At 42.4% G+C, this 132,930-nt stretch overlaps 10 protein-coding genes across 15 annotated transcripts; 7 read left to right on the forward strand and 3 right to left on the reverse strand.

The window, feature by feature from the left end:
- Positions 1 to 393: 393 nt before the first annotated feature.
- Positions 394 to 38,247, forward strand: gabrb2a (gamma-aminobutyric acid type A receptor subunit beta2a). 2 transcript variants are annotated; one of them, XM_037076360.1, is made up of 10 exons: positions 395 to 589; positions 761 to 861; positions 1,336 to 1,403; positions 15,169 to 15,389; positions 26,832 to 26,914; positions 30,953 to 31,090; positions 31,308 to 31,460; positions 34,090 to 34,334; positions 34,819 to 34,959; positions 36,130 to 38,247. In XM_037076360.1, exons 1-10 carry the CDS (start codon positions 516 to 518, stop codon positions 36,484 to 36,486), a joined length of 1,581 nt encoding a protein of 526 aa, XP_036932255.1. In that variant the 5' UTR covers positions 395 to 515; the 3' UTR covers positions 36,487 to 38,247. The 2 variants fall into 2 exon arrangements, with proteins under 2 accessions (XP_036932256.1, XP_036932255.1); XM_037076361.1 differs by lacking the exon at positions 34,819 to 34,959 and having other exon boundaries at positions 394 to 589; positions 36,130 to 36,486.
- Positions 38,248 to 41,464: 3,217 nt separating this feature from the next.
- On the forward strand, positions 41,465 to 61,926 carry atp10b (ATPase phospholipid transporting 10B). Its single transcript, XM_037076041.1, has 21 exons — positions 41,465 to 41,965; positions 45,166 to 45,370; positions 45,661 to 45,746; positions 46,054 to 46,160; positions 47,499 to 47,630; positions 47,876 to 48,003; positions 48,139 to 48,391; positions 49,896 to 50,098; positions 51,142 to 51,300; positions 51,984 to 52,509; positions 52,633 to 52,733; positions 52,830 to 52,956; positions 53,071 to 53,255; positions 56,680 to 56,947; positions 57,057 to 57,133; positions 57,217 to 57,342; positions 57,424 to 57,624; positions 57,738 to 57,818; positions 57,937 to 58,041; positions 59,001 to 59,188; positions 61,130 to 61,926. Exons 1-21 carry the CDS (start codon positions 41,556 to 41,558, stop codon positions 61,413 to 61,415), a joined length of 3,954 nt encoding a protein of 1,317 aa, XP_036931936.1. The 5' UTR covers positions 41,465 to 41,555; the 3' UTR covers positions 61,416 to 61,926.
- Positions 61,927 to 62,413: 487 nt separating this feature from the next.
- On the reverse strand, positions 62,414 to 68,832 carry fbxl3l (F-box and leucine-rich repeat protein 3, like). The gene is made up of 5 exons (XM_037078272.1): positions 68,267 to 68,832; positions 66,271 to 66,631; positions 65,858 to 65,980; positions 65,528 to 65,699; positions 62,414 to 65,081 (listed from the first exon to the last, which is right to left on the reverse strand). Exons 2-5 carry the CDS (start codon positions 66,622 to 66,624, stop codon positions 64,438 to 64,440), a joined length of 1,293 nt encoding a protein of 430 aa, XP_036934167.1. The 5' UTR covers positions 66,625 to 66,631; positions 68,267 to 68,832; the 3' UTR covers positions 62,414 to 64,437.
- A 1,924-nt stretch (positions 68,833 to 70,756) lies between these two features.
- Positions 70,757 to 87,247, forward strand: atp7a (ATPase copper transporting alpha). Its single transcript, XM_037076717.1, has 23 exons — positions 70,757 to 71,053; positions 72,258 to 72,388; positions 74,232 to 74,736; positions 75,242 to 76,018; positions 76,227 to 76,439; positions 76,524 to 76,687; positions 76,913 to 77,074; positions 77,261 to 77,337; positions 78,569 to 78,791; positions 78,914 to 79,147; positions 79,277 to 79,368; positions 79,711 to 79,838; positions 80,172 to 80,326; positions 80,421 to 80,555; positions 80,756 to 80,950; positions 81,142 to 81,324; positions 81,430 to 81,643; positions 82,779 to 82,925; positions 83,062 to 83,204; positions 83,580 to 83,783; positions 84,807 to 84,924; positions 85,028 to 85,130; positions 85,246 to 87,247. Exons 2-23 carry the CDS (start codon positions 72,269 to 72,271, stop codon positions 85,517 to 85,519), a joined length of 4,566 nt encoding a protein of 1,521 aa, XP_036932612.1. The 5' UTR covers positions 70,757 to 71,053; positions 72,258 to 72,268; the 3' UTR covers positions 85,520 to 87,247.
- Positions 87,248 to 87,327: 80 nt separating this feature from the next.
- On the reverse strand, positions 87,328 to 98,186 carry sfxn1 (sideroflexin 1). Its single transcript, XM_037076719.1, has 11 exons — positions 98,055 to 98,186; positions 95,586 to 95,755; positions 95,329 to 95,499; positions 94,382 to 94,480; positions 94,193 to 94,268; positions 93,751 to 93,836; positions 92,930 to 93,057; positions 92,728 to 92,777; positions 92,434 to 92,483; positions 90,314 to 90,361; positions 87,328 to 90,086 (listed from the first exon to the last, which is right to left on the reverse strand). The coding sequence occupies exons 2-11, from the start codon at positions 95,747 to 95,749 to the stop codon at positions 89,990 to 89,992; spliced, it is 969 nt and encodes a 322-aa protein (XP_036932614.1). The 5' UTR covers positions 95,750 to 95,755; positions 98,055 to 98,186; the 3' UTR covers positions 87,328 to 89,989.
- Positions 98,187 to 99,117: 931 nt separating this feature from the next.
- LOC119007217 (serine/threonine-protein phosphatase 2A catalytic subunit alpha isoform-like) lies at positions 99,118 to 102,845 on the reverse strand. Its single transcript, XM_037076720.1, has 7 exons — positions 102,321 to 102,845; positions 101,641 to 101,850; positions 101,325 to 101,498; positions 101,156 to 101,245; positions 100,274 to 100,435; positions 100,037 to 100,155; positions 99,118 to 99,933 (listed from the first exon to the last, which is right to left on the reverse strand). Exons 1-7 carry the CDS (start codon positions 102,420 to 102,422, stop codon positions 99,861 to 99,863), a joined length of 930 nt encoding a protein of 309 aa, XP_036932615.1. The 5' UTR covers positions 102,423 to 102,845; the 3' UTR covers positions 99,118 to 99,860.
- Positions 102,846 to 102,955: 110 nt separating this feature from the next.
- On the forward strand, positions 102,956 to 108,267 carry atp5po (ATP synthase peripheral stalk subunit OSCP). Of its 2 annotated transcripts, XM_037076723.1 has the most exons (9): positions 102,986 to 103,097; positions 104,390 to 104,428; positions 104,963 to 105,092; positions 105,378 to 105,428; positions 105,520 to 105,630; positions 105,881 to 106,010; positions 107,504 to 107,616; positions 107,773 to 107,859; positions 108,008 to 108,267. In XM_037076723.1, the coding sequence occupies exons 3-9, from the start codon at positions 105,066 to 105,068 to the stop codon at positions 108,116 to 108,118; spliced, it is 630 nt and encodes a 209-aa protein (XP_036932618.1). In that variant the 5' UTR covers positions 102,986 to 103,097; positions 104,390 to 104,428; positions 104,963 to 105,065; the 3' UTR covers positions 108,119 to 108,267. The 2 variants fall into 2 exon arrangements, with proteins under 2 accessions (XP_036932619.1, XP_036932618.1); XM_037076724.1 differs by lacking the exon at positions 104,390 to 104,428 and having other exon boundaries at positions 102,956 to 103,097.
- A 178-nt stretch (positions 108,268 to 108,445) lies between these two features.
- si:ch1073-44g3.1 (UPF0461 protein C5orf24 homolog) lies at positions 108,446 to 110,613 on the forward strand. 2 transcript variants are annotated; one of them, XM_037076721.1, is made up of 2 exons: positions 108,446 to 108,808; positions 109,101 to 110,613. In XM_037076721.1, exon 2 carries the CDS (start codon positions 109,104 to 109,106, stop codon positions 109,740 to 109,742), a length of 639 nt encoding a protein of 212 aa, XP_036932616.1. In that variant the 5' UTR covers positions 108,446 to 108,808; positions 109,101 to 109,103; the 3' UTR covers positions 109,743 to 110,613. The 2 variants fall into 2 exon arrangements, with proteins under 2 accessions (XP_036932616.1, XP_036932617.1); XM_037076722.1 differs by lacking the exon at positions 108,446 to 108,808 and adding an exon at positions 108,846 to 109,005.
- Positions 110,614 to 110,806: 193 nt separating this feature from the next.
- On the forward strand, positions 110,807 to 126,632 carry nsd1a (nuclear receptor binding SET domain protein 1a). 3 transcript variants are annotated; one of them, XM_037076715.1, is made up of 24 exons: positions 110,807 to 110,983; positions 111,893 to 112,087; positions 112,686 to 113,536; positions 113,942 to 114,083; positions 114,255 to 114,427; positions 114,510 to 116,355; positions 116,558 to 116,682; positions 117,401 to 117,629; positions 117,802 to 117,905; positions 118,047 to 118,106; positions 118,209 to 118,442; positions 118,547 to 118,639; positions 118,778 to 118,901; positions 118,991 to 119,188; positions 120,575 to 120,754; positions 121,335 to 121,491; positions 121,922 to 122,127; positions 122,218 to 122,330; positions 122,437 to 122,706; positions 122,816 to 122,932; positions 124,253 to 124,394; positions 124,484 to 124,590; positions 124,715 to 124,907; positions 125,083 to 126,632. In XM_037076715.1, exons 3-24 carry the CDS (start codon positions 112,703 to 112,705, stop codon positions 125,859 to 125,861), a joined length of 6,426 nt encoding a protein of 2,141 aa, XP_036932610.1. In that variant the 5' UTR covers positions 110,807 to 110,983; positions 111,893 to 112,087; positions 112,686 to 112,702; the 3' UTR covers positions 125,862 to 126,632. The 3 variants fall into 3 exon arrangements, with proteins under 3 accessions (XP_036932610.1, XP_036932611.1, XP_036932609.1); XM_037076716.1 differs by lacking the exon at positions 110,807 to 110,983 and adding an exon at positions 111,520 to 111,651; XM_037076714.1 differs by lacking the exon at positions 110,807 to 110,983 and having other exon boundaries at positions 111,680 to 112,087.
- Positions 126,633 to 127,857: 1,225 nt separating this feature from the next.
- Positions 127,858 to 132,601, forward strand: slu7 (SLU7 homolog, splicing factor). Its single transcript, XM_037076998.1, has 15 exons — positions 127,858 to 128,019; positions 128,283 to 128,451; positions 129,418 to 129,571; positions 129,672 to 129,752; positions 129,880 to 130,044; positions 130,253 to 130,318; positions 130,448 to 130,579; positions 130,765 to 130,862; positions 130,956 to 131,023; positions 131,111 to 131,250; positions 131,391 to 131,552; positions 131,635 to 131,736; positions 131,830 to 131,910; positions 131,992 to 132,111; positions 132,199 to 132,601. The coding sequence occupies exons 2-15, from the start codon at positions 128,291 to 128,293 to the stop codon at positions 132,376 to 132,378; spliced, it is 1,710 nt and encodes a 569-aa protein (XP_036932893.1). The 5' UTR covers positions 127,858 to 128,019; positions 128,283 to 128,290; the 3' UTR covers positions 132,379 to 132,601.
- The last annotated feature ends 329 nt before the right edge of the window (positions 132,602 to 132,930 follow it).

Here is a 132,930-nt window from a genome sequence, read left to right on the forward strand (position 1 = left end):
TGTGGATGATTGTTGGGCGCAGGTGTTTGTATGCAAGTCTCTCTCTTTTTCTTTTAGCCACTTGTAACAAAAAAAAAGAAAAAGAAAAAAAAACTGAGGGGAATAAAAACTTGATCTCAACTTGACATTCTGGCCGCTGTAACCCTGCAGGTGCATCCCAGTGTTTGACCTTGTCATGGGTTAATCTGTGCATGTATCAGACATGAGAATAAAGCACAATAAATGAACCAAAAGAAAAAAGAAAAAAAAAAAAAAAAGAAGCTGAAATCCACGCTGCTGTTGTTCATTTTTCACTCCTGGCATGAACGCTTGTTTCTTCATTACGCACAACCACTTGTCCCTTTAATATTTTTCTCTGCAATGGAAACTGCTCATCCACCATCATCAGTCTCCACTCTTTGATCTTGGGCTGGCTGCACGCATGCGCCTCTTATTGGCTCCTCTGCACCGTGTGGAGTAAGTTGGATGTGCGCTCTCCTCACTCGCATCGCGAAACCACCTCAAAAGCTGTTGCGATGGGGAGGATCAGGAAAAACCACTTTGGGATTTTGACTTTTTCCTTACTAGTGACTTCTGTCTGGGCTCAAGGGTAAGCTCCTTTCGCATGTTTTTTTTTTTTTTTTTTTTGTTCGCCCCTCTCTCTTGTCTCGCATGTCTTGTATAGCCTCTGTTAAAAGCGCGCCTGGCGTGTGATTGTTAATAAGCCATTCTGCATTACACCACCTTCTTTTTTTTCTCCCCCCCACCCCCCCTTCCCCAGCGTCAAGGATATCAAAGATCCGAGCAATATGCCTCTGGTAAAAGAAACAGTGGACAGACTGATGAAAGGATACGACATTCGGTTGAGGCCAGATTTCGGAGGTAACGAGGAAAAATGGGGGAAAAAATGATGTTTTCACGCCCGCCTGACGTGCAGGACATGTTTAATGAAACGCAAAATCTGCCTTTTTTTCATTTACATAATCATCCCCTTCACTGCAAATAGGCCTTTTTTTCTCTTCCAATTACGGCTCCGTGAGAAATGATGTGCAACATCTCGGGCTTTTAACGTGATCGATCCTCCCTCATCAATTTTTGATCCCCCCTCTCCCCCGCTTCAAATTAAGACGAAATTAACAGCATTTCAGATAAGATGCGTGTGAAAACATCATTTTTTTATATTTATATATATATATAAATATATATATCTTTTTCACGCTCGGGCTGATGATGCACAAGTCTCCTGTAGGTGGAGGGGAGCAGAGAGGAACCTGAGCGCGCGTCACGAATTTGTTAAATTTACATGATGGGGAATAATTCATGTATGTTGTATTAACGCCTCCCTCTCCTTCACAGGTGCGCCGGTGGCCGTGGGGATGAATATAGACATAGCCAGCATAGACATGGTGTCTGAAGTCAACATGGTAGGTGCATCTCCATCGTTATCACGTTGCCAATTATCGGTGCCTCGCTGGCGCGGCTGGGAACACCTCTGGACTGGGTTTTTGCTGTAGCGCGGGTCAGTGTGTATGTGTGTGTGTGAGAGAGGGAGAGAGGCAGGTTTGAGGCATCTTGTGTGGAAACATTTTACCCGGGTTAAAAAAAAAAAAGAGAGAGATAGAGGGAGATAGAGAGAGAGAGCCTGTGTGTGTGTGTGTGTGTGTGTGTGTGAGAGAGAGAGAGAGAGAGAGAGAGAGAGAAGCTTCCGTTCCCAAACACATCATCGCCATCCTCCTCTCAGTCTCCGCATTTGCAGCTCTGGTGTGTTGCTGCATTTGAATTCAAAACACACACTCACTGGCGCACTCGGACGCACAGCCCCGGCTGCGCGCGCGGAGGGCTGCGTGTATGTGTGTGTGTGTGTGTGTGCTCCTGACTGCTTCACGTTGTCAAGCCTTGGTGGTGTAATTTTGTTGACACGCACCCCCTCCTCCTCCTCCTCCTCCTCTTCCTCCTCCTCCTCCTCCTCATGCAGTTACCTACAAAACGAATAAAAACACCCTCTTCTTCTTCTTCTTCTTCTTCTTCTTCCATCTTCTGCTTCTCCAAACTGGCATAATTTTCGAGGCTTTTCATTGTTATTATTTATTTTTTTTTAAATCATCAGTCGACCAATCACATCATCTCTACGTAAATGATCTTCCCCCTACTTGTCAGTTGACGTAAGCAGTTTGTTAATAATACATGTCTGGTCACACACAGCATTGCAACCCCCCCCCCAAAAAAAAAGGAAAAAAAGGAAGGGACGCTCTGGTGCACAAATATGAACGTCATGTGTGACTTGGAGAGGACAGGGGGAAAAGTTCAGCAGCCCATGCAAGAGCACCACCTATTGATCCACCTGACAGACAGACAGACAGACAGACTGCATCCCACAAGATGGCAATGTTAACTACCTCAGCGTAGCTCTGCTGCAGTGGATCCCGGTGTGGAATATTTGGTCTTGGATGCATTCAGAGGAAGATATTAAGGGCATGTCTTGAGTGTGAGAAGAGATGATTTACAAAGCAGCCTCTCCATGGAGCAACATAATAGAGATGTTATATAAGAGCATTAAAAACAAGTTTGCCAGCAGGACTGGAAGGAGACGTGTTTTCTATTATTAATTGAGCCATTTTCAAGTTCTCGCTAATTTTTTTGGCCCTTCTTGAGTTTTTCTGGCGTCCTGTCGAATGTGTGTGTCTGGTGCTGGTGCTGGTGCTGGTGCTGGTGGAGGTGGTGGTCATTTTGATTAAAGTGCAGTGGATGAGTTTTCCGCACACAAACAAATATGTGAGTTCTGCCTCGGATGAGGGAAGGCGCTGAACGGTCAGAGCTTTTCCCTTTGATGGAAATGATTTATTTTGGTGGAGGATGCAGCCAGAACGGAAGTGCCTTGGGGGTCCAGGGAGATTTGAAATAGAAACCCCTCACTCGCTTTGGTCCTCTCTCTCTCTCTCCCCCCCCCCCTCTTTCTCTCTCTCCCTCCTCCGTCCTTCCCTCCCACCACTTTGACTGGATCCCTGGCTGTGACTCTGGGCTCAGCAGCCATGTAATCCACCTCTGCCTTGCTCCAAAGGGTTATCTTACTTAAGAACTAGGCATCTATGCAAGCATTCATCTGGAAAAAAACACTGCTTCATACATCCGTGTGTGCGTTTGTGTGTGTGTGTGTGTGTGTGTGTGAGTGTAAAACAAAACACAAAACTGTGCACAAACAGTGAATGGCGACTGACGTCATGCAGCTCCCCGTGGCTATGAGAGAGCGTTCATCTCGCTCATTTCTCGGAAAAAGCTCCCCCTGCCAGATCCGCACAGGCGTCCCTCAGACATGACTGACAAATTTAGACTAAAAGTTAAAAAAAAAAATTTAAAAAACAACAACATCCCCAAAACATCCGAGACCTCAGCGGACCTGTGTTCCACACGTTGTTGTTACCTTGTGAAAAACCCATCCTGCGACTTACATAAGAGGTCGGAATCTCCTCCTCCTCCTCCTCCTCCTCCTCCTCTTCTCCTCACGTCCAGCTCTCACAATGGAGGACAGGATTGATCTCAGGGAAATCAATAAAATCACCGTGCAGCGTGATCACGAGGACGGAGTCGGTGACCTGTGCTCGGTGCGGGGCCGCTTTGATCTTCCTCATCAGGGGCAGCCGCTCTCTGAGATTAAAGTGCTGAGAGGGAAAACAACACGGGGAGGCGAGGATGAAGCCGGTGAAGGCGGCGAGGAACAGGGTGGGAGAGAGGTGAAGGTTACCGTGATCAGTTTCACCGTCTCTGTTAATGATGCTCTACATCCTGGTTGGTGGAGGCTGAGGAAATGTTACAAGAGAGCAGGAGGCTTCATTAACCCCCTCAACATTCAGCTGTTTTTTGTTTTTTTTTTGGTTTCCAGTCAAAAAGATTTAAGGTTTGAAACATCCTTCTGCACTGCGATGTGATTTAAAAAAAAAAAAAACCCTCAAACCCAAGATGGCTTCATGATTTGATCAAATGGATCTACTCGGGATATTCTGTGCATCAATTTGTCCAAAAGTTCTTCACATTTTAGCATGAAATATTTGGAGTTTCAGAAAACATTGGGATGACTGCTGTGATTTAAAATGTCTGCGGGGTTGAGGGGTTAAAACAAGGCTCTCTAGTGAACGGCCGCCGCTAATCTACCAGTCACTTTCCTGATCATTTGTTTTGCCCAGGTGAAAATGTCAACGATAACTTCTCCGATCTCGTGTTGATTTGTCCCACCAAAATTCATGACTTTCCGTTTATCAGTCACACTTTAAAGCTTCGCAGTTCATGCAACATTTCTTCGGCTTCACAGCAAAACAGCATCGTAGCGTTCCCCCGAACAACTGAAGTGGACGGGGACTTCTTTTAAAATGTAAAGAAACAAATGAAAAAAATAAATAACATGAAATGGCTCCATGTAGCTCGCCTGGTGTCATCCAAGTCTCTGGAAGCCCAGAAATCCAGAATTGATTTGAAAAGACGTTATTCACACTATTTTAAAGCTAAACTCTTAACTATGGCTGCTATGCTAAAAGTGTTAGCACACAGCCCATGAACCCATGCAGCAAGGTTGTAAATAACGTCTTTTGAAAACACTTTAGGATCTTGTAGTTTCCGGACACCCAGATTGCACCAAACATTTTTAATCTAAGTGTTGATCCACAGGGTTTTAGTCTGGATGAAAAGGGTCAAAATTTTACATTTAACGTAGATTCTTGTTAACCTGAATTTGGTTGGAAGAAAACTAAACAACCAGATCCACAGCAGTTACACTTGATTGCAAATGAAGTGTGAATTTTGCACCGATGTGTTTGAACGCAACGGGAAATGGAGTAATTTGCTGTCAGAAGTGATAGAATATGAGTTGAAATCAGCGTTTGTGAGCCGTCCGCCATCATGGCAGCGAGCAGGTTTGGGTTTGTAGGCTGCTGCTCGCTCCTCTAATTAAAGATAGAAAAAAAAAAAAGCCTCTGGTGGAGAATGAACTCTGCGTTTTGGTCGGGGGCTGATTGAAGCCATTGTGGCATTTTTCTTTTACGCTGACATGAAGGGCATGATGGTTGTCGAGGTGGTGTTTGGACATGAAATGGGATGCTGTAGTTCTGCTTCTTCCCTCTTGCTTCTTTCTCCTGTGATGCGCAAATGTGAGAGCCTGGTTTCACGTGTGCGTACGCGCAGTCATTTTTTCTTCTTGTGCACTCCCGTGTGATCCACGACAATGGCCCGTTGAGGCAAAGGTCAGCCATGTTGTCGGGCAATAAAAATGTGCAGGTCAGTCGGCGCCGAGGTAGCAGCCTCGCCTGCATGACATTACAGATGTGCTATTTTGAGAGGGAAGTGTCCTCCGAGTCCGAGGTGTGACCACACATCCTCGCTGGGTGGGCTGTGCTGACTCACTGGGGTTAGTGCAAAATATGGCACAGATATGATATCATGGCCGAGACCCCCTCCCTCCCCATCCCGTCCTCCCGTTTATCTTTGCCGTTCGGCGCTGGCATCTCGCTCCGTCACTCATCTCCCTCACTTAGCGGCTGAAATTGCATTTGCATAACGCTGTTTGTTTTTGCTGAAATCACAGATCCAGGAACCGAACCCCGGTTACGGTGCATTAAAAAGTGTTCTGCACACAGCCAGTGCAGCTGATTAAATACAAGTGGAGTCTGTTGTCTCAGCGATGCATCAGTGCTGCATAATAACATCTTCAGCATGCATCCATATGCTGTGTACGGCTGCAATCCACACTCGGAGGCTGGAGTGAGCTAAATGAGTATTTTCACTCCTCGTCTTCTCTCCATCCTGCTTGTTAATTACATGTAAAATACCTGAGGTTGGCGGTTGTTAAGAGGCACTGCCTGTACTATAATACTGCTCTCTGAATGTTAATTAGCTGGCTGTGAATTAAAAGATTTAAACAAACCAGCTGTGGTGGCTTCTGGGATGGAGGAATTAGTGGGGCGTGAGCGTTCCCTTTATTATGATCATTATCCTGACAAGCGCTGGTTTCTTTGCATGAGTACGAGGATCTGACCGTCAGATAACAGTGTGTGTGTTGTGTGCACTTGATGTGTGCGTGTGTGTGTGTTGGGGGTGGGAGGGGTTGATGACCAAAGGGAACACGACACGGGGCCTCGACGTTATGAGATGCAGCTTCTTGTGTCTGTGAATTAGCAACCATTTTGATCTTGTTTGTCCAAACTGATCCTGTTCCATTTTATTTTCAGCTTGTGGAAAATAAGCTTGTGTTATTTTTACTCAGTGTTGCCATGACAACGCAGCATCTCTTTTTTTTTTTTTTTTGGTGGATCTCGGGAAGTCAAGGAAAAGCAAATAAGGCCTCTATCTTTTTTCTAGGGACTTCTTCACGGTTTTAAACATTTGCGATCCAGGTGAAGGTTTTTCTTGTTGTTTTTTTTGTTGCTATTTTGCCTTTTCTTTTTTCCATAAATGCTGATGATGCAAGAGCTTGGCTGGTTGTAGTACCTTCAGTAGGGCTGCAACTAAAGATTATTATCAGGATTATTAATGATGGATTCTTTTCAAGAAATTGATTCATTTTTTATTCTATAAAATGTCTGAAAATACTGAAAAAGATATACCACAGTTCATCAAATCCAGGGCCGGGGCCATGATTGTAGAAACACAGAGGTCCTACACCATCCCCTTAAAAGAAATAATACCATTAATTATTTAATTATTTAGATGTTATTGGTACCTCTAGCTGAAGTGTTATTTTCTATACATTTTTTGTCCTTATGTGTTTATTTGCTGAATGAAAACATAAATGTCCTATAAGGAGGGTTTCAATGTACCACTTTTCGCTGACCTACATAAGAGAGAGAGATCTGGCTGTTTCTCTGTGGTTATTATTATTATTATTATCTCAGTACCTGTCACCAGGTCGGATTCTGACTCATCCAGGTTGGAAAAGTCGTATATTCCCGTGTCCACAGAGGCCACCAATGTTCCCTGCAGACGGTTTATTGTATTATCTGTAAAAAGGCCTCACATCAGCCTGTAAAAGTCACAACAATGTGAACTCCCTCCGCGTTCCTGAGTCACCCCACGGCCCTCAGTGTCCTCCAGATCGTGGCCACGTCCACATTGACTGTTGTGTCGCTGCAATACAGCCGACAGCCAGCTCTCCGGGTGGCGGTAGTATTTTACCGTCATTCAATAAGAGAAACAGGAGGAAGAATCAGGACTTTTGACATACCAACTACTGTGATGTTAAGCAGTGTTTGCCTTCCACTCTGATACCACTGCTGCGGATAAAGCAAACTCTCCCTCAGATCTAGTCAAGATAGAAGTCTGATAAAATGTTGCAAATGGCAGAGATGAAAAATATGTTTATTGTATAGCACCTTTCACAGGTACAAAATCACGACTACTGTAAGTACTTTTTGGCTGAAATCAGAGATACTACAGTGACAGGCAATCAATCAATGAATCAATCAGTGAATCAATCAATGAATCAAGTGGAGTAACTGCTTAGGAAATACCGCAAATCCTTATTCTGTGTCACTTCTATTCTGTTTCTACAGAAAAATGTTCACCAAAGCTACAACTTCAACACATTTTTTACACAGATATATTCACATTTTTACTATTTTTTTTTCATTTTTTAACATTTCAATAAAACGTAATGAAATGAAATTCTCTTTGTTGATCCGGCGCAGCTTTGACTCTGCCTGCTCTGTTTGCTCTGCTGAGCTTTCCAAAAGAAAGAAAGAAAGAAAGAAAGAAAGAAAAGGCTTAAGACAGGAAAAGCAGGTTGTCCAGAACAATGTCATTAGTTATGCTGAGTGGACACATGGAGTTACAGATTAATATGGTCAGCAGCAATAATTACAGCACGGGAACAACACTTAATCCTGCAGCTTTCCTACATGCACGCTGGGCTCTCTGTTCGATGTTTAGTCTGGGGTGCCAGGGTTCGTTTGAGATAAAACAATGTCAAAAGAGACCCCAAGCTTTAAGAAAATAACAGAACCGCAGCAGATCTGGAAGTGAAACCTGGTGGTGAAATATTCAAATACATGCAAGCGGATATGTCTTTAACATCAGGCGGTTAAAGTGACATTTTTCAAATGTTTAGGTGTCATTTTGATGAATTCCAATTGATTTGCCTGATACCTTTGTGGCCTTTTTGAAATTCGCTTCCTCTGGCTCCAAATCATCAATCAGATGTAAGATAACGAGAGAGGGTTCATATTTCTACTCTGCCCGTTCGTCCTTTGCTTTAATTGTCAACACTTACCCTTCCGGAGTCCCACTGCGCGATGGGACACGATGCCAAAAATTGAATCGGCGGTAATATTTGTTGGTAATGGCCGGTGCGGGGAACAAAAAAACAGAGAGTAAGTTATCCGGCTCCATTAAAAGCCTTTAATGTGCTGATGACTCCCTTAATGATTCTGTCGGGCACTTTCTGCGCTGAAGCTAAGTAGCTGAAAAATGAGCAATTGGAAAGAGAGTCATAGAGGCGTCCATGTTGTCACTCCCCTCAGGATGTGTATGTACTCATTCAGAATGCACTAACTCTCCCCCCTTGACCCCCAATAAGTTAATTTGAGGCCCGGACCTAACGAGACGCTGAGGGAGGGAGCACAACAAACGAATAAGCTCGGCTCGACCGGTTGATGTGCTGTGGCGTCTCCTCCAGCCCGTAGATGGGGAGGCAAACAGACAAGAGGCCGAGATGTCGGCAGACGAGCTTGTTAAATGCCCAAACGTCGAGCCGTCTCCTCGTGGCCGCACTCGGTGGACATTGTTATTATCAGCATATTCTCCCTCTGTTTCGACGGGGGCACTCTGCGACAGGACGCAGATGAAAGCGTTTGCAATATGGTGGACGTCTGTCTGGTCCCGTGAAGCTGAGAGGGAAGGCACAGCTGTCACACCAACAGCTCAAGGGCGGAATATGTTCTTTAACCCTTGTGTTTGGTGGAAATTGGCTTTAATTTGTCATTGTTTAGCGTCCCACAGAGTGCAAATGTCAACCTTTATATATTTTTTTCTTTTGTGCTTTTCAAAAACCCAGCACAAACAACAAGATATAAGATATATATATATATACGACTACAAGTTGATTTGTATATTGTTGTTGTTGTGTTGTGATATGCTGATGCTGACAGTAATCGCGATATTTAAAAGTGAAATATTAATAATACACATATGATAATATTGTGGAAATGATACATCGCCTCTTAAATGTAATGTGATGTCGAATGTAAATGTCTGCATCTGCCAAAAAAAGGGGCAAAATATTTTTGGAAAACATTTCCTGTAGACAGTGTGATAATATCCTTTCCATGAATACTGTCGACCACAATTATCGACTATGGCGACCCTAATACAGATTTAACTGAATAAGCTGCTCAAGGAAGTGATAGAAAATCACTGGATTTATATGGGCTGAACACAGGTAAGAATCTTATAAAACTACAGTAACACTACAAACAAATAATCATAACCTTCTCTGCTGCCCACGTCTCACAAACGTTTTACTTACAGTACCTATGTTACCTCAGTGACTTACCTTGTGTACGTGGTGTCACTTCACAGCGTTAGTAAGTTAAAAGAACTCACTGTCGACTTGTGGTTTTGCTCTGGACATGATCAAGCGGTCTCCTGAATGAAAGTCCTGTGACTGTTCAACACAACCGTCCGACTCTGACCTCCACCCGAGAGGCTTTTTCACTCTTCATACCACTTCTCCTCACCGCCTACTTTTGCAGCTGTAAGAATAACTGCAGCCGCTACAGGTCGCATCTTACAACACGTGAAAATATCAGCGGTAATTTCTGATGTGTATAGTCAAGGACAGTCTCATTGGAAGCAATTTGTAAATTGTTTCCCAGTGTGCTTTAGTGCAGTTTCAGTTTTTATTTTAAAATTCAAGAATATTAAGATGATTAATGTGATTAATATCCCGAATCGCGGAAATGTCGGACTGGATAATTGTGACATGAAGTCTTCAGATCGTTTGACGCCTAGTTGTTGTGATAAGCTGGTTTCATTTTCGACTGATGACGACAGGCTCAGTGGAGGTTCTTCTGTCAGACTCTGTCTTGACAGAGCACTAGAATCACATCTTGGTGGATAAATACAAATAACTCGACATTGTTTTATAAGCATAACCTGTCAGAAGTCAAAATGAAAGTATAAATGAACAGTAGTTTAGCTCGAGGCCCTGGCAAACTCTTCTCACTCCAAGAATTTCAGGAAATAAATCTCATCGTCTTCTTATATGTATTGTTACGTTTAGATTTTGCCGGAAATCATCCAAAAAATACACATCAAGGAAAATGACAAATGACTTCAAATGAAAATGAGAGCGAGTGTATTGTTGGACATGCCTTTTGGATGACAACAAACATCAGAGACTCCCACACATAAATGAAGTGACAGGTTGGTTTCGTCAGAGAACACGGTAACGCCAGCGAACGGAGCAGCGTATATATCGTGTTAATGTCTATTGGAGGCTCCCTCCCATGTCGGTTGTGACTGCTGATGTGCTTGTAATGGAGGTCTTGTAACGACTGTAGGCTGTCAGATTTCTCAGGGAAACACAAATGTACAGCTCGTCACTGTGTCAGGCTCTTAATGGGCGTTTGTTAGCCCCGGAAACATATCAGTGGAGAGACACCGGCACTGTTCAACCAGCCTTGCTGTTTTGTTTTTCTTAAGTTAGCCGGGGCCTCGTTCGTGTCTCTATCCTGTTTATACATTCACTGCTGTCAGGCTTTTTCCTTTTTTTCTCCCTTTTTTTTTTTTTTTTACAAAAATGTTGGTGCTCTCCACAAGATGTCTCCCTCACGGATGCTCACTGTGTGATGTTAATGGAGTTTCTGAGGAGTGCTTGTGACAAGGAGACTGAAGGTCGCTTTGGAGACCGACGCTCCAGCATGGGACGATCTGTCTCTCACAGATCTGCTGCTTTTCTCTTTCTCTTTTTCCTTTTTTCTCTTCGGGAAGCTGCAAAATCCTCCTCACCTGCTTTTCTGTCTCAGTCTCCATCTCTCGCGTGTGAGCACGTAGCACCTTCGATGTCTTGATTATCACTCAGGCGTTATTTTTAGAATGCTAAATCAAGGAACAGGCCTTGTATTGTGACATGACACTTATTTTGTGTTGACAGATACTTCGATGGGGTTATTTTTCACTACCAGTGCTGGCCCATATTGAGGAAAACATGTATGTAATGCAGTGTTGTGCTCTACACTGAGACTTGAATATCAAATATGCACATTTTTTTTTACACATTTCTTTTCCTTTGTGGTTGAAATTATGAAAAAAAAAAAAAATCAACATGCAGATCCCAAAAATGTTCTCCCTGGCAGTACGGCGTTTTATGTTGCAGATTGATTTGAACAACAAGTTTGATTGTACACAGACTGTGAGTGTGTGTGTGTGTGTGTGTGTGTGTTTGGGGGAGGCATGTCTATTTTGTGTCTCTCTCTGAGCTCAAGTGAAGTCCAAGCGGAGGTAAGCAGCACCATCTGTGAGGCTGTAATTACGCTGCCATTTTACAGAACAGCCAGGAGGCAGCGTGCAGGCCCAGGTGTTCTCTGTGCATCCCTGTACTCCGAAACCTCCGAACGTACACAACGAGGCACCCCCCACACACGCGCGCACACACACACATATATATATACACACAAAATGAATCCGAGCTCCGGTTACTTAACAAGAGACACATCTCAGTGGTGTTCACAGAGGACAGTTCGACACATGACAGCGGGGAGAGCACAGGTGTTCATTATAAAATGAATGAAGGCTGAATTCCATTTAGCTGCTTCACTTTCAGCGTCCTGGTATTGTTCACGCTGGCTCTCTGTCACACTGTCACGGCTCACCGGGACACTTGAACAGAAACGGAGCCATCGTTCAAGTTAATAATGACACACGGGGCTTTCTTTCTCCTGTAACACGTGGAAATGTTTGCTGTGCCTCAAGTGGCCTTTACTGTCAGCGTGTTTGAATGTGAGCTGTCCTAAGAAGGATGAGTATTATTAATGATATTATTATTTTGATTTTGATCCTCTGTGAGTGTGCTGTAGTTCTGTAGTTCATTCTGTTGGGCAGTAAATAAGATTACACATTCAGTCAAACAGGTCTAGAACAGTTAAATGCAGCATTTGAATAATTATGCACCCTATTTAATGAAATAACATTTGTTGTATTTTACACAGTATTTAATCTCAAATGTGGTGTGTGGTCAAGTTTCTTCAATATCTGTTCAGGCTGTTGTTGTTGATGTAACCAATACGTAAAATTAGAATAATGTTCACCATCCTAACCGGGAGCCGCTGTCGTACATCTTCAACCCGACGACACTGTAAGCAGGCGGCAGCACGCGCTGAGTTGCCACAGCAGTAATGGCGGTGAAGCACACACATCGCTCACTGGATTCTTCCCTATAGCGCTCTGTCGTTACTCCCCACCATTTTATTTTTCGCGTCCGAGAGTCCAACTTTCTGCTCATTATCCCACAATGCAATTCTCTAAAATTTACAAATGCAAAAATCACAGTTTTGTGGCACTGGACAAGTAGAAAGGACTCATCTTACTACAGCCCGACCAATGTTTCAATATGAATTTAATTCCTGGAGAGACTTGTTGTTTCAGCTCACCAATGTTATTCTTGACAGTGAAGTTTTACTGCCAAGCTACAAAAGATGAACGGCACATTTGTGTATTTGATAACAGCATTTGAGGGATTATTGCAGAAAGCGTGTTCGTATCAGAGTGAAGCTCCGACCATGAGAAAGCAGCGTCCGAAGCCGACCTGAACCCATCAGGCTTTCTGAAGCACTGAGTTTGCGTTACCCCGTCGCACAGTTGTTACCATGGTTACAGCTAGAGCACAGCGTAGATGACCGTGAGAGGGAATCATTCCGCACACTGTGTAAACATTCATCTTCACTGTGTACATATGGAGAGAACTTGAAAGCACAATGCCTATTTAATTGATTTTTACACTGTATCTGCACATGATTTCTGAAATTGATCAGGGATCATGACTGCCAACCTGAATTTTCTCGGGGGGGCGGGCGTCTCAACTCCAAGTGGTTCACCACCACTGTTCTGGTGTGTATCAGAATGTCTCACTCCCTAACATCAGCATTGGCCCCCATGAATTGAGTATCAGTCGGGCTCTGAGTGTCTATTATAGGCTGTGACAGATTTTCCATACTGTCAATTTGCTATTTTGGTCTATTCAGCACACATGACGTCAACAGCACGTCTGTCTGTCCTGGAAGATTGATCCCTCCTCTGTTGTTCCTTCTGAAATCTTTTCCAGTTTTAACCCAGTAAAAGGGTTTTTCCTTCTCTAAACTGAGGATTTAAAAAGATTGTACAGATTGTGAACCTTCTTGAGGCAAATTTATTATTTTTGGATGTAACTATTCAGTTGGGCCATTTAAATCAAATTGACTTGCCTTTAACATCTTGTGAATGAATGAGGAAACAGTTGTGGTCACTGTTAAGTAAAGTTCCTACTGGTGCTCGCTGTCAATCGAAAGATAATGAACCACTACAGTTTTCTGATAATTAATCATTCCTCATCCCAATGGTTTCAGCCTCTCAAATCTGAGCTGCTTTTCTCTGTTTTAAATCATCATGAATTTAATATCTTTGGGTTTTCACTTGTTCGAAAAATTGGTTGAAATGTTGACAGACCTTGCTCCGCGCTCTGGGCAGGTGTGATGGGCATTTCCGCGATTTCAAGATGATGATAATAATCATTAGTAAAACACAATTTAAGAGCTTTGAATGCAAACATCTAAAAATCCAAAATGTGTGTGTGAGGACACAGCACACACACAGACACAAATGTCAAAGGATGTTTCACCCCCGTTATATCAAAAAGCTGTGTGGAGCACGGAGAAAAATACGTCGAGATTATTGCTGAAAGTCTGTGACACCGCAAAGCGCTTTCTGCCTCAACGCAATCAAGTTGCTCGGATTGTTACCACGGGGCTTCAGTTAATATTGTTTGCTTCAGTTTTCTAATTCAGTCAGAGGGATACAGTGTCTTCCCCCTCAGATGCTTCTCGTGTTGTTCTTTCATCAACGGTCGTGCTTGCAGGAGATGCCGTCTCGGTGGGCGAAGTACACCGAGGCTGCAGGCAGCGGCTAACGATCCCAGAGGTGATAGAGACATCCGATCGACAGGCTGATAATGAGACAGAGAGGGAGCGAGTGTGAGACGAAGGTTCAGCGGGAACTCTTGTAAAACAGGATAAGGATGCGGCCGTCCTCGCTTGACTTTTTCACTCCTGAAAAAAATCAACATGGCAGCCGCTCATGTATTTTTAGATGCCCTTTTTACGCAGTGCTTTCGCTCGCGCGCACAGGCATGCAATGAATGATAAGACTCCGAGAGTGAGGGGTTGCTTTGTGGCGTCACACCAGTGGGGGCCCCGAAAACATAGAAACGTGGAAAAGTAACGACGATGGCTGCTCAGAATGAAAAGCTCGAGTGCCTCGTTTCACAGGCTGTGTTTTTTAATTTGCTTTCCCACTCGTCGATTGCAACTGCAACACACTGCAACAGAGCAGATCCGACTGCAGTGCCGTGTTTCACCATGGCTGTGTGGGTGTAAGTCTTTTTTTAAGAGTGAGAAGCAGAGGGAAGGGAGAGCGAGAGCAGGAGATACGGTTTACTGAGCATGTGTAAAACCAAACCGTTACAGTACAGACGCATGTTTCTCGCCAAGGTTAAATCTGGGAATCTCTCTCGGAGGTCGATGTTGAGGTTCGGTTGTTTATCACATGGGTAAAAAAAAAAAGAAAAGAGAAAGAGAGACACCAGATGGAGAAAATCTACTGGCCGTTTGCATCAGAGGGAGTGTCGTCTCTGTAACGGAGAGAGTGGCTTCATCCATTCGAGTGGAAGCAGATATTTTTAGCGTGAGACAATAGCCAGCCAGCTGAGAGAGATCCCCTCTGGTCACGGTCTCAAAGTTAAAGGAGGATAGTTGAATATTAACCCCCCAACCCCTGCCACCACGGCCCCTGGTACAGGCCGTGGCCTTTGGGACCACCAGCGACCTTTTGGCTGACCTTCTCACTATTCAGAGTCTATACAACGAGCTGTGACACATTTGCAGAGTCAGATGTTAGCATTGGCAGACATGATGGTGGAAATAAAGCGCATTCACATTCTAACATCCGCCTCTGCTCTTCCAGGACTACACCTTGACGATGTACTTCCAGCAAGCGTGGCGGGACAAGCGCCTGTCCTACTCCGAGATCGCCTACAACCTGACGCTGGATAACCGAGTAGCCGATCAGCTCTGGGTGCCCGACACCTACTTCCTGAACGACAAGAAGTCCTTCGTTCATGGCGTCACCGTCAAGAACAGGATGATCCGTCTCCACCCCGACGGCACGGTGCTTTACGGACTCAGGTGAGAGTTTTACAACTGCCCCTCCCTTCCTGTCGTGGCTGTCAGTGGATTGATTGCGATGCACAATGATGTGATGTGATGGAATCAGATGCTTCATATCTGACCCTTTTCAATGAAGATGACATGTACAGTTAAAGGATAATACTGTTTTTTTCTTAATTTACAATGCAAGATCTCTCATCTTAAACAATGATGTGACCCCCAGTGTATCAGCACTTTCAGTGTAGCCAGTGAACATCTGGATATTGGATATCTGAGCCAAGATGTCCTCTTATGTGCACTGGCCACTGTTACACTCCAGTTATTTAATTGGGAATTGAGAATGGATGTGAGATGAAATATCTGGCTGATCTTTATAAATTGGACATCTTTATGTGAATGTAGATACATAAAAAGAAAAAGCTTATTGAAAGCTGATTGGAGATTGTACTCCACCTCTTTTGTTCTCCACACAGACTGTTTATCTGTACACATCCGAAGCCTGCTCAAACCTGACTGATCATCACTACTCCGACTACAAACACAAACCAGAATGCTTCTAATACCTGAATCTTGTCCCTTGCTGATGGATTCTGCCTTTAAAGGCAAATATCTGTTTATAGAGAGCGCTAAAAAAATAATCCAGAAATACACGTTGTTAAAAAAAAATCCTCAGGTTGATTTAACTTAGTGTGTAGTAAACATCCATCACACTTAAGTGCCTGGCCTCTGAATTCAAGTTTGTTTGACTACACTTATATTATTTATACTTACAGTGACAACAGTTCTGTCAGCACACAGTTTTCCCAAGCAACAAGGGACAATTATAGACATTTCAAGTGTGCTCAACTAAGAAAGCATTTTAGGTCAGGGGTTTGTTACCAAAGAGCTGGGACAGCCTGAGGGGGTTTCAAGGTAATTCTGACGTGATTAACAAGATTGGAAAAAGGAAACAGCAAGGCAGGTTTATTTATGCAGCACCTTTACAGCAATGCAGTTTAAAGTCTTCAGCACATGACAATAAGAATGTGGTCACGCTTTACAGAAAGGTAGCAGATCATATACTTAACGTACAACAAGAAGTTTTTTACAGGTTATGAAACAGTCTCAATGCTGATGCCCCTAAATGACCTAAATGAGAAGATTTCTTTACAGGTGATATTTCCTGTAAAAGCTTACACAACACTTTACGGCACCTTTATGTTTCCCAGGCAAATTTTACAGTGAGGTTTCAGATGTTAGCCAGTTTGGAGGAAGCTGGAGGGGATTTCCCGTCAAAGAGCTGTATTTTTGTCATTTGATTTTGTTATGGCTGGATATTTGAAAATAAGATACAGACAAAAAAGCCTGAACGAACACTGATAGAGAAAACAATGGTTGCAGGATTCAAAATGATCCTCAGATGACATTTGAGGTTTGTCAAGTCAGGAATACTGATAACTTAAGCTTCCTTAACAAAATGACCATCACCGAGCTGCTGAATCTGTTTGCTGTAGAATGACTTGTAACCCACACAAATGTTACTTAGATCAAAATCATTGAACAGATATTAGTCTTCTCATAGCCACAAATAAATACTATAATATTATCTTATCGCAATGCATCCTGCAGACAATCAAATTGGTTTTTCATGTTTCTTTTGCCTTCGAATCAAATCTACATGCCAGTCAGATCAAGATTTTCATGACAGCAGGCGGTTGTGCTCATTTTGTCCACAGGCGCCGCCAGAATCAACAGACATTAAAGTTCCTTGTAGACGCTTTAAGTAATGCTCAACTAATATGTGACTCACGATGATCTCATTCATGAACTAATGTGGGATGGATCATGAGTTCCTGTTGCTCACCATGAACAAATGATCAGGTCACTGAAAGTTTATGTAATTAGTTCACACGTAATAGATCACAAGATAAGGAGTGTAAATTCACACTTTACTCATTAGGCTCTACATCAGTTGATAAATGATCAGTCAGCTTGATTTCAGTTGTACAAAAGCGTGTTTTTGTAACTGTATTTATGTATTTACATCTAGTATGTAAAATATTTGCATCTGACTGTAGGTGAATAATTTGATTGCATATCAATGAATGAAGTGACTCTGAATTAACACTTCCTGCAGGCATTAAATCATCATGAGTCATGCGCTAGTTGAGCGTTACATAAGTACATGATTTGTTCTCTTAAGTGTTTCACCAAAATGCATTAAGACAAAGTTTTAAAGAAACACACAGCAATGCAAAAAGGCACGTTTAAACAGAGTAAAATACAAGAGGAGATAAAAGTTGAATGTAATTTGTAACATCTGTTTAAAATAATATTCGTGGTTACAGTCAGACACAGGAGACCTTCGACTGTTTGGGGTCACTAAGAGTTATTTTTTCAGTCACAAGCCAGAATGATGATGATCATCTGCTGCTGTTCTCTGGTCAGTTTGCTGTTTTCATTGCTGATTGGAATTATGGCCACTGTTCTGAAAATGAGACACGTGTTGTGACAAAGCAGAGATTTCCTTTAAATTCTATGTATAGGAAGAGGTATGGGCCCTCAAGTTTAAGCCCTTCAGGTCCCCGATGATCATCATTATCAATAATTGATCGGCCGTGATCAATAATAAAGCAGGGGGGTACAAACAGCCGAAATGAGTCTGATTGTGCAGGATGGTTCAGCCCATCTACAAGACATCTCTTTGTGGCGTTGAACTGGGATGCCTCTGAGGAGACTGTCATCCATAATTGATAACTCAAAATCAATAATGTAGCAGTTCAATACAAACACTGAATCTGTATTTGTACTGATGCTGCGATATTTGACTTCACAGGCTAGCACAGCCCGTCCATCACTGTGCTGCTGCCTCCTCTGATCTGTCACCTCCTCTTCGTTTGTGTGTGTGTGTGTGTGTGTAAATGATCTCAGATTAGCGTCTGTGTTTAAAGGATGAGATTATTGTTGCTAATTCAAGATGTTGCAGCATTCAGTCATTCTCTCTCTCTCTAGACTGAGATGCCCTTCTTGCGCAAAGACTGCTTAAAAAATTTAAGTATCTGCACTGCACCAGATTATTCATCGCTACGTTTTGTTTCAACAGTCGAGAAATGTAATTTATAACGCTCTGACTCAATTATATAAGCCTAACACATATCTTTGCATAACAGCCAAGAAGCAGGAGGCTCGCGGAACGTTGTTGTAAATTTCGAGCGTGTGCGTGCAGCGGAGAGATGTGGTTGTTGCCTCAGATACGTTGTCCTTGTCAGTGCCGGTGCCTCCCGGCTCCTCCATTATTTGGTTTGTGGGTTTGGTCCAGGTTTTATTTGATGCTAGCAAGTCCAGACACAAGCTTCTGTCAGAGTCGGCCTGGCCAGATGCCGGTGTGCGCTCTGAGCACGCTGACACATACCTGTAGAGACGGGCCGGCTGGTTGCAACAGCAGGGCTGTAGTGGATGTGGAGGAGATGGCTAACTGAGAGGAGACTCGGAGCCCTCAATGGGAGAACAGGTTGTGTGTGAACACGCGTCCTGCCAGCGTGTCTGACTGCAATGAATGTTTGGCTACGCATTCATTTTAGTCAGAGTTCAGCCGTGGTGGAAGCGGTATTTAGATCCTCTAGTTAAGTGCAAGTAGCAATACCACAAAGTGCTCTCTTCAGTCCTGCGCTACACACGGCTGTCATGATACCAGAACTTCAACACAACGCTGGGAATATAAAGAAACGCTCTTTTAATGCCACGACAAAAAGAAAAAAGAAGTCCTGGTCTCAGATGATAGGGTTCCTTTTTTTTTATTTTTTGTTAACATCCTGCACATATCGCTGGTGCAGACGAAACCATTGAAAACATCCCAACATATGTGTAAAAATGTTAATATCTGTGCAGCTGTGGTTTGAAAATCAAATCATAAATCTGCGATGTTTAACTTTGGTGCTTTTTAATACTATTAAAAGTGGATATTTAATCATTTTAGACACATGGTGTTGAAAAGGTGTTGATGTTTACACAACCTTACTGCACTAGTGAAGTACACTCAACACGACCCCCGTAAGACTTATATTATTATGTATCTTATTGTTTTGCTGTCACTTTGATTTTTATCAATGTTTTTGGTGTTAGTGTGAAGCTTTATTATCTACTTTACAGACACAGTATATTCTATAAGTTAACCACAGCTGTGACTTGTATTTTTATGACTTCGTGAATTATGATTCTACAAATAAAACATGATCGGATTAGAAGCACAAGGTTTCCCTCTGAAAGTAGAATAAAACAGAAGCACTCGCAGGAGGAGTACCTGTGTTGAAGCGCGGTACTTCAGTAAATGTCAGTATGTTGTAACTCGTGATGCATCAGATCCAGCAGCCATTCCTTATCATTCCTTATCCATCTACACTTCTAAGTTTGACAGTGTAGTTACCCCTCTACCATAATTTCTGGAAGCACCCCTGTAGTGCTGTAAGATGAAGAGCAAGAAGTCAGAGGGTGGTCGGGTTGGGTCATGCTCAGGACTTTCCCGCAGGAGACCAGGGTTTGCATCCCGAGTGTCAACAGTGAGTTATTTATAAGTGATGTTGCATAAGTATGTTAACTTGCATGAATGATGTGAAGAACGGTTCATCATATGTGATGTGACTGAATGTCATTTTAAAACAAAAAACAAACCCAACATAAGCCGCAACCGTTTGACCAAGTTAAGGACAGTCCAAAACACCAATGTCATAATTTGATAAATGTTTATTAGCAAGCCTTATTTTGAAAGTCTCAATTGGATGTTGCAGCTTGTATCACTGAAATTGTCCTATGTGAATAATCTTGCAATGGAATTAAACATCTTTACTACAGAGAAGCCAGGTATATATACGTCTATAGATGCTAGGGAGCTTCCTTCTACATGTTTCAGCCTCAGAGTGTTTTAGTATTAACCAGGTCATTCACGTGAATCAATCTTGGTGAATGTGTTTATCAAAACGTTCTTATTTTGGTAGAGAAAATTAACCAGCATTGTTACACTTATATTGTTTGTGCTTTGCATCAAGGCCGCTGCATTTTTTAATCCTATCAAAAGTCAAGCAACAGATTTTACATGTCAAAGTCAGTTTACTCTGAATGAGGAGAGGAACCCCTTCAGACAGGGTCCATGCTAGCACTTTTAGCTTTGCTGCTGCAGTGAAGATTTTTGGCTTATAAAAGGGTGAAAACAAATTATTTTAAAATCCATTTGGGATCTCGGGGCTTCCAGGGACTTGGATTATCCCAGGAGAGCTGTACTGAGCCATTTTATGTTTTTTGAGATTTTTTGATTTAAAACATTCCCATCTACTTCAGTAGTTTAGGAGAATGCTGCAATGCTGTTTTGTTGTGAAGCCCCAGAAATGTTTTGTTTTATTACAAAACTTCACCGAACTTGGAAAGATCATGACTGAAATGTTATTTTTAGGCGAACTTTTCCTCAAAGGAGCAGACCTGAGAAATGAAACCTTGATGATGTCATAGTGATGTCACCACACCAGGAGGCTACACAAGTTGGGGCATAAAGTTTGAAAACATTAATTTTCTACGCAGTTTTTATTTTTTTTCATTTGAGATGAAAGATGCTATCCAGTTGCATCATGGGAAATGTAGGAACCAGAGACTGGAGACTGCACTGCTTCGATTTAGGGCGTTATTTTTTTCAATTTGTGTAAATCTTTATGGAGGTGCAATAATAAATCACAGGAGGAGAACTTTAATCTATAGCAGAGATGCTATGTATCAATCAGTTTTTCTTAACAAGCGAATAATTCAATAGCACATGTTCAAAATCAATTTTCCTGCGTCGTGCTGTTGCTTGTTTGCCTTTTGTCTAACCTCAAACATGACTAAATATGTCACCCTCTAAGATATGATGTTGTCTCACTAAATCCTTTGTGTAATAAGTAAACACATTATTGGCCCTTAAAGGTGAATGTGGGTTTGTGCTGAACCAACTGAAATTAGCTGACACGCTGCACCTGGGGAACACCGACAGATTAGAGTGTTTGGTTTGCGGGAGGCGTTGGATGCGTGTGTAGGATCTGTGTCTGCGCGTGGGAGTGGGCGAGTGTTATTTTTGGGGCGCGTGCGGAGGAGGATCGGGTGAGCGAGGGCGCCGTTTGCTCCGTATTCCCTGGATGTGCGTTGCATCCCAATCCTGCCCGGATCCTGGTTGCCAAATTACCAGGAGGAGCAGAAAATTGCAACAGTGCTCCCAACTGTCACTTTAGAGCCCGGCCTGACTCTCAGGGAGAGGTAGTCTGATCTAATTACCCGGCCCCTGAAAAGGCTCAGCTAATAACACAGATACCACCCAGACTGCTGGGAAGCACACACACGCACACACACACACACACACACACACACACACACACACACACACACACACACACACACACACACACACACACACACACACACGCATACTCCACTTCCATTTTATGCAGGAAAGGAGGGAAGACATTCGGTGCAGGACTCCTGATGCATGTCGCTCAAAATTCACAGAGAGGGATCGAGAAAAGAGGGTGAGCCAGAGAGAGGAAGAGACATGAAGGTCAGACTTCATTCAAAATGGAGAAATTGTTAGGATTCTCCCTCCTCCCTCCCTCCCTTCACTCTCCTCTCCCTCCCTCCTCTCTCTCTCTCTCTCTCTCTCTGTGAATATTGTTACTCCTTTTGTGAGAGGACGTATCCTTGTGCTATGGAGACTGACGTCCTCCTTTGTCAGGGCGAGGAGTGTTCCACTCTGTGGCTCAATAGATGACATCGCATGGCCAGGAGGAGAAAGCTGCTGAGTGGAGGGAGAGAGGGATTTGAATAAGCCTTTTCTTTTTTTTCCTTCTTCTTCTGTCAATACGATCGATGTGGGCTTAGCATCGCCTTCAAAGTTATCTATCTCTCTCTCTCTCAAACAACTGATCAGGCAGGGTGGTTCGGTATGTTGTATGTGTGCACTCTGAAATCAAGAAATCTCCCCTTTGATTTGACACACACACACACACACACACACACACACACACACACACACACACACACACACTGGACTCTTCTCGTTGCAGACATTTTATTTTCAAATCTGGCAACAGTGCCTGAGCAGGGAGAGACAACCGTGCGTGCCATGTTTCCACAGCTCAACTCGGGCTGCTCTCTCTCTCTCTCTCTCTCCAAAATGGAGGAAGCTTCTCCATCTTAATTTAACTTCTAACTCCATTACAGTGTCCGTGCAATAATGTGTCAGTTTAATTAAAGGACGCGCCGGTTTGTAACCTGCTCGTGCCAAAAAAAAAAAAATCTCTCTCTCTCCGTCTCTACGTCGGGCTGTGCTCTGCTGTGGCGCTCCCTCGAAATGAGATTCTGTCTGGGAATTCGTGGTGGTTGTGTTATGTCCGTAAACAAGGTCATTTGGAATAAAGGTGCACAGGCTGCCTCAGGGGGGGTCCACACACACACACACACACACACGCGCGCACACACACGCACTGCCTGGGCTGAACTGTGAGGGAACATGCACAAGAGGAGAAAAAAAATAACAAAACAAAACAGCCTTTTTTTAGAGCTCCATGTCCTATTAGCTCCGACGCAGAGCAAATGTAGCGTGTTTGAATCTGCGTGATCTGTTAGAGCGTGGCCTCTCCTCCGGCAGGTTGGGATGAGAGAGAGAGGGACCGGCCCTGATGTTGATGAAGAGCAAACAAGCCTGTGCTGCTTCATGATCACTGCTGCTGCTGCTGCTGCTGCTGCTGCTGCAGAGGTCCATGGCAGGCTCTCGCTGCAGCGGAGATGACGAGGAGGAGGAGGAGAATGCGAAGACGGGGAGGGAATCCTGCAGAGAAATCCTCACCCCGCCTCTCCTCCTCCCTCCTTATTAGCTGTTTGTTAATTGTTGGCGTGGGTTTTTCTGGCCATGCCAGTGAGGCCAGGGGATGCAGAAGCGCGCTGTTGATCAGCGACGCTGAGTCTCAGACAAAAAAGCTCCGAGACTTGTGCTGATGATGTAGGTGGGCTATATATAGGCTGTTATTTTTACCCCTGCCATTTTGGCCTCATTTCCGCTTTTCCCCTGCGCTTCCTCTGCCACCGTGATGATTTAGTGGTGGTGATGGCGATGATGGTGAGCGATGATTGACTCGCTGGTGAGCACAACATCCCAGTTAAGTTGTGGTCATAAAAGGGGTAAACTAGGACAGAAATAAGACTCCCGTGTTAATCCCCCAGTGCACCATGGCCCTGCTAACTGGCTCTTATATAAGAGCCCAGAGAGCAAGTAAAAGGAGGCAGCGAGAGAGACAGAGAGCCGGAGAGTGTGAGAGAGAAAGACTGTGTCTCCACATCTCAAAAAATGAAATCCTAAACTTGCCAGGCCGGGCCCAGGGGAGCTGCAAGTCTTATGCAGAAGGATTTCAAATAAACTTTCGGCTCTTAATTATTAAAGACAAAGCACTCACTCTTCAAGATGAGTTGTAGTTACGATGGAGTTAAGAGAGGAGCGATATTGAGATTTAGTTTTTCACTGCTGCTGTTTATTCTTATGCGTAGGGATGAGATTTGAAAGGTTTTTTTTTTAAAATATGTGCAGCTCTGCATTTATTTTTGTGAAATTTTGCAAGATTTTATTATTCTTTTATTTATGTGTTTGTTTAAACATTGAAAAAAGAAAAACATCTCAGGCAATCAGGCAATATGTTGGTTTATATCATCAAACATCAGAAATTTGTCGTCCGTCAGAGATTTTGTACTTTTAGAACAGCGATCCCTGCATTTCTGGGCGATTGTGTGCAATGTTGAAAATTAGCAGGACTGATTTATGAGATCACGGCTGTTATATATGATTTCTGCAACAATTTGAGTAATTATTTCATTGCATTGTTTTATCGTTAAAAAGGTTTTTAATTGATTTTCCAGAAAATGTATATGTTATTGTGATATCTATAGAAAATTAGGAAAAAATGTTTGTGTGAGTGATCAAATCTATTTTTAACCACATGTACTGTGTGTTTTGTCTCTTTTTTGGCTAATACGTTACCCTAAAAATTGCAAAGTGGACAGAGAATCTTTAAACTCATAAACAGAAATTACACAAGGCTGAACACCTTCTCTGGATTGTTTTGGACGATATTATCATGTTTGTATTATTAACACAATGTTCAAACATTACGTTACGTTTTGTCTGATTTTGTTACGTTATGTTACATATTGTTTGATTTGGTTATGTTACGTTACATTTTCAGTTTTGTTTTGTGATTTTCGCAAAACTTAAGGTAATTTTGTTCATCAGCTTGAAGCAAAAACAGACACTTTTACACACTGTTTTTATTTCTTTTCAAAAAATAAATTTTTCAGTATGTTTTTGCAATATACACACTGTTCTATACAATGCACCATAAAAATTTCAATGTGTCTTTATAGAGCATTCTATTCTACAAGACAAGTCATTTTCGTCCTCTACTTCCAATCATAAAAGTCTTATTTCCTCAAGGCGGCAGACTAAGTTAACTGTTCCAATTACAAACCAATATATTTCAATAATTAAGTGTCAGCACCGTCATACATGCCAGAATAACGCAGATTATCATAATAAGCAAACAAGTTGATATTTGTGTTAGAAACATGATAAATGATCTCATAACGCCGGCAGATTCCTTTCACTTGAATTAAATAAATGAGACGTTAAGGATCCAAAAATCAACAAAAATGACTTGGAAAACTGCATTTAAAGTGTAATTTATTCACTACTTTTGACTTGGCGAATGCTAAGGTGGTTGCAGAGTGTTTTTATTGTCAGCTGCGAATGAATGAATGGATCACTAAAGCAATAAACTGATTGACTCACTATGACAAGGGAAACCCAAGGTCATGACAAATGCTTCACCATATACTGGGAATTCTCCCACAGGCTGCTATTATTGTTAATGGTCGCATGATGCTATCATGTTTTATATCAATCAGTGTGTGTGTGTGCGTGTGTGTGTGTGTGTGTGTGTGTGTCTTATGGGATGCTAGCTTTAGTCCCTCTAGTTAAATTGTGTGTCCAGTCTCTCTCAGACAGCCTCGGGGGTTTGGCACGGCCGGGTGCCAGCCCGTCTCAGCTCTGGCCAACTTGTCGTGTGTGTAACAGGAAGTGCGTCGCTCTGAGTGAACCTGTCGGACGCGGCTGGCTGACACTCGACGGCTCTTTATTATAGGATTGTGTGACCAGAGGTTGAACTCTGTCCACGTTTTATCCACTTAAGGGAGGATGTAAAACTGGAGTTGTGTCCCAGTTCCATCATTCATATAGGACTTATCGTAAGCAGTTGACACTCATGTTAAAAGTATACTGTTTGTTAAGCTATTAGCTGTCTATTTTATTTTCTTTAGTTTTGCTGCTCTCATTAGCTGCTCCCTTTTTGCTTTGCATTGCTTTGTGGTGCAATAATGTTCACCGACATCACACAAATAAAATCAAACATACAAACGTGAAAAACTTTTAACTGCTTTATTTTGAAGGTGTGACCGCATTGCATACTTAAAACCCGCCTGTAATTGATTTGTAGTATGGATTTGGGATTTAGTGTTGAATTGATATGATATGATGCAAACATGAAAGCCAATGCTGTAACATCATGTCACAGTAAAAGTCTCACAGGGTCTCTCGGTGTCTGTAAAGTTCTGACGTAGAAAACTAAAGTTCTACAAAAGTTCAATCCGTTGTGGTAAAACAAAAAAATCCAATCACAAGATACCGAGACGGATGGATGAAAAAAAAAGAGACAAAGACAGGAAGTAGAAAAGTCGCTGCAAGACACAAAAGGATATAATCTACAATGTAAACCAGGATTTACTAAACCAAATATCAACATCTCAACACACATTGAAACAAGTCAAACAATTAAGAGATGAAATGGTAAAAGGGGTGAAAAAAACAAACAAAAAAAACAACATTAATAGAGAGAAAAGATTTTTGTCAGGTCTGGAGAGCAGCACCAGGATGTTGAGATGTAAAGAAAAGCTTTGCAGTTAGTTGCAGGGATCAGCAGGAGGCCCTCAAACTAGAAAATATATTTAAGACAGGCAGACGGAGGAAACGTATTGGCCCATCATTTAGTTTACTTATTTTTTCTTCAACTTGATCCCTGTCAAAATCAAAAACAAACGTCTGCCAGGATGAATTTCTCTGATCACCTCTGTGATGTCATATTCCTCTTGTTTTCCGAGGAGTGATTCCACATGAGTCGCTCCTGAGTTACAGATATTTGTCATCATCCTGCTTTGACGTGCACATCGTACTCTGTGCTGAAGGTCAAATGAAATGAATGGGGCCGCCTGTGGCTGCCTCGCACCGGCTCTTTGATGAATCCTATATATATATATATATATATATATATATATATATATATATATATATATATATATATATATATATATATATATATATATATATATATATATATATATATATATCTTCCATCCCGCTCTGTGTTGTAGGATCACCACAACCGCAGCCTGCATGATGGACCTGCGCCGCTACCCTCTGGACGAGCAGAACTGCACCTTGGAGATCGAAAGCTGTAAGTACCGCTGTCTCCGACAACCGGCTCTCACGCCCACATGTAGACTTAAACAGATCTCTGCAATACACGCGCAGCCCTGAAATCTGGTTCTGAAAACAGCCTGTTGGCCCGGTGGCGGCAAGGTAGAAGGGAAGGTTGATAAGGCTGCATGTAAAATGCTGAGAAAGGCTGATGAGATACCGAGAGATACGCATCGAGAAGAGGAACATCACTAATGGCTCACTGACTGATAACATCCAGCCTAATTAATTCAACTCCAACTGCAGTGGCTTCCCAAGGCGTGGACGAGCCTGATTAGGTCCAGTGTTTCAGGGATGTGCTGATAGTGGATGTTATGTGCAGCTTCCTCCCGAAACTGCCTCCATGTTTGTACAGTACAAAGAGCTCATTTCACACGGAGTTTGTAATTGTACGTGATCCGGCGTTCTCAAGTTGAGGGAGGGAGGGAGGGATGGAGGGAGCGTGGAGGAACATGAGAGGGAAAGACGAGGTCCTCTGCGTGTTTTATCTGGGTCCCCGGAGAGAAGGATTATGGGGCTGGGATGTGGTGTAGGGCTCAGTCTTTCCGGGTTTGATCACACCATTGCCAGCAGCGTTAAGCAGCACAAAAACAGCGCGGGTCAGAACCGCCTCTCGCTGCTCCTCTCCCATTATGCTCGCCATCTCGCTCCTCATCGCTCCCTCTTTCCGTTTCTCATCTCCTTTTCTTTGCACAGTCTCATCCTCTTCTCTTTTTTTTTCCCGTCTCCCAGCCTTTTTATCTCTCTCTCCATCACTCATACTCTCTTTTTTTTCTCCTCCTCCTCCTCCTCCTCCTCCTCCTCTCTCAGGCAGCCCAACACAAAATGCACACACACACACAGACACACACACACACACACACACACACACACACACACACACACACACACACACTCCTTCCCTCACACACGCACACAGCTCCAGTTTTGATCACCAGGCAGTATCTGCTCTCATATGGATTAACTGGCAATGGTTTTAACGTTGGAATCGCTTCATGCCAGAGCATGCTATTTTATTCAGACTAATGAGCCCAGAGAACTCTCACTTCCCTTGATAAACTTGATGCATTTTTAACAGACACAAGTCTTAAAACCCCCAGATCCCCTGATACATCAGCCGCTCACTGCTGAGGCTCAGGCCACTGGTCTCACACGCTGGGCTGCGCCGAGCAATAATTGATTTTCCAACACTAAAGATTCATTGTATTGCAAATGTACACATGCAAATACACACCCACATATGCATGCATATCTCGGCGCTCACGCCACATTGTCTCTCTCTTCGCGTCAGTCTTGCGGGACTCACATGTCAGCCCCGCATGAGTGTGCGGTGATGTAATACATCTACATCTTTCCCGAATACGTACAGAGACAATGGTGCAGAACTAATGGAGCTGCAGCCCGACTGACCGGTTATCTACAGGCCATAAAATGCTTCCTTTACGACGCTTGTAGTGCCAAAACCTCCCTCTCCAGAACTCCTCGACACCCTCCTGATCCCAGCACCGTCACGGCTGTTCAGAACTGAACTGAGCTGCACATCAGAACAGCGGCATGGTTGACTCGGCCCTAAGTGGCATGTTTCAGGGTCGCACGGGGCCGGGATGGTGATAATGCAGATGTGGAGGGAGAACTCACTATATCTGATGGAGTTTTTTTTAAATGTTTTTTTTTTACCTTGGATGCAAATGCAACAGTTAAAGAATACGGCTCTCTGTCATCACTTTAAACGTCAATATGGCTGATAACTGCTGTTAACTGTTGCTAGATCAAATCTTTACTTGTTCCGTTGTTGCTGACAGCAGAGAACAGACGTTTAAAAAGGAAAGACAACCCCAAATCAACCACATGCCAATTAAGACTGGACTGATGTTATCACTTGACCCCTCTGTTTGGCAAATTATAGCCGGTAATCTGCAGTTGGGATTTTTAATCATTTGTACACATTTGCACATGGAGGATCACAGACGTCCTCCACAGTTATTACAAATGACTGAAGACACACAGATTATCATAGTCTTGTGCAAATGTAGTTAATGTTGTCAGAGGGTCTATTTCTAACCACAATCATGTTTCCCTGACCTTAACCAGCTATTTTTTTGCCTATTTGTTGCCTTTTTTGCAAATATATAATAATTTTGAGTCGACCTTAATGGATGCGAGACGTGCCCAGACCAATATCAGCTCCTGATTGGTGTTTTTCACAGCAGACATTTTGACATTTCACAGTAGGAAAAATAACAGGAGCATAAATACAACCCCCAATTTCCAAAAGCACATTTTGCATTGTTATTAAAAACAAGACAAAAATGTACCTGTTTTTTAAGTTGGGAAATAATATTGTAGTGTATTGTCAGATTTGCCCTCTCTCCTCCTCATTCGCTTTGTCTCTCGAGCTCCTTGCACGGGCTATTTTGCGATCACACTAATCAATACCAAATTTGTTACAAGGTCTGTAAGATCCCCAGATGTAAGATAAAACAGTTGAAATCTGACGTTTCAGACATTTAACAGACTAAATACTTTTAGAAGTTTGAAGGAATCATTCAACATTTTGGGAAATATTCTCATTCAGCTGTAGCTAAATGAATGGCGGTCGCTCGGTGGTCTGTTTTGGGTTTTCTTGTTTTGTTCGCGCTGGTTCACATGGAGCGGTGCCGCTGTTGATATTATTAGCAACACCTGTGCTTTCCCCCCCGCGATGACGAGTCCAAATGTCTGCTGTGAAAAAGGCCCGTGGCTGGAGTTAGCTGCCTGTCCAACCAATAACAGCCCCGACGAGAGCGAGCGCCATGACTAACCTAACCTTGAATGTCAGAATTTTGTGTTAATTTTTAAAAAATCAAAGCCTTGGAGTTTAATTATTCATCACATCTGAATAGGTCACTGCCTCTATTTTGAGTGCGAGGCAGACAAAGTAGAACTCCGTCTGAGCTGGGAGATGGCTGCTCCCTGTTTGCCTCTTCGTGTCAGAGACAGTCTGCAACACCGACTCTGACTGCAGCCGCTTCTGTCTGCGTGCAGCAAACCACAGTGTTTGTCCCAGTATTTGTAACACATAGAGATGAGACCACATTAGTTTATTTGTATCTGTTTATTTCTCAACTGAAAACACCAGCAGATCCACATATATGCTGCTGTAAAGGATCGTATTTACATGAGTCATTTTAAATGTATTTCCTACCTCGCAGTTACATAATCACATAATCCATCGTCGCACATCCATCATGCAGCTACATTTTTGTGTGATGTTTGTAACGCTGATGCACTGACGGAAAACAGGGGACTTCCTGGAGACTCTTCCTTGTTGGTGTGTTCAAGGAAATTCAGCCGCACAAGATTTAAGAGTTTGTTGGATACAACATCACATTCACAAGGACTTCTGTTGGAAAATCAAACAGAGGAAATGTACGATGAGCCAACATGGATGTTGATTAAAAGATGTTTGTGTTTGGTGGCTGACAGCCAAGCAAAATGCTGTGCTTCCGGAGATTACAGCAATCACCTGAACACATCAGCAAGGAAAAATATGAAAATTACCTGTTACCCTGTTATCATCAATTTTTTTTTTATTTTTACTAAGAAATCTCTTAAGCACAACAGCATTTAAGATAAATTACATCTGACCATGGTAAAGATTAGTATTGAAACAGTTCAGTATCAATACTTCCGATGTTTAGATTTAGATTTATCTCCTAATTTGTGGTTCTCTGGAAGTTGAAAGATAAATCTATGAGACGATGTATAAGTGAATCTCTTTGTGGTTTGTGGCACACATAAAAAAAAAAAAAATCAAAGTCAATTTGTGATACCTCTTTTTAGGTTTCTTCTTCTCTTCAACTGCTCTGATCTATATGTGCTACTCTTCATTTCTCAGGATGTCTAATTTGATTTTACTTTTACTTTTATTTCAATCAGTTTGGCCTAGTAGCTCAGTCGATGGAGTGTGCGTTGTTTACAGAAGCAGTGTCCTCACTGCAGCAGCACTGGCTGAGCACTGGTTTCTCCTCTGCAGATGGCTACACTACAGATGATATTGAGTTTTACTGGCGAGGTGGAGACGGCGCGGTGTCCGGGGTCGACAGAATAGAACTGCCACAGTTCTCCATCGTCGACTATAAACTCATCTCCAAGAACGTGGTCTTTTCTACAGGTACGCGACTGTCAACTTTGTCTTCTGCTCCCTTGACTTTGTCCTTCTCATGAGCGCAAGTTATTAGGAAAATGAAAATCATTCTCACATTAAAATCCAGACACACAGGATAACATTTGGTTCAAGGTTTTGGAGAGGAAAATATAGCTTTTGGTGGGCGTCATTGAGGAAAATCTATTTCTATCCCACTTCCTCTCTCTCCCTGTGCCTCCTTCAGGTTCGTACCCCCGCCTGTCCCTCAGCTTCAAACTGAAGAGGAACATTGGTTACTTCATCCTGCAGACATACATGCCTTCCATCCTGATTACCATCCTCTCTTGGGTCTCCTTCTGGATCAACTACGATGCCTCGGCTGCCAGAGTGGCCCTGGGTAGGATCGCCTCGCCACTGCTGAACAGTGACCCTGGGAAATTACCCACAGCTAAATGATAACTGACCAGAAAATGAGCCAGTTAGCACCCATGTAGATTAGCCTTAGATCTGTACATTACTGTGTGTGTCACGGGCCTGATCGCTGTGTTGACTCTTTATCTTCCAAGCGTTGACTCTTCTTCTCCTTAGCTTTAAGCATGTGAGTGATAGCAGTGTGTGATAGGCTGCCTGGCTAAATGTCTGTTGTTCAGAGATGACTATATGCATGACTCATGCAGAGCGAGAAGCGCTGCAGCTCGACCTTGAAGCGTGCCGTCTTTCTCTCTGCCTGTCTGTCCATCGGAGCCTCTCATTGGTTGCATATTCCAGCTTATCAGAGCCAGATCGTGGCGAAATTACAGGCGAACAAAAAGGCGGCAACATTCGCTTAAACGCACCCCAAACGCGAGAGTGAATGCATCAATGTCAAACTAGCTCCGATGCTAAAATGGAAGCTGCCTTCAGTGTTAAACTTGGGTATGACAGGTCTGAGCAGCGGAGGGAATGGCTCTGAGCTTTATGTGTGTCGTTCTTGTCACACACCATTTGTTTTCTGGAGTGGGACACATGTGGGTTGGAGCCCCAGACGGTGCGTTCGAAGGGTAACGTGATTTAAAGATTTGCCCCCCTCCCAGCACCCTCAGAGAGAACGTGCAGCGAGCGAGCGCAGCCAATGAGAGACGAGGCTCCATGCTACAGTGACACTGCTGGCTTCTGGGTTATTTATAATACGTGTGAATCTGACCAAATGCAGATTGTGCATGCAGATGACTAATGTATCAAACACAATGCGCGTATGTCAAAAAAGCAGGTGAATCGTGCTGTGACTAACAGCAGATGTTTACAGTGGCAACGCTGTGCTTTTTATATAGCCTACAGTTTGTTCTGTGTCGGTTTGGACACATGATTGGACAAAAACCCTCATGAAACACACACGTCTCAGTCTCGAGGTACCTTTTTTCATCCATATGGGTTCACATTCATTCAGGCCTGTCTGCTTTCTATAAATAACATACAATGCACACGATGAACAGGAGTGCTTATGTTCACCAGCACATGCCCGTGTCCTTTGAAGATGAGCACCTGATCTCAGTTGTTTTGATGGAGGGCAAATCCCAGTGAAGCCAAACACCGGCGCTCACTCACTCACCACTACTTTTACTACAGATGTTGAATCGTTTACTGAATAGTGAGCAGTTCACTTACACTCATCACCTGACCGTGATCTTCATATCTTCAAGATGTGGAGCACTGTGCTGTGGGATTATCAGCAAACAGTAGTAACCATAGACGATGTTCATACGGCGGCCATTTCCCTCTGACATCATGCTTAGGGTGCGAAGCTCGAATGTTGTACTGCCGTGTTCCACGTTTCAGGTCCTGTAAATGCAGCGAATCTGACATCTTGTGTCATTTGACTTCTAACTGGCTGATCAGCAACTGAGCAGACAATGTGTAATGAAATCTGGAGAGATGTCAAGCTTTGTTTCCAGGTAAAACTACATAGCTAGCTTCTGTTTGACAACAGCTAACGTCAGCATTCAACAATTTCCTTTATAATTGGAACACAGCAGGGTTGATTATCCCAGATATCGACCCTGAGCGTGATGTCAGAGAAAAATGGCCACCTTGTGAATATGGTCTAATCCATGGACACGACTTTTCAGTGCATTAATTTACACACTCACGTTTGAACACTTAAAAAGAAAAAAAAAGGCAGATAGATTATATGGAGCACAACAGCTTTATGAATATGAAGTCATTTCTATGGCCATGCAAGCTGCTCTGTGAGGCTAAAGGCTAATGTCAGCATGCTAACACGCTCACAATTACAATGCTAGCATGCTGACTTTAGACTGTATTTTTTGTTTATTTTCTACCATCTTCAGTGCCTTATTTTAGTGTGTTAGCATGCTTAACTTTTGCCAGTTAGCACTAAACAAAAAGTTCAGCTGAGGCTCATGGGAATGTAAATAGTTTTGCTGGTATTTGGTCCAAAAGTATGGGGCAAATTGTCATTCTGTCTTCACGGTGTTGCTGTACAAAGAGCTATTGAATCACCAAAATAATGATTCATCCCGGGAAGGGCATGAATGTTTTTAGGCCTCAATATCATGAAACAGAAAGAAGGCTCGCACGCTGCAGGGCTCCAGTCTGATGAAGAGCAGGTTCACATCGGTGCACTGGATAATTTGGATATTGAGGCTGTGCAGTGGGCAAGCCATCTCTCTGTCATTCTGGCACCTGCCCTTTCTGGCTTGGATGATCCCGTCCATTCTGGCACGCTACCAGATGTCATGACAATCTATCCAACACCTGGAAACATTTCGCTCAAGACCACAACTGTCGACCTGCTGGTGGCACTAGAGGAAAAGTCAGAGTCACGAGGATTTATTGTCTGAGGGTCATTAATGTCTGTGTCATTTTAACCCACGCAGTTCATAGTGATGTGCTGCTAGCATGGCTAAATGTCTGACTGAACTTTTGGTCGAACTAACATTTTTTGCACCGTACAGATGATGGTGAAATTGTCTTACAGCATCTAAAGACTTCACTTTCTCTCTAAACGTGTGACCTGTGGTATCCAGGGATCACTACGGTGCTGACCATGACCACCATCAACACCCACTTGCGAGAGACGCTCCCAAAGATCCCCTACGTGAAGGCTATTGACATGTACCTGATGGGCTGCTTTGTGTTTGTCTTCCTGGCCCTGCTGGAGTACGCCTTCGTCAACTACATCTTCTTCGGCCAGGGCCCCCAGCGGCAGAAGAAGGCAGCTGAGAAAGCAGCCACGGCCAATAACGAGAAGCTGAGACCCGACCCCAACAAGGTACGTGCGCGGCCAAACTTCCCTGTGTCCGTGCTGTAAGTTAATGTGCGTGTTTGTTTCTGTGGGAGCAAAAAAATGACTTCTTCTCCTCTCAAGGTCAATGTGATGCTGTGATCAATGCTTGATGTCCTTTACCAGCACTCTTTACTCCTGCTCTAGCACTCCGTTTCTCACTGGTTCAGCTGTGTGTATCAACTTTACTACTCAGACTAGGATCTGAAAGAGTGAATGCAGAAGCAATGATTGGCATTTTTACTTTATCTCCATATTTCTGTGTCTCTCAAAGGGCCAGGCACCTTGGGAAAAAAAAATCACTGGCTGTGGTGCCCAAGCCTTCCCTTGAAATTCCATTCAGCTGCTAAAGTTAGCAGGAGCAACAGCAACATAAATAAGAAAAAAATAAATAAATAAAACACCCTTTCCTTCTGAGTGTGGCAAGCTACGATTTCCCCGAAGTAACAGTGCTGATTTTGTATGCTTGCAGTGGCTGGTGGGAAATGTAGTTCAGAGAGATGATGCTCTGTATGCCAGAATGAAACAGAGGGAAATTGACGCATATGACTCGATGTGGGATCCCATCTTTGTGGACGATGCCGCATTAGGACTAGGCGAGCAAAGAAATAAGGTACTGGAGGTTTTGAAAGTCAAAACTAACAATGTCATCAATCTGAATCAATCCAGATCAGAGGAAAATGCTGTAGTTTTTGTGCATTTCTTTGATTTTCTATAGATTTTTTAAGGCAACTTTGATCATCACTCCCACCATTGTGTTTTTTCCCTCTCTTGGTTTGCTCTTCATGCATTTTCCTGACAAACATGGCTCAGCAGTTTGATTTCTGCAGGCATTTAACTTAATCTTAACTTGGGCTGTATATTTCCAAAATTCGACGGGTAGCGACAGATATGGCAAGAGAGAAGAAAACATCAGTAGCTTCTCTTAAGACGATGTCATTTAGATACTGAACCATCTCAAAGGCAATTGATAACTCTTTCAAGACTAACTGAACTAATTGAGGAAAAAAAAAGAAAAATGTCAGATAACAGAAAGAGATCATTTGCAGTTTGGTGAATAGTGCCAGAGTTACACAAAAAAACAACAAAATACAACCAGCTCCATTTACAGCGGGACAGGATTGGATTATAGGGACGTTTTTTTTTTTCCTCAGAAGTCAGGCTATGGATGAAGAAATGTTGATCCGAATTCACTTCCCACAACGTCTTTCCTGACCTGACCCCCCGAACCTTTTTAGCCTACCTCTCCTCCATCTTTGCAAAGTCCTTACTATTTCTCTCAACCTTCTCCTGTCACATTTTTTTCCTTTTGCTTTCCTCTTTTTTTTTTCTTTCTTTTTTTTAATTCAGTTTGTCTTGTGAATCGACAGAATTTTAACCACACTCTGGTTGAAATTCTGAGATGACAATGAAGATTTCTCCATGAGACTTAGTTTGTGGAGTGCGTTGTGCTCTTCCAGGAATGTTACCTCATAGTCTTGTGGTCGTATTATCACTTAGATATTGATTGACAGATGATCAATAATTTGATTCTTAGTGTTTTTTTTAAACGTGCTTAGGATAATCTTTCACTGTAAGTAACACAGTTTTGACTCATTTGCATTTCCCATTCTAGCACCTCATCAGTATTTTTTACACAGTGAATTACTTAATCATCATTATAGCTGCACTTGTTTTGAGTAGACGTAGTCTGAAGTTAAAAAGAAAAAAAAAAAAAACACTTTGAGATTTCCCTTTGGCAGTAACTTCTCATGGCTCCACCTGTTTTTACACCCTCACACAGATGACTCCCGACGACAACATCCTGTTCAGCACCCTGGAGATGAAGAATGAGATGGGTGGTGCCGGGGATCTGTCCCGGGGCCTGGGAGCGCCCGGAGACCCCCGCAACACCATGCTGGCCTACGATAGTTCGACACTGCAGTACCGCAGGGCAGCCATGGCCCGCCAGAACTATGGCCATAGCGCTTTGGAGCGCCACGCCCAGAAGAAGTCGCGCCTACGGAGACGGGCCTCCCAGCTCAAGGTGAATATCCCAGACCTGTCCGACGTGAACTCTATCGATAAGTGGTCCAGGATGATCTTCCCCACCGTCTTCTCCTTCTTCAACGTCGTCTACTGGCTCTACTACGTCCATTAAACCTGGCGGCGTCTGGTGGCCAGCTTGTGGCGGGCACGCAATGAAGGGGGGGATGGGAGAGGGGGATTTAGGGGAGGTGAGAGAAATCAAGAGAGAGAGAGAGAGAGAGAGATGATGATGTGAGAGAGAGAGAGAGAGAGAGAGAGAGAGAGAATGAGAGATGATCAGTGCACCAACTTTTTTTAGCTGGTTCATTTTAGAAAAAGTGGGGAGAGAGTGCAAAGACTTTTGGATGGACTGCAGCAGCACCCAACACTTCAGTCAGCAGTGACTCTTTTAGGATTTGGGAAACACCTTAAAACGACTGAAAAACACTCGAAAAAGAAGAGCGAGTTTTAAAAAGACAGAAACGGTGCCTGTTCCAGAATTTCAATATATCACTAATATTTGTCATTCGTAGCTTACTCTCTGTGGATCAAATATTTATGCTTGTGTTTGCATATACTTTAAGGATTTGTTTTGTTTAGTATCTATTTACTTCGTAGCCGAGCTGTCTGCATCCAGGAAAGCTTTATAAATGATTTTAAAGGAGTCCATCCTTGATAGTCTATTTTCCTATAATTACTGTATATCAAAAACATCCTTTAAAAGCATGCTTCTGTTTGATTTCATTTGCATCTCAGTCATGACGATGATGATGGCGCGCAAAGCATTTTAGTTTTACTAGTTGAGGTTTAGTCTGTCAGCTACCATTTCGCAGCTTTGGCTTAGCATGGCCCACCTGGGTGGACGGTTTGAGCATCGCGGGACGACAACAGGTGGACAGCAGGGGGCGCTCTTTTCTCTGGACATACCTGTGGGGCTTTAATGGTGCCAATGCTGAACAGAAAAAAAAAAGCTTCTTCAGTTTTTGAAGGTCTCATATGATCCAGTGAAAGAGCGGGGACTGTTGGGACACTGACGCTTTGGCCAAGTTTATGTTTTTTGCTTTTGCTGTGCTGACAGATTTCAAGTCCATTTCACCATGTGTTATTTTTTTAAAGAGAACATTCGACTCCTCCGTACTTTTCTGCCATCGTGTGAGGAGCTCCAGAGGTGGAGAACGGCTTTAACACGACTTACGAGCTGGTGTAAGAACTTTGCTGATAGGCGAGCTGAGTTTCATTGCAACCAGAGTTGCTGCATAAATATGGCAATCCACAATCATCATTATCAGTAGAATTGAATGATAGAAGTATGATGCGTTTCATTGTGATTAGGTTTCTGTTTTGAAAATCTGTAGATAAAACATAAATCATGTTTAAAGAAAAAGAGATGATTCATTTTTATAAATCAATACTCACATTGTTGTGTAAATATTATGGATTTATTCTATTTAAATGGGTCTCTGTTGTTGTTTTTGCAGTTGAATTACAGATCAAATGTTCCATTCAGTCGAGAAAAAAAAAAGAAGAAGAAAAAGAGCAATTTAACTGAGGAAAAAGAAAAAACACAATTCACAACTTTGCTGACTCTGTACTTTTTGGACTTTTCTCTCTTTTCTTTCTTTTTAATGGACTCTAAAAGCATCTACTTGCTGAAACTAAAGCACTTCCAGACACCAGTGACTTTTGGGTCAATGTTTTGTTCTCCAGAAATGACTTAACAAGGACCCCACTATCCAGGCATTGAAGTCAGGCATATTTTGTACAAAGTTTCTGTAAATTCCAATTGTAATATTTCATAATGACTGTAAATATCTTGTGTAATGATTGTCAGCAATTATGAAGATGTATCTAAATTCAATTAAAACTCAATTCAGTCTATCACTTCAATAACAGAGTACACGGGTGGCGGTTTTCTGTGTCCTGTGCGAACGTGCGGCTGCCCGTGACGACTGACTGACTGACTCACGGCTGATTGAGTGTCTGAATGAGCGAATGAACAACTGAGCCCGACGCAGGGAGTGAGTCGGCGAGCGAGGGAAGCAAATGTAGGGGTGAACAGAGAGATGTGAGGGCTGCAGCTGGGGACTATTGGCTGCATAATGGATGTAGAGGGAGAGGAGTTGGAGCGAGAGGCCACAGCAGTGGTGGTCTGGGCTGAGATGGGCTCGGCCGGGGTCTGAGCAGGGCCGAGCGCCAACCCCCGCCTCGGGGGACATTAACGCAGAGAGCCGTAGATATGGAGGCACTCTGTGGACTCAGCTATGGCCTGCTGGCTGCAGGGGCCAGAGCTACAAAAAAAAAAAGACAGGAAGAGAAAGAAAATAAAAGACAAGAAAGAGAACGATTCTTGCATCCATCCATCCATCCATGCCTCGTCGACCTCTCCCTGCATCCTCCCCTCCCTCAGCAATCCGACTGCACTCTGCACTGCACTCTCCGCCTGATCTGACCACTGTTACAGCCTTTAAATGGATGCTATTGAATATTTGATGACGCAAAACACTGAATATTTAATATTTATAAAGGGATTTTGTTCTCGCAGGAACTAATGTGCGACTAATGTTTGGTTTTGAAGTTGGAGGATGAGAAGAACACAATGAGAACATTGTGGGTTAGAAATACACAGGAAATGGGGATTTACAGTTTGTTAAATTTTGTTAAGCGACACAGAGAGAACCTCCTATACACAGCAATGGCTCTTTCTCGTCATGTGCAGGAAAATGGAGGACAAATTAAAATGTAACACAGGCAGACTCTACATGTTTGATGATTTTATGGCCGTTTGTTCTTGAGATAACGGAATGGACCTGAGCCTGCTGAGAGCAGGGCTGCACGTGGCCTTTGAGCGTGTGTGTGTGTGTGTGTGTGTGTGTGTGTGTGTGTGTGTGTGTGTGTGTGTGTGTGAGTGAAAAACTCTGTGTTCCAGGTTCCTCCGCGCTTAGGTAAAAATCAGCTCTACATTACTGTTCCCCCTCACAAGAACAGATGTATTATCTCACTACAGTAGACAGATGGTTTGTGCTAAATTGGCCCTCTCTCTCGTTCTCTCTTTTCAAAAAGGGCATCAGTGTTGACATGTAAGAGAGGGGGAAAAGGCAGATGCTTTCTACTTTGTAGTGTTTCCATGTCACTGGAGTAATTAGGAATGCACAGACCTCTGCTCTGCGGAATCGTGTGTGCCTGTGTGTGTGTGTGTGTGTGTGTGTGTGTATGTGTGTTTCGAAGAGTGTGTTTCCTCTCAGTGAGTATACGCGTGTTTGATTGGGTTCACAGCTGCGCCACTGTGCAGTCGGCGTGCCAGCCAAGCCAAACCCGGCCAGAGCTGACTGGGACAGGTGAGAGGGTGAGTCTGGCACACTTGCGTCACGCCACTCCCCCGCTGTATCGAGATGGAAAAAACACGCTGAGCTGCCCAGGGGAGACGAACCCACCTCTGTCAGCTGTTCAAGGACGAAAACAGGAAATCATTCAAATTCTTTGATTGATGATAAATCACCTGCAAGGTTGAGCATGTCATCCTTTAAAACCGACAGTAAAGGTCCATCTATCTCCATTTGAGGGCAGTTATCCGGTAATGCCTCTAGGCATCGCATACTTACCAGGTACATACAGTTTTATTCCAACTGTGTCACAATAATGAGTGGTAAACAGGTTCTGCAGCTCGCTCTGGAGAAGACAACATATGTCAACATGAGGAAGTGGAAAGCATCCTACATGCATGCCATCTGTGCATGAGACTGCTGTGTTGTAGTCGGTCATACATCGCAGTCCCACTCACGTACATGTAAACACATTTCACACTGCTAAACATTAACAGTCAACCCTTAACATGCAAATCTGAAACTAGCTCCCCTTTCAGGGTTCTGTAGGCGGCCTCCAACCTCTTGGCCGATGAGGGGAAGCGAGCAGACCATAAGATGATATTCAGAGTGGTCATTTTCCTCTGACATCACGTAAACATACTGCTGTGTTCCAGGTTACAAGTCATGTAAACGAAGGGAATCTGTTAGAATTCTTTCACTTCCTGACTGATCATAAACTGAAAAGACAGAATGCCGTGAAGAATTTGACCACCTCCAAGCTAACATTACTGGTAGATTTCATTTCTAGCCTTAAATAACTTGCTGTTCAGTCTGGAAGCAGTGAAATGATAACAAAACGAGAACATCCTTGACACATTTATTTACAGCTGGAAGTGAAACACACTGGATGCGTCCAATGCTAACGTTAGCTACGAAGTGGTTGAATAGCAATTTTAGCAATGAGGTTATCAGATATGTTGTTTCTCTTGAAATATAGCTGGATGCCCCTCCAGATTTTCCAGATATATTATCTTTTCAATTACTGATGAACTGAGAAGCCATCAGATTATTACAATAGTCAGACCCTCTATGTTTATAGGACCTGAAAACCTGGAACACATTATCCCAGCATTCGGTCTTTTGACATCAAAAATGGCCGCCATGTGAATATGGTGCACCAATAAAGACGTTTTATTATGAACAACAAAGAGCTCCCCAGTGTCTTCACACATAGTGGTCTGTATTCTCCATCTGTATAATCCTGAATGGGGTGTGTAAGTTCCCTTTGCAGTGTTCATTCACACTCTGCAGACTCTTCATATATTTTGCCCAGAGCAGTCCTTGCGAGCTGCTTGGCGTTGTGTTGTCAGTTCGAATCTTTTTATGACCCACTGCACCAATTTTCTACCAGGCAACTATTAGCTTGTCAGCTCATTTGAGAGCTTTGTCTTCCAAGTGCTGTTGTTTATTTGTACTCCTGTATTCTTTTTAGCATTCATTTGATCTTCAAGGACAACACCAAAGTGTGAAGTGTAACTAACAGTAAAGACGAGTTGAAAACACAGGATTCATGATTCCTCTTATAATCTTTCTCTTCTCCTCTTAAAATTACTGAAAATTAAAATCAGCTGAGTCACTGCAGCACTGAAAGCTTCCCAGCTCTCATTGAGACGCTCCAGTACAAAGAATGAAAACACACCTGTCCATGCTAGGGGCGGACTCAGAGGAGGAGTAGGTGCGCTGTCACTTGTTTTAATCAGGCCCCAGACACACTCCCAGAGAGTCATTCAAAGAGAGGATGGGCCCGAGCAGAGTCCCTTTAACTCACAGGAGCTGTAAGTGTTGAGAGGGAAGGAGGAGTTGGTGAGAAGAAGGAAAAAAGGAAACCAGCAGAGCAGTCATGACGTGGAGGAGCCCTCTGGCCCTGCTGAGGGATGCTCTGAGAGGTCAGAGGGCACGGGAGAGGGAACTCCGCAACTTGGTGTCCAACCTTCCTTACGAGGGCCTGGAGAAGGGGAAGCAGCCCAACCGCCACTTCCCCGGCAACGCCATCAAGACCACCAAATACACCCTCCTCCTGTTCATCCCCATGAACCTCTTTGAGCAGTTTCACCGTCTGGCCAACATCTACTTTGTGGGCCTGGCTATTCTGAACTTTGTCCCCGTGGTGAACGCCTTCCAGCCCGAGGTAGCTCTGATCCCCATCTGTATCATCATGGCACTGACCGCCCTGAAGGACGCCTGGGAGGACTTCAGGAGGTACCAGTCGGACAGGAAGCTCAACAACACGCCGTGCCTCATCTACAGCAGGTAAATGACTCAAAGACAATCATGTTGCTGAACATGCTGCCGCGTCGTTCATGCGTGATGTGGCGAGTAGAAGCACAAACAGCCCAGCCGCATCTGTGTTCATCATCCTTATCATCCTGCTCCTGTGGTGTGTGTGTGTGTGTGTGTGTGTGTGTGTGTGTGTGTGTGTGTGTGTGTGTGTGTGCGACTGCAGTGTGTGTTGTACCTCCTCTGCGTTTCAGCGCCCCTGTGAGAATTTTTGACTTAGAAATAGAAAATGTGTGGGAGCTTATTCCTTTTTTGAAGAGCCTCACAACAATATCTCTCACCATCGCATTGTGCACATTTGATGAAATCCTCATCTGGCTGTTGCGTCAGCGAAGACAGTAAGGTTAGCGGCTATCTATTTTTAAATTACTCATGAAATATGAATAATTCACAAACGAAGACAAACACTGTCATAGCCGACCCTTTCGCTGCTGTGATTGGGGGAGGAGGAGGAGATATGAGGGATCTCCGATGATGAACCCTCACAGATTCAACCTCTGGAAGGGTTTATCTTTTATCAGCAGTTGCAGCCTCAGCTGGAAGAAAAGGCCGCCTTGTGTGTGTGTGTGTGTGTGTGTGTGTGTGTGTGTGTATTTGTGTTTGTAAGGTCCAGGTGGCCTGAGTGCAGACGCCAGACGCAGCATTTTAGATCCTTCGGAGAACACACCAGTCCCTCTGGGCCTGTTAGCGGACACTGGTCGTCTCTGCCTCGTGCTGCAAGATAAACAGCGGTTGAATCATGGCGGGCGGGCTCTCGTGGGCCTCTCATGGCGAGCTGGATGGGGATGCTGAAGCTCCATTTTGGGCTTGTAAAGATTAGAACAACATCGATTAGCCGGGATTTCTTTGAAGTATACAAATGTTTCCAGAAGAAGCCTGAGAATAAATTTTAGGCCTCCACACACTTCCCCGTCTTCACCAGCGTATGTAGAGGCCCACATGGAATGCAGTCAGTGAGAGGGATTTAACTTGAATTCACGAGGCCTTTACAGACACACATCTTTGTTTCCCAGAACCATTCATCCTCATGCTGTCCTCACAGAGGTGCGAATTGTGTGTCTGTGAATTTTATCTTCAGGTTCATCGTCTTTATCTTCTCTCAATCTACCTGCACTCAGACGTACTGAAACAGGACAGCTGTGAAGCATGTAGGCTGAACGAATAATGATTTAAGGAATTCCAAACTCATGTCACTGCATTGTCAGACGTGTCTATTTTTGTAGTCGTTAAAACCAGTCACCACACCTCATGAGTCTGTTGTCCTTTCCTTTCACACATAAGAATGTGACGTAGAACACACCTTTCCTCACACTAGACAGGTTATCTTAAGTGCCACTTTATCCTTGAAGAATAGTTTTCTCTGCTATTTATCACAAAGACACATGACCTGGTAAAAATAACAACAACAAGGCACCCTTTAATGCTTCAAGCATCGGAAGTGTGTTGAGCCTTGATTATGAGAATGAGAGGATTGCTACCGCTTTCATATCTGTCTGTTTAAAATGAGGCTACGGCCAGTAGCCATTTAGCTTAGTTTAGCATAAAGACCAGTAACCAGTTTTTAATTCTCCCCCAGTTCTTCCATGGGAAAAAAAAATCAATAAATCAATTAAGCAGGAATAGGACCAGCATACAACCTCATGAAAATACGTTTTTGCTTGTTTTTTGTCTGATTTAAAGGACAATTTTAGTTTAAAACATTGAAATGACTACATCATCAGTTGACTGTGAAACAACACATGTGAAGACATTATTTCCAAGACATATATATATATTGTGTTGAAGAGATGTCTGCTGAAGTTAGATAATAACAAGCTAGCCCCAGCATGTCCCGTTGTCCAATACCACTTCATATCTGCATACCCCATAGTTTTAGCTGGCAGATGTGTGCTAGCTCGTAGCTAAACAAATTAACAAACTCACAAAATGTGAGTCTCACTTCTATTCTGCTCACCAAACCAAAAACTTTGAGTTGCTTCTCTCCTGCTGTACGCTTCTCCTCTGTTCTGTATCCCCTACTGTCTTATGTGGTCTTCCCTGTTCAGTGTCCCACCATGTTCACGTTGTCAAGCTGAGCTGAGCCCCATTGTCTATGGGGACTTGTCGGCAAACGTTGTTCGCTAACTACGGTCGCTAACTACAACCAAGGATAGCTAGCAAGGAGCAGCGGTTGTCGGTTACTCTGAGTATATGCTGCTAATTACGTTTTAGAGCTGCATTCTACAAATTACACTTTCAGTATTAATTAATGAGCTTTAGAGGTGCTAATATTTGGATTTTGTAACCCTATGACAGAGCCAGGCTCGCTGTTTCCCCTTGTCTCAAGGTCTTAGCCTAGTGCTAAGCTAAGCTAAACAGCCTCTGGCTTCATTTTCCTATTCGTTTCAAAAGCAAATGAGCACTAACGTTACAGTATTCTTTTAAAACATTTTAGAATCACTGACATATTTTATAAAAACCTTTTGATCAAGTCAGGTGATGAAACGTACTCCATGTAACATGAGAACACGTAACACACCTTTGAGAAACGACCCTCCCCATAACTGGAAACTGCACTGCCTGACATACAGAATGCCTACACGCACGCTGTCCTGTCAGGAGAGAGTATTTGTACAACCTGATGAGTACAATCTAAACACAACATACTAATAATACCCGATCCCCCCCCTCCCCCGGTTTTGTTTGGGCTGAGGCGTGGTGTTGTAGCAGCCACCCGATCAGGTCCTACACGCAGGGCAGCATACCTGCAGCTCTCCGTCACCGGTGGTTGATTAGCCTTACGTGCAGGTTCAAACCGTAAAGCGTGTGGCTCACTGGGAACAGCCTCAGCGCACACAACGTGTCTTCCTCTGATCGTCTCCTCTTGAAGTTTCCAGATTCCAAAACACACAAAACACATCTGGGCTGCTCTCCAAAAACAACAGCATAGATTTTTTTATTTGGCTGTGTCGTCGATTCCCCCAACTTAAATAGCTGCTGGGATTTTCTTTTTATCCATCAGGAGTGAGTCAATATTTCATCTGATTGCATCAGCGTAGACAAAATACGCCCACTATGCCAATATTGCAGCTAATAAACGAGACATAAATCAATATAAGAGCCACCCTGGGAAGTGCGTCTCTTTATAAAAATAATCTGTAATGACTGCAGGTGTCTGACACGTCTGATTTCAGGAAAGAGAAGCAGTTTATGGAGAGGCGTTGGAAGGATGTGCGAGTGGGAGATTTTGTCAAGGTGTTTTGCAATGAGGTTGTCCCCGCAGACCTCCTGCTCCTGCACACGTCGGACTCCCACGGTGTGTGTCACATAGAGACGGCCAACCTGGACGGAGAGACAAACCTGAAGCAGAGGAGGGCGATGTCCGGCCTCTGCATCTCGGTGAGGATTAGCTGCTACTACTTCTGTCAACACCCCTGTCGTTAACACTGAGCACACATCAAAAGAAACCACTGACATTACTTCCTCTAAAGCCTGTGGCAATTGTGTGATTGTCATCAGTGTTGACAGCCAGACAAACATATACCTGTTGGATTGCATACCGTATGTACATCTTTTTGGACCGCTGAGTGCTTGTTGGGACATTCAGGTTAAGTTACATTGAAAAAAAAAAACAAAAAAACTTTCCATTCATGCTGTCGTGACGCTACACCTCTCCCCCCATTTCCCAGGATCCCGAATTTAGACCTGAAAGCTTTGACAGCCTCGTGGTGTGCGAAAGACCCAACAACAATTTGAATCATTTCAAGTGTTATGCGTGAGTATCACATACACAGATCACATGGATTCCCCAAACACCTTCTATGAGCCTTTCAGAGCAGCCGAGCAAAACTAATTTCGACCCACTCGCTGCACTTTCCGATGCCACCAGAGGCATTATTGGGGCTGTAATAGACTATCATCGATTTCCTCAAGGCACCACAGCTCTTACAGCTGGCCTACCCATGCTGTCCAGCGAAGGCCGTGAAGGCGGGAGAATTGCTAATGGGGAATATATAAGCAGTAATGAATATCTAACAAGATCTGACAGTACAAAGGAGGTTTCTCACTTTCTCTTGCTGCAGAGAGAAACCTGATAAGGAGAAGGTGGGCGCCGGGATTGAGAGTCTGCTGCTGCGAGGCTGCACAGTGAGAAACACGGACCACGCTGTTGGCTTCGTGGTGTACGCAGGTATATCCTCCATTTGCTCAGCTGCTTCACCGCTTCGACCTTGAGCTTTTGGTGATTTTGCTGTCTAGGGCCATAGCTGGGACTTTAAAGAAATACTGAGCTCCTAAGTTAAGGATAAAAATGTATATATATAATATATATATAATATTATAAAGAATTCCTGTTTTACTGTCTGTACATTTTGTCTCCCTTCTTTATAGCTGCGCCGGGTATATACGTAACTATGACTTCACGTAACACTGATTTTGTTTCACTTGAATGTGATTTTCATTAAATTACCTAGAATAACAGCTTTGTTTGCAGTTGTGCTAAACACTAATGCTCACACTGCTAGCATGTAGAAGTTTAGCAGGTATAATATTTGCGATGGGCTCATTTAAATAGTGTCATTACATGTTAACATTTGCCACTTGAATGTTTACTTTTATTTAACATCTCATATTAGGCACATTTTCAGGTTCATGCTTTTATTTTGGGTGTCTGCTAGAAAACGTTTACAAGTGTCATTGTTCTTGACTTTTCTCATCCTGTGCGTTAAAGCAGCATCTCTCTTCCCCCTACTGCCTGAACACTCCATTTTGGATCCTGCCTCTTTAAGGCTGGCCCTGCTGAAAAGCCCAGTCTGCTTTAATTGGTCGGCTCTTGCAGGCCTGAGTGGGCATCACACGCTGTGTCTCTGTATCAGCTCTCTCTCAGCCAGTGTTGGATATCTCGCTGAGAGACGCAACTGTGCAGCTGTGACATCACAAACTTACGGAAGTCCTTACGACTCATTTATTTGCACAACTTACGAGCTGTGTGCATTTCTCCTCGGACTGACATTTCGAGACTTATTTAATGTCACTTATGGCACCTGTAAGTATTTAGTCATAAACCATGTAACTTATCATTTTGATCTGGTGCGATATGAAAAGTGAAGGGATCATCAAGGTCATTACAATGATACATCATCTGGGAACCAAACACAAATACATCACAGGATAATTGAAAAGTCTGCAGGAAAAGTCATGGGATAATCAAAGTTGGTAACAGTGACACAACTGACATTCTGACATTGCAATGCCTGTTTACCCTGCAAGCATGATTAAAGTATCTGAATCAGTCGTTGAAACATGTGAATAAAATGTGCAGTGAAGAATATAAACTCCTCCTGATGTTATACTAAACCAGCGACTCTCCCAAATTAGAAAACAGAGGACGTAACCTCAGTGTCCTTGACAGTAGCGACAGCCCTGTTTTTTGTCCTTGTGTTTAACGATCTATTAATCAATTTGCCCTGTTGACCATATGGAGCGTTTGTTGGTAACTGAATCAACACATTCTCCTCAAATCATTAAGGTCATGAAACCAAGTCCATGCTCAACAACAACGGGCCAAGATACAAGCGCAGCAAACTAGAGCGGAAGCTGAACATAGACGTCATCTTCTGCGTCATTCTCCTCTTCGCCATGTGTCTTGTCGGATCACTAGGTCAGTGATGAATTACATAACTTAACCATGCAATCACCACACAGACTGGCTCATGATTAATGCTTTTACATTTATGAGGCGACGTTTAATTTCCAATAGAAAAAAAAAGAAAAAAAAACCTCTCTCACTTTGGCCACAGGCCCAAACACATGGAGGGAAGAGACAGGGGAAGGTGTGGTGCCAAAAATAGTTCCTTCACCGCGTGACACTCGGAGTGATTAATTCACCTGTCCTCACACATGCAGGTCACTTCGTATGGCTGCAGAAGCAACCCGGTGTGGCCCCTTACCTGGTCGCCGACAGCAACGGTCACCTGGACAGTCCCGGTCTGTCCGCTTTCTACATGTTCTTCACCATGATCATCCTGCTACAGGTGGAGGAGTCCGACAGCGAAGAGTTTTTAGTGACTTTATGATCTCTTAAAATCATCAGACTCGCTCATCTCTCATTTTTCTTCTTTCACGCTCCATCCTGTCCCTCCATTTTCTCCCCTCCCCACCCCCTTCAGGTCCTGATTCCCATCTCCCTCTACGTGTCCATAGAGTTAGTGAAGATTGGTCAGATCTTCTTCATCGCTAATGACATCGACCTGTACGACGAGGAGACAGACAGCTGCGTGCAGTGCAAGGCCCTGAACATCACAGAGGACCTGGGGCAGATTGAGTACATCTTCTCAGACAAGACTGGCACCCTCACTGAGAACAAGATGGTGTTTCGCAGATGCTCCATCATGGGCACCGAGTACGCACACAAAGAGAACGGTAATCCTTTACACTGTGCAATCTCATTTAAACAAAATGAGCTGATGCAGCACCTTTCACATCTTTTCATTGTTGTTCCCCATGTATTTATATATACTTGCACATACAGCCAGCTCCAGTCGCAGTTTTGATCCTGGATTAGTGTTTTAAGTTTATTTAATACTTTATATCTTCAAATTCAGTGGACTGCAAGTCAAATTTGACATCATGAATCCCAGTAACGCAGCCCTAGAAGCCACCAGAGAGACAGTCCTTCCATAAAAAGAGGTTCTGGATAAACCTACCTATATATACTACTATTAACTGGAAGCATGTTGTTGTATCTTCAGGTTTCAAATTAAACATGAACAGCGGTCTCCTGATTAAAAGTCATGAGCTCTATTAACGCAACCATCCATCCTGACCTCATCCCTATTCAGACTTTTCACTTGATATATTACTTGTCCTCGCATCCAACTCTGCAGCTGTAACAAATGTTTTAACATGATAGTATAAATGGCTCTTAATAAGTTGCTTTCTTTTTTCAACATTGTTTTTTCTCACAAGGTCAAGATGTGACGTTAGCACGTGGGATGCAAGTCTTAGAATTAGCTCAAACTAACGCTAATGACAAATGTAATCCCCTGGCCAAACTATAGCCTGTACTTTTTAGTCGCTCTTGGAGCTGTAGAGTCTGAGAAGAACTCTCTCAAGCGTCCAACGGTTTTTGTGTTGGTTTCAGTTCACACAATATAGTTTGACTCTGAGCTGTTTGTCACCTGCTCAGCTGGAATGATCTTCCTGGTATTCCTGGTATTTGGGAAACTTGATGTACCATAAATTGGCGTAACATAAGTATACATATTTATATATTTATCATAGAATATATGTATGGTATATATATGGTTATATATGGTTACCAGCTGTAGCAGTGTTATTTTCAATCACACTACCTTGCCCAGCATGACCCGCCCTACTCTGCCTCTGATTGGCTACATCCTGCCACTAAAGTAATGTGCACGTGCAGCTCTCACCAAAGACTGAACAGACGCAAGAAGTCTCTGTAGCTAAAATGAAGCGTTCAAGACACAGCATGTAAAGGAGTGATGCAGCAATGCACCATATGAGTGAAATATCATGTCTTTTGTGAAGATTAAAGTATGTAAACCTATTCTACTATTACCCCTAAGTAAAAAGATGGACCTGAAAACTAGCATAATATGACCACTTTAAGACATTCATTTCTATATGTGCAAATTTGGCCATTTCTAATTTAAATATGTGATGATTTATATACATTTCCAAAACAGAAATCTGAGCTAGCTAGCTATAAAAATCTGTAAAACTAGTCTGAAAGAAGCAAAATGGCTCATTCAAAACATAAAAGAGCATCTTTAATGTCCTTCGACTCTGCAAATGTGGTGAACAGCTCCACATTTGAACATGACTTGACCTGACATATAGTACATATAATAGTACATACAATACTGTAAGCATCAACACATTTTTATTTTGGTATTTCCAGCTGTCCGCCTCGCTGTGCTCGAAGAACCAGAAGAGTCAGAAGAGGACGTCATCTTCAACCAGCAGCCACGACCCCCAAAGACAGGGTGGTCGCTGGATGCTGAGGACACCAACCCAGAGGAGACACAACATCACCATGGCAGCCGATGCAAGAGCAAGGTCGCAGGAAATGCCCAGAGCGATGTGGCCTTCAGCAGTCCGCTGGTAAGGTGATCGCTCAGTCAGGAAGAAAAGGCAGACATTTAATTCCGAGTGAGACGGGCTTGTCTGCTTGACTTGATATTATAATGCAGTAAACACAGGGTCACAGGGAGCCACCACGGGGAAAACAGTCATCAGCATTTCACATATTGCTCATGCAAGGAGGGGAAGTCAGGTAGCTCACCGAAGGGCACCTGGAGGGGTCCACATATTAGACTCTTGATTAACAAGAAGTACGAGTGTCCTTGCAGTAATAATCATGAGGCAGCAGCACGTAATCAAACACGACATCAAACAATTTCCCCTCGGGATGATAACGTCTAGGCCTACACTTAATCTGCATAGAGTCATATACATTTGAACCTCTGACCTATGACCAGATTCAGAAAAAGGAAGAGCTTTCCTAAATATGTTCCGTGTTCAAATAAATACTCAAAAGACCTCAGACTGACATTTGTTTTTCCCTAATCTCACCAATCCTTGTGTCAAAAGGCCTCATGGTCCGGGTCCCTGCTGCAGATGGCCGAGCTGCTAGGTGTCAGTGGTGAGCACACTGATTTTGGCTCAAAGTCGCCCCTGTGTCTGTGATGAGACATATGGTCATGCTGGGCTTCCCTTGGCACAGCCCGCGGATGTCACATAAACTATAAACGTGCACTTTAGATTAGTCACCGCCGTCTTGGTATACAGTAGCTCTGTGTCTATTTCTGTCTACGGGTCAAAGATGCAGGCTGAGACGGGAAAAAAAATCTTGTGCTGTTTCCAGCGAGGCAGCCCAGATCCCATCTTTGGCCTTCCTCATGCTGCGTCGTGAACGGTGCAGAGTATTAATATGAATGAAAACTTCCTCCCTTCCATCCTTCTGCACTTCCTGTAATCTCCCCTTGTACGTGGGCAAAGAAAAACAGGATGAAAAGGTTGAACGCCAAAAAACTTTTTTCTCCAATCCTGTCACGCCAAATCAGTGAAAGCTGAGTATAAGCAAGAAACAGTTTATCAACAATGGGCTTTTAATTAAAAAACTGATTAACTTTTTACTCCAACAGGAAACTGAGGTGATTCCAGACAGGAAGCTGCTTCAGCAGATTAGCAGGGCAGAGAGCAGCAGCGGCAGCCGGGAGATGGATCCTTACCTGGAGTTTTTTCTGGCTCTCACCATTTGCAACACGGTGGTGGTTTCCATGGCAACAGCTCAGAGACGGAGGGTGAGTGCTGCGTTTACTGCGACTGTGGATGGGAAGTAGAGATGGAGGGAGGCGTCAGGAGAGGAAAGAGGAACGCTGGATTTGATCTCTCGAAATCTCCCAGTATGCAAACTTATTGTCTAGAAAATGAATTTGATGGTTCCGCTTTTATTGTATTATTTGATGTACAGACCTGGTGTCTACTGGCTGCACTACTGCAGTGGAATCTCCATAATTTAATCAGTAACACACACAGTGACAACAAAGTTCTTCCTGTTAGACTCAAGGATTTAGTTTTATTTTGAAAGTTTGCTTTGTTCAGCCTCATGTTTCTGATACTTCATCAGTGGTCAGCGCTAATTTTCTTTCATCTGTAAAGCCCCAGTTGTAAAGATTCTGAGTCCTCACTAAATTAGCCACATAGTGAAGGGAGATTTGAAGGGGCAGCCCAGGTTGCCTTTATTAATTTTAGTACTGGCTGCTCTTGACTGTGCTCGTCTGAGGTCTGGCAGATGGGACAAGTCTGTGGGTTTTCCCTCGAGTTTGTAATTAAAGGCAAAAGCTCAAACAGAGTGGAAATGGATGACAAGGTTTTTGGAGTTTTTCTGTGTTGTCACCATATGGGTGTTTGGGCACAATCTCAATATAAAACTACTATATGACAAACAAGTTTCCTTTGTTTCATTTTCATTTTTTTTTTTCAGATGAGTGTGTTTTCACGCTCCCATCAGGCAAGTAACCCACCGGACACCATGTCTGGCTCTCTTCGCCGTTTTTTCACCTCCTGGCAGCGCAAGCCCAAAAGAATCCGTACCTTCTCAGAGGACTCGGTCATAGAGGAGGACCGTTTTAACCCTCCTGTAAAAACTGAGGGGTCTGGCGCCATCAGTGGGCTCCAAACATGCTCGCTGCATGCTCCATCCCAGGATGGCAAGCCTGCAACAACCTCAGATAACCTGAGCTACGAGGCTGAGAGTCCAGATGAGGCAGCCCTGGTGTACGCGGCCAAGGCATATGGCTTCACTCTGATGGGCCGAACACCTAACAGTGTAACGGTCAGTCTCCCGTCTGGGAGGGAACTGGTGTTTGAAGTGCTGGACACCTTGACCTTTGACTCTGTCAGGAAGAGGATGTCTATTTTGGTGAGACACCCAATAACCAAAGAGTACGTGCTGTACAGTAAGGGTGCAGACTACGCCATCATGGAGTTACTTGGCACACCGTACGCAGGTATGTGCAGGGGGAGGCACATTCATACACATTTGTTAGGTTATTTATAACTATTAGTCAGTGCTGCATCAATTCATAACTGAAAGTCAAACTATATGAATATATCTGCCATATTACTTTCAGAACATCTCCGTGGGAAGCAGAAGAGTATAGCAGCAGACACTCAGCATCACCTCGACTGCTACGCCAGAGAAGGGCTGCGTACACTTTGCTTTACAAAGAAGGTGCAACATCACATATGTTAATATTTACCTTTATTTAACTTACGTTTTCTTATAGTAGATGAGCTCCGTTTCACCTTTTGACTGCTTGTGCTGCAGGTTGTGAGTGAGAAGGAATATGAAAGCTGGTCAGTGAACAGACGGAGAGCTCTGGCTGCTATGGAAAACAGAGAGGAGCTCACTATGGACACTGCTGTGCAGCTGGAGACAAACCTGTCCCTGCTAGGTAACCTACATCAGCCCAACACTCATCATTCATAATAAACGTCTTGAAAAACATACTGTATGATAAACTCTGCGTGTGAATCCTGCCTGACTTTGGATTTGTGTCGTGCTGCAGGGGCGACGGGCATTGAGGACCGTCTGCAGGAGGGCGTCCCAGACACCATTGTGGCGCTGCGGGAGGCAGGGATCCAGGTGTGGGTGCTGACCGGTGACAAGCCGGAGACAGCTGTCAACATTGGATATGCCTGCAGGCTACTGGAAGAGGAAGACCTGGTGATTAACATGAGCTGCAGAAACACGGTGAGGAGGCCACTGTGTGTCTCACTGAGGGTTGGCTGCTTGACTCAGAGCTGCTTTCCTTTACTGCTTATGCAAGATGGTAAATGATGCTGCATCTAAGATTCATTTCTTAGACCTCAATTAGGATGAAATGAAAATGTTGACGTAGTAAAGGTGCAATATGTAAGAATCTTAGATGAAAGCATTCAAATATAAATCAAAATTGCCCTAACAACTTGACGACGACAGTTTCAAACTGAAGTCTACTGAAGTTAGCATGCTAACAGTTAGCATCCCAGCCCATCTCGGTCTAAAGCTCCCTCATCACTGGCGTAAACACAAAGCCTCCTCAGGTGCTCCGAGCTGCTAGCGGCACGGCTTACTAGCCAAGTGCAGCTACAGTTAGCAGTGATTAGCAGTTATGTTTTATGCTGCCTTGTGGTTGTTTGGTGAATGAATTTGTCAGATGGTCAATTCTTTAAAGGAACATTTCAGAGAGTAATTTTAATTATTTGTTGTTTGTTTGTTTGTTTGGGTTTTTTTGCTTATTTTCCTGCCGTGAGTTAGAGGAGCTGATTTATGTCACTGCCATGCCTGTGAGGTAAAAGCAGCCAGTTAGATGAAGTTAGCATAATGACTGGAAACACCTTTATATGACTGACAAAAGACGACCAGCAGGAGATTTGGCTATTTCTAAATAGTTATTGTAGCTATTCTTAATGTAAGTCACTGAGTTGGATTCTGAAACTATTTTCTAAGGTATAGTGCTGAGGATGTTCAGAGGGAAAGAAACTGCTCTGCCATTTATTTGTTGATTTAAAAAAAAAAACAAAGTTAAGTAACTGAGTATTTACAAGTGAAGGAAGGGAAAGAAGTTTTCAAAGAATGTATCAAAACATAGAATTAGTACAGACCTGAGGATTTGAAGCGAACAAGCAAAGGACCAAATTGAACATTGCCCTTTTTTTAAACAGATCAGGGCAATTTATATTTCACATATCACATGCAGCTTGTTTCAGAGAGCAGCATTGAGGGTTTTTTTTGTTTTTGTTTTTTTAAACTCATTCAAGATATGGGTTACAAATGTTTTTTTTGTTTTGTTTTGTTTTTTCCAAGCAGTAAGTTCAGTGCAGGGTTCACGGTTTCTCCCTGTGAGCTTGTCTCCCTGCGATTTAGCCGGCCAAACCTTTTTGACCACTCTTATATTTCAACTAAAGGTCAGACCTTCACATTTTCATCTGATAAGGTGTCGTGTGTGGGCCCTGTTTCTCAGAGGTCATTAAAGTTCTGGTATCACAGGAATGAGCCCTTCATAACAGCCTGGCCATGTCTAATCATCCCTGGCCTCAAATAGACCAAAATTACCAGTCAGCTCGAAAGGACACACAGGGAGCTTTCTGGAACAAAGGACTGCCGCTCTGCTCTCAGACGGGACTCGTCGCTGATGATGAATGGAGAGAGATAGCCCCAATACAATATCTACTGCTTTCATATCTAATTACCAGTCTAATATGCAACCCTCAGAGGAAATACCCCTTCGCTCATGATCCAGAGTGGAGGCGTATTGGTAATGAGCTATTTTTACCAGTGTAACTCGATGACCACCTGAGGGATGCATTCCCACAGTCATCACCCCACCACACCTAATGAAATTTAGCCCGCATTAGATAGATGATAACAGGATGTGACCCAATTTTTATTTTTTTTATTCTTTTTTTTTTTTTTTTATCATCCCAGTTTTCCTTTTGGCTAAGAGGCTGGAGTTATTTACCCACAACAATGACGAGTCTGATGGGACCGAAGCCTCCTAATTGCTGTAGTCAGGCATCATGAACATGACTCAACAGCAGAGTAATATTTCTTGTACAAGCACACATCATAATCTGGACTACGATGTTGGGCCTTGTTATGTATTTTGAGATGTCACGTCAAAGTGATAAACTATATGTCCCCTTTTTTTATTTTGTATTTTTCACCACAGAGTACACGAGCAGGACTACAGAGTAGGGCTGCAGCTAACAATGATATCTGAATAATCGAAACAATTTGTCTGTAAAATTTCAGGCAAACGTTAATTTTGTCCAGCCAGCTGTCCAAAAACCCAAAGTTATGTAGTTTAATATTGCATAGGACTGTTAACAGTCAGACAGTAGTAACCTTTTTACATCTGAGAAGCTGAAACTATCATGTTTGAAACAGTGACTTAAATGATCAGTTGGTTTCAGCTGTACCTCAGACAAAGGCAGAGGAAGTGTTCACATCCTTTACTTAAAGAAACAGTATGTTAACTTTGCTTCTCGTTGGTCAGTATTTGCTTTAGAAGTTTTGTATTGTGGCTTCAAACTGGCAATATGTCTTTGTCTGCTTCAATGCATCATTATAAAGAAAATGTTGATTGCACAATGAAATACCTATAGAATGATGACATCATCAGTCTTTAGTTTGGTTCGCTAGAAGCCTCTCGTCCACTGTGCTACTCTGTCTGCCTCTGGACATGACGTTTCCCATATAGATGAAGACTGACTGGCGATTCAGTCAGGGTGGCAGCCTGGCACCGTTTTCTGTCTGCTTTCAGATCTCCATTATTGTCTAAATTAATGAATAATGTCACAAATTCTCCCGTGTTGTTGGTTGTTGCCTCTCTGAGGAAGTGAGACGTTCCAGTTGTGTCTCTATGACATCTGCGTAATACCACTTGGAAACGTTTGAAGGGAACTTGACTTGCTGTTTGCACATCAAGTATTAGAGTCCTGCATTCAAGACCTCACTTAAGTTAAAGTATGTTCATAGTCTCATCAAAATTAACTTAAAGAAAGAAGATAGAGATACTTATTTTGTAGTAAAATCTTCTCTGTTCGTGTTTTCCAATTATATATGATGTTTCGGATTAATATCATGGCTGCATTTATGCATATGTCACATTTTACTGCTGTAGATTTAAGATTGAGCTGATTGAAACTACTTTATATACTGTTGGCGTGTTTAATCTACAGCAATGTATCATATTCAATTAAATCTTTAGAAGTTTGTTGCGTAGAGAACTGGGGATCCCGAAAACTTTTCTTTACAAAAGCAGCCTGTTTTTATGTTTGTGACAATGCATTTTTCAGTTAATCTGAAATCTGATTTATATTAAGACGTGGGAGGAACAAAAACACACAGAGGGACTTCAGTTCATCAGAAACATTCACATTACAAATCAACACTACTGGAGGTTCCCAGTTTCCACTGGTAGGGAGGGTCAGAAAAGTTGTGTGATGACTAGATAAGCTGTCTGACAGATGTGTTTGGAGTAAATTGTCCAACGTCTTCCTGAGATATTCAAAGTGCGAGTGCCTCAAATGTGGCCTTAAGTATAGTACTTGAGTAAATGTACATCATTACATTCCACCTCTGAAACAATTAGCATAATGTTATCAGCGATATAAATCTCATTGTTCTCCAGCTCGCATGCACGTCCATCCTGGGCTGCGCGCTGGAAGAGGTGAGGCGATACAGCGACGACCCTCGTAACGTGGATACGACCCCGGACATCTCTCTGGTGATCGACGGACGCACCCTGACCATGGCCCTGTCGTCAGACCTGCAGGAGCGCTTCGTGGAGCTGGCGAAGCACTGCCGCACTGTCCTCTGCTGCAGAGTCACGCCTTTACAGAAGAGCAGGGTGGTGAAGGTGGTCAGGGAGAAGCTCAAGGTCATGACTCTGGCTATTGGTAAGGAACTTTTTATCAACATATTTGTGTAATTCCAAATGCATGTATCCATGTTTGAATCACATCAGGTCCTGCAGGTTCCAAACTGCTGTTCACTCTGTGTCTTCAGGCGATGGTGCAAATGATGTCAACATGATCCAAGCATCTGATGTCGGCATTGGGATATCGGGTCAGGAGGGCATGCAGGTCTGAACTGAGCTCTGAAACCTCAAAAATTGTCATTGTTTCTTCTCCTGCTCCGACTTTCTTAAACTCTCTGTCGTCCTCAGGCGGTCATGGCGAGCGATTTTGCCATATCTCGCTTCAAGCACCTGAAAAAGCTGCTCCTGGTTCACGGGCACTGGTGCTACACTCGACTGGCCAACATGATCATTTACTTCTTCTATAAGAATGTGGTGAGTGTCGTCGCTGCCGTCTGAACTGACATAGTGCCTGGATCTCTTGTCTAATCGTCGAGGGGTTCGTGTGTCTCCCAGGCCTACGTCAACCTGCTGTTCTGGTATCAGTTCTTCTGTGGCTTCTCCGGCACCGCCATGATCGACTACTGGCTGATGATTTTCTTCAACCTCTTCTTCACCTCCGCGCCGCCCATCATGTTCGGGATCATGGACAAAGACATTTCTGCAGAGATGCTGCTCGGTGTTCCTGAGCTCTACAGGATGGGACAGGGTGCAGGGGTCAGTGAATGACTCCCAGACATTAATGCACAACACTTCAATGGCAGCTGCATGTTTGTAGAGTTTGTCTCTAGTGTATTTCTGTGTATTAAAACTTGTATGTGTTTGTTTAGGAGTACAACTTTAAAACATTCTGGATTTCCATGCTCGATGCCTTCTACCAGAGTCTGGTCTGCTTCTTTATTCCTTACATAGTAAGAGAAACATTTTAATTCTTCATCTTTGATGACGCGGTGCAAAGTTACATCTGTCACGGGGATTCCTCTGAGTTACCTGTTACTGGTTTGTTAACGTCTGCCTTTTCTCCCCCAGGCTTACCGGGATTCAGACATTGATGTTTTTACCTTTGGAACTCCTTTGAACACAATTTCTTTATTTACCATCCTGCTGCATCTGTCAATCGAGATCAAAGCCTGGGTGAGTGTTGGGCTGATGGATATCTATTTCTAGATATAATCACAGTGCACTTCCTGCAAGGCCAAAAACTCTCTCAGTTTCAGTTCAGAGACTGAGGAGGTAAGTGAGGAAACATTTTTTTGGGTAATCTTTTTTCTTTTTCTGATCTTAATAGTTTTTTTCTCCTGCGTGTATGACCTAAGGACAAGTAAAAAAAGGGGATTTACAGAGATTTTTTTTTGCAAATACAAAAAAAACTCTGTTTATTTCAGTTTGTTATTGTTATTGGCATTTTCAAAACAAGTTTTAATGCATAAAAAAACAGAGGTTAGACTTTTACTTTTCTTTGTGAGCAAAAGACCATAACCAGAAAATACCAAGGCACACTGAGCCATCTGTCTGTCTGTCTGTCCCATACTTGAGAACACATTGTCTCAAGAACACTACGAGGGATTCGGTACAAATGTTCCCAATTGCCTACGGATGAACTGAGAAGAATTTCCTGGCCAAAGGTCAAAGGTGAAGGTCACTGTGACCTCGCAAAACACAATTTTGGGTCCCTCAAGAATTCATACGATAATTTAAAACTTTAAAAATATCTTGAGGGATAAAATGATTAGGTTGTGACATTTGATATCCAAAAGGTCAAAGGTTAAATGCACTGTGACATCATAATACTCTGCAAAAAAAATGTTCTGCTCATTAGTCATTTTATTTGACAATAACAAATGTTTGGAAAAAAGGATCCTAACAAAACATTTCTTTTCACCTCAAGTTGTAAACAAAAATTTAAATTCGATCAGACTGAGAATTGGATCACCAGGATTTTGTTCTCACTTTCCTCTCAGGGCTTCAGTATGCACTTGGAATTATTAAACCAAACACTCATCCGCATCAAGAAACCTGTACAGTAATGACATTTTTATTGTGATTATTGTTATCAATATATCTAATGGCTGTTTTATGTCTCTGTCATGCAGACAGTGGTGCACGTGGTGATCATCCTGGGCAGCGTGGCGATCTTCTTCATTGTGACTCTCGTCTACAGCGGCATCTGCATCACCTGTAACCCTCCGTCCAACCCGTACTGGATCCTTCAGAGCCAGATGGCCGACCCCATGTTCTACCTTATCTGCATCATCACCACTGTGGTGGCTCTGCTGCCCAGGTATTAGCGCCGTTCTCCTCCCTGTCTGTCACTCTGCAGGTGGGGGTAGACATTTATTATGCTCATGTCATTGTGACAGAGCAGATTTTTCATTCACTTTATATGATTCCACTGGAGACATGCATGCCTTTCTCTGCTGCATCGCTTGTAGCCTTTCCTCCCATTTCTCTCATTTTCTCCTGACTTTTATCTCCCGTACAAACAATGAAATCATTTTTTAAGAAGAATTAAAGAGCATGCTGCCCAGCTAGGTCGTGGTCAGGAGGCTGTTCAATTTAAGAATCTGTGTTTCAATCAGCATCCATGATTGACTGGCTCTAATGACGATACTATCATATACTGAGCTGCAACTTGTTATTATTTTTCTTGAATCATTCCTTATATTTCTATTCAATGTCAGAAATCTAACAAAAATAATGCCCATCACAGTTTTCTAGAACCTTAAAGACTGTTAATCAACTCATTGTCTGAATCCTTGGCTCCAGTGTTTCCCCTGGCTTGTCCCAAAATATATGAAAGGGTCCCAGAATGACTGAAGGAACAAAAAAACCCAGCAGCATTTGTTTGGTATATTTTATTTAGTTTATTTAGCTTTTTCGTATATACTTTCATGCCTCTAGACCTCTGAAAATCCCACAAAAAAACCCAAAACAATTGAAGAAGGGAAAAAAAAGTGCACCACATTTAACGTATTTTACTAGAGTATTTACATTTTCTGATAGTTCATACTTATATTTCACTACATTTGAGAGGGAGCTATTATCATTTTTACTTCTCTTCATTTATCTGGTACTTTTTCCAATAAATTACAATGTATGTGTGACAAATCAAGACTGTAGCAAGCGGGGGGACGTTCTCGTACTATCCCGCAGTATAAAGTTGATACTTTATCAGCTGCAACGTTACAGGAAGATAAACTTTAATGCATTGATTATTATAATCCAATGATGTAATCTACATTATCCTGAAATAAGCAAGCTTGAGAAGTAACAGAATAAATTGAACATGATCACCTAATTAGGATACAAAAAAGATAACTGTACTCTGGTAAAGTTACTGAAAAGTGTGTCACATTACTAACACGATTTCAAAAGTTAAAAGGGACACAAGACACAACACTTGATGAGGCTCACACACCACTCTAGTCCTAAGTGAAACCAATTATACAAGTTATTTACTCTTACAACAACACAGACTTGTTATTGAGATCAAATAACCAAATTAATGTGATTTTATTCATATGTTTACTTTGATATATTGATGCTTGGATTATGTTACTGACTACATATATAAAAAGGTATTTAGTAACTTTATTAAAATTCAGTTATTTAAAAGTAACCTTCCCAACCCTGGACATCGGAGTTCTGCATAATGAGATTTTTCAATTGATATTTTGATGCTAATAATTTTAAACTTTTACTGAAAAGTCACATTTTTAATGCCTGAATCTTATTTGCAACAATATAATTCTCCTTTATGATATTTACTAGGTTTATTTAAGTAAAAGATCTGAGTGCTGCGTCCACTTGTCCCATAGATAACCTTTGAGGATGAAGGACCGATTGAAAACACTGTTAATTTTTTGGGTCACATGCCCGAAAGGCCGTAAACAACAGTTGTAGAGCTCCTTCCACCTCCGTCTAAACCCAGTCAACCTTAAAATTGTATTATCTACGTTGACTGAATATGTATTTGAGCTGTGCAGGTCATTAACTGCTATGTAATTGTAAGGTTGTTGCGATGCGTAGACAGTCTGCTCTGATTTGTAATTAAATATTGTTAATTGTGAGGTTGAGGAACGACTGCACCGCGGCTCGATCTTCCTCGCGGTTGCTGATGTGTCTGAAAGTGCTGATATTTAGAGGGAATGCTCTGATTTACATCAAAGGACTGCATATTTTTCAGTGGCCTACTTTCTCACCACCACGCTCTCTCCCCCAGGTACATCTTTCACGTGCTGAGGAACTCTATCGCCCCCTCCCCGCTCGTGCAAGCCAGGCATCTGGACAAGCTGGACCCCTCCGCGAGGAGCCAGTGGATCAAGGAGTGGAGGAGCTTCAGGGGCGGAGGGCAGGGCAGACGCTCCGGGCTGTCCACCCCGCCCTCACCCACCCTGGAGACGCCTGTGGTCATCCTCCCCCAGTCTCCCACTGCCTCTGACATCACGGGGGATGAATTCACGCTGAATGTGATCACTGAGAACTATCAGAGGCCTCTACACACATGAGAAAACAGAGACTCATTTGCAACTTGAAGGATTATTTATTCTGAAAATGTATTCTGAACCGCCTCATGACAGGATACATCCCAGTATAGAGTCATGTTTCATTTTTCAGAGGGAGGGAGGGGGTCTTACATAAATGCAATCAGGGCGACTTCCTCCCTGACTTGTGACAAATCATCGATTGGGATGATGAGTTCATTCTGTAATAAACTGCGTGACAAAAAGCATGTAGGGCCTCTCCTCCTTACTCTCCTCATAACAAGCCGCCATAGTGAACACATAAGCCTGTTACTTTCCTGATGGGTTTTCAGAGCACAGTGGTAACCCAATTAGTCATGCCACCCACCCCTCCAAAACGTGGCACTTTTCCAGAACAAAATGCTTAGCTAGTTTAATATATTCCTCTCACCTAGATACCCTAAACAGTCACAATGCATCCTGTCACCGAGGCGAACACACGTGTGTGGTTTACAGATTTTCCTTTAAACGAAATTGTATGGGCTGGGCCTGTGTCTTGTTTTTTTTTTTTTTTTTTGTATAACTGTAAATTATGATGTGAAATAATACATGAATACATGTCAAAACAATCATAATGTGTTTCCCTTAAGAGTGTGTGTCTGTATGCGTGTGTGTGTAGGCGTGCGTGCGAGTTAGCGAGCGAGCAGGCGAGTGCGTGTGAAAAATGTAAATTCAGAGGAGGAAGAAGAAAAGGCTCCTGAGCTACAAAGTCTGATGCTTTTTTATGGAAATGGAGTGTGCACAAGCCGAATCCACTTGTAAAAACGGCTGAGTTATCATTGGCATACTTCATTCTACAGTAGCAGCTCTGCTTATATAAGGCCTCCACCGCCTCCAGTTAGATCACTGCTGCTCTCTAGTGTTGCGACTGAAGAGCTGCACAAAGGTCAAACGGGACAAAGTCAGAAAAACCAACATTAAGGCAGTCTTGATGAGGTACGATAATTTGAAGAATATGCGACATGTGAGTTAATTAAACTCCGTTATTTTTCCGAAACTCTTTTATTGTGAATCAATACATCCTAATAAAAGAAACAGCCGTTACAATGAAGAGGACTTCCTAGACCTGAAAAGACTGTCAGGGGTGCATATACATACAAAAACATGTCAACACATTTCGTAAATAATTGACATTTAAATGACAAATTAACAAACACAAGGCAATTCTTCATAGTTGTTTCGATAGATCACGTGGTGTGGCACTGGATACTGTTCATTAAACATTAAACAGGCAGTTTTGTTTCATGCACCAGAACTATTTTGCACAAAATAAATTGGTATCATGTGGTAAAAAAAACAAAAACAAAAAAATATCTTGATGAAAAATGTCATTTTAACTACTTAATGTAATAAAGACATCTGGTGTAGAAACCGTTTTTTAAGCCAGATGCGCTCCTACATCAGTGCTTCTCCAACTTTTTCAGGCATCCCCTCCATCAGAAGTGAAAGAAGTCCTGATGAGAGGGAAAACTGATCCAGGTAGAACATTAATGATATAAAGGCAATCAGCAAACTCTTGTTTTTTAATTATCCCTCATTCAACTAAGGTTATTCCATATCTTTTTATCTTCAATGAATATTGAATATTTTTCGAACACCCTGCATATTTCTTACCTTGTGACAAAACTTAAAAGAAAAATCCCTTTTTTATTATCATTATTACTCTACAGGTGTTTTATCGCAGGGTCCTTTTTGTTGTTTGGTTGTGTTTTGTCTTGTGTTTACTGGCTAGCTTTAAACGGCTGAAAATCAATCTTTAGTTATAACATAATTTAAATTGAAGTATAGGTTCACCCAAAAATGAAAATTCAGTCATTATCTATTTAATCCCAAACCAATGCAAAGTCATTTCTGGAGCTTCACAGAAAAACAGTGTTGCAGTATTCTCCTAAACAACCAGAACAGAAGGGAACTCTACACCCTCAACTTTACAATTTCACTTTCGACGAGCTGCGCACTAACACAGCTTAGAGGCTACAATAAAGATTCAGGGGAGAAAAAAAGTGCAAATAACATTGTTTCAAATCAATTTCAATCTCTTGGCTTACAGAAACTTGTATTATCCCTGATGAGCTGTATGGAATAATTTTATGTTTTCTTTCAGTTCTGTTTTTATGTTTTAAAACAAGTCCAACATCTGCCTCATTTGTTGGTGAGAATGCTGCAATGCTGTTTTACTGTGAAAATCCCCAAAATGTCTTGTGGGCTACGAAACTTCACTGACTTTCCATCAGCATGAGGGTGAGTAGATAATGACTGAATTTACATTTTTGGGTGAACTGTTCCTTTAAAGTCTCCACTGACAAACATAAAAACACCTTTTGTGTTTTACATGAAGGCGTGACTCTTGCTTGACTGGAAACTCTTGTTCCTCCTTTGGGCTGCAGCACTATCACTGTTGATGCTCACTCTATCAACACACTTCAGGCAGTGTTTCTGCCTCCAAAATGTATCCTGGGTAATGTAGGACATAGTCAACTTCAGCAGGAGTAGACGGGGTGATATTAGCAGGATAGCAGAAAGCTAAAAGACAACAGTTTACCGTAAAATAACACCTGATCGAGCAGCATACACTGATGATATATGACAGCGTAAAAGCAATTTATCCTGTAAAATGTCTGTGTGTGGGAGAGGCTGCTAAGAATAAATTTAGTCTGGTGCTTTTAACAAGTAACCAGCAGATGGCAGATCTGCTTCCTTTACACACAGTGGTTGCAAGGTTGCGGTGAGAGACTGAAGATTCAGACAGTCACATCTCAACATGTACTGTGTGCATACATGGTACACAGACAGACACCCATCTGCCAGCGTTTTTGTATGAGACAACATTTTCAGTATTAGTCCAAACAGAACATTTTCACAGGTAAAAATACCAGTGACAGCTTTATAAATAATGCCGTCCAGCAACACCGACGACTGAGAATCTGTCTCTCGCCTACTGCTGTCTGACACTGTAGCTTCGCTTAAAAACTAAAATGTGTAACTGTGCGCTTCATTAGCCTCCGGCCTACCAGGTGGGCATCATATCAGGGAACCAGATGCGGCCCAGGTGCTTGGACACCTCAGTGTGCATCTGCTCCATGTTGTAGCTGCTGTCTGGGATCAGCACCTCCTCCATGATCGACAGCTGAGTCAGCCTGCCCCCGCACAATTTTACAAACTCCACAAAGCCACTGCAGGTCACTTCGCACTCGCCTAGGCCGATGGCCGTCAAGCATTTACAGCGCTCCGCGATCTGGATCAGCTCCTCATCAAGGGGCTCGAGGCCGTTGGCGCACACCACCAGCTCCACCAGCCGGGGGCAGTTCAGGCCGATGCGGCCGAGCATCTCTTTGCTGACCGCCCGGCCAAAGTAGAGGTGTGTGACTGGAGTCTCCTCGCGGAAGAAGGGCTCAAACTCCTCCTCATAGAGGAAGAAGTACATGACGATGTTGACCTTGGGTGAGTGTCGCACCAAAGCCTCCCAGCTGCTCCTCTTGATGGTGTGAAAGTGTGTCTGGCCGTGGTTTTCGCTAACCACATCAATGCGCAGGTGCTCCAGGTGGACGTGTTTTTCAGTGGACAGGGCCAGCAGGAGTTCATCGCTCAGGAGGTGGTAGTTCAATGCCAGCTCTCTGAGGCCATGGCACTGGTCCGCAACACACAGGATACCTGAGGACAGGCAGAGAAGACATTAAAATTTGAACGGAAACAGATCCTTTAGAAAAAACCTAATAATCTGTGTGGCTTTAGAGATAGAGATTATTTAAGCCCTTCACTCCCGAAAATACCGAGTCTGTACTGATTGGTCAGCTCACACACGTCTGAGCCAGCAACGCTAACAACAACAGAGCAGCTATGATGAAATAATTCTTCTAAACTCAACTAGTCACAAATTACAGCAACATAGATCATCCTGGTCGCCTGAGGAATTTAAGACATTGACCGTGTACTTTCAATGTCAGGATCCAGCTGGCCAGGTTAGGCATCATTCTCTCTCTCTCTCTCTCTCTCTCTCTCTGTCTCTCTCTCTGTTTTTATTTCTGGTCCACTCTTCACTGTGCTTATTGATTAAATCAAAATGATACATTTCCTCTGTAAGAAACAAGTATAATGACCTGCTGGGGAGACGTGAGGACAGCTGCTCATCTTCAGCAACTTCAGGGTGTCGCTGTTGTTGGCAACCAGCACCTTCAGGGACGGGTCGTCCACCGGTGTGTCGTCAATCTTGATAGAGGACAGGGACTTGGAGTTGACAAACACCACTGTGAGCGCAGACACAAAGTGGGCCTGAAAATGGACAAACAAAGTTGATTAAACATAAAGGAATAAAATTGCCATAAAAACATTAAAATTTTCAAAAGACATATGAAAAAAGTGACAAAGTTAGATGTCTTATATACGTAGTGTGATTGAGATGTTCACGTGAAGCAGAGGCAGTCTCTTACCTGAGACACATCCATGAAGCTGGGCCGTGCTGTAGAAATCAGCCCCAGGGTCTTGATGGTACAGTTCACCAGCTGGGAGAGAATGTCACAGGCCGCCTCTGCAGATTCTGTGCAGCTGTCCACCTGATTTACCAGCAGTGATTCACCATTTGGGTGTTAGAATAAATAAAAAAAAAAAAACAACACAAAATTGAGGAATGGAAGGATGGAGGTGTAGGAATAATCTTAGCCTCGATGTGTTAAGCTCACTGACGCCAAGGCAGCTGATGCGTCATGAACAGTTTTGTAGCAGATGGTTTGGATTAAGGAGGGCACATACTCTTTTCAAGACAACTGCGTTGTGAAAATAGGAGGAGGAGGAGGAGGAGGTGAAAGGAGAAGAGATATAGACAACAGCAGGGAAAGGCTCTTACCTTGAAGCTGACATACTGCAGGTGCTGGGCGTGCCTCTTGATGATCTGCTGAATGAGGTCAGGGTGAGTGGAGCGCAGGTAAGACGTAGCCGGCTGATTGAGCTCAAACTCAAATCTCCTCCACAGGTCAGGGGTGTGAAAGACGTCATTCCAGCAGCGGCACACTGACGACGCCCTGGCCCGATCAACAAGGGACAGATGCTGGAAGATCTGCAGGATGATGTGGTGGGGCAGGTTGCCCCAGTCCTCTGACGTAGCCAGGGTGAAGCTGGACGCCCTACACTTCTGTCTCTTAGCCCTCTCCTCATGGGAGGGGAAGGTCTGGAGCTTGAGGCCTGTCCTTCCTCGCTTCATCCTGAAACTAATCAGCACATTGTGGGATCATTCTCAAAGCTTTAATGCACCAATAAAATGATAAATGTACAATGTGTACATCAGCATATACATGGCTTTCTTTGATTTTGACGGTGTAATAAAAAGTGTAATAAAACCTAAGCGTACAGTTGGAAGCCACACTTTGGTTTTGATCGAAATAGGCAAAATCTCAGAGGATATTTCATCTTGAATTATGTTATATTCACCCTCACTACCTGCATTAAATATGTTAGTAACATAATAAACATACTTTTAAAGATAACTTACACATTCAATAATAACAACATCATCAGTTTGAAGGATAAATATATTGCCTATGCCTCTGTTTTAAACCCTCAACCAACTTATACAGCATTAAATTTGAATGAGTATTATTCTTTTATCCTTTTTTTAATATTTCAATTGACTCGTTGCCAACGACTCTGATAAATCAGTAATAACTGTAATTAGACTACCTGCTGATGATACCACACAACTTTTACATCATTCATCTAAAAGTCATTTCTGTGAAAATGTTAAGTTAACTGAAATGTCGTCCTTCGTTTCCTCATCACTAATTTCCAAGTTTGCAGATAGCTGTTTTAGTATATTGTCTCTTCAGTGGATTGCATGATTTCTTTATCTGCAGCTGTCAAACGATCCCCCTTTTGCACTCTCATATTCTTTCTGCAGTGACATACTACATTTTTTTTTTCAACATGAAAATGTGCCACTGCTGACAGAACACCTACTGAAGTGAAGTGCCCATGAGTAGTGAAACACAGGATCCTAAAGTAAAACAGCTAATGAATAATGAAAAACTCACCTCGCTCGGCTGATCAAAACAGAATTAACTATGATGCTGAAGCGGCACGATTTTCTTGTGGAGACAATCTCTCCCTCGGTCCCCATATGTGATGATGTAACCTCATGATTCACCAAACCTTTTCCTCGTCTATGTTGTCACCGCTCAGCAATTAGGGGCATAACTGGGCACTCCTGTTTGCACACAACAGTCTTTATCTGAATGCAAGCTGATCTTTTTTTAAGGAGGAGTCGTTATTTCTAAATATAATTTCATGTTGTGAATCTTCACTTTCAGGCTTCGGCTTCAGGTTCCACCTCATAAAGTGAGCTCATAAGGTCTGTTGGTCCGTCCTATAAATTATGATTTACAACATGTTTTGAGCCTCACATTCTGTGCAGTTTCTGAAATCATTCCTGTTGTCCCTCTGTTATTACTGTTCAGGTTATTATCAGTACAGTTTAACTTTAACATAGTTTTAATTGGGTTGGATTGTTGTATATTAATCATGATTTTTAAAATACTTATTCACATTCCTTTTAACCTCTGTGGGCATGCGCCATGTTTGACATGGGTTTATTTTAGTCCATGCAACTTATCACAGTGACTTGTGTACCCCTGATACTACACTGCAATGTCCTGTCAGTTGCACTGAGTTGTGATTCTTATCTTATTGTCATCACATGATTAACGTGTGTTTACATGAAAGACAGCTCTGATGAGGTGCACAGAGTAGAAAACACCACCTGTGGAGCCAGGTAACAAGGAACAAGTTTACAGAGCCTCTAAAAACTCATACATATATGTATATAAAAAACAAAAAAACATGGTACTTACATGAGCGGCTCAAAAACAACTCGAGAAGAAGACGGTGTTCAGTCGGAGCCATAGCTGCTGCTGACTGGAGACGAGCTGCTGATATAGGACAGCAGGAGCAGCTCCCATAATAAGCTCTCCTCCCGACAGCTTGACGACCGCTGCCCAGCAGCTGCTACACGTGAGCGGAGGAAAACATGGATCTGCTCGGCTGCAGCTCGGACCAACAACACCAACACCACCAGCACCACCACCGTGCAGAAACATGGAGGGTCTACATCTACATCAGCGGGGGGAGACACGTCTGTACGTGTCCTTACCTTCAATTTGACTCGTTTATTTATACAACTGTGTGTGTGTGCGTGCGTGCGTGCGTCTGTTTATTATTGTCGTGTCGTGACCCATTAGAGGAGCGCATGCTGAGAAAGTAGGTCAGTGTGGTAAAGAGTGCGCGCGTGTGAGTGTGAGTGAGTGAGTGCGTGAGTCTGCGTTAACTCCACATGTTATACAGAAGCTATAATAAAGAATAGTTTCATAATAAGCATAAGTCTGTCAGAACTGTTTTAATTCTGACCCATATATGTGGGGCCTTGTACCAGTTCAACTTTAAGAGGCATCACAGCTGATCTTATTATTGCAATGTTTTATTTAGTTTCACAACTACTCAAATTAAATTAGTGATATATATATATATATATATATATATATATATATATATATATATATATATATATATATATATATATATATATATATATATAATGTAAGATTTTTGTTATAATGCTAGATATTTGATTTAACTTGTTTTGCACATCTCATGCACATGCATACATGCACCCATATCCCAATATGCCTAACACATTTTGAGTAGTATATCTGAAAAGTTAAAATGGATCTTTGGCACATCTCATGCAATGTTAGCAGATACATTGACAAAAATAAATAAATAAATACAAATAATAATAATAATTACAAAATCCTGAGATAATCTTTTACACTTTGAGTTCAGACAGTGAAGTTGACTACACAGCACTTGTTCCTTGACTGGCAGGATTACAACTTACATTGTGTTGTACAGCACTTGAATGACACTGAAATGAACCTCCAGCTTTAACATGCCAACACAACCACTGTTGGGGACAATTGTTGCCGTTTGATGCTACTGATTTGTTAATGAGTGTCTTTGTGTCCAGTAGATCCTGAACACTGATGTGGACAATAGCCGAGGGAGTAAATCTGCCACCACTTGACTGCTGTGATTATACTTCATACATATTCATGATGTTTTTTGTGATATATTTATGATAACTGTTTTGTATTGATAAAGACAATATAACATGTGTCTTCCTGGTGTTCTTACCCCTATGGCAGTTTAGCTTTGATTTTAACAACAGATTCCCAGTATTGTTCTCTCACTGTCCTTCAGTGGTAAAGACTATTTTTTGATTATGGTATGAACATGGGAACTGGCAGCCCCGATGTTGTTTTGTGTGCTTTGCATTTTTGCATAGCTGTGTAGCAATGAACTAACCTTTTCCTTTTCCCCTCAGCAAATGTTTCTCATATTTAACCATGATGCCATGATTTCTACAAAGTAACTACAAAATCACATTTACATTTGTTATTTCAAAATCACGTGTCCTTCAAAAACTATATACATGCAGTGTGTAACTGTGCATCATGGTGAGGGAATTGATATTTAACAAATCATAATCAGGGATGTAACAACTGAAGATGTATGAACAGTTTGACCCCAGACGGTGTCAGTGATTTTGAGTTTCACCTCAATTTTCAGGGGAAGTGTTTATCATTTATTTGGATCCCCACTGTCTCGGAAACAAGTCCTAATTGGGAGCTGACTCATAAAGCATTGAAATGAAAAGTATTCAACAATTTATCAAATAATATTTCACATTTTAGTTGCAGGTGAAACAGGTAACCTTAACCTTTATTATCAGGGCAAATTTGTTATGCCACGTGAAACAAAAGTTGTCCTTGGCTTAAAGCGCCCCCATGAGGGCAACCAGTGTCGTGTCCATAGCTGGAACACTGTGTGGTGCCTGACAGTCAAAGTACAGGGCGACCAGCTTTGTGTCACATTTCTCTCAAACATTGTGAATTCCTGAACACACAGGGGCGCCATGATGATAACAGGTGGATAATAACTACTCGGGTCTATAAAGGGAGGGTCCAAACAAGGGACAAAGGAGTCAAGGAGACGAGGCTGCTTGAGAAAAGACCTATACACTTTGCTTCTAAAAAAAAAAAAATTAAAAAACCCTCAATTTTGCCTGCCAGGCTTACTCTTTAGCTCAGGCGGTGTCCTTCGCAACCGCACGCTGTCAGCCTACCAGAAATCATGACCAGGCAATAAAGTCTAATCTTAATGTAGATCATATAATGGACAGTTATTGATTTAGTGGAAATTGTTGTACATTACGTGAGTAAGCAGAGCCTGAGGGTCCGAACTCAGGGCCAAAGCTACGTCAGTCGTTACTATGGCTTTCAATACGCAGCTCCGCCCCTTGACGCTGACGCAGTGTGTGTAGCCGTCGGTCACGTCGGCATGACAAAAAGAAACAAAACAATTAAACAGAGCCGATTTTGGTGGTAACAGGGGGAGAAAACACACCTTCAGCACTCTTCATCATTGTTTTCCCAGGCAGCGCGATGCCACGACGTGCCTGCTTCGCTGCTTGTAACGTAGGGTGAAGAGAAGAAGCTAGCTGGTTTGCTAGCTCAATTTAGCCACATCTGACAGCCAACGTCAATAGCCTTTAGCTAACTTGTTACTTCCCTTTGAATAAGGTAAGAGTTTTTGCTTTTATGCGGTGACTCAACGCACTGCACATTTTGTCTTCAAGGTTTAGAGAAGAGTTTCGTTGACACCAAAGCTGACTTTAAATAGATTATAAACTGTTTTGTAAGTCTAGCAACGAGCAGGCAATAGCTAACGTTTAGTTTAAGTCGAGCCGACGTCAACTCATGACTATGGAGCTTTCAGAGGAGCTAGCTTACTGTTAGCTGCCTAAACCTTAACTGACATGAAACCCATAAGTATGAGAATCTTACTTAAAGTGTTTTAATCGAAAACATGGCTCCAAAAGTCACAAAACTAATGTGAACCAGTCTTTGTAGATTCACTTGACTATATGTAAATCACAATACTTAATGAATAAAGGATCTGCCTTCCTTTAAAAGACAACACTAGGCAGATCTGTATTATATTGACATCATTTTTGAGTTTTAATAGTGGCTGAATTGCATGTGTTGTCTCTCAGTTTGATATTTGATTTAATCCACAAAGAGTTATGTGTTTTAGTCCATATGACTGAGATTGAGAACTGCTGTGAAATGAACAGGTGTCTGTATATTACAGGAGAGTATTGGAATGTGCATTGTTCATTCTTCCTTAAGTTGTTTTGTTCCCTGACAGTGCATCGCTTAAACGGTGGTGATTGTATTTGTAATGGAAATAACATAATGTTTCAGGCGTTGTTTTGATGGCAACTTCATCCAAGCCAGGAAACCTGGAAATGATAACCCTTGTCTGTGGTTATACATATTTCACATTCTTGCTACAAAGCAGAATTGTGCTGCCTTTGTTTCTTTAATCAAGTGAAGTTGCCAGAAGCGGAAATACTAGCTACAGTTTGTATAAATTGTTTTGACAGCTTTGGTTCAGATCCAAGATTTGCCCTTTGTTTTTGTGAACCCTGTTTGTTTTTTTGTTTTTTTTACGATAAGCAGTATTGTAAAGTCTTTTGCCATCTCACTGTGACTTTGTGGATTGTAGGGTCAGCATAGCTTTTGAGTTATACTTTTTCCCAGATATTAGTCCTGTGTTAATATTTCTCATGGCTTGATTCATGATATGTTTTTAGTAGCCTGATTCTTTATTTTATTTTATTTTCTGTTTTGAGAAAAGAACCTACCTGTTTCTTTTATCACTTTCCCTGACTTTGAAGTTGTATGTCGGACAATAAATTCTGTCCTTCGTGTGTCCTTTTAGACGAAGCAATCATGACACAGAAAGTCAATCTCTGTACAGTCTCCTTTGGAGTGGAGGGTATGACTTGTGGCTCCTGCGTCCAGTCCATTGAGCAGCGCATCGGCTCTCTCCCTGGAGTCATGCACATAAAGGTAAACAAAAGCTTTGCAAACATATAGGAACAGTATATGTTTACTGTCATTCAGGATGTTTTTCACATTGAGGTGCAATTTGCTGTTAGAAGTTTCTTTCATGGCACTTTCAGTTTAAAAACAGGATGTGACAATACAACCATGAGTGCACTAGAATAGAGTAAAAGAACCTGGTGAAAAAGATGTTAAAGATATTAAAAAGGGACCACTAATGAACATAATGTTCATTAGTGGTCCCTGCCCATTTTAGGGGATAATGTGCTTTGATTAATCCCAGAGTCTTGCTCCCTCAGGACTAACTGGTCTGATTTACAGCCATGTTACATCAGTGTAGCCATGAGAGAAAGCTAAAGTGCAATGGTTGTGGTCTGATCTTTTGTTTATTGGGTGTTTACCCCTCAGGCTATGGTTAAATAGGAACATAATGTAATAGTATTTTCCAGATAGAGGTCTGCCCTTTGCTGGACTGTGACAGTAGGTCGATATGCTGTCCGTACTCGCAGGAAATGTCATTTGTGCTTAAGAGAATTTGGTTCCTGGTATATTTTAACTTAATCTTTAGGAGGAGTAAATTGATTTTTCTTGGTTCAGCATTGCCTCTTTCCCTGCCCAACCCCAATCTCTCATTCTCAGAAAAAAAGGTTAATCCAAGGCACACTCATTTACAACTTAAACCCCCACTGTGGTTTGAAAGTTATGGCTCAGTCAAGTGATCCCTTCAATGTGTCACATGTTTTCTTCTTGCTGAATAGGAAGAGCAAAGGGTCATCATGCTGACAGACCTAGATGTGGACTCATTTTACCTCTTTTTTTTTTTTTTATATAAAGTTGCATTGTTGTTGCACAATATGTCTGTACAAATGTTTTGAAATGGCAGCTCCACCATTTCAAGTTTCGAAATGAGCATTCTGACAAAAATATCACATTGAATCAACGCAAACAAACCTGCTCTTTTAATGCTCAACACTATCATTGCTTACTTGAGAGCCTTCTATGGTTTTTTAAAATTATTCTACTCATGCTTTTGTTAACCTGAATAAAGGAAACTAACTGTTACGCCTTTTATTTTGATAGAGTTTAGGGATCAGCCGATTATCTGCCTGGCCAATCGTCAGAGCCAACATTCAGAATTTTCTGATTTACTAAATCTGTTTTTGTTCCTCTGAGTATTGATAAAATAAATTCATTCAAAACAACAATATGTAACTGTCCAGGGAACCCGGCTTTGCAATGCTTATTCTCTGGGTTGGTGTCAGACCTCAGATGCCGCCCTAAAGCATCAGTATTTGACAAGACTCAACAATCAATCATCTTTATCCAGAAAGTTACATATTGGTGCTCTAAAAATGTGCTACTTTGGCTGTGATGCAACCGCCTCTGTATGTAGTCGCTACTCTCACTACACTGTCCCACCATAAACAATACCTGATTAATACCGGTTCATTGTCATAAAAAATAGCCTATCAAAACTGAATAATATGCATCTGTCACTGGTAACTAACATTATCAAATAATGTAGTGGACTAAAACATCCAAACATTTGCCTCCAACATATAATGTAATGGAAGTAAAAATAGTAGAAAAAGGAAATAATCTAGTGTCTTGATACTCTCACTATTGTTCTCTATTGGACTCTAAGATCTCAGTGTTTACTGCAAATGCACGTATCTCTGGTCCAGATGTCAGTTATTGGTCTCCTTCTGATAGTCGTATCAGCCCAGAAAAAATCAACATATCAGTTGCTCCTTAATAAAGTTATTTGTATGATTATTGTTATTGTAAAAGACTCAAGTCAAATGCACCCTGATTTCTTTTCTCACATAATTTGACTTTTATTTTGTAGGTGTCTTTAGAGCAGAAGATTGCCACAATCATATTTGACCACAGCCAGCAGAGCCCAGAGTCTCTTTCAGAGGCGGTCGAGGACATGGGCTTTGAATCAAGTCTATCAGAGTCAAGCACAGCCACACATGTCTCTACAGACACCAAGCTGATCCCCACTTCAGGCCTAACACCTGCAGCCCAACAGGAGGCTTTGGAGAAGTTATCCCAGATTCAAGGAGTGCTGGATGTCAGAGAGAGCCCGGCCCAGATGGGTCTCTCTGTCACATTTATTCCTTCCCTGACTTCTTCGCAGCAGCTGAGCGAGGTGGTAGTTAGCTTAATGCCTCTGGACATCCCCACACTCAGCAGCCCCACGCATAAAGCCACCAGCTTGTCCCCATCTCACACCGCAGGAGACGGGGTGTCGCTCCTGAAGTTGCGCATTGAAGGAATGACCTGTCACTCCTGCACTACCACTATTGAAGGGAAGATTGGAAAACTGAAAGGGATTGAAAAGATCAAAGGTGATGTACTTGAGCTGTTCACAAGCTTGTAGTCACACATTACCATACTGTCACAACAAGTGTCATGTCATTGTGTATGTCAGTCTCCTTGTATGTTCAGCATAGACAGATTGCGCAGTGGGATTTCACAGTGACTCATGAAATCCTTTTACTGGTATTATTTGTATGGAGTGACATGTAGACAGATAGGATTATAGTCTTTCAGTTAGCTGGCTGCTGTACTCAACATACATTATTGCAGAACAAATTTAATGGTTCCATATCACAGATGTTATATGCTAATGACATAGTTTTATGATTGAAAAAAAGCTGCAAATTATTATAAGTCAACTATGATGTATTAGGATGTGTGTGTAAATTTCATGTATGGACATGAACGACAATCTTTTACTGAATTTTAGGTAACATTTTAAATAAATATAACAAATTAAATAAATGCTTTCTTTCAAAGTCCTTTTTGCTTTAAATTTGTATGTTAACTCTGCCATGTCTTTGTTCTCAACAGTTGTTTTAGAGACTCAGGAAGCTGCAATAGTGTACCTGCCTTACCTCATCACAGTCCAAACCATCATCGACCAGATTGCTGTGGCTGGCTTCAAGGCGTCTGTCAAGTCCAAGCCTCGGCCTCTGCAGCTGTCTCCCAGTGAGATCGAACGTTTTGTTGATTCTCAAAAATCAACCATTTCTTCACCATCAGAGACATCAGATGAGACAGAAATCTTCATTGACACAACACTTATCATGCTCAGGGTGAAAGGCATGCACTGCCGGTCATGTGTGGTCAACATCCAAGACAATATCTCTAAGCTGCCTGGGGTCTCCTCTGTAGAGGTCTCCCTGGAGGAGGAGAAGGCCTCCATCTGCTACGATCCTCTGAAGGTTACAGTTGCTCAGTTGCAGCAGGCAATTGAGGCACTGCCTCCAGGAAATTTCAAGACTCAATCCTGGGACTCCTCTTCCCCATTTAATGCTGTTACCCCATCGGCCACACCTGCCTTACTGTCGCTTCGGCCTGCAGGAGCATCTCAGACCAAACTGGCTGCCTCACAGCCTTGTTTTATGCAGCCCCTGGCATCTGAAGCTAATATTCACATTGAGGGCATGACATGCAACTCTTGTGTCGAGTCCATCGAAGGCATGATATCTCAGAGGAAGGGGGTGATGTCTGCTCATGTTTCTCTTGCTGATCACAAGGGGATGTTTGAGTATGATCCCCTCCTGACTTCACCAGAGGAGCTGAGGGAGGCCATAGAAGACATGGGTTTTGATGCCTTCCTACCCGGTGAGAGGATATATGGTGTGGTTGTTGAGTTGGCTTATTCATTTATTTATATTTATTCTGGTGTTTTGACTTTTGCCTGCAAATAGTCTAAAGCTTAAGATGGTTGCCCCTGGATGTTTCTAAGCCATTGAGGGTACTTGAATTGTGAGGTTAAGACATCCAAGTGGACTGCAGATCCCTTTCTAAAATTGTAATTTGTTGTCCACAGAGACCAATTCTTTGCTGCCTGAACCAGATCGCAGTCTCTCCAAGTCTTCGAGTCTGGCACCTGTGAAACACAAGGAGCTGGACAGTGAACTGCACAGGGAAACACCCCAGGGGTGCAACGGAGAGATGTACTCTAAATGCTACATCCAGATTGGAGGGATGACCTGTGCGTCCTGTGTGGCAAACATCGAACGGAACCTCAAGAATGAAACTGGTTTGTAAAATTACAGAAATATTGAAATTACTCAGGTCATTGCTTTGACAAAGAGCTAAAGGGATTATCTTTAATGTTGTGCAGGTATCTACTCTGTTCTGGTAGCACTAATGGCCAGTAAAGCAGAGGTGCGTTACAACCCTGAGCTCATCGACCCTGTTAAGATAGCTGAGTGTGTGAAAGAGCTGGGCTTCACCGCCTCCGTCATGGAGAACTATGAAGGTTCAGATGGAAACCTGGAACTAGTGGTGAGTCATCATAAGGTTGTATTAACTTTTTTTTTAATGTTCTGTAAAGAAGAGAACGTCATTTATTTCAACAATATAAAATCTGTAAATGAGCACCAGTTGGGAACAATGTTGAATATACAAGGCCTCCTTTTCAGTAGATGAAGTGACTCATGTCTGTTCCTCACCTCACTTCATACCCTCTTTAATATATTTTTATGCCTGCCCCTCTTCACCTTCTTTCAGGTCAGGGGAATGACGTGTGCCTCTTGTGTTCACAAAATTGAATCCAGCCTCATGAGAGAAAAGGGTATTATATATGCCTCTGTTGCCTTGGCAACTAACAAAGCACACATTAAGTTTGACTCTGAAATTATCGGGCCACGAGACATCATCAAGCTGATTGAGGTATAATTCCTTCTGTCTGTTATTAATGCATTTGTTCAGTTACAACATTTGTTGTTATTTATAGCAATATTATTTTTTTGCTAGGGAATTTGTGACATTTTTAACATGTTTCTGTATAAAGATCATAATAACAAGTGTATGACGTTTGATCTGTAGTTGGAATGTTTTGGGTTTTTTTTTTTTTAGAATCTGGGATTTGAAGCATCTTTGGTGAAAAGAGACCGCACTGCCAGTCACTTGGACCACAGCAAAGAGATACGACAGTAAGTAGCAAGAGCCCAATTTAAGCTTGTTCATCAATTTTAATCCATATCTTTAACTTTGTTTATGTGGCAAGTGTGTTGTCTGACGCCCAATAGAACGGTGTAGGGATGATTTATTTTTGTAGGTCGTGTTGTTCTAGACTACAGACTCCATTGCAGTCGCATGACTTCAGCATCACCACCACTAAGTATCTTACTACACAACTGCTATTCACACTATCTTTAAATTGATCAATCTACAAGTTATAAGTGAGAATAGTTTGCAACTAAGTTCTGCCTATTAAATCTTTAAGACAAAGCACTTTATAATTGAATTTTGGGACATTTAATGATGTATTTTATGTCATAGAGCAAAACTTGTTAATGTCTTATTTCAGGCATTTAATCTAAAAAAAAACCCATAGACTCTCATGATACAAGGGAACAGAAAGTGAAAAAATGCTAACCAATTTCCTGGTTTATGGACTTATTATTACAACACTCTATTACACCAGATATTTTAGTTAATGATGACCCAACAGGTTGTCTCATTTTTTCTCCCAGAAGCAGTTCTGTTTTTAGTTTTAGCAGCTTCTAAAAATGCATGCTCAGACGTTAAATTTTCCCCACATGATGTTACTCAATAGATTGTGTGATTACAACAGCAACTTCCTCTAGATCGCCATCTTGCTTTGGACTATTAGTGCCAGGGAAAAAGAAGCCTATGCAGAGTAGACCCACAATTTAAGATAACTTTTATTTCTTGGATAATCTGCTTATTTTCACAATTAATTGTTTATTGTTCTGTAACATGTCAAAAAATTGTCAAGATTGCTCTTGACGATTTCCCAGAGCCCCAAACGATTTCTTAAAATTGCCTTTTTTTCTCAAACCAACAGTCAAAAACCAAAGATTCACAAAGGGAAGCAGCAAATCTTTATATTGAAGAAGCTCAGACATTTCAGTTTGCTTGAAAATGGTTGAAATGATAATTTAACTAAAGTTTTTTTAGGATTTCGAGGATGTCAATTTAAAGAACTCTAATTTGGGGATAATGTATGCTGGCACGAATGTGTACATGTTATTTATGCAAGTTTGGTCAGCAGATCAACATCCAGTATAAGCGGTATTTGTCGTATTTTGAGGCATTGATGAAGAATCTCCCCATACATTTGTCCTCAAAGGAGATTTAAAACCTTGGACCAAATTAAATGTATCAATTTCTAACACACACCTTTCTCCGCACTCTCAGGTGGAGGAAATCTTTCCTGGTGAGCTTGATTTTTTGCGTGCCTGTGATGGGCATGATGACCTACATGATTATCATGGACCACCAAATGAGTGTTTCACATCAACACAATACCACAGTGGAGGACCGCAACCAGTACCACTCCACCATGTTTCTGGAGAGACAGCTTCTCCCAGGCCTCTCCATCATGAACCTCCTGTCCTTCCTCTTTTGTGTGCCTGTACAGGTAAATCAGAGGGATTAACTGCAGTTCTATGAGACATGTCGTAAAACTTATTGCAGCAACAAAGTCTGGATTAAATGTTTGTGCTTTAGTAAACACAAGCTTCTCTGTGTTCCTCTCTTTAGTTTATTGGAGGTCGCTACTTCTACATTCAAGCCTACAAAGCGCTCAAACACCGATCTGCCAACATGGATGTGCTAATTGTTCTGGCAACCTCCATAGCCTTCACCTACTCGCTGATTGTCCTGATAGTGGCTATGGTGGAGAAGGCAAAAGTCAACCCCATCACCTTCTTTGATACACCGCCGATGCTCTTTGTCTTCATCTCCTTGGGACGCTGGCTGGAGCAGATAGCCAAGGTTTGTCTTAATGTCTTTTTTGATAGGTGTGACATTGAATGTACATTTTTGACATGTTGAAATGCAGGACCTCAACTGAATATATAAGTCACTTGTAAATAATTTTATGTGCTGCCTTCTTCCATCCAGAGCAAGACATCTGAGGCTTTGTCCAAGCTGATGTCTCTACAAGCAACAGAGGCCACAGTGGTCACTCTCGGCAGCGACAAGTCCATTCTCAGGTGCTCTTTGGTTCTTTTTCCACGTACCATTTATTTACAAAAAACTTTCATATCTTTAGTTGGATTTAGATTACAGCATATCTTAATGTTTGCAGTTGAAATGTCAGTAGAAAGGTCTAACATGGCATAGCAAAGACTGCCAGACAAGCTGTGAGTCATTCTCCACAGTAAGAAAAGCACAAATATGTTTGTCAAATCCAACTGCAATTCAGTTTAATCTTCAAACTTCTAAACACCACCAGCCATCCCTAAAATATCATATTTTGAGTATTTCCCAGTGTGATGTCTGTTTTAAAACACATATAAAACATTTACATTGTTTGACATTTCTGTGTCTTCCAGCGAGGAGCAGGTCGATGTTGAGCTGGTGCAGAGGGGCGATGTGGTGAAAGTCGTTCCTGGAGGGAAGTTTCCAGTAGATGGGAGGGTCATCGAGGGGCACTCCATGGCCGACGAGTCTCTCATCACAGGTTTGTCATCAGTTAGTACTGAAAAAGGGCTGATGATTAGGATTGGTGGCAATAACATGCTAAAATGTTAAAAAGTAGTTGTAGGAGATCTAATATCTAAATAGTTGATATCAATCAATACTCAAACTTCAAACACACTTTTTGCATTTCACATAAGATTATTCATTGTTGAAACCATCAGTTTCATGTGTCCTGTATTTGGTTATCTAAAATTAACTACAACAATTATTAACTTTCATTTGTCACATCAGTATTCAATCAGAAAACGTAGTATTTGGTCCTGTTTCTGCTCGTATTTTCTGCTGCTGACCAGCTGTTGCTCTGTGACTACAGGCGAGGCCATGCCAGTGACTAAGAAGCCCGGCAGCTCTGTGATCGCAGGCTCCATTAACCAGAATGGCTCTCTGCTTGTCAGTGCTACACATGTTGGCATGGACACCACGCTGTCTCAGATTGTCAAACTCGTGGAGGAGGCTCAGACTTCAAAGGTGAATTATGTGGTTTGAGATCTGCACTGTGTCTACCTGCTTTCACAGTTGTTGTTCAAGTTTTTTTTTTTAATTTCTGACATTTACATTTTAGGCTCCCATCCAGCAGTATGCAGATAAGATCAGCGGCTACTTTGTGCCCTTCATTGTTGGCATATCCCTCCTTACGCTGATTGCCTGGATCATCATCGGGTTTTTAGACTTCTCGCTGGTGCAGATGTATTTTCCTGTGAGTCTTCTATTAAATCTTGATATCTGACTATACCAAGCTCCTCAAAGTGATAAAAACAGAAATGTTCTGATGTTGTTCTATCACTGTATTATCACTAATCATAATATACTGAAGTTCAGTATCACTTTTTAACCTAACCTTGTTTTTATCTGTGAATTTAAATGTAATAAATTTGAAGCTACATTTCTCCCTCGCAGGGTTACAACAAGAGCATTTCCAGGGCAGAGGCAGTGATTCGCTTCGCCTTCCAGGCCTCGATAACAGTGTTATGCATCGCCTGTCCTTGTTCTCTTGGCCTGGCAACCCCGACAGCTGTCATGGTAGGCACAGGGGTTGGAGCCCAAAATGGCATCCTGATAAAGGGAGGAGAACCACTCGAGATGGCACATAAGGTGTGTTAATGATGAAATAACCTCACCCTCATGTAGTCATCCAACCACGTAACAGACCAACTGTCAATTTGAACACAGATTAAATGGTTCTGGGTCACATAGTAGTCCAGGAAATAGTCTGTAAGAACATAAAAAATTCAGCCTGATATTATTTATTTTGAATTCCTACTATTGTCTTCTCTAATGAGCAGGTCCAGTCGGTGGTGTTTGATAAGACTGGGACCATCACATATGGAGCTCCGAAAGTAATCCAACTCAAGATAGTTGTGGAGGGAAACAAGATGCCTCGTTCTCGACTGCTGGCAATCGTGGGTACAGCTGAGAACAACAGTGAACACCCTCTGGGAGCAGCTATCACCAAATACTGCAAACAGGTTAGTCTGCTACCTTAGATTTCCTTCTCGCCGATCCCTTGTCCACCATTTGATCTAGATTTGTAGAATGTTAAAAATTAAGCATCTGTTGTTGTCTGTGTGCAGGAGCTTGGCACAGAGTCTCTCGGCTCATGCACAGACTTTCAGGCGGTGCCGGGCTGCGGCATCCGATGTCAGGTCAGCAACACAGAGACGCTGCTGAAACAGGCGGACAGTGACAGTGAGGATAACAACCAGCGCAACAGCGTCCTCGTCCAGATCAGTGACACCCGGATGTCCACCAGCTCCCATCCACTCATCATGGACCCACAGCCTCTAAGTATGTCTGCAATGCAGTCCTAATAATTTATTGTAGTTGTGGATTCAACAGAAATACTAAGATATTTTATAAATATGTTGTATAACACAATAAACATCAGATCAGTTTACATTGGGCAGTGGTCATACCTGGGGACCAACTCCAGATTTGAGCCAGAGCCTTGGTCAAGTGAACTTGCTGGAAAAAATAACTTGATGTGCATGTTTTGATGGTGGGGGAAACCAGAGTACCAGGAGGAATCCCACACAAACATGGGGAGAACATGCACTATCTTCAGAGAGGCCCTGCTCCAGCGCGATTTGAACTGTACAGTGTTTTACAACTACATTTACAATAGTTTCAGTTGTTAGACTCATTGTTGCCACATGTCCACATATAAGGAATTTGACTTCGGTCTACATTGCTCTCAGTACACTGCACAGAAATGTGCAAATAGAGTATATGTATATACAGTAAATTGAAAACACCAATGGCAACACCATTGAAAGTATATGCCTCCCTTTTCTTTCTGTAATCCTAAATTAAATGTCATAGCCCAGGCTTTGTTCAGCTTTCACAATGATGCATTCCAAACATGGTTAACCCCTCCTCCTGACCAGGAATAGTGAGGATTTTTTTTGTGGCTTTCCCCTGAAAATGAACTGAACTCATGGCTAAAAGTTGCTAGTAAAGTAAAAAGAGTAGTCACACAACATGCTGGAATTGGCTGCATATTCCAAAGGACGTCTAGCCCAGGGCTACTAGAAAATGCTGTGGAAATGTATTGTATGTATAGCCCTGGGCAGGTCAAACCTGGGTTAACCATTTGTGTGTGAAAAGGGAGTTAAGTTATCCAAGGGTCAAACCTTAGCAGCTTTAAATATATATTGTATACAAATATACGTTCATAGTTTCAGAGTGGAAGACTCATTAAACAGTCCGGGTCAAATGAGATTTTTGTAAATATTTGTCTGTGATATTCAGTTCTGAAAATGTGTTTCTTGAGTTGGAGACAAGGACGAGTAAACGCAATATGAAATCCTAATATAGTCACAGCGGCTAGAGCATCATCACAGAAAGGCTTGAAAATGTTAGAAGACCAAAAGCTGGGAGTGTTTTCGTGCTGTTGTCTGACCAAATTGATCTCTGTGTGTAGGCCTTGTCCAGTCAGCAAACTACGTCGTCCTGATTGGGAACAGAGAGTGGATGAGGAGGAATTGCCTGCAGGTCAGAACAGATATAGATGAGGCCATGACAGACCATGAGCGCAGAGGACGCACTGCCGTCCTGGTAGCTGTAGATGGTGAGTAGATCTGTTTGACAGGAAATTTGACCCTTCATTTTTTTTTTGCCATCATATCCTGTTGAGGATATACTCATGTAGAGAAAGTACTTATACGCACCTATTCTTAATGTTACCCATTTTAATTTGTGCACAGATGTGCTGTGTGCGATGATAGCCATCGCAGACACCGTGAAACCGGAGGCTGAGCTGGCAGTTCACACTCTGACTAACATGGGTCTGGAAGTTGTGCTGATGACCGGAGACAACAACAAGACAGCTCGAGCCATTGCTGCTCAGGTATTTAGAGTGCAGATATAGAGCTTGTTAATGTTACAAAGAACAGTTATTGTTGTAAAATCTTTGCCTCAGTTGCTGGATATTGTCAATGTCGTGATAATTTTAGAGTGAAAATTTGTACCTTCATACAAATTTAGTACATCCAACATATAATAGAGTGATACAGTTTGAGAAAAATGTTACAAATGTTGGTATAAAACTACAATGTTGTATTTAAAACAAAAAAGACACAAATACCAGAGGCTCATTTGCTTTTAAACACAAGCCATTTTATTATTGCTGAAATATGTATAAAAAACATCTGTACATATTTATAACCATATTGCAGAGGGTGTTTTATTTTTGTGAATTGTGTTTTTTGTGTGTCTGAGCCAGGTGGGTATCAGGAAGGTGTTTGCGGAGGTGCTGCCCTCCCACAAGGTAGCCAAAGTGGAGCAGCTGCAGCAGGCAGGAAAGAGGGTCGCCATGGTGGGTGACGGTGTCAACGACTCACCCGCCCTGGCCATGGCTGACGTGGGCATTGCCATAGGAACTGGGACGGATGTGGCCATAGAAGCTGCAGATGTGGTGTTGATCAGGGTGAGAGCTTGAGTTTAAAAGCCCGATTTGAAATCATTACTCTCTTGAACACATCAGCTGTTCCCTGACATGAAAATATGATATTCTCTGCAGTGTAGAGACATTGTGAAATATTGGACAGACACTGTCACATTACATAGTATGGACATTATGGCCATGATACAGAAGTATAGCAAGGCGGCAATAATATGTCAGAATAACTGTGTAACTGAAGAGCAAACATACATTTCCACTGTAGAAGTACTGTGTTCGGGTTGAGCAACCAACCACCGTCAGCAAAACAACCAATTATAGCTGATATATTTGCACATCTTGTAGTTTCATCTGGGAGATGTGCGTGAGCAGCAAGATCACTACATTATCAGTAGTTAATGAATCAACAGAATTAACTCTCAAACTGTCAAGAAAGGACCTATTCTTTAACTGATTTTCTCAGAAAACTAGAACTTTCCCCCTCAGAATTCACATTTCTTTTTTCAACTTTTTTTTCCACTGTTCCAACAATCACTAACTTCAAGATAAACCCTTAATTCAACAAGATAGATGTGTAAATATTCTGGCTCTTCACGCTTCCTCTCTGCCTTTGCTGGCCTCTTTGTGCCCCTGGGTCAGCACACTGAACGATAGCCTGTCGCTGTGCAGTGGCTCTCACTCCAGACCATTAAAACAGCAAAATAAAATGACAAAAATCACCCAAGAGATCGCCCACAAAAAAACAATCGGCAATCAACTCCATGAATGGACTCTTATTATATGTATTTCCTGCACTTTATATTTAGTTTGTTGAAGTTTCATTTTAGTTGTCAAATAAGAAACAGGAAACTCATGACAGTCCTTATATTGATGATACTTGTTTTTTCCACTGTTTTCAAATGTTGGCCTATAAAACTTGAGTAATACTGTTGCCTCATTCTCTCAAGTGTTAACTTTATGCTCGGAACGCCATTTTAATGATTTTGCAAACTTGATCTGACATTTTTTCACTTCTTTCACTTACCTTTTTTTACTCTCTTGTATCTACAGAATGACCTCCTGGATGTGGTCGGCAGCATCGACCTCTCTAAAAAGACGGTCAAGAGGATCAGGATCAACTTTGTATTTGCGCTCATCTACAACCTGGTTGGCATTCCTATAGCTGCTGGTAGGTGTCTACAGAAGGTTTATTTAAATGATTTCACCATATTGACAGTCATCATTATAGTAATCTTAAGCACAGCAGTAATATGAGGCGTGTGTGTCCACAGGTGTATTCCTTCCCGTGGGTCTGGTGTTGCAGCCGTGGATGGGCTCTGCTGCGATGGCACTGTCCTCTGTCTCTGTGGTTCTGTCCTCCCTTTTACTCAAATGGTAATGAGATATTTGATGCTTTGTTTAGGCCTTTTCATCTTTGTGCTTTGTTTTTGTCTCCCTTTTAAGTATATTTGCCTAAAATCTCTCTCAACCATCCTGTGTCTTTATGTAGTTACACAAAGCCCACTGCTGAGAAGTTGGAGGCCAGACTGGGTAACAACAGGCGGCAAGGCAGCCTCTCCGATGTCAGTGTCCACATTGGCATGGGCGAGATGCGTCGTCCCTCCCCCAAACTCAGCCTCCTGGACCGTATTGTCAACTACAGCCGTGCCTCAATCAACTCCCTGCGCTCTGACAAGCACTCGCTCAACAGCTTGGTGCTCAGTGAGCCTGACAAACACTCGCTGCTGGTGGGGGAGTCGCTGTGTGAAGAAGAGTTTTGCTGAATACGTAAGGCTCACGTGGTCCAGCAACCACTTTTGTATACTGAAGTAGACAGTAACTGCGTTTATTGAAGGCTGGGCCGTGCTAAGCTGAAAGGTTAACCCTTTGAGTAATGGCCCATCCATCTGCTGTAGGTGCCTCGGGGCAGCACTGTCGACTTGAAGAAAGCTCACATGGCCCTTCTTTTCTCTTAGCTCGGCCAGCTGATCACATGCACTTGAGAGCACGCTGGGATGATTTCCTCTCTTTTCAGTTACAGACTATCTTTTGTTGAGGTCACTGCCCTCTGGCACACTCTTTGGCCTACCCTGTGATCCTCTATGTGCCGGGGCATGAAGCATTTTCAGAGCCTTGAAGAAGGTGTCCACATCCAGGAAAGCAGAGTGACGATCAGATCTCTGCCACTGTGGTCATTCGCCAGTACAATCTTTAACATCTATCCAAAGACATTTTAACAGCGTTGCCCCTCATAAACGTGGACACTACAGAGTTATATTTAAAACGATTTTCCTGAAATGGAAAATTTTAATAGCACTGTTATATAATTATATTCCAGAGTATTTATATCACCCTTATTTATCTTGTTTTTGATTATATCTAATGTGAAAAATGAAGTTGTTGAATTGAAATCCAAATTACTGAGCAAGGTGAGGCAGAAAAACTCACTCAAGTCTTTGAACTTGCGGCAAACTGATTTTTGTGCAGAGAGTTGTAAATGTTGGTGTTACATAAGTGCCAATCGAAATGCCACCTTGGCATAGTCCAACACATTCCAAAGATAGCACTGTACAAATGTTACCTTGGACTTCATGCGCACCAAGTGTGAACACAGAGAAGGTCAACGACTCAAAACAGACCTGAAGAAGGTCGATTGTGAAAGGAGACGCCAACTATGGACTATAGTTGTGTCGACCCTCTGCATCTTTTTTTTCATGGTACAAGTCGGTCAATGAATGTGAACGTTACTCGCTGTTAAATATAATCAGAAGCTGTTACATGGATGACCTTGTCTGTTGTCCAGAGAAGAAGGTATTGTGCTGTGATGCAATCTATGAAAGGCCAAACTGTAAAGGCATTCGTGTTGTAGTGTGTCTCTGTCATTGCACCAAGCAAGATGTTGTTACCGCTTATCAGAATTTCATTCATTGATACAACTCTGTCAATTTCTCTGCTTTTCATATGCCTCACACTGTTGCACTTGATCAAAGAAACATCTTTAAAACCCCAGGGAGCGGAGAACGCAGCAGGATCAACAGCTGTTTCCCAGCAGTTGTGATGATGCTGATGAATTAACTAGCTTGTTTCATTGGGATCAAATTGTTGTAAATAACATCCTGCAGCTCCTGTTAAACTGACGATGCTTTACTTTCCGTCCTTCGAAATTATAACAATGATTATTTTTGCATAACTATATGCTGTGTCAAACCAGGAGATGATCACTACAGTCCAGCTACTCTTTGAAGTTTTCCGACGCTATCTGGCATTTCTTTCTGATGATGAAAAGAGTTTTTGCTTAGTACCGCCCCGTTCCCATGATGCAAATGTTGTGTAGCCATCGCAGCTTGCTGAGTGCAATTATGCCAACCTCTTGTTTTTTGTGTACTGCTTTGTAAAGACGTCCATAGGGGTTCAGATCTGTGTGCAGCCAAATGAAGAAAGTCCATGTTTGCAGTCTTTGATCGTTCTTCTGAACATTATGTGCCTTGGAATAAAATGCCTTTGTAACGTCACCCGACTGTGTCTGGTTTTAACCAGAAGATGGCGATGCGGAGCCATCAGCTGATCATGAAACATGATCGAACAGCAGACACAAGATTTCATCAACTTTATTTCATCCAGTTAGTCTAAACATCACATCACCCCAGTGTACTGCAAAACAATCAAATACAATTTTTGCCCATAGTATTCTTTTCTTTTTTTTTTTTATAAAATATTCATTGTAATTAATGCAAACATTAAATGACTTATTCCTCTTGAGTTGATTTGTATCGCTTTGGCTGCAGTGACATTGGATTTGGTAGATTTGAAGCTTGTGAACTTATTTATTGGGGAGTTGATTTCATTTGTTAGTTGTTAGATACAGTCAGAGGTTCAGGGAAATATAATCACAGATAATGTCTACCAAAGGGCAAGTTTAGTACTTCTCATCTTTTCTCACTCCCTCACTGAAAAGCATTATGAACAGGAAACTGAACGGTTTGACAAGTTCAAAAAAACAAAAACTGTGCAGAATTTGAATACAACATTGTGCTTTTCTGGACTAACATACCGCAAACAGCTGCAAGTGGGAAATGCTACATTCAGTTACCTCGGACACTAGAAGAACAAACTTCACTTCAGACCTGCTAGGGAACGGTTCCAACTCCAACAAATCTCTCCGTAAACACAGACGATCTAAAATAAAGTTACCTATACAGCAATATATGTAAGTAGATTTACAGTATATTAAACATTAAAACACCATACAGAAATGACACCATGGTGAGCAAAAAGATGCAATCAAATCAAATCAAGTTTCACAAGCATTAACGATGTATTTAAATTTAGAATGTAAACATGATTGAGCACACACTGGCCCTTAAAAAACCCTTTTTCTTTTAAGTTTACATTTGCCAAATACAACTTGCGAGTAAATCTTTTTCACTCTTGTCGTTTCTGACTCGGAAAAATCTGACATTTTGCTGCACAGTCTCCCTAATGCCATAGTGGGCATCACACAGTCAAATACAGTCTCTGTAAATGCGGCGCACGGATGCCATCAACTCGCACAACAACATGGCCGCCCTCTGGATGGATGCCACCTGGTGTCGGGCACACACAACACAGTTTACACCGACCGTGTCCAAACACACCAGATGGGCATTATCATCTGAATACTGACTGCTGCAGGACAGGAGCAGATCGAAAAGTTGCGACATCAGAGTGCACCTGCTTTATCAGCTCAGGAAAGAGCTCTGTGATAGTGTGTACTAATGAAACCGCAACTAAAAACTTAGGTGTGTATATTGGTCATAAAATATATTAAAACACTCAGCAGAGGGTTAATAAAGATCCAAGACTTTCACAGAGAACTGTCCTTAAACTCAAAGTAATTATGTGTGGTGCTCCAATGAACTGACGTGTAGTTGTTAGCTAGTCCACAGACAATGTTCATAATGTCAAATTTTAAACACTTATTGGTCTGATGGATCCATCTGAATGTCACCCTTGCCTTGAAAATACTATCTTGAGAATGTTTTTGGCATTTTTTTCCCAATACAGACACCTATTTCTAATATATATATATATATATATATATATATATATATATATATATATATATATATATATATATATATATATATATATATATATATATATATATAAATAAATAAAACATCTACTATAAAATCTCAAAAACAAGGAGATAAAACAGATAAACATTTAAATCTAAAATATGTCACTTTGTGTGGAACGTCTCAGGATGCTGTATTAGGGTACAGAGGAGAGATGTCTGTGTAAGGCATGAATGACTTGGTGAATTTTGGTGGAGATCACAAAATCCTGGATTAATTACCGTAAATCACGGATTAAGAAATTGACAACCAGTGTAAAGTTATTACTTTCTCTCCACCATTCTGCTCTCCTGAGTGTAGCCATGGTGTGTATTTTCTGTGAAATATGTGATGAATCCCGTAATGCGTGTATGAGGAGTGGTTTGTTCGCGCGTGTTTGGCAAGCAGAATAAATAGTATGATAAACGCCGGTTAGTAAGACATCAAATAGCACCGTGTTGGCCCGTCAATGGTTGCCACCATCATAGCATCACATTTTATAGGGTGGATCCCTGGAGAATCATTTTCTGATCAGTGATTAGATGTCAGCAGGCTTTGCTGAATGTCACATTTGGCAAAATGAACAGAATTAAAGTGAGTTAAAAGTGAATCGAAGAGGTCGTAACCGTTGATCAGGTCTAAAGAGATCTGAGTAAAGATTTGGCAAATGCACTGCAGAGGTCAATGTGAAAATCTTATTGGAATCAAATATAACGCAGGTAAGGAATACAATGACTGCCAACCTCCTTGGTAGTGTGGAAACAGTTCAGTGGTGACATATGATCGACAGTCACCAACTTAAAAAAAAAAAATTAAAAATGAAAATACTGCACAGAAATAAAACGTCCACTTAAAACATCCTTACACTGGCCAATATACAGTATTAGTCACGATGAACATCGTACTCTTCATCCGGCCCAGTCAGAGATAATCTTGTCTAGCAGTTTCGTTAAAAATCAACAATCACATTGACAAAAGCAAACATCTCGTTACAATGATACTGACTGAGACAGGGAGTCCTCTGATATCCATCTTCAATGGTTGATATGAGGAGACACAAACTTAACTTTGGCACACTGAATGAGGAGGGCTGGCAGAGAGGCGAGGACTGAGCCTGCAGCTGTGCTATGGCAGTGTTTGGATGAGGGGGCTGCACGCTCATAGCCCTTTGTTGAAGTAGACCCTCTCCACTCCGGGGTGGTTGGCCCGGATTTTCTCCTGCAGCTCCGGCTCCAAGCGGCTGACTGACCTAGAGCTGCAAGAGGGGGAGGGATAGGAGAAATGAAGGGGTCAATGGGACAAACACACACACACACACACACATACACACACTCTAACTGTAGGCGGCGTATTATGCAACTTTTCAGGCAGAAGAGAATTGTGCAAACTCTGCAGATACTCGGCTAAGGAAGAGACAAGGTTCTGTGGCTCGGACTGACTGGATACTGCTATCACAGTGTCAACTTTGAACGTTTCACTCACCTCTTCTGAGGGAACAATGCGCAGCACAGTGGCGTGGCAAACACCAGGCTGCAAAAGAGATACAGAAGATCTATGAATCACACAGACAGACAGTGTAGAGCTTCCTGTTTTGACGTCAACTGGCTGTCTAAACACACCCACTGTTCAAGAGAGAGACTCAATTCAACAGTTCGGTCAGAGCAAGCTGGGTCATGCGTGTGTGCTTTAAAACTGGTGTTGTGTTCATTCAAGTCGTTAAAGGATATTACTGTTGTGATACAGGTTTTACTGACAAATCAGTCATTATATTGACAAGTCTTCCACTACATTAGCAGCTCTGTTGGGCTGTAGTGCCTAATTATAAGTAAGTTATAAGTAATAAGAGTAGCTTTGAGCTACATGCTATATTATTGTTCTAACAACAGCACAAAAATGTTAGCAAGCTGACGTTGACCACATTCACCATATTAGTTTAGAGCCCGACCGATACATCGGTTGGCCGACGCTATCAGCAGATTCTGGCCTAACACATCTATACTGCTATCAGCATGTATGATGCCCGATATGTATTGATGTGACAACTCTTGTTTTTAGAAATTATAATGCAGAAAACGATGCTTGGGATAATTTAATTATTCAATTCTTAGTAAGTTTACTGTTTAATGCACTCGCACAACAACATGGCCGCCCTCTGGATGGATGCCACCTGGTGTCGGGCTCACACGACACAGTTTACACCGACCGTGTCCAAACACACCAGATGGGCATTATCATCTGAATACTGACTGCTGCAGGACAGGAGCAGATCGAAAAGTTGCGACATCAGAGTGCACCTGCTTTATCAGCTCAGGAAAGAGCTCTGTGATAGTGTGTACTAATGAAACCGCAACTAACAACTAAGGTGTGTAAACTGCTAAGAAAATATAATAAAACAGTCAGCAGGGGGTTAACAACGATCCAAGACTTTCACAGATAACTGTACTTAAACTCAAAGTAACTCTGTGTGGTGCTCCAGTGAACTGATATGTGTAGTTGTTAGTTAGTCCACAGTGAAGGTTCATAATGTCATATTTTAAACACATACAGGTCCGACGGATCCTTCTGAGTGTCACCCTTGCATTGAAAAAAGGATCTTGAGAAAGTTTTTGGCATTTTATCCCAATACAGACACATATTTCTAACATAGTGTACAACTGTTTATACAAATCTACTATAGAAGCTCAAAACCAAGAAGATAAAACTGACACGTAAATCTAAAATGTGTCACTTTGTTTGCCATTCAGATCTTTGTAAGGCATGAATGAGTTGTTGAATTTTGGCGGAGGTTACAAAATCCTGGATTAACCACTGTCAGTGTATTAACAAGTGTCTCGGTTGATCCAGTCACAGATGGACGGCTCCAAACACAAACGTGAACGACCACCAAGTGGTGGACAAGCAAACACTGCCATCCACAGAGCTGCACTGTCAGCCTGGCTAGTAACATGATTAGATTGTCAGCTTATGTAATTCATGAGACCACCTTGTTATATAAATCTTGCAAATATTCTTTGATGCATGAAAATGTACATCTTCCAATGGTACTGTATATATAGGCCCGCTCGACAACAGGTCTGCTCCTGTGTGTGTGTGTGTGTGTGTGTGTGTGTGTGTGTGTGTGTGTGTTAGCTGGCGGGGTGTGCTGCTCCAACCACTGCTGACCTGCAGGAATGTTACACATGATTTTAATTTGGTCGCTCTGAGGTCACGGGAGGCAGGAAACATTGGCAAAACACGAGGGAGGATATGTGGATAGTTTTCAGAGGATGACAGGGCAGGATAAATCGTTGTGCAACTCTGCCTGCTGATAAAGAACACCACTTTTCTGTTAATGTAACTGAATTACTGAGGTGCCTGAAGTCACAGAAAAGCTGGCATTGAATTACAGTGGGACGGGCTCTGAGAGCTTCATCACATTCTCTAGCGAACTAACAAACGCATTCCTCTTACGATACTTACACAATAACTTGGACAGCGACATTTAAAGTGACACAAATGTTGGGATTAATGACACCTCAGATCCTTGCAGTGTAAAACTAGGTTGACATTTCAAAGGAATTCCACATGGCCGCTTATCAGGTGGACCATCTCTGACGACTCACCAGAATCCCACCAGGCCGACTTGAATAGGTGCACTCATCCATGGGAACTTCTGAAAAGACCAGGCAGAAAAAACCAATGAGGGGGCACAAAAGCAGCGGAGAATTCCCATACGAGAGCGGCCTCGTGTCCCCGGTGCTTTTCATGCCTCTGATGTGCGATTACTAAAAGAAAACCGAGTGGCAGACGCAGCGTGGGACACGAGGTTCCCTCCATTTAACTCCGACATTCACAGTATTTTTAATCTCTGATGATGAAGCCGAAACAGTCCGACATAGAGTCAGAGATATGCCTACCTTCAGAAAGGCCTTCTTCTCCAAATGGTTCATTAAAAATGGGGGGATGGCTGAAAAGAAAAAATGTAAACATTTTAAAAAGTTGTTTTAAACTTGCATTTTGATTTCTTTATAATTTAATGATGGCATAAGCTACCACTGGTAAGTTAACAAAGGTCACATCAGGTGTGGAACTGGACTGATGATACCAAGACATTCATACCCATTCCTGGAGAAGCCATGAGGATTCTGGAGACGACGACCTGAAAGATGGCCTGCTCTGCAGCTTTCGTCGACTCTCCTAACCGGTTGTCATTCTCGTCTGTTATGGGAATGCCGTGCTGAAGTTCTCTGAAGACAGGACGGCAAAACTAAATTAAGTCAGAGGAAACTAACTGACCTGAGGAATGGCCTTAAGGGGACAGTTCACTCCAAAAAATACTATATTTTACCTCTTACCTGTAGTGCTACTTATCTCTTGGGATTGTTTTGCGTAATTTGCTGAGTTTTGGAGATATCACCAGTGGAGATGTTTACCTTCTCAGGAATATAATGGAACTCGATGACAGATGTCATGATGTGCTCAAAGTGCGCAAAAATACATTTGAAACACTCAACAGAAATGTCTCTTTCCCAAAACCATGACCCTGGAACTGAGGATAATCAGCAGACCTTGTTGTGTCTCTCACCAATTGTCTTCTCTTTTTTTCTTCCTCATTTTTTCCACCGCAAATCAGCGCACAAACAACTTGGACTGTTTCATATCCGTGTCACATCTTGCCTGTGTGATCTTGTCATGTATGACCCCCTGTTGTGTGGCAAAGGCATTAGCTAGCCTCTCATCAAAAACAATCTTGTTGGCTAAACAGCACTACAGCTAAGAGGAAAAACACGTGTGTTTCATTTTTGAGTGGAGTGCCCCTTCTTAAAGTCTGTGTTTCTAGGGACAGTTTCACCAATAGTGTCTAGTCTTCTCAAGGTCAAATCCACCGTCTATTGTCAAAATGCTTAAAAAACAATGATGTGCTTTGAGTGGCGCCATACCTTTGTCTCATCAGCGGGATGTTGATACAGTTAGCAGCAGCCACAGCGGCAAAAGGAACAAACCGTCCAATCAGGGGGGAGATGTGCTACAGCAGGAGAGAGGAGCCATAAAAACAGGAGAGAAGAAATGAATCACTTGGCTTTGCTGAACCCTGACAGCACAGCCAATGTGACCTCTCAGACCACTGGAGGTCTGAGGTTACTGCAGCTCCAATTTCAGATAAAAGACGGCTTTTCTACCATGCATCACAACGTTTAACACAAAGTCTTTATTATACCTGGCAGGACAACATGCTGATTTCAGGCCATGGCCCTGTACATAATACAGCTCTTTTGTCACAAAGAGACCATTTGAGCATTGCTAACTTCATGTCAGCACCCCCATGAGGATGAGGTCGATACAGTAAAATGAGATGTAGAATGGGGTTAGATGAACCGATACCTTTGTTAGTGCATTTAGTCCTAGAGCGGTGGCAACTGCCCCTGTGGTGGCAGACACATAAGCTGTGCCAAGCTGACTGCAAACAAAAGAGGCACCGGTCATGTCATGTAAAACAAATAACTGTGCAAGTGTTGAATTAAAGGGTTAATAATATGAGCCAGTGTCTATGCCAAGGCGTCTGTGTCTTACCTGACTGTAATTGGAGCATCGCCACTCCTGTTGGTGTAGTTGACTATTGCATTGAAAGACTGATTGATCCACTGCCAGAACAACACGGCTGGAGTCGTCCTGCAAGATTGCAAAGAAAGGGCCTGATAAGTAAGGACTTGCAGAGGAAGAAAAGACTACTCCAACAGCTTTACTGTGCAAATGAAGGCTGGATTTCTTTGGTTTATGAAAGTATGAATCCTGAGTATGTTCGATGTTTTATTTTAAGTTACTACTTAAATTTGTTTAAATGTGTTAATGCTCAAAAAACACATCAGTTTCCTCATACTGTCCAGTGCAGCAGCTCTGTATTCTCCCCTCTGTCTGAAGCTCTGTTTTAGCTCCTGTCTCTTTAAGGCACCTCCCCTCCTGAATACCCCGTCTGCTCTGACTGGTCAGCTCACTCAGGCCTGAGCCAGCACCGCTGACAGCAACAGAGCAGTTGTGCTAAATACAGAAGGAAAGGGTCCAAATAAACCTTTAAATGATCAAAAAAATATGGGTCACCAGGCTGAAACAAATAGTTTCCTTTTAGTGTCCTTTTTATGTTTCATTTAGTGTCCAAATTATGTTATATACATTTCTCTTGTTTTTTGTTTTTTTTCTGTTTTGTTTGTTTCTTTAATGGAGGAGTGGGTCTGTTGTATCAGCCTGATGACCTCTCCTTGACCTCTGTTATTTCTTTTCTAATTTTATCGAATTGTTATGTGTACAAATAGCAGAAAAGAAAAGATTGTTAAAGTTGTTAGTGTCTCGGTTCAAGTGTGACAGAGAGTCCGGGACCTTGAAACTGAAGCAGCACGTTTGTTTTTCCTACTGTGAAATGTCTTCTGGGGAAAAATGCCTGTACTGATAATAGTTTCAGCAAAGGTAGAGCATGGAGTTCAATCTATAGTCCCAATCTGAAAATGAAACCTTCAAGGTCTTACTTGTAAAACGACATCATGCATCCAGTGATCGTCATGTTCATCGGGACCTGCGCTGACATGCGGCCAATCAGGATCATCTTCTCACCGGTGTCGGGATGGAAAGCAGAGTCAAAGATATACTTGGCTTTCCAAAGTTCATCCTCCGTCAGTCCAGGAGAGACTACGCCTTGTCTGAGAGAAAGCAAAAGTAGCAATCAAGCAAACTCAAGAGATATGACTGTAAAGTCCGTTACCGTCTGTTACTGCTGCTGGTTTACCTGTAGTCGGTGATGATTTTGTGTGCATGATCTAGCTGGTCGTTGGTGAGGAGGATGTTCCTGGGGTCTGTGACGGTGAAGAAATGTTTAGCCCGACCTACGAATGTGCTCTGGTCCCACCGGGGCTCCTTGATGTTTATGGAAGTGGAAAGCTCTGCTGCCATGTTTATCTGGGGAAAGAAGAAGTGTTACACAAATCACATCAGGTGTTTATCAGTGCACAAGAGTATGTGGGGAAAGATGCTTTAAGGTTCAGGGACTTTCAGTCGCCTTATTCTGCATTAAATAAATAGAAACAGGAACAGCGCTGCTACAGGAGCATTAATATCTGAGTGCTAGTTATCTAGAGGCAGGATTCTGATACAACCATCCATTATTATTACAATATACTACTATACAAGAAGTAATAGATTTGTTTTTTATTTATATATTACAGCGTCAGTATTTCACCTTTCACTCACTCATCGGATGGTGGGAACTATTAAAGTGTGACACATCAAAGGCCCAGATTGACAGCCAGTGTGAAGGGAGGATAAAAAGGAGAACACTGATCACAAATCAGTTCTTGAATCATTTTGTCAATAATTAATTCATGGTTTGTCCAATTTTGGTAGTAGTAGATAGAAAAATAAACATTAACAGAGTGGTTGGATAAACACACGTTAAATCGGCTTATTCTGTAAGGATATGACTACAAGTAGGTCTGCAGGTTCTGGCTGTCCCTTTGGTGTTCCAAAGTTTGAAAACCGCTGCTCTAGATTGTGTTTCATGACTGCATTTAACCGGGTTGATACCGACTGATAGTGTTGCAGGATTCCTGGGCCCTGCTCCAGCCCTCACCCGAGGGGACTTACAGCCCCTTCACTTCTTGTTGCCTTTTGCACACACAAGTCGCAGGAGGAGGGCTCCTGAAAATAAAGTCCCCCCCTTTCCTGGACTGCCATGCTGCTTATTCAGCATATAGTTTCCATGGTGACGGCTGACCTGACACAAGGGGTTGTGAATCACTAAACTGCAAAGCCCCATTATGGGCACACACCAACCGCCCCCCCCCCTAAACGGTGGCTGGACAGCAGTGTGTGAACAAAGCTGAACAAAGTATTTATTATTTTCAGCCATTTACTGGAGACTGCATCAGGGCAAAGTGAGCAAAGCACAGTGAGCTGTTCCCTGGTTGGGTTTAATACTCATTTATACATCACCACCACTTGTTCATTCAAACTTTATGCATTTATAACTATGAAATCTATGATTTCACAACTCCAAACCAAATAATACTGGCTTGCACTGAATAGACCCTGCACTACTAAAAAAAAAAAACACACACACACACACAAAAAAAAACATCCGCTTTGTGGATGTGCATGCAGCATGCTCCTTGTCCCTCCTGTGTGTGGCTCCATGTAACCCAGTCTGATCTGGTTTTTAACCATTTGCTTCACATGAACTACTGGGAGACACCAATGTTAAGGCAAGGACCCGCAGCAGCAGCAGCGGCAGCAGTATGATGAAACTCCACCTGAAATTGCACCAAAGATGGCTGCGGGATTGACAAGAAAACAAGAAAAAAAAGGGGGGGGAGAAGAAGAAGATGTGTCTTATTAGCCGGCGGCGTGCTGTCTCTTTAAATTGAATTAAACTCCACGGGGGCCTCTCACGAGATGACAACACAACACCCCTTTATTCTCTGAGCTCCTCCGATACAAACACCAAATCACTGCAGGAGCTGGTGTGGGCAGTGGCTGTCAGGGGCGCCTTGTGCTCCCGAACCCTGTTAATTAATCGCGTTAATTTCGGGTGAGACGAAGGTGATATCAGAGGACTGAACTTTGGACTGACGCGGCCTCTGATCTGTAAACCCCTCATCTGCTTCTGCCCCTCACTGCCAGCCAATCAAAGGCGGCCTGCATGGCTACACATTAACCTGAGATTCACAACATCTCCCCACACTCATTTATACGAAATACTTAATGCGGCGGCAGCATCTAAAGTGGAGATCTTGTAACCTCAATAACACACTGTGAGGAGAAGAAGAAAGAAAACAAAAGGCTGCTGTCTGTCAGTGGTCGCAGGGTAAACATGCTCCGTGACTGGATACGGTTAATTGTTCAACCCGACGTAGACCAGTCAGATCTGGACTGTGACTGGAGGTGTTTTCTGCATCTGAAGCAGAGCGATCAGACCCTCGTCAAACAATAAAAAAAAAAACCCAAGAATCTTCATTTTTTAAAAGAACGATCAATTAGACACATCTGTCCAGCCCCGATAATTGTCCAGCTGTGCGCCCCAGATTCAACTAGTATCAGCCTGCCACATCCACACATCCAGCCGGCAGGCTCTCTGCAGGAGGAGCCGTCTAATGGCACTTTCCTCACACACACTCTCACACTCACACAAACACGCACACTGATCGCCGCTCCTCTCTAAGGCTCGATGGATCCATTTTGAAGACACGGACAGGTTACTTACTGCACTGAGGGCTCCGGCGGTCCGCAAGAGGTGTCCCTGAAAGGCTGCAGCCAGCTAATTTTACATGCAGCACTGTCAGCGCGGCCGCACAGCACACGGGGGATCATCCGCCAGCGCCAGGAAGCTCCCCTACAAAATAAAAGTCCTGCCTCAAAACGCTCATCCACACCGGGGAAAGAGTAGAGTCGCACTGACAGGCAAACAAACAGTAGAAATGCTCTGAATACGCCCTAGTGTTTTTTCTGCCTTTAAGCAAAACAGTAAAAGCATTGGGTAAATATCAGAGAAGACACATTAAGTTCAATTTCACGTGGTGCTTGAAATTGATGCTTTATTGTTTAGGAGCGAGCTGTGCACTACTTCCGGTATTGCTGTGACATTTCCTCAGCGTCGATCCAGACAGTAAATCATTAATAACTGGTAAAACTTTCTATCTCCACACACACACACACGACTGTACGTATATCAGTCTCATATTAACAGGCAAAACTGATATCTGGTGTAAAAGTGAGTGTCCCTTCACACAGACAAAGCACTCACTGATTTACAGGTACAGCCACAGAACGAAATACAATTAAAGGCAAAATGAGTACCCTGTGGCTTTGCCTTGCTTCCTTTCATTTTCAAACTCATGATGCCAGGAATGAGAATTTAAAAAAAAAACCCAGAAGGCTTGTCAGAGTTGATCATCAGAGCTGTGTCTGGGTGTCTGTGTCCATCTAGTGGTGACAGGTGAGAGAGAAGAAAGTCACAAACTGTACTGAGAAGAAACTGGGCTGGCACTCAATTATCTACAGCAAATTCTACTACATCATCGATAGAATTTACCTTAATACGAATTACGTCAAGATCCAGGCTTTATTCCCCAAGAATTTCAGGAAAATGTCGAAAAACATTCCTAGGTTCATCCCGTTATCCGGCTCCACACCAAATCTAATGAAGTCTAATCTGGGCCGGGACCCAGCCTCAATCCAAGTTTCATGGAAATCAGTTCAGTAGTTTTTGTGCAATCAAACAAACAGACATGGGTGAAAAACATAACCTCCTTGACGGAGGGAATAAATGACGAAGAAACTTCAGTCTTTATTTCTTATAGCTGTGGCTGCAAAACATTAAGTTATATTATTTTTTCTTTTCTTTTTTTTTTACATTTGATGTCATTTGTACCGATATTGCCTACTTAAATGCATTACATTATCTCCCATAAGAGACAGCAGAGCAGAGAGAGAAAGAGAGAGAGAGAGAGAGCTACTTACACTGTGACAGGGTATAAAAAGAACATAGTCTGTCAGTGCCATGTGATAAAAATCAAATACAAAAGTGCAAAGAGAACAGATTCATATCCAACGTCTAACCCTATCATCTCACTTCACAAAATAAAATGCTGCGCTTCAGTTACAAAAAAGAAAGAAAAAAGAAAGAGTTCACATTAGATTTACTGCAACTTCTGAATTGAGGCCATGCCACATGAAAGATGCAGCTTACATACTGTATATGGAAACACACTCTGGTCATCATTAACAGCCTGACACAAAGATTACTTACATTTAGTTTCTCAGCATTATTTTTATTCATGATTCCTGACAAACCAGCAGGGTATTGTGACAGCATAGTTCATAGTAGCAATCATTTTCTAGCAATAAAAACATCATGCACAGAGAGGATTAAGTTGAAAGGATGGTGGTCTTTAGCTGTGATGTGATAGTTTTGTATTTCATTGTGATTATGGCACACTTCTTTTTTTTTTGGTCCATGGGGTTATGAATACTTCTTTCTCAAGCGACAGTGTAGCCTCACCAGCAATCTTTACAGGAAATAGTCTGGTGTACGCCGCGTCACGTGGGGCTCTCCTCTGCGTGGTGCAGGGTCAAACTGTAGGCTAAAGTAAACAAAGAGCAGGATTCATCATCAACATTTTGAAAATGATTCACAGACAGAGCCAAAGGTCCACACAAAAAAATGGATGTTTAAACTTTACTTACAAGGAGTATTTCAATGTGTCATCAAGCTCCATGATTGCTGCCTGGTTTCCACACCGATAACAATAGTTTGGGGCGCTGAAGATCGTCACTACATTTCGGTCGTGGCACCAATTGTAACCCTAGATGAGGATGTTACATTATTATCAAATTCACACCATGTGATGAAAAATTTGCACCTTGCAGTGTCTCCAAGGAAACAACAGAACGGGTGACAGTGGATAAACAAAGTTTATGTACCTCCATCACCAGCTGGTGGGCTCTTGAAACCAAAGTGAGGCCGTTTGCGTGGTTGAACGTCTCAGAGATGTCCTGCCCGAAGGTGTAACCAGCACCACGGGGTGAGATTCCCCAGCCGCCGCGATCATCTGGGTCTGACCATAACAAGTCACACATTGGACCCTAAGACATGGAGGAAACATCAATGTTGTTTCATCTGTTGGACATGCAAACACAAAATCTATACAACATGTAGAGCTACAGCTCCAGGATACGGGAAAGTTACTGTAAGACTTTGATAGAACGACAAGCATCAATCTGTTGATTATTTTCCGAATGTGTTTCTTGATCTATAATTTGTCATGAAATTGGGAACAATCTCACTTTTCTAATGCTCAAGTTAGACATATTCAATATTTCAGTATTAGTGAACACAAATAAAAACAGATACAATTGTAATATTCACGGCTGAAAAGCCAGAACCAGTTCACTTTTGGTGTATTTGCTAAAAGCCCATTTTATATGGACTATTTGCTCAATTATCATTATTGTTGCAGATTTGTTTTCTTTGGATTGACTTGTTCAATATTGTAAAATTGTTTGGAGCATCCTTGCAGCTACATGCATGATTATACTAAATATTTTAACATCTATATGTTATGAAAGTAAATGACAGAAAAACGTAATCACCTAGAAGGTCCTGTAAGAGAGGTTCCATTAATGTCAAATTTAAACTTAGCTCAGCTCAGTTTATTTATGAAGGGACAATGCAATTTGATAAAACACATGATAAAGCATGAGCAAAAATACCAGAATTAATCATGATGCAATCTTTCATCTGTAGTTAGTCGGCCAAAGTGTTAAAAAGTCTTCCGAAAAAAACAACAAATTAACTGAATTTACCTCATGAGGAACCTCCTGCAGGCGATCCAGCGCTCTGATGTGTTCCAGTGTGTCTATTGAAGGGGACAATCCTCCATGGAGGCAGAAAATCTTACAGAAAAAAAGAGAAATTAAACGACAGACTACATATATCTATCGTCCCGTGCCACATCTGCGTACACAACCTTACCTGATTATCTACCAGTGCGGTGAGGGGCAGATAGTCAAACAGATCTGTGAAGTACTTCCAAACATTGGCATTTCCGTATTTCCTCAAACACTCGTCGTAGAAGCCGTACACCTGTGTGATCTGTCTGCTCTCGTGGTTCCCTCTGAGAATTGTGATTCGTTCACGAAATCTTACCTACAAACAAACGTGTATTCATGAACAAAATGCAGGAATACTCAGGCATGAATATCATCTTTTTCCTACATACTTATATTGTATACCACAGCAACAGTGGCAGCATCAGTGGCCTTTTTTTTTTTTTTTTTTTTGCTTTTACCTTAAGAGAAACCAGGAGAGTAACTGTCTCCACAGAGTAGTAGCCTCTGTCAACATAGTCTCCCATGAAGAGGTAGTTTGTGTCTGGAGACTTCCCCCCAATCTTAAACAGCTCCATCAGGTCATGAAACTGGCCGTGGACATCTCCACAGACTGTCACCGGACACCTCACCTCCTGCACATTGGACTCCTTTGTCAGGATTTCCTTGGCCTTAATTGGAAAATAAAAAAACAAAGACAACACAGGATGATGATGTTGATTAACAGACACAGAGTGTGGTGCAGAGTACAAAACAGGCATGTTTATCCCCCCTCAAGCCTTGATAAAGAGAAAACACATAAACACTTAATATTCATCCTTTTACATCCAGGGAAAGCTGCATCAGAGTATTATACTGTGATGGTGCCAGTGCACTCCAGTGCTGAAGAGGTACCAGGAGTGGGCGTAGCTAGGGAAAACATATTTGCAGCCATGCCCCTCCATCTTCTTGACGAGTGGTTTCCCATAGCAATGTACTGCATGCAGCAGCAGCAGCCAAATGGTGTGCTCCAAAGCAAGGCCACATGCATTAGCTGACGCTGGTCCAGGCTGTAACGTTACTGCTGTTCAGGAGGTGTGACAGATAACGGTCCGCTAGCATCACAGCGAGCTAATGACTAACAGCTCTGCGCAAACCTTACCTTCTCACACAGGACTTTGACCTGATTCTCTGACAGCTGTTTGCACTCGTTCAGTTGTTCAATCCATCCGTCCAGCTCCTTGGTAAATGACTTGTCGTCCATGGCTGGGTTGCTGTCAGCTAGCGAGCCGACTAGCTTTTTTTTTTCTTTTTCTTTTTTTCCTTAGAAATCCTCGGGAAAACCTCTCGCTATTCGGTTACGTCTCGGTGGCCCCGGCTACGCTTCGTCCTCGCGGGCTACCTGGACATTCGCAGCTTGTATGTGCGCGCGTGTGTGTGTGTGCGCTCCGCTAGATCAAATGCGTCAACGGCTCTGCGTCCCTGCAGGTCGGTAGGGACTAAACTGTTTGGTTCACATCGTACAGAGATGATGTTACCGCTCCTTGGTGGACGACCAAGGTGACCCGATAATGTCGCAAAGCCCAATAAAACGAACGTTATCTCGGAGATACTACAGACCCAACCCAGCCAACTGTGGTCCGGAGCGAGGCTGAGTAACTAATCATGTTTACGTCATGGCAGCCCCGGCGGATCCTTCGGGGGGGGGGGCGGGGGGTGAAACCGCCTTGTTATTATAATTTGAAACGATTGAAATTAAAAGATTTTTAAGTTGTATTTATCTTATTCGAGATTGTTAGTGTGTTTTTTTTCTTCTGAATGTTGGTTACTTAAAAAGTGATATTCCTGGTTGGGTCCGCCCTCTGCTGGAAGAAACGGCAACAGTTAGGACCAACGGTTGAACTGCAACGTCGCCAAAAATAGAACACCACAGTGACAGGTTAGTTAGCTAACTAGTTAGTCGGTGAGTAACATAGTAACTTAACACTTAGTGATAGGTCAGATAATATATCACAGACGTATAACATATGTTAAAATTGTGTGTGTGTGTGTGTGTGTGTGTGTGTGTGTGTGTGTGTGTGTGTGCATATTTTACATTTTGTGGGTGACAGTTTTGGGGCTCATGGAAACCCACAAGCTCTTACTGGAGCTAATTATCATGCCAAATAAACAGCAAGACAACAGTGAATTATGGTATTTGCCTATTTACATTTTGTATGAGGCAGTTGAGAGGCTTGTTGAAAACCATATGCTAATAACGTGTAGCTAATTATTGTGCCTAAAACCAACTCTAAAATGGCCCTTTCAAAGCTAAGTTAGCTAGCCAACTTAGCTATCAAATCAGAGTGCTAACTTAAGTAATTAATGCTGAGTTAATACCTAGCTAGTTAGCTATAATAGGCTATAATATTTGCCTATTTACATTTTGTGGGTGGCAGTTTAGCTAGAGGCTAAAGTGCAGCTAATTATAAAGCCTGAAACCAACTCTAGAACCACATTTTTAAAACTTGTTAGTTATATTAGCTGTCAAATAAGGTCAATAACTTAGGCAATTAATGCTTGGTTAATAGCTAGTTAATTAGCTGTAGTAGTCCTTCTAGTTAAAGGTTTGTTCAAAGCTGGTTAGTTATCTTCGAAATGAAGACAAGTGGATGAGCAACCTATAACAGAAAGTATGGCCATAGCTAAGTTATTTATTTTTTTTTTTTCTGTCAAAATCAACAAGTATTTTTTTTTCTAAAATAAACCACTGATAATTTTGACAAAGTCACAGAGAATTACCACCATACTCTTTTCATTACTTGTTTTGGTTCATAGATACAACAAACTAGATGGTTCGGTATCAACGCTCATTCAATATTTAAGCAAATGTTCTAAGCAAAAAATCCATCATAAACTGTCCATTGTGCCCTGCACCAAACAGCTTACTGTGAAGTAAGTGGATACTGAGGAAAGTCAAAGGAAGCAATAACACACAGGAGTTGCTGAAGACCACACCAGAGAGTTTAAAAGAGAAGGAATGTTCAGTAAAAAATCCATATATGCAGCTTCAAAGAAACATTCAAACTTTTCTAGATACTTGCCACATACCTCTTCACCTAGCTGTCTTAATTTAGCTGTTTAAATATTGTTGAAGGGCTTGTATGAGAGTTGTCCAATGTCATCAGCTATTTAGCCAGCCATACACCTATGCAGTCTTATTCTGAGGCTTTGAATTTGTGTGTGTTGCAGACAGGACACCAATAAATTCCAGGATTAGTACACCACTCAGTAAGTTTTGTTGAAAGGGGTTTAAACAATGTGAAATAGATATTTGTAATGCATTTGTATTATGGAACAAAGAGTTGGTTGTACTGCATATCCGTATCTTAAAAATGAGGGGAATGTGCCACAGGTGCCCTTGGCTATAACTAAATAGATAACAGTGTGCTCCTTATTGGGTCAAGCATCTGTTGAAGACTTCTTTTCTGTTGTGATTACATTGCCACAGAAAACAGACACAAACCTCAGACAGGAGCCAGTGTTCTGACATTATGATTTGCTCTCTCATCAGAAAAGGGAGGTTCTTCTTCCAGATAAGGAATGGTCTTAACTCGTACTTTATATAGAAATTGTCAAAATACAGAACCAATTAGCTCTATCTTTGAAAACAAAACAGGACAATGATTTCATGCAGTGTTTTTTCAACTTAACTACAGTGTAACGAGACATTTTCAGCATTTCTAAATATCTATGCTTGTCCATTCAGATAGACATTTCTTGACCTGTCAAAGTCATTTGTATGTCCGATATATCCGCTGTCAGAGCGAACTACACTAAAAAAGACTACACTACCCACAGCCAGTCGCCTTCCTCTCAAATGCACATGCGCAGTCGCTCGTTCTACTCTGGACAGCTGTAGGAGAAAATGGCAGCACACATGCTAGGGCAGCAGGTAAGACATTCAATGATTTTGTTGATTTTTAATCATTTCATGATTGTTGTGACCGAACATTTAACAGCTTAAGAAATGTATACAGTGTTGCATTCCCTCCGGAGAGCAGGAGGAAAAGCTACATGTCGAACTAATTCAGACGAAGCGTTGCACTTGAATGACTGCTAACGTGCTAGCCTGGAAGCTAGCTGTCTTTAACGTATGTAGTACAGAGCGTGCCTGAAGTGCATCAGCTCTAGTTCTGGTTTATCTGTATTCATGTCATGCATTGCTTTACTTTTCTAGGTCCGTCAATTCAGCACGTCTGTGGTCAGACCTGTTTCAAAACTGGTCAAGGTAAATAACGTCGTATTGCACGAAGTATAACGTCACAGATTGTAGCATAAGTTGCGTTAATTAATCTATTTATGTGTTTATGTCCCTGAAGCCTCCCATCCAGGTTTATGGAGTGGAGGGCCGCTATGCCACCGCTCTGTTCTCAGCTGCCAGCAAGCAGAAGAAACTGGACCAAGTGGAGCAGGAGCTTGGAAAAGTCTCCGTAAGTATAACAAATACACTCAATTGTAATACAAAGATGAAGAGGACAATGAATGACTAAAGCAGTGTTTTCCTCAACATTTCATCCCAAAGTGATGAAGGTAAATAGCTGTGTATCTAAGAAATAAAGCACTGGATTAATGATCTGACCAGTGTCCTGTTTTGCTAATCCATGCTGTTGCACCTCAACCTACCATTCTCCTAGTGCTTAAAATCGGTTGCCCTTTGCCGTGTGCTGTTTTGTTTTTCAGACCCTGATCAAGGACCCCAAGCTCGCCAGTATTGTAATGAATCCCCATGTAAAGCGCAGCATCAAGCAGAAGACTTTTGGTGACGCTCTTACAAAGGCTAAGGTTTCACCCATGACCATCAACCTCATCAGTGAGTGATCAGTGACCAGGCTAAGTTTACTCATTGCTGCTACATGTTTGGTCTGTTTGTCAACATGGCATTATCCTAATCGTAGCTACGTAGACGTGGGCTCATAGTGAGTGTTTAGTGTATTTTGTGAGTGAAGTGTGTCCATACACATCATCATAAAACCAAAATAAGCCTATTTAATAGGTAAGTATTGGAGGTAAAACAGTCTTCTTTAACATTTCCCTCGAAGGATAGCTGTCCACCAGCACATACCGGATACTAATTTGTAATTATTGTAATAAATAATAGTCAAGAAGTAAAGAACATTGTATAGGCTGTTACTTTCTTAGGTTTGTTCATATGAACCAATCTGTAAAAAGTACACAATGAATTATAATACTGCAGTTTTTTACTTCAGAATGATGTACAGTCATATCACAGGTACACACTTAACAAAGTGGGTTTTTATAGTTGGTGCCAAATTGAAATGTGTATAATATCTATATACAAATATGTGTGTAATGCTATACTCAAATTCTTCTGGCTTATTTTTTTAAGATATAAGCAGCAGCAGCAGGTAAATATTGAAACCTATTCCTGCTTATTGTTTTTGTCCTGAGTGTAAAGTAGAGCTTCCCAATTCCTAAAAATGTCTATTTTGGCAGATATTATGATTTCAGTGATTCACAATATGTGGGAGTCATTTAATTTTTTAGCATTCCAATTATTTATTTTCATTGAAAACTGAAATCATGATGGATATATTTGTTGGGGTCCGTACCAAACAAACACGTTCTCTCACATCTGGAGAACAAGATATATAGACCAGCGCATCTTTGCAGCATCACAGTACTTTTTTCATAATGATACTCTTCCTGACATGTCATAAAATCATAAATAATTGCTTGTGCAATTTGTAAAGTAAAGTTTAAAGGAAGCTCTCTTTCTTTCTTGGGTCCCTGTGACCTCTGACGGACCTAATAAAGGTCATAGGGAGCTAAGGATCATCAGACTTAGTGATCATGCTACCATTGTACCGATAATTTGCATTTTAGCCTTTCAATCTGCGTAAAGGTCAGTTTCTGTGTTTTATTTTGTTTTTGGATGATTTGTTGGCACAAATTAATCATGTTGTGCAAGATTTTCAGTTTAGCAGGAGACATATAGTTGTGTAAAAACATACTCTCAAGTACATTTATAAAACCTATTCAACTGGCCAATTGTAAGCTCCACAATGCATGTCCACATCAGAATTGGTGTTATATTGGTATAAATAAATTCTGGAGCATGTTTCTTAGTTTGTTAAACGTGAAAAACATATAAAGCTGGACCAGTTGGGTGAAATCACAAACACTGTCTTTATTTTAAAATGGTGTTGAACAATATGAGTGCTGCACACTGTATAATGTCTATAACTGTATAATATTTCTCAACTCAAGGCCAACAGTAGGAAATACAGAGTATCAAAAAAGTAAATCTTGCTCAAACATTTCCTTTTTTTTTTTTTTTTGCAGATGTTTTGGCTGATAATGGTCGTCTTCCCCTTACTGGTGATGTTATCACTGCTTTTGGCAAGATGATGAGTGCACACCGTGGAGAGGTCCTGTGCTCTGTCACTACTGCTCAGGTATGAAACTGGTGGACATAAATTATGTATTTTTGTTGACTCTCGGTGTCAAATAAAGGGTACCTATTACATGTCAGGAACTTTAAAGGAATTAATTGCATTATTTTTAATGTAAACATGTTGTACAGTCAACCAATGAATGTGTATCCATTTCAGCCTTTGGATGCAGCTAACCTTTCTGAGCTGAAAGTAGCTCTCAATGGCTTCCTTCAGAAGGGTGAAACTATCAAGCTGGAAACAAAGGTAGAGTGTCAGTGCATGACTGCCTAAAACATACCAATGACCATTTTGAAGTTGGTGTAATTTTTTTCTTAATTCAAGTGAAGGTGGTTGAATTCCAGCAGTAATGTTGTGTTGACCTATAATTTGAATCGTTGTGTCCTCTTCACAGTCGGATCCTTCAATCCTGGGTGGCATGATCGTCAGTATCGGAGACAAGTACGTGGACATGTCCACCAAAACAAAGATCCAGAAGCTGACCAAGCTCATCAAGGAAACTTAAGTCCTATGGACTTAATTTTTTGCAAAAGATTGGAGGCGACCAACGCTGATAAATGTATATTGCTACCTGTTCCAGCACTGCAGGTGCTCCATAAATCCAGTGTCTGTGCTTAAGTTCATATGGATGTTAATAAAAATTACAAAAACTGAGACTGGCTTTTGTTATTGATTGCTTTGTAGTTGTGCCAGCTGTGTGCTCATACTTCTTCACAATGACTAATGATAATGATCAATACACATGCCTCAACTGTAAAAAAAGTTAAGTAATTGTAGTTGGTCGATTAGCTTCAATAAATAATCTTGCTGGTATTGCAGCTACAGGCCCACGTTTTACCATTACGATGCTTCTTTGTTTAATATGGTCTTAATTTAGCATAACCACACGGAGTGACACGGTGATCCGCCGCTGCGTTTCCTGGAAGCCTCTGCGCATGCGTGGTCAGCGCATCCTGTTTTATTAAATTTTTTTCCAGGCGAAAATGGCTGCCTCTCTCATCTAAACCTCTGCTTAAAGGATTAAATGAACATGAAATAAAGAGCAGAAATCGCGGTCTCACTTCAAAACGGTGCTGATGGACGCCCGGGCGTAGATCGTGCAGCGCCTTCACAAAGATGTTGTGGCTGCCAGAGAAGGAAAATGTATGCGATTCGACATTAACCCTTTCCAGCCCAGCACCCACCAACAAATAAGGTACGAACTATTCATTTTACGTTCTTAAATTAGTTGAGCATTTCCGGAGGAAAACACGAGGCTGCTAGTTCTGGGCATGACTTCTGTTTTGTTTTTTTGTTTTTTTTACAAACTACGACTGTATCTGACTTGGCTTTGTCTTGACATCACTTGTGTTTTGTGTTGCAACGCTAAAAGGCCTGTGTGCTCCACCAAAAGTAAGCTCCTAAAAATGCCTCTTTGGCTTTGTGTTTGTGTGCGTGCACGTGTCCATGTTGCTCCCTGATGTTTATATTTCTCTGCACTCCCACAGAAAATGATGCATCAAGTGACCAGCAGCAACAGTGACTATTGTATGAGTGGACTGGCAGAGGACTGTCATCCTGCCAGCCACTTTGATCTATGTAGCACCCAGTCCAACAAATTCTACCCCTCTCAGACAACCCCTGGTCTGCAGCTGTCCCTTACCGGCCTAGCCCCTTTGCCACAGGGCATGCACAAAGTCATGGCATGTCAACTTCAAGACGCCCAGAGCGACTTCGGGCCTCAGATGGTGAAAATCAGGGGCACTGAGCCTGCAGGGCCCGACGGGTCCAAGAAGAAGAAGGGCATGGCGAAGTCAGGGCGGAGAGGGAGGCCATCAGGTACCACCAAGTCAGCTGGTTACCGTACAAGCACTGGACGTCCACTGGGAACAACTAGGGCAGCTGGTTTCAAAACTAGCCCGGGGAGGCCCCTTGGTACCACCAAAGCAGCAGGATATAAGGTCAGCCCTGGACGGCCCCCCGGCAGCATCAAGAGTCTAGCCCGGCTCAAGAAGCTTGACTTTAGCAACTGCAGTGTTCCCAAGAAACTGGACTTCACTAGCTGTGATGTTCCTCCTTTTCCGTACACCACGATGGAGAAAAGACCCCTCTGTGAGCCCAGCGGCAAAGTGGATGAATCCAGCGAGTAGTTCTTCTGCTTTTCCCTCTAGTGTTCGAGAAAACATTTGTGTGCATGAGCAAGACGATGCCGAGGAACACAATTTCTCTCAAGGGTTGGAGCAAAGAACTTCTCGTTATGTAGAAAACAGCTCTGACTGAGTTTTCATTGTACAGTGTTTGACATGTTCTTCATCCTCTCATAATAAATGACTGAATTAGAAGTATGTTATTCCACTTTGGCAGAGATGCATGCATACGAATTAATCACACTGATCGATATAGGCAAAAATGTATTTACCAGTTTTCAAACCTCTCTAGGGAGCGGATCTCTGTTCCCCCTCGAGCATTTTGTTCCTCTGAATTGTGACACTCTCTTACTCTGCTTTAATATTTCTATGGCCAGGTTCGTGTGACATTTTCTACATTTATAAAAAGTGCATTTTAGTACAACCGGCCAAGTAAATCAGCTTTTTTCCTGAGAATAAATATGTGGATGTGTAGCTGTCCTTTCTGTGCTGTCCAGTTAAATACATGTTTTATTTTGTAATATTATCCTAGCGTCATGCCTACAATGGGAACACAGTGATACTTTTTTTTAAATTTTTATTTGCTTGACCTGATAAAACTCAACGCATATTATTCTTTTGAGCACTTGTTATTTCTGCACTCTGTGAATATAGTTTTGATTCTGTACTGTAACGGTGTGTTTTTGTCCCCAGAACTCACTTAACAAGCACTTCCAGATTTACATGTATGTTGTTCTCCTTATTCGTTAGAAGAAAAAAAAATGACTTCATGAAACAGAAAAAAAGGCTTTGTGGAATATGTATTAATTGCTTGTGTGCTGTATGTGAAACCAAAATAAAAGAAATAGTCTTTTCCACAGCAGTATTTCCTGTCAAATCGAAAGCGTGTCATTCTCCCTGTGGACACAAGGGGGCCCATGCCCCCAAACAATAATGATAACCTTGTAATAACACCATATTTACCCCTTGTTTAATGGAAATAACGGCGAATTGAAATCCATCGTCGAGCTTTTTGGACGTGGATCCGCTCAGCGTGATAACAGATTTGGTTGAAGACACAAATAAAGAGTCATATTTTAATGTGAACGCCACACAGCTGATCTGTAAGGGTGGATAAATAAGTTACCTATCGAATTCATCTGTGGTTTCCACTGTATTGTTCGCCAAATAGGCCAGGGAAATGAACCACCCAGAGATTCGAGCCAACCACCTTGATAGCATATTTAACAAATCTGCCCAGAGAGGTAAGTTCCTCTGCTGTCATGTCGGCGTAAGACTGCTCGGTCTTTGTTTGATCTTCAGGGACCGGCCCGCCGCAGCGAACCTTTTGTGCGCTCTTGCGGATATGTATCAGTGTGATTTACAATACGCGCACCAAATCCTTACTGGTGGACGGTCACTTGGCTTTTACATCGGAGCAAAACCCGCTTTTTTTTTTCTTTCTTTTTTTTTTTTAAGTGTGTGTGCACGCTTACAGCCACACCGACCTTCTTTCTCGTCTTTTCCTGAGCGCCTGGCGGCCTGTTTCCTCATGTCAGAGGAGTCTGTGGAGAGGCAACATGGCGCACGGAGTTTTGGTTTGACCGGAGAGGCCGTGTGGCTGTTTGCGCATTGCAATCCTCTCGTCCTCTCTCGATCTGCCTCTCCGCTGCACACAGACACCGCCGAGGCCCACAGCGGCCGGTAGAGACTCACTGAGACACAATGGAGCAGACGCGCAGAAATGTTTCCCCTTAGAAAAAAAAACCAGGTCATTCATTCGTTCGTGATTATTACTGTCACTGCGTTTATTTTTTTCTTTTTAAACGCCACTTGACTATTACAAACTTCACCTGGACGTGCGTGCATGCGCGCGCGCCTGTTCGGTGTTTGTGTGCGTGCGTGCGTGCGAGCGCGTGCGTGTGTTAGGAGGGTGAGTGTCACGGCCCTCTGCAGACGGGGGGTTGGGTAGCAGTGCCGATTGGTTGCTGCTCACCAACACAGGCAGTCTGGGCTTGTTTTAACATAACCGGGGCACTTCGACAGCAGGCAAAAATCATGTAGTAAATAAGCCGCTGTGGCTGCTGAGGGGACCGGTTGTGGCACACTGAATTTCGCCGCTGTGTGGTGTTGCAGCGTGATGGGGATTTACTTGTTATTTTGTGTATTTTTAGGTGACAGTTTTTTCCAGGGGGCCGCCGCTGATGAGGCGATGAAGTGAAGAGAATGAGAGCTGTGCCTTGGCCTACTACTAGTGCTGCTGCAGCTGGGATTGTGCAGATCCGCTTTCACAAACCGAGAAAAATAGTCGCTCTGTGCCACATTGTCAAGCCCCCGCTGTTGGTTTCACGGTGACCGACCTCCAAATGGTGAGTTTTTCCGTGTGTTTTCCACGTGTTGACGGTGTTGTGAACTTAGAGCCGATCAGAGCCTCTGTGTTTTTTGGGTGAGTTAATAGTAGCTTCCGATGTCGGTGTGTGGCTGTAGCTTGTTTGTGTGAGCCACTCACTGTGTTTCTGTGATGGCTCGGTGTCAGCACCTCTACTACAGCCACAGCGCTCCTCCATTGACTGTACTAGTCAGCGATCGTCATGAACCCGGAGCCGTCAGACAAAGCGGTACTATTTTCTGATAGTTTGTGAGTGAGCTGTGGGGAAGGAGCGAGCGTGTTGTGTGTTTTGTCTTGTGCCGTCCGACCGGCCTCTAGTATGGAGGCCATGCAATGTCGCTTTATTAGTGTGTGTGTGAGAGTGTGTGTGTGCGCGCTCACAGTCCATGGCTGGTATGTTCCTTTATAGGTTTCGCTCGGACTAGATCTGATTGCCGCTCTGTATCCCCAATGTTTTTATGTGTCTGTCAGCATGCTTTATTGTACTGTACTGTGCACAGGCCTCTGCAGCTCCCACAGATTGTAGTTGGTGAGAAACTTACATGGCACATTTCTAACCTGCCTCTTCTCTTTGACAGGATATAGCCGTGACAACATGAATCAGTCATACAGACCTCCTGTTAGGGTAGGCTCAGTGTTTGGCAAAGGCCAGCCGGAGCGGAGGCCCCTCAACGGTCTTGTGAGCACTTCCTATGGAAACCAATGTGGCATCGCCAGACGTGGGTCAGATCAACCGTCATCCTCTAGCCTCAAGCAGCCAGCTGTGCTAGGTTACAACCAACCAGACCGATCTCACTGCTACAGCCCGCTGAAGAGGCTGCAGGACCTGAACACTGTGGTCAACAGGCCTGACCTGGACAGGGACCTCCATCCTAGGAACCACTTGCACTGTGCAAGCCCAATCAGCGATGATGACGAGTTCGAGGCACCTTCTGTCCAGCTGCCTCCTTCTCCGGGCAATGAGGACATGGAGCCCTTGGAGACTCCGCAGGGCGCCAGCAGAAATGGCTTCTCCTCTCACAGTCCTGACAGCTTGGAGCGCTGTTCCCCCATCCCCAATGGCTACCTGCATTTTGAGTCAACACTGTTTGACACGAGTGACATTAAGGACGAGGACGAGGAGGGGGAGCACAGTAGTAGCGAGGACTTTGCACCTTTTCAGGACTCTCCAAAGTTGAGTCTGGACCAAACTGTTACTGGCAGTAAGAACACAAGCAGCTCAGGGGCAGATAAAAGAACATACAAACCTACTGTCTTTAATCTGATGTCGAAAACTATATCTGAACTCCACCCTACACTAAGCCCCAGTGCACTGCCAGAAATAACTATGAGAGACGGATGGAGTTTGGGTGAGGAATCGGACAGTGATGGTGATCTTACCTCTCCTGTTGACCCTGGACTTATTTCACCGGCTGGGACCAACTCTAATGTGAGTCTGACACATCCGGAATACTTTATAACCTTTGTATGACCAAGGCTTTGGGCTATTTTGTACATGGAAACATTCATCTAATATATCTCTATATTTAAGTACTTGTTTATTATGCATGGACCACCCAGCCACTGCCAACCCTAGACCCTGGTAACGATGCAATACTAAATCTAATTGAATGATTTTACAGAAATCAATTTAAAGGTTTACGCTATCAATAAAAAAATCATCAGGATTGGGCTAAAGTAAATGATACAAAAGAGGATTTTGTCAATGAATTTGTTATTACTCAGAATGTCAGTCCGATCATAACAGAGTTTTTTGATTTGCTACCAACAATGTAATATATAGTACCACCGTCTTCTGCATTACATATTAAAGTATTTCAATTGTCCTGGTTAGTCCAACAGCCCAAAGAAAAAGCCTCTTCCTGCCGTGAGATACATAGAAGGGGACTTGGTGTGGGCTAAATTCAACAGAAGGCCCTGGTGGCCCTGCCATATCACCTGTGACCCAGACCAGGGGACCAGCACTAAGATGAAAGGTAAGGTTTCACTCATAAAAAGCACTGAAAATGAGAAGGTTTGATAATGTATTTGATATTGAAACTGTTCCCACAACTTGACCTTTACTTGACAGGTAACACCTACCAAAGGAATTAGACTATGTGTGCAAAGTATAAAATAAGTTGATCATTATTTTGATTTTGTTACAGTTCCCAGTCCCCGTCCATGTCGAATGTATTACCTGGAGACACTTGGGGAGATTGTAGAAAGAGCCTGGGTACCAGGAAATGCCGTTCTTCCTTTTGAAGGAGGTCATCAGTTTGAAGAGCTACCTGTGCTTAGACGGAGAGGGAAGCAGAAGGAGAAAGACTACAAGTACACGGTAAACTCATTGAAATACCTTAAAAAAGATGATATAATCTTAATGTGAACAATCTTTTGAATATTATTTCTGTTCCTGGCAGATACCTAAAAGTTTACTGACTGCGTGGAAAGTCAGTGTGGCAGAAGCTGAGTATCTGCTCCCGGAGCGACGAAGGAATACTGAGAGCGTGATTTCTGTCAATGGAGAGGAGTGTGTGCCCAGTCCACTACCTACTGTAAAGCCACAGGAGGCCCCCTCTGTTTCTGTGGCCCCAAGTCGATCCCCATCACCCAATGTGGCCCCCAATGGAAATGAGCCCCATCTCGACAAAAACTCTGCTGAAATTCAAGCCAACAAGAGCAAAGCTTGTAAAAAGAAAAAGAAATGTTTGTCAGACATATTTGGCCATATAGTTGGCGGATCAAAGGAGTCATCAACCATCAGCAACGTGATGGATCAGTTTCATACTACAACTCATGCACTGAAAGAAGAGCCAAAGGACTCACCTTATGCAGACCTGGATTCAGTCCCAATGTTGCATCGTCCTAAACGCACAGCAGTTTGTCCAATAAAGGATGTAAACAGATCGGTCAGAAAAGAAAAGGGTTCAACTCAAGCCAAGACAAAGGTTACGGAAAAAATGAATCATTCTGTAGACTCCTGTGAATCCTCTAGCATTTTAACAAAAACATTGACACCTAAAGATCCAGACTGTGAACAGAGTTTGGGCAGCTGTAATGAATTGTCTTACAATTCAACCGTAAAGCACTCTATGACTCTTCCTGCGAGCAGTCGTCTGATGACGAGAGCTCTGGAAGCAAAGGAAGACACAGATCTCAATGATACACTGGCCACAAGCCAAATCTCAACAGATGCCCACGCTGATGATATTCTTGCTAATACACCTACTAATGCACCCATCAAAACTGAAATGTCTCCACACTGGGAATCCCCCAGCAATGCATCATCTTCTACAAATCACAGATCTCCTAAAAGGCGCTCAAGGAAGCCTGACAAGAAACAAATTCGTAATGGCTCATTGATGAAACCCAAGTTTTTAGGCTCTACTGTATCCACTGTGCAACCTGTTGAGATCAAGACAGAAAAGATCGTGCCAGATCGTTCTTCATCTTGCTCCCCGTCCTCATCACTGTCACCAATGGATGCTTTCCAGGATCCCAAGGAACTAATGTTTAAATCTTTAGTAAAGGAGGACAGTAGTGATTCTGAGGCGACAGCGTTCCGGCCTGATTCTAATTATAAATTCAGTACCTTTCTGATGCTCCTGAAAGATATGCATGATACCAGAGAAAAAAAAGGTAAACCCCTGACTGTGCCCCCATCACCAGTCCTGATCAAAGAGGAACCCCTGGTCATCCCTACTTCTATCCGAGGAAACACGGGTTCTTGCGATGGTTTCGCTATCAAAACAGAGAATGGGCAGTCAGGGAAATCCACAACATCCCAAAACAGAGCAGTGAAACCCAAGAATAGGACTAAAGCTATCATGACAGCTGACACCTACCATTGTGAAGACTTTCCTGTTCACTCTCAGACTGGGTCCTCAGACAAGCAGCGTAGAAAACAAAGACTACCTGCCAAACTGAAACTCAGTATACCTGGCCTCTCCTCAGACCTGGCTGACTTAGCTTATGGCAGGGAGTTTGTTAGTGGTCACGCCGACTTGGCTAATCCTCGGTCTCGTCCTCCCATTGCTGCTGATCCTCCGGCCAGCTACCTCGATAAGATCTCAGGATCCACAGTGGCTCCAAAGAAACGCTGGCAGTTGGTTGAGGAGGCTGCTGAAAATAAAGTTGAAAGCATAAGTGAGATCTCCACTGAGATGAACGGGTCTTACGCCATGAAAGCATCGCCAGATCTTTATCAGGAAGTTGAGAAGCAGGCAGAGAGAGACTCGTTCACCTCGGAGACGAGCAGTTCTGCTGGTAAGACACAAACTGCTTCTGTCTAGTTTCTACTGAGCTGGTCAAATGATTGATAAAGTGTTAGAACTGTATAGTTCTTGTGATGAGACACTTAGGACTTCCTCTTGATCAGCCGTGGATTCAGCCTCATTTGCATGTCATTCAAACATTTGCATTTAAGTGAAAAGACGTGTGTGTGTATTTCACGTGTGTGTATACACAGGAAATTCAGAGAACAAACGTCTCCGCAAACCAACTAAAAGGCTCCTGGAATCGACTGAGGACTACGAACAAATATTTGTCCCAAAAAAGAAATCAAAGAAACACACCTCAGAATCTTCCAAAATGGTAAGATGGTCCTTTTCCTTGTAGTTTCACAATGGTACAAGTGAGAGCACACCACAACTACAGTACATTCAGGCAGATTTTACAACCCATTCAAAAACCCAGAACTATTGTCTGTCCGGCAGATTCAACTACAATCTCAGTTGCCCTTCACTGTAAATATAAAACTAATCTCCCTGTACTTTCAGAAGTAATGTGTGAAGTAAGTTTTTAGAGTATAATTACACACCATAATAATCTCACTATTCTGACTGTACAAATAAGCACATCATTCCATCAGTTGTGGTCTTCTTGCGAGCTTCAGGGCAGAATGAGCTCTGGATTTGTTTATTGCGGTTTGTAAACACAAATGTTCAAAGTTGGCCATTCGCCCCCAGCTCAGTAACACTTGAAGCATGTGCCCCCCTGACCGCAGTCGCCTGAACACAGCCCGGTTCACCACCTGCGGCCCTCAGTCCCTGCATACTATTATTGACTTGAGGCTACACACCCACATACATGTCCCAAACACACCAGATTACAAAACTAAGACCCCGCCACAGTTCTAGTGGGTCAGAAATGATTATAGAGAACCAATATTAGCAACAATTCATGTTAGCTTCAACAACATCTCATTCCAGAAACAAATAGAAACATTGGTGAGTTATTCCTGTGTGTTCAAATGGAAACAATGTATTTGATGTACTCCAATGTTGCTTCTTTTGTGTGTGTTTACGAGCAGACATCAGGGATGACAGCACTCCATGATCTCAGCACAACACCAGGACTTGTTACCTCAGCCTCGACCTTGTCCTCGCCTTCTGCAGAGCCCACCGAGGCTCAGTCAGAGCTGGAACAGAGTCCATCTCAGGATGAGCTTTCTACAATTGTAACCTCCGTATCTCCGGCCACAACACAACCTTCTCATGACACAGAGGCAGCAGAAGAAACTGATCTACCTCCTGAATCTGGTAAATTAAGTGAAAGTATCTTTTTTTTTTGCTGGATATTATCTTTAATCCAGTGTAAGATGTCTTGCTGTATGATGTAAAATAGACAGATGTTGCTGGAGAGAATATTTGAATTATTTGATTATGAGATAACATTAGAATAGATGCTGCATTATTGTTATTTTTACTTCAGATACAGGGTTATTAATACAAGAAAGAAAGAGGCCAAGAAAGCTGTCGCACAAGGTGCTGGAATGTGCCATAGAAGAAGTGGCTGCTGCTCCTACGAAGAAGAAGGTATGTTTAGACTCCGATGGCTGTGTGGGAGTGCACCAGCCAGCTATCCCTGAGAAAGGGGGAAAAACAAAACAGTCCAGTTAATGTTTTGGAGAAGCATTGGAAATATTGTCTGTTTCCCACCATCTTTCTGTTTTCTAGAATCTAAAGCGATACAGTGGAGTTACTTCAGAGATGAAAGTGTTAGTCAAGAAAACTCAGGTACTACACAAATACAGTTACTATACTCATATCCCACCAAACAATGTGACGCTAGAAATACATCTAACCATCCTAAACACAATGAAATCTGACACTGGATAGGTTGGATCTCTGAAGAAGGAGAAGCATGTACCTGGCACGTCCTCTGCACTTGTGCCTGCTCCTGCCCCCCAGCACTCAGAGAGCAAAGATCTCCTCGACGACCTCACTTCAGAAAGACCTCCCAGCCCCCGAGGATCTAAGACCCCGAAGCAGGAGGCGGAGGTGGAGCTGGAGCCCTGCGACACTGAAGAGACACAAGATGCACACACTGGAACACTAACTCCCAAACCAGAGGTGCGCATGTTCAGTGCCTGGTCGTCTGTCCGAGAGGAAAAAAACCTGTAGCCTTGCTGTAACGTTGTGCTTGAGTGGCAATATCCCCTTCTTTATCTCTATAGGTGGTGTCTGTTGGGTCGAGTGACAGCCTCTCTTCCCAAGTGGATGTTAAAGGCAAAATAGGAGCCACGTCTTTAAAGGAGAATGTGTGTCAGGTGAGATCAACCACCAAAAAGTGAAATGTTTTGTATGGCTTGGCTTCTGTTCTCACACATCATTTCTTTTTTTTTTTTTTATAGAGAGACATCATTATCATGTTTCTTACTCTGTATTTGCGGGTATTTTTTCTGCAGGTGTGTGAGAGGACAGGCGACCTGCTGGTGTGTGACGGCCACTGTTATGGAGCCTTTCATCCTCAGTGTATTGGCCTGTCAGCGGCTCCCAAGGGGAAATTCCTCTGTCGTGAATGCAACACTGGTAGGTTCACCTAGTGTTTGTCACAGGTCATGAAATAAAGTGGTTGCTGTTACATATGTGAGTTAATAAATGCTTCCTGTTGCTTTCAGGTGTCCATGTGTGCTTTGTGTGTAAGAAGTCTGGCAGTGGGGTGAAGCGCTGCATGATACCACTGTGTGGGAAGTTCTACCACACCGACTGTATACTGGCCTTCTCAGCCACGCAGCCACATAACAAAGGCTTTCGCTGCCCTCTGCACGTGTGTCTCTCCTGCCACATCACCAACCCCCTCAGCAACTGCTCTAAAGGTATGCTGCGGGTTTATCTGTGGATTTAAACCTTCACAGTATCATACATATTCTGATTTGTTGAGTTAAGATCTGGGGTCCATATCAAGTTGTTTTTTTATAGCAATTGTCATACACAGAAGCAGATGATTGCACAATGTAATGGATATAAAATAATGAAACCATCAGCATTTATATTATAAATGTATAGCTTATATATAGCTTCCTATAAACCCCGACTATCACTATACATTTTTATCTGCCATTGGGCACACGGTCACACTGGAAAAGGACAGTTTACTGCCCATCCATTTCTTGTATAGACTAAATGAGTGAATAAACTCTCATTTTGTCCTGTGTTGTTGCTGAGGGAAATGGAAACAATCAGGTTGTCTTTGAAAGAGGCGCCAACAACGATTCTACTTTGAAATGCTTGCTTGTAAAAGTTGCCTGTAGTAGTGATTTAAAAAGAGAATGAAAAGATAAGTAATTAGAAGAAGAAAATAAGAAGAAGCCTGGACTACGTGTTTATCTCTTTTTGAACTCCAGGGGTGACTGGACGTCTTCTTCCAGATGTAAAGCACAAGCAGAATAGAGTGCATGTTTTAGAGCTCAGTCACAGGCAAATGAAAAGAGAAATGATTTAGAAATTGCCACATTTAGAGCATATCTGAGACCTTCTGTCAGTTTTTTCCATGCAGTACAACCGCTTAGTTTGGACTATCGGCTGTACTAGCTAACCAGTGGAATTAATTTTTTGTCATGTGACAAAATGTAAAAAGTCATATATGGTGATTTATGCCCCTGAATCAAGTTGGCAAAAGCTGACCTCAGCTGCTTACTGGTTAATAAGACATTGTTATTGAACAATTAAGTTATTGAACTATTAAACTCATTATTAATAGACTTTCAGTTTCACGACCTGAGACATCAGGATTTGTTTTGGTGATTAATGATTAATCATTTATGAATGATTCACCCTCTGGAGCTTTGGGCTGGTTGAGTAAATGTTATACCTAACAGAGTAGCTGTAGGTGATGATTCTCGTCTCTGCTCATGTGCCATTAGAAATGGAGCCAACAGCCTGAGATGCTTTGTTCGTACAACATCCTTGATGTAGTGTGTGTTGTGTAGGATTTTTACAATTTGATCTGGCACACTTAAGCCAAGTTTAACCAATTCATAGTCAAATTCAAGTTTACTGAGCAGAATTTTGGCTCATTTAACCATTTACACAATTCCTTTCTTGTGCTTTGTGGTAGCATCTCTTTTGATTATCAGCTCTCCAAAGTATTCATTGGACTGAGAGCACAGTGTGTTGTCTGGTTATTGTAACAAAACCTTAATTAGTTGTCCATATGTGCATGAATTAAGCTGTCTCTCTGCTTCCCTGCATTTTTATCGTAGGTCGGTTGGCTCGGTGTGTACGCTGCCCTGTGGCCTATCATGCCAATGACAACTGTATGGCAGCAGGCAGCTTGGTGCTGGCAAACAACAGCTTCCTCTGTCCAAACCACTTCACTCCCCGCAAGGGCTGCAAGAACCATGAACACATCAATGTTAGCTGGTGCTTTGTCTGCTCTGAAGGTAAGTCTGGTCTTTTTAAAATGCCGTCAAAACAGTTTAACATATATTATAAATACAGGCACAGTCATAGTGGTAAAATTGTGAAACTGTTAAATAACCTGGATCTTAATAGAGCTTTCCAAACTGTGTCCATGTTTCAAATGTTAATATAGAAAAGGTAGCTTTGTAAAATGCACCACGCTTTCTTCTTCAGGAGAGAATCAGTTGTTTTGCTGCTTGGAAAATCTATCCGTGGAATGGATTTTCCTTCCATTTGTATGCTGTCTCTGTGCACACATGCACGCACACACACACAAACACACACACCTGTGACCAGGCAATCTAACATGAATATGTCTGAATGTTGCATCACAGCATGTTTTGAGTTTGGTACCGTCATGACTAACACAGATATTATCGTCTTGTGTCTTGCCTTCATTGTTATTGCTTTATTAAATGATAAGTCACCGTAGATCAGCTGACAATCAACAGTTTTGATAACATATCAGTATTTGGCTCGCCACAATGATGTGTAGTGTTGCTTGATTTCCCCCATTTGTTGAGTGGACAAAATAAGCAATTCTAATTTCTAATTTTGTAGGGGGCAGTCTGCTGTGCTGTGAATCCTGTCCCGCTGCTTTCCATCAGGAGTGTTTGAATATGGAGATGCCTCAGGGCAGCTGGTTCTGCAACGACTGCAAAGCTGGAAAGAGGCCTCGTATTAAAGACATTCTGTGGGTTAAATGGGGACGATACAGGTGAGGGTGCAACATTGATCTGACATGAGTGTTGTCTTTTCCTGGTTTCGAAAGGCTGCATTACAGTAAAGTGATGAACTTATCTGACTGTTCTACTTGGTCCAAACTTGTCTTTACCCCCTAGTCATTACATCCACATACCTGATTATTTATTAAACGTCTCATTGTGTTACCATTATGTGAAAGTACAGTAGTCATCCCTGCGATATTGTTGCTGTTCAAGGTTTGATTTGATCACAAATATGTGACGTATAGTGATATTTGATTGAGATTTCAGAATATATATCATGTCCCACGATTAAACCCACAAATAATGTGGTACTATTTTTAGGCCATATCACCTGACATTACTTCCCCATATACAACACAGCTGTAAGCCACAGCTAACACACCCGTATTTGCATTTCTGAAAACTGATCTAACTCTCTAGATGGTGGCCTGCAGAGGTCTGTCTGGCTAAAGATGTCCCAAGTAACATCTTGAGGATGAAACACGAGGTGGGAGAGTTCCCAGTGCAATTTTTTGGCTCCAAAGATTTTGTGTGGACGTACCAGGCCAGAGTCTTCCCGTACATGGAGGGTGATACTCACAACATAGAGAAAATGGGAAAAGGTGCAGATGCAGTGTACAAAAAGGGTATGTACTTGTTTCCATTAATTGAGTTTACGTGTTTCATATTAAACATGTGATCCTTCTCCTCTTAATTCATTAATTTTGTCTTTTCAGCGCTGACTGAAGCAGCGGAGCGTTTCAAAGAGCTGCAGGCAGAAAAGGAGATGAAGCAGCTTCAGGAGGACAGAAAGAATGACAAGAAGCCTCCTCCGTACCGGCACATTAGGGTATCACATGTCACCACATGCTCATCTGTGATTTTCTAGCCTGACATAAAGAGCAGTTCACTGAGATGTCCGGTGAAAACATCACCCTCCTGTCTCTGTCTCTCAGGTAAACCGGCCAGTTGGGAAGGTGCAGATCATTACTGCTGACCTGTCCGAGATCCCCCGTTGTAACTGTAAAGCGTCTGACGAGAACCCATGTGGCATCGACTCGGAGTGCATTAATCGAATGCTGATGTACGAGTGCCACCCTCAGGTGTGTGCGGCAGGGGAGCGTTGTCAGAACCAGGCCTTCACTAAGCGCGAGTATACACCTGTGGAGATTTACAGGACGCTGTCCTGCGGCTGGGGCCTGCGTGCTGTGTCGGACATCAAGAAGGTATTTTAGAAGAAATCACTTTATGACAAATGTGTGTGGCTATAATATTCACATGAATCCCTCTGTGCTGATCGACAACCTTGCCTGTTCTTCATCTCTTGTTCCACAGGGAGCCTTCGTGAGTGAGTATGTGGGTGAGGTGATCGATGAAGAGGAATGTCGAGCCAGAATCAAACACGCGCAGGAGAACGACATCTGTAACTTCTACATGCTTACACTGGACAAGGTGATTCTGAGTGTTAGGGTCGAATACTGAGCTGGGTACTCTGAAGGGTACCAACCACATTAATTTGGCAGTGGGAGCCACTTGAGGTACATTTCCTGATTCCAGAATGTCACTTTCACATGGATCTACTGGTACTGGTAGTCAACATTATCTCTATCTGTACTTAACTTTCTCTGTAAAACAAAAATGGGATTTCAGTTGTTTAAAAATATCAGCAGATGGAGAGTAGTGCTGGCGTTGCTTCAGAGGAGGAAGCCTTTAAAAGACCTATGAGCTGCTGGTGAAGCAGTTTTTACTCTGCACACTTTCCTCAGTCTAGATAACTGGATTAAAATGAAGAAAATGATGGAATCCCAGCCCAGAATTGGACTATGCTGAAACCCTAAACGCTCAACTTTTAGTGTGATGTGTTAAGGATTTGAAAAGTGCTTGAAATTGTAGCTGCTTTACATTCATAATAAGTTATTTCATATTTGCTTAGCCACGTTGTTTAGGATTCTATGTCTAAATACAGAGAGGTGACACAATATGAAACAAACACTTTTGTTTTTTCCCCTTAATTTGCCACAATTCTGTGTCTTTATGAATGTAATTTGATTGAATTTGATTATGGAAATTGTGTACAAACCCTGATAATAACAAGCAGTAGAGGGCAGCAATACGCAATTGCAGAGTCTAGACTTCCTTATCTGAAGACGTAGAGGAAACACTGGCATTGTCTCTCATGATGTTGTCACCACCGCAGTGCTTGTATACTGTAATATTTCTCTGTAGCTTAAGCAATTCAAGTGGTTTCACAAGGAGGTTTCACACTTACTAAAACTAAAAGCATGTTGATGAGTGGCGCCTCATAGTAGTTAAAAAAACCAAAAAAACTTACACTATTCAGTTTGTGCGCAAAGTTTGTGTTTGAGCAGGTGTTTCCCCGGGTCAGAGAGTGTTGTCTAGTCAGCTTTGCATTTTGAATTTCACATACTGCCGCGAGTGGTGACTTTGTGGAGTTTTGAAAAGTGTAACCACAACTGTGACTTTGGCTTGCCATCACCGTGACTCACTGTAATTGTACAAGCTGCAGGCATTGCGTAGTCTCGCTCTCACACTCACGCTTTCTCTTTATACTCTAAATTAGTCTCTCACACAGATGCACTAAACATAGTACTGACATAATGTGATCGGTACTCTTGAAATGACCCAACCCCTTCTCTGAGCCTGAAGGCTACAAACACTCTGTATACAACAGAGCTTTGCAATATACTGGATTGATAATGTAGGCCACATGCTTGGTGCAAACCAGTGTTTTGTTTTTTTTTGTTCCTCCAGGACCGGATCATTGATGCCGGACCCAAAGGGAACCAAGCTCGCTTCATGAACCACTGCTGTCAGCCAAACTGTGAGACTCAGAAGTGGACTGTGAACGGGGATACCAGGGTGGGGCTATTTGCTCTACAAGACATCCCACGAGGTTTGAGCGGTGGCCTTCTTCTCTTTTTTGTGTTATCTAACAGTAGGAATGTCTGGCGCAGCATACATCTAATACAATTTGTACTTTAGGTGTGGAGCTGAATTTCAACTACAACCTGGAGTGTCTCGGCAATGGGAAAACTGTCTGTAAATGTGGGGCACCTAACTGTAGTGGTTTCCTGGGTGTTCGGCCGAAGGTAAACTCCTATGTTAGACAGTTAAAATCGCAGTGCGAGCACACGTTCACCCCTCAGTTGAATCTATACTTGCCTTATTGTACAACTTTGAAAGAGAGCTGTAATCTTTCTTTTCCTTGTTCAGAACCAGCCATCAGCAGAGAAACTCAAACTCAAGGAAGGGAAGAGAAGGAAGAAGACCAAGCAAGAAGTGACCAAGGAGAGGGAAGACGAGTGCTTCAGCTGTGGTGATGGGGGCCAGATAGTGTCCTGCAAGAAGCCAGGATGCCCGAAGGTCTATCACGCTGACTGTCTCAACCTGGCCAAGAGACCTGCAGGCAAGTAGAGGTGGAGGGCTGATATTATTTATGTCAGGACAACTTGGAGCACACATTATGCTACTAAAGCCTTAAGCAGGGTGTAGATGAGTTTTGTAAGATGGAGTTGTTAATATTCAAAACAGCTTTATTAGTTTTAACAACTTGCCAAGATGTATTTCCTTCTTGTCTCCAGGGCGATGGGAGTGTCCCTGGCACCAGTGTGACGTCTGTGGTAAAGAGGCAGCGTCGTTCTGTGAGATGTGCCCAAGCTCGTACTGTAAGGAGCATCGTGAAGGCATGCTCTTCATCTCCAAGCTGGATGGCAAGCTGTCCTGCAGTGAACATGACCCCTGTGGTCCTGACCCGCTGGAGCCGGGGGAGATCCGTGAATACGTGCCCAGCATGACCTCCATGAGGCCCGGGGCCACGCCCCTCACGCTGGTCCCAGACTCCAGAAGAGCCGGCCCCGTCCCCATCACCTCCTCTGCCGGCCAGGCTGCGACAGCCTTGCCGGGACCGCCTCCCCGCCTCTACATCAACACAAAAACTGCTACCTCGAGCTTCGTCCCCTCCAACAGGTCCTACCTCGCAGACAGGACTGAAGGGAATACGTTTTCCACCCCCACCTCCTCCAAGGACGAGAGAGAGGATGGGGAAGTGGAGGATGGGGAGGTGTGTGGGTTGGAGATGGAAGACGTGGAAGACGACGATGATGATGACGAAGACGACGATGAAGAAGAAGAAGAAGAAGAAGCAGAGGAGGATGAGGATGAAATGGAGGAGATGGAGATTGTGGAAGATGAGGAGGACGAACCGGTGTATGGAGGTGACCTGGTGGAGGCAGAGGAGGAGGAAGAAGGAGGGGACGTGTATGACACTTGGGGTGATTATGTGGACGAAGATGGGGATGATGGAGAGGTGGAGGGGGAGGACATGGAGGAGTGGGGGAGGGTGGAGGACGATGACAAGTGACTCAGTCCATCTGCTCTTTCAGAACCACTCAGCAGAAACTCTCAGTAGACGTTCGAAGGACGAAAAAGTTAAAGAAAGACTACGAGAGTTTGTTATTTTGGTACCTACCTGAACGCGACACTGCCTTCACTTTGGTACCGCGTTGCCTTCTCATCCCCAGACTGCTGGACTGACAGCGGGGAACGTGTACTGGTGCTAAGGCTCGAGGATTGGCTCAGTCCATCTCTTTATACTTATGTCAATATGTTTATTTGTGTCTGGTGCTGTTATGTTCTTTTGTTCGTTCTCAACATTGTTTACATTTTTTGGCCTTTTTTTAACTTTTGGAATATAAGAAAAAGGTTAGAAGTTACACCTGACCAAACTGTCTTCATAACGGCATCTTGCGTTGTTGTTACTGTCTTTAACATGTCCTAATTACAAGAGTGATCAGAATAGTGTTCCCACTGGTCTATGTTACAGTCAAGCACAACAATACCTGCTTGGTGCTTCTGAGGAATGCAAAAAAAAAAAAAGTAAACCCACTGGAGCTATTGCGGGTTTGAGGTGATTAATCTCACTACGACATCGGCCCGTTCGTTCCGCGAGTGCATCCTTCTTTCCTCCAAACGGGTAGGTCAGAGCTCAGGATTGGAGACGCAGAGAAAACAAAGTGATGTCATAACATTTCAAAGAGTCAAAAGGCATCACAGATTTAACTAACGTTTGTTTTTCATTCATCACTGCTGTCCCATTCACTAAGTTAGATAATAAAATCTAAGTACTTATTCACTTGGTATCCAATATTTCTTTTCCTTACAGTCACATCTGGCATGAGAATTGTTGTCTAAAGGAGTTGAGGCAGCACTGCTGTATATAAATAAGCAATTACTTCTTAATGTAGTTTTTCGTTACTCACTGTGCTTCTTGTAACCTGTCTAATTATGTTTTTACCTGAGGTTTCTACTACAAATGCAGCATTTTCACGGCAAGTTTGGCTAACCATGGTAAGAAGCCCCGATTACATTTAATCTGGAGGGCTGACTTGTAGTTATTTTAGATTTCATTAGTGACTTTTCAGCAACTTGGATATGTACAAATATATTTTCACATGTACAAATTACACTTTGACTGCTCATAACTGACTTAAAGATATACAAAACTCACCATTTTGGCGAGTAGAAATTTCTTACAATTGCGTGTCGGTTATCTGACATGTAATTCGAGACGTCTGAAATGATCTTCTCACTTGTGACAATTTCAACCACATAAATAATTTTAATCTTGACTAATAAGATCAAAATTTTAGATACTTCGTATTTTATTTATGGTAAATGTAATGTCAGAACAGTAGTAAATATCAATAATGATTTTGCCACGAGTTGGAATATAATGGTTTTCCATCAGCTGTCATCTCCACAAGTGAGAGCCAAGTTAAAGTTACCTGTAACAGAGTTTGAATTTAAGTCAGTTTTACAAGTTAAGTCAAATTACATATATCAACGATTAAAGTTTCCACTAAGAACTTAGGTGTTGATATCAAGATCGAGTATTTTGGTTTCAAATCATACACAGTCCAGGCCATTTAAAGCTTTGCCTTATGTAGACATTATTTTCTTTCTCTTTATCATTATCAATCAAGGCTCCATCAAGCCCTTGGGGGAAGAACTGAGCTGCTAGGACCCTTTTAATCCCTTTCTCCGTCACACTTTCTACACTGTATCACTACCTGTTCTCTGATTTACTGTTTGAGAATCATATTAAACACATACATTTAGGAATCTGCAACATAAACAACACACATATTAAAGTAAGACAGAGAAAGAGACAGAACTATATAATGAATATGGAACCACTGTAGGACCCTTTATCAGTTCATTTAGTGCTTTTGCGCACTCTGAAGGTTCAAATATTGATTCGATGGCGTCATCGTGCAAAACAACGCTGTCCTTGCAGCGGCTGTGTCCACAAGAAGTCGCTCTCTTCCGCCGGTGACTCTTAATATCAACGTCACAGAGGAAGACCGGATGTGACGTAGCTGCAGTTGATGTAAAATGGCGACGGTCGTGTGTTAGTCCAAACACAACGGACCAGCCCAAACACAGAGCTCAATATCGAGAGAAGTGACATTTTTAGAGGGGAATATCAACCACCGTGTGATTAGTTGGATCTTACCAAGGTATGGTTATTTATCTAATCAGTGTGTATGAGATAAACTGCTTCCTACACGTTGTAGTTTAGAAGGTAAACAGCTAACTTGGATCAGCTAACGTTATAGTGACGAAATAGCTTCTGTTTTAACTTGTATAACTGTAAACAAGATGCACTCACTGCTGGGTTGGTACAGTGAGATGTTTATTCTGGATCGGTTTGTGTTCACACTTCGTCATGTTAGTTTGCGATTCTTAGGGGTAATGAAATAAGGTTCATTTCTGGTGGCAGGTTCAGTCATGACCGAGGAGGCTACTACCAATCCTGCGACGAGCTCGGAGGGGATCGTGGGTCTGGATGAGCCCAAGAAGATGACCAGGGAGGACTGGAGGAAGAAGAAGGAGCTGGAGGAGCAGAGGAAGCTCGGAAACGCTCCAGCTGAGGTGGACGAGGAGGGAAAGTAAGTTTATGTCTGCACAGAGAACGGTGCTCCAGTCCAGCTTACAGCTGTGTCATGTCTGGATGCTAGCAGGGACCTGTGTGTGCTGTAATGTCACTTCATAAACGTCAGCTTCCTTGAATAAATCTTAACATGCTGCATACTAAATGTACATGTAAGGGATCTTTCATTTGGTCTCCCCTACCTGGTGAATTCCACATTCATGTCATATTGGATGGAACAGCAGCCAACAGTTATTTAATCTACGATTGTTTCCGCAATGGGTTATTTGATTAGTCAAGAAAAGATCGGTGCTCATCACAGTTTCCAAAAGCTCAGAGTGACATATTCAGATTGCTTATTTTGTCCAACCAACGGTTCAAAACGCAAAGACTTGTAGTGTTATAAATGACAAAGCAAGCAACAATAACTTGCATTTAAGAAACTGGAAAAAGCAAGTGTTTAACACTTTTCTTGAAAAATGACACAGTAAATTGATTATCATTTATTGCTAATCGGCTAATTGTTGCAGCTCAAAAAATATCATTGTAAAGTACTAACTTGTATATAATGTTCATAACCCATATTTTGGAAAGCTATAAAATCAAACATGGTCTCCCCAGCCCAAAGTTACTTATTCAAGGGAATTTAAACCAAATTTAATGCATCATGTGTTTTATATTTTCAACGATTAGGGTTTTCTTTGCTTGAGTCTGCCATGATACAGCTGTCTTGAGTTCATGTCAAAGCTGGAATAAACCTAATAACAACAATCAGGTTATTTTCTCAGACACAATAAAGGTCCTCCAAAGTAACACACGAAGACATTAAAGAACTGCTTCCATAGGTTGACTAGTACTTATAATAATGAGTTAACTGATCTTTATGTCTACATTTAGTAAAGTGACTTTATACTGTCGTATATATAATGAAGCTGCAGTTGTAACATCATTTTGAACTGCTTGTGTTGCTGCTTTTCTTTTTCAGAGACATCAACCCTCACATCCCACAGTACATTTCATCAGTGCCCTGGTACATCGATCCCTCCAAAAGGCCCACACTAAAGCATCAGAGGCCACAAAGTGAAATTGAGCTTCAGTACTCATCCATTGGAGAGTGGTACAAGAGAGGAGTGCAAGAGGTGATAGTGAATCAAATAGTTATTCAATGTAGCTATTTCAAATTGACTTAAAATTATCTTAATGGCTCTTTCTCTCTCTCTCTCTTTTTTCTTCAAACAGGGTTCTGTCACCACTAAGTTTCGTAAAGGAGCATGTGAAAACTGTGGTGCCATAACACACAAGAAAAAGGACTGCTTGGAGGTAAAATGGATTAAAGTAATCATCTTGCAGTAGAGATGAGCGTTCACGGCTTTCTAATGCTTTGCATTAAAAGAATGTCACATCTGTGATAGATAAAATGTAACTCTGACCTTAACTTTTGTCCCAGCGACCCAGAAAAGTTGGGGCAAAGTTCACAGGCACAGGCATAGCTCCAGATGAACATTCTCAGGTGTCACTTGACTTGGACTATGATGGGAAGCGGGACCGGTGGAACGGGTACGATCCCGAGGAACACCAGCGCATCGTGGAAGAGTACGCCAAAGTAGATCTGGTAAGCTGTCCAGTGGTAAAGTGAGCTTGGTTTAAAAAAAACTGAATTAAAACAGCTTTTTTTGTTGGTGTATGAATCAAGCAAACGTAGCAGAGATGCACTGAAGTGTGAGCTGATGTGTATTTGCATCTGGTATGAAAGCTGTGAAAGACATTTGACACTGTTCATCTGCTTCCTGTTACATACGTGAATCTGACTCTCCTCTCAGGCCAAACGGACACTGAAAGCCCAGAAGCTTCAGGATGAGCTGGCATCTGGAAAACTGGACCAAACTGTAAGTGTTCTGTAATGTGGAGATTCTAATGATAATGGATTCTATTGTTGTCTAATTTAAAGAGGGAAAAGGCAAACTCCTGTCTACACACCAATCAGTTCTTTTTTTTTTAATATCCTTTCTCTGCAGGAGCGTGAACATGACAGCGAGGATGAGGATGAAGATAAATATGCAGATGACATCGACATGCCCGGTCAGAACTTTGACTCCAAGAGACGAATCACAGTCAGGAATCTGCGTATCAGAGAAGACACAGCCAAAGTACGAAACATGTCTGCAAACACAGGCCTTTTCTCTGCTCTGAGCTATTGTTTTACTCTCACTGTGGTCAGACTTTTAGATCTTAGTGTGGTGGACCATGTTCTGCTGCCTCAAACGTCTAATGAATTGTTGCTTTAACCCTGAGGCGACCAATAATTTGAACCTCTCCTGTCCTTGGCTCACAGTACTTGAGGAATTTGGATCCGAACTCGGCATACTATGATCCAAAGACGCGAGCTATGAGAGAGAACCCGTACTCCAACACTGGCATGAACCCCGACGAGTAAGTTACTTTGATTCCTTATTAGTCAAGCATTCTCAGTGGCCTACATTGCATAATAACATTGAATGTAACAAAGCTTGTTTTGTTTGACAGAGTGGGGTATGCTGGAGACAACTTTGCTCGCTATTCTGGGGACACAATCACCATGGCTCAAACACAGTGTAAGTCACTAAGATATTTTCCAGCTTCCTGTGCATGTGTTTGTACTGTAGCGTGTAAATAACGATAATGTCTTCATCTTGTTACAGTGTTTGCTTGGGAGGCCTATGAGAGAGGCTCCGAGGTGCATCTGCAGGCCGACCCCACCAAGCTGGAGCTGCTCCACAAGTCCTTCAAGGTCAAGAAGGAGGACTTTAAAGAGAAACAGAGGGATGGCATCCTAGAGAAGGTACAGAGCTCAAATCTTTTGTTAAAAGCAGCTGCATATTTATTCTCTCAGCCAATAGTTGCACAGTATACAGGAGGTTTAAGTATTCATTCTGGCTGAGGACTTTGTTGATGATGTTTCTGCTTTTGTGCAACAATCAGTATGGAGGTGAAGAGCACTTGGATGCACCGCCGCGGGAGCTGCTGTTGGCCCAGACGGAGGACTATGTGGAGTACTCTCGTCACGGCGCCGTACTGAAGGGGCTCGAGAAGGCCGTGGCTCGCTCCAAATATGAGGAGGACGTGCTCATCAACAACCACACTGTAAGGACACCGGGGAGACCATGGAAAACTACTTTTTGACACATTTCCTTTGCATTACTCTAAAATAATCTTCTTTCTTTAGTGTATTTGGGGCTCCTACTGGAAAGATGGCTTCTGGGGATACAAGTGTTGCCACTCCATGGTCAAACAGAGCTACTGCACAGGAGACACTGGAGTTAAAATCGTAAGTGGATGTGCTAACAGGGATTAAGGGCTCTTTTACTTTATAGTTTTTTTTAAACTTACATGATGTTTTTGTTCTCTTTGTAACCTGAAGAGCAACACAGACTGTGTGCCATTTGAGGAGGGTCTGGCTGAGCCTCAGGAGGAAGAAGAAGCGCCCAAGACTCTGCTGGAGGTAAGTGACTTTTAACAATTATTTTTATGTTTTTATTTTCAGTGAAAATGTAGATGTAATTCTAATGTTTTTAATCTCCAGATGCATCGGGATAAGATGAAGGAGAAGAAGAAGAAAAAGAAGAGCAAAAAGAACAAGAAGCACACCTCTGATGGCAGTGATTCAGAGGATGAGGAGAAGAAGAAGGAGAAGCTGAAGAAGGTAAAGTTATTTTTGTGTTCATCTGTCTCTATCTCCAGTTTGGCTAATTTCTATGTGGCTGATCTCCAACCTGTTTCCTCCTCCCAGGCGCTAGAAGCAGAGGACAAGTGGGTAAAGCACGTAGACGCAATAATGCAGATAGATGAGAGGAAGAGGCCGTACAACAGCCTTATGGAGGTGAAGGCGCCCACAGAGGAGGAGCTGGAGGCCTTCCGCATGAAACGCTGCCGACCAGATGATCCCATGGCTTCATTTTTGGGACAGTGAGCTGTTCTTCATCCCTGCAGACACCCCTCAACCCTCCCCAAGGACTCTAGAGGACTCTACCAGAGCTGCTGCTCGGTGGAAATAAGCCTCATCTTGTAAAGCTACAGCAGGAGCTTCTGTTTGATTTACAGTCATGACAGAACTGGTGTACAGCTTTTGTTCATTTCATTTTGCAAACTTTGTGTTTTTGATGCTGCAGGCTGATAAAGTATCAGTGATGAGAGTTTTTGAGTTCTACTTAATCAGTTCAGTGGTAAAATGTACAATTTATTAAATCTGGCAGCCACCCTCAGTTGTAATATTTCATTACAACTGAGTTGAAATATTTCATTACAACTGAGGATGCTAACTACTTTTACTGGGATTTAATGCATTTTTATAATAAAATATATATTTGTCTGAATGCTTTGTGCTTGTATAAAATGTTTTTATTTATTTACATAGACAATGAACATTGATTAACATCACTATTAATGTTTTAGTGTTATCAATAGGGCTGCCACTAATGATCTCATGGCTGATGCTGATAAGGTAACTGCTAATTAGCTTTTT

The sequence above is a fragment of the Acanthopagrus latus genome, chromosome 18 (assembly GCF_904848185.1).
Source record: "Acanthopagrus latus isolate v.2019 chromosome 18, fAcaLat1.1, whole genome shotgun sequence".
Taxonomy (NCBI): domain Eukaryota; kingdom Metazoa; phylum Chordata; class Actinopteri; order Spariformes; family Sparidae; genus Acanthopagrus; species Acanthopagrus latus.

Coding starts and splice junctions, on each gene's coding strand:
- atp5po (XM_037076724.1), top strand. CDS start 105,066: ATGGCAGCACACATGCTAGGGCAGCAG. Junction 105,093..105,377: donor CACACATGCTAGGGCAGCAG/GTAAGACATTCA, acceptor TTACTTTTCTAG/GTCCGTCAATTCAGCACGTC. Junction 107,617..107,772: donor GCTCTGTCACTACTGCTCAG/GTATGAAACTGG, acceptor TATCCATTTCAG/CCTTTGGATGCAGCTAACCT.
- atp7a (XM_037076717.1), top strand. CDS start 72,269: ATGACACAGAAAGTCAATCTCTGTACAGTCTCCTTTGGAGTGGAGGGT. Junction 72,389..74,231: donor CTGGAGTCATGCACATAAAG/GTAAACAAAAGC, acceptor TTTATTTTGTAG/GTGTCTTTAGAGCAGAAGAT. Junction 80,327..80,420: donor AGGAGGCTCAGACTTCAAAG/GTGAATTATGTG, acceptor TTTACATTTTAG/GCTCCCATCCAGCAGTATGC.
- fbxl3l (XM_037078272.1), bottom strand. CDS start 66,624: ATGAAGCGAGGAAGGACAGGCCTCAAGCTCCAGACCTTCCCCTCCCAT. Junction 65,981..66,270: donor TGCAGTATGTCAGCTTCAAG/GTAAGAGCCTTT, acceptor CTGGTAAATCAG/GTGGACAGCTGCACAGAATC. Junction 65,700..65,857: donor GCTTCATGGATGTGTCTCAG/GTAAGAGACTGC, acceptor GTCCATTTTCAG/GCCCACTTTGTGTCTGCGCT.
- slu7 (XM_037076998.1), top strand. CDS start 128,291: ATGACCGAGGAGGCTACTACCAATCCTGCGACGAGCTCGGAGGGGATC. Junction 130,045..130,252: donor AGTACGCCAAAGTAGATCTG/GTAAGCTGTCCA, acceptor CTCTCCTCTCAG/GCCAAACGGACACTGAAAGC. Junction 130,863..130,955: donor ACTGGCATGAACCCCGACGA/GTAAGTTACTTT, acceptor TTTGTTTGACAG/AGTGGGGTATGCTGGAGACA.
- sfxn1 (XM_037076719.1), bottom strand. CDS start 95,749: ATGGCAGCAGAGCTTTCCACTTCCATAAACATCAAGGAGCCCCGGTGG. Junction 92,484..92,727: donor AGAAGAAGGCCTTTCTGAAG/GTAGGCATATCT, acceptor TGGTCTTTTCAG/AAGTTCCCATGGATGAGTGC. Junction 90,362..92,433: donor GTCGGCCTGGTGGGATTCTG/GTGAGTCGTCAG, acceptor TCTCTTTTGCAG/CCTGGTGTTTGCCACGCCAC.
- nsd1a (XM_037076715.1), top strand. CDS start 112,703: ATGAATCAGTCATACAGACCTCCTGTTAGGGTAGGCTCAGTGTTTGGC. Junction 116,683..117,400: donor CCTCAGAATCTTCCAAAATG/GTAAGATGGTCC, acceptor GTTTACGAGCAG/ACATCAGGGATGACAGCACT. Junction 118,107..118,208: donor TGTTAGTCAAGAAAACTCAG/GTACTACACAAA, acceptor GACACTGGATAG/GTTGGATCTCTGAAGAAGGA.
- LOC119007217 (XM_037076720.1), bottom strand. CDS start 102,422: ATGGACGACAAGTCATTTACCAAGGAGCTGGACGGATGGATTGAACAA. Junction 100,436..101,155: donor TGCAGGAGGTTCCTCATGAG/GTAAATTCAGTT, acceptor TCCATGTCTTAG/GGTCCAATGTGTGACTTGTT. Junction 99,934..100,036: donor GACACATTGAAATACTCCTT/GTAAGTAAAGTT, acceptor TGTTTACTTTAG/CCTACAGTTTGACCCTGCAC.
- gabrb2a (XM_037076360.1), top strand. CDS start 516: ATGGGGAGGATCAGGAAAAACCACTTTGGGATTTTGACTTTTTCCTTA. Junction 1,404..15,168: donor TGGTGTCTGAAGTCAACATG/GTAGGTGCATCT, acceptor CTGCTCTTCCAG/GACTACACCTTGACGATGTA. Junction 15,390..26,831: donor ACGGTGCTTTACGGACTCAG/GTGAGAGTTTTA, acceptor TCTGTGTTGTAG/GATCACCACAACCGCAGCCT.
- si:ch1073-44g3.1 (XM_037076721.1), top strand. CDS start 109,104: ATGATGCATCAAGTGACCAGCAGCAACAGTGACTATTGTATGAGTGGA.
- atp10b (XM_037076041.1), top strand. CDS start 41,556: ATGACGTGGAGGAGCCCTCTGGCCCTGCTGAGGGATGCTCTGAGAGGT. Junction 50,099..51,141: donor TGGCCTTCAGCAGTCCGCTG/GTAAGGTGATCG, acceptor TTACTCCAACAG/GAAACTGAGGTGATTCCAGA. Junction 51,301..51,983: donor CAACAGCTCAGAGACGGAGG/GTGAGTGCTGCG, acceptor TTTTTTTTTCAG/ATGAGTGTGTTTTCACGCTC.